Source organism: Podarcis muralis, chromosome 14, assembly GCF_964188315.1.
Source record: "Podarcis muralis chromosome 14, rPodMur119.hap1.1, whole genome shotgun sequence".
Taxonomy (NCBI): domain Eukaryota; kingdom Metazoa; phylum Chordata; class Lepidosauria; order Squamata; family Lacertidae; genus Podarcis; species Podarcis muralis.
This window is the reverse complement of record NC_135668.1, coordinates 31,259,659-31,388,900: the sequence shown is the minus strand read 5'-3', so window position 1 is coordinate 31,388,900 and position 129,242 is coordinate 31,259,659. Positions and strand designations below refer to the sequence as shown.

Below are 129,242 nucleotides of genomic sequence, written 5' to 3'. Positions count from 1 at the left end.
CTGACACTTTGGAGAGTGGGTGCTGCATTGCTCCTGCTCTCCTCAGTGGGCCAAAGAAAGTCCTAATATTCCTCCACGGTGTTAGAGCAAGCAGACAAAAAGGTACAACCCTAACTTGGCTGTTGCACACTAATACTTGGCTGTGATTCCCTCCGTTTTCCTAGCCCTACACATGGTTGCAAAGTGGTCACTGGGAGTTTCCACAAGAGGTATTAAACAAAAGAGGAGCTTGCTGGATCAGGCCAATGGCCCATCCAGTCCAGCACCCTATTCTCACAGTGGCTAGCCACTTGCCTCTGTGGGAAGCCCACAAGCAAGACCTGAGTGCAGCACCTCTCTCCCCAATTGCATTTTCTAGCACCTGCCATTACTGCCTCTAATAGTGGAGGTAGCACAGACCCCTTGTGGCTTGTAGCCATTGATAGCCTTCTTCTCTGTGAATATGTCTAGATCACCTTTAAAGCCACTGAGGTTGGTGGCCATTACTAGTTCTTACAGGAGCAAATTGACATAGGTAGACACTGTTCTGTGAAAGGCTGTTCAAATATGGACTCCAGCACTCCTGCCGCAGGTGATCTAGACGTAATTCACAGAGGAGAATACGGCTATCAATGGTAACAAGGGGTGTGTGCTACCTCCATTATTAGAGGCAGTAATGATCACAGAACAGAGGTGAAACACTTCCCTTTTTTCGATACGTACGCTGTGATCCTGTTACTGCAGCCTCAGCTATCATTAACATTTCTGAAAGACTTTTCACATGTACCGCTTGCCAAGTCAGGACTCCCTCATCCAACTTATAGTGTGACTTTGGTGCCGAAACACAAGGCTACCTTTCATCTCTGGAATTTCATCTCCGTTTCAGCACAGCTTTCCAACCTGCCAAGTTCATTTTCATCCTTGATTTTGTCTTTGGTGGTTCCCCTCACAACTTTGTGTCATTTGCAGATTTAATGAGCTCCCGTATGCCTTTGCCACCACAAATTTATAAATACATTTACCAGCTCGGGACCTAGACCCCAGAGCCTTGTGGCGTTCCAGATGAGACAGCTCTCCAGGTGGATGTAAGCCATTAATGGGTACTCTGGTGCTGTTGTTCAACCAGCTGCAGATCCACCTAACAGTAGCATCATCCTGCCCATATTTTAACCATAGGTCAAAAATATTATCATGAGAGAATTTATCATATGCTCTTTTGCAACCAAGTAATACTGTCTACCACATTTCCATGAACTACTAAGTTAGTAGCTAAGATAAAATTGATTTGGCATGTTTTGTCCTTCAGAGACCCTCACTGGTTTAGTAATAAAACTTCATTTCCCATGTTTTGAAGGGGCAGGTATACGTGTTTTTCTCCCATATCAGTTTTGTCCTAACAGTCAGGTTATGTTTGGACCTGGGTATATGAAATTCAGAGTTCCACTCACCCTTAACATTTCAACACCACCATGAGCAATTCAACCAAGGCTGTTGGAGAAGCCCAATAATGCTTGAGAACATACTGGGGTATTTGTTAAAGTTGGTTGCTTATAGATATTCACTTAAATGGGGCTTCTTAAAAGTGGCATCCCATTATGCTGAGGACTACAGCCCTCTTCAACAACTCCTCTCTGGTTCAGTGTTTTGGATTTGGTTCCTCCCTATCTGAGATGCTCAGCATGTTAACAGTTTTTCATTTAGCTGAGCCTTTTAATTTCCCCATTAAGGGATCTCAGCTCTGCATGCTGCCTCGATTAAGGAGAGGGAAATTGCCATTTATAGACTACCATTTATGTTGACTTTAAAACTTGGGTATTTTGCGCAGTACTGGAGAACTGCATCTCTCTCAAACTGACGGTCCTTAGAATCATGGAACAATGCCTCCTCTGACCACTTCAAGGGCCACCACATTCTCTATATGGCAAGAAGAGATCCATTGGAAGCAAGAATTGGACTTCCCTACAGGCAGAGTGTTGGGTGGGCTGGAGAGGAGCTGGCTTATTCAGACAGGCTCCCCCATGTACAGGAAGGCAAGGAAGAGGCTGCTTAGTAGGTGTGAGTTTACAGGTTCATCTCTTCCCCTTGCCCCAACTTTCTAATTACACAGGGTACTTGGCTATTCCTCTGTAGTTAATGATAGGAAATGGGCCTCCTTTGGGGAACCCAAACTGCTTAGGCAGTGAAGATGTATAGTACTTGATAGCTGTGGTTGCAAGCATCTCTGCTGTGACAGAGCTACACGTAGACAGTTGTTAACTTTACAGCTCATAAGCTCATCTGTATTATTGCAATGGGCCTATAAACACACAAAACTTCTCAAATACTCAGAATACACTGAATTTCCAGATTTCTATGCAAACATAATTACTGCTCCAGATGTTTTAGACTACAGCTCAGTCCTGCCCTGGGCCATCTCACAACACCACAATATCCATTGTAACCAAGGGACTAAACATCAGAAAAACCGCAGCACAGAAGTCAGGACACCAGACACTGAAAGTGTGCCTGGGTGAACAGAGCGGTCAGCCTTCCCCAGCCAGGCACCCTCCAGATAGGAGAGGGTTGGTTGTATGTTGCCTCCTGTGAATACCACCTGAGGAAGCTCCCTTACACTGAGTCAGACCATTGGTTCATCCAGCTTATTACTGTCTACACAGACTGGCAGCAGCTCTCTTAATGTTTCAGAGAGGGGACTTTCCCACCCACACCTGGAGATGCCAAGGAATTGACCTGGGACCTTCTGCACACAAAGCAGGTGTTCATCATTGAGCAGAGATCCTAGTCCTAGTGGTTTTGAACAAAGGCCTGATTTAAACAGGAACACAGCATTGGCCCATCTAGCTCATTACTGTCCACACTGACAAGTGGTGGCTGTCCAGGTTTTCAGGCAGGGACATTCCCTGCCCTATCTGCAGATGCCACCAGCAGGGATCCAACCTGGGGCTGTCTGTGTGTAAAGTGGATGCTCTGGCCTCCGGTTTTCCTGCAGCCAAACTCAACTTTCCTCGGATTTCCTTGTGCTCCACCACTCAAGGGCATTCACTGTGTAGCAACCAAGCTGGCAGTTTTCCAGTGCCACCCGCCTGCCCACCCTTCTTCTGGCCTGCTCATTTCCAGAGAGACAGAGCAGCTCATCTTGGCTGGTTGCAGTGCCAGGTTCCTCTCTGTTCTTGTGGATGCCGCGTGCCACTTCCCAGGCTCCGGGGAGCTGGTGGCACCTCGCCCAGATGGCATCTCTCTCTGTCTCAAGGAGGTAGCGGAGCGCCGAGGAAGCTGCCTGCCACTGGCATCCTCCGCAAGGGACAAAGCTCGGGCAAGTTGCCTCCCAGGAAAAGAGGGAGGGAAGGCACTTCATGTGCCAAGGTGCCATCTGGAGCGTCTCCTTGGCCTACATGAATGCCTCCGTGCCTGGCACCAGCCGTGGATCCCTTTGTGCTGCAGAGAGCCAGTGGGGGGTGCAGCCCGAGACTTCTCCGGCATCATTCGTCGGCCTGTCTCTCCTTGTGCCGGCAGAGCAGGTAGGAAGCAAGCCCACCCCTTTTCTCCCCCTTAATTGGGGGCACAGGCCGCCCTCAGCCATTGTGCACCAACTCTGGCTCACTTAATGGTATTGATTGCATTTGTATCCCACCTTTTTCTCCAAAGAGCTCAAGGTGGCATAGATAGTTCTCCCCCCCCAAAAAAAAAAATAATAATTCATTTAATCCCCACAACAACCCTGTGAGGTAGGTTAGGCTAAGAGGGAAGGAGTGGTCCAAGGATGCCGAGTGATCTTCATGGCTGAATGGGGATATGAACCCTGGTCTCCCAGGTCCTAGACTAGGGGTCCCCAAATTAAGACCCGTGGGCCGGATAAGGCCCAAGGGACTCATTTATCCGGCCTGTGGTGACCCCCACCACCCACTGCCACCGCCCTATCTTACCGGCGTTGTGCTGTGTGGCTGCCCACTTCCGGGTTGGAGGAGCACCAGAAATAGCTTATGCGCATGCGCAAGCATTATTTCCAATGCACATCCGGGTCAGAGGAGGCCTGTGCACATGTGCACAAGCTATTTCCGGTGCTCCTTCGACCCGGAAGTGTGCCAGAAATAGCGTGTGCGCACGCGTATGGGCACACGCTCCCCCGCCCTCCGGCCTGCCGCGCATTCGGCGCTGGAGACACCGGCCTGAGGTGTGGTAATTTTGCTGACCCCTGTCCTAGACCAACACTCCTCCCCACTACACCACACTGGCTCTCAAAAAGCTCAAGGCCTATGAAAATCTGAGTGTTTGCATTCATTCATCCATTACATTTCATAGAATCATAGGATTGTAGCGTTGAGAGGGATGCAAAGGGCCATCTAGTCTAACCCCCTGCAATGCAGAAATCACTCCTTTTTGCTCCAGTGAGCACAAGGGTCTCCCCCCCACACACCCTTCAGTGATGCCGAGAGGCAGTGACTGGCTCAAGGTTGTCCAGTGAGCTTCATGACCAAGTGGGGATTTGAACCCTGGTCTCTCCCAGGCCCTAGTCCAACACTAACCCAGGCATCCTCAAACTTGGCCCGTCAGCTGTTTTGGGACTACAATTCCTATCATCCCTGAGCACTGGTCCTGTTAGCTAAGGATGATGGGAGTTGTAGTTCCAAAACATCTGGAGGGCTGAGTTTGGGGATGCCTGCTCTAACCGATACACCACATTGGTGGTCAACTCTAGGCTGTCACAAGGATTTGTTACCCTTACCTGTTGGGTGGCCGCCCTAGGTGGCAAGGAAATTACCCAACACTGTGGTCCCTGACCCCAAGAGGATTCGGTGCCTAGACTGGGAATGCAGGTCTTGCACCAAAAATCACCTCCTGGCTAACCCTCCCTCTGCTGCTTTTGGGCCTCTGGTTTCTGCCTGCAATGCAGCTCTTATTGATTCTTCCCTTAGGCTATTCTGGCTGTTCTGCAGCCAATCTGCTCAGCTGCTCTTGGACCCAGTTCAGTCTTGCCAGTCTGAGATTGCTCATCTCCTGTCTTGACTTGATTTGGCCCTAGGCTACGGTATCGATCTGGGAAAGATTCCAGGACTCAATGCCGCAAGTATATCCCAATTCAGGCTTCTGGCTCCCATTCCCACCAGCCCACTGTTTCAGAGCCATGTGTGTTCTGTGATTCTGCACAGTAGTCTGGGATGGAGAGTAACATGCTTGGATCCTGATAAATTCAGCATTTAATTCCCCCCCCCCCAGCAAGTTGCTAGTGCATGGCTGCCAAGTAGGTCCAGATGAAAATGCAGAAGCTGATGAAATCTATCCAATTTGGTTTCTCTCATTTTTCCAGTCTCAAATTCAGTTCTGCATATCAGTGTGTGGGGGTTTTTTTTTTTTTTTTTTTAAAGTCATTTTGAAAATTCATCAGTTTTTAGTGTGAATTTCTCCTAATATGCATGCCAGTCAATGAAACTGCCTGATATAATGGCTTTTGCGTGTTAGTTTCACTAATACAGTTGTAACTTGATTGCCGAACGTCCTGGAACGCGGACATTTTGGCTCCCAGATGCTGCAAACCTGGAAGTGATTGTTCCGGTTTGCGTACGTTCTTTTGGAACCCTAACGTCTGACGGGGCTTCCTGCAGCCAATCAGAAGCCGCGATTTGGTTTTGGAAGTCAAACAGACTTCTGAAACGGATTCTGTTCGACTTCCAAGGTATGACTGTATATGCATATTTATGCACACATAACCCCAGTATTATGGGACGCGGGTGGCGCTGTGGGTTAAAGCCTCAGCGCCTAGGACTTGCCGATCAAAAGGTCGGCGGTTCGAATCCCCGCGGCGGGGTGCGCTCCCGTCGTTCGGTCCCAGCGCCTGCCGACCTAGCAGTTCAAAAGCACCTTCGGGTGCAAGTAGATAAATAGGGACCGCTTACCAGCGGGAAGGTAAACGGCGTTCCGTGTGCTGCGCTGGCTCGCCAGATGCAGCTTGTCACGCTGGCCACGTGACCCGGAAGTGTCTGCGGACAGCGTTGGCTCCCGGCCTATAGAGTGAGATGAGCGCACAACCCTAGAGTCTGGCAAGACTGGCCCGTACGGGCAGGGGTACCTTTACCTTTTAACCCCAGTATTATGAGTACCTTACTGGGCTGGAGAACTGCATTGCAAAATTCAGAGAAGTACAAATTTCAAAAGGTGGTTGTGTTTTGGATGACATGCTGTTTTGGGAAGTGTAAATTGGGTAGGTTTGCCTTTAAGTGCAAATTGAAGTTAATAGCCCCCCTATCCCTACTTGCCCATCCCAAGGAGCAATACTCTTGCTTCACTTATCAAGATCTTTCTTTCTTTCTTTCTTTCTTTCTTTCTTTCTTTCTTTCTTTCTTTCTTTCTTTCTTTCTTTATTTCAATGTTTGGGATGTTGCACTACTACTAGCTCCCTATTTCTTAAAGTTGCACAGTTCCATCTTCTGGGGGGAGTGGGAATAGATCAGGATTTAGCCTCAATCAGTGTTGGGGGCTCAGGCAGGGGGAGGAACCAGGTTTCTCCCAACCATCTCTTTGTTCTCGTCTTTAATAAATGCTCTCAAGCACTGTGGATCTCCATAGCCATCTCTAATATGCACGGCTTTAAGATTTAAAGTTTTTTTTAAAAAAAAAATGGGGACTGAGGTGGTAGCGCTGTTCAGCCTTGTTGGAGATGGCTGCGAGTTGCCTCTCGTAATTAGTCATTAGGACGAGCTGCCCGCGCACCTTGAGATGCAGGACAGGGAAGCCTGGCGGTGGTTATGAGTTATGCTTCCCCCGGTATCCTTTGTGACAGATTCCAGCTTGAGAGAGCCACAGCCCTGCAGACGGACGGCAGAGGCGTCAGATTTGCGATTAACAAAGGAGGCTATTCAAATGGAGTTGGCACTGGTCCAGGTTGCGGTTTATGAGAAATCGAAGGCGCGGGTATTAAATATTCATAGGCAGGTTCATTGGCATTTAGCTGGCTTTCTTCTTCTTTTTCCTCGCAACCCCCCCCCCCCCCCGCACGCTTGCCTGCCCACCCCCTCAGGAACAATTGCTTAATTGCAAAGGTTAAATGAAAGCTTCTGCAATGAATTCATTCACTGAGACGTTAAAATCCAGGCACATTTGGGGGGGGGGTTGGGGGGGATGTTGCCATGTGACTAGTGACCTTGATCACATGACAGCCCAGACTGGTGCTAAAGGCAGCATGTGACCCTAAGAAGCTATGTGAGCTTTTTTAAAAAAATTAAATACAAAAAAAATATCGGGAATTCTGTCCTTCCTCCCTTCACCTGCTGTTGTAATAGTTCATTTCCTCCCCAGTTCAGAGTCCCTGGAAAGACCACCTGGGCATAGTAAATCCTGCCTGCCCAGCTCCCTCCCTGCACCATGAGACTCCTGCCCCCTCTCCCTCTCCCTGCGTGTTACACCGCCCTGTTTGGTAAGTTAACAGATACTTTGAGCAATTAATTTGCGCAGCATTTCCCAGAGTAACTCATTAGCATGCACACGGCACAGCCGGCGTGGAGGCTGCCTGACAATGCCTGGTGCGCCAGCGCCACTGCAGAGGGTGCCTTGTTCCGTGTGCTTTGCCTGCCGGCTGCCGTTGTATCTCCAGCTCAGGGGTGGCGGCGGGGGAAGGGGGCTTCCTGGGAATGCCTTTTTCTGTTCACCTGCTGGTTTGAGAAATGCTCTCGGCAGCCCCAGTGCCTGAATTGGTGCAAGCAGTGGGGCTATCGCCCAGTGCTTGGCACCTTGTTGAGCTTGGAGAGTCTTGAGCCTCTCGAGAGAATTTTGGAGGGTGGCCAGCCAGGAACCCTGGTTTGCACCCAAAGGGTGGTTGTTCATCCAAGTAGCAGCTTCTGAAGCTGGTGGCGAATTGTCCCGGTTGCAGGCGGGGGGATAATTTCCCTCTCCCTCTCCCCAAAGTGGGATGTCACTTTCAAGACGCTTCAGCGTCAAAGCTTGGCAGTACCCAAAAAGCAAGCTGGCACCCCAGCGCTCAGTCTTTTGTGATGTTCAGGGACAGCTCCACTTGCTCTTCTGCAGTTTTTAGCCGTTCGGAACTGATCTTGCCCTCAGATCGCAGGCTGGGCTTGCAAAGACAAGCAGTCCGAAATTTAAGAGGAGGCAGGACATCCCGCTCTTTCTCTCTCCAGGTCAGCAGGCTGGCCCTTCATTAGGATGCAATGCCATTGTCGTTACCGTGGAGATGGTGGGAGGGGACTTGGGCAGGGGTGTCCGGCTGACTTAGCATGTGGTGTGGTTGGTAGCCATGCTCAGAGGAGGAGGATTTGAGGCAGTGAATGATTGCCCCCATCCCAACATCCAGCTTTTGTTTCATTGTCAACAGAGAAAACTGGAAAAAGAAAAAGAAATTTCATCGGTTATGTTCAAGAACATTGCCTTCCTCCTTGGGAACAAAGATGGTGCATACATTTGCATCTCATTTTAGCAATAGTGGTGAACCTCAGGCTTCCACCTCACAAGAGGGATGGCTTCTACAGCTGTGTAATAAGAAAGGGGGCAGGCCAGTGTTTATAAAGGGGGTTATTCATTTTATTCTGCATGCAAAAGAGTTCCTCTTTCTGGATGAAAATGTTCCTCCCAGGTGATGCTTAAGTTAGTGGGAGGAGATGGAAAAGAAAGCGCATTGTAATGGGAAAGCAAAATCCATTCAAAATACATTTGGGTGAGCACCAACCACACAATTAGGTTTGGATCCCAATTTAGCACTTTGGAAAGCAACTTGCCTCAGTCCAAGGCACTTCGGAATCTGCTCAATTCAGTTCAGAACTGCCAGGGTCTCCTTTGCTTCCCTCTCTTTCGGTACTTCAATTTTAAAAATAAAATAAAATAGATAAATCCCCTTTTGGCAGAAGTGGCTGAAATTTGCAGGCTTATTAGCTGTTGCATAGGGGGTCAAACCTACCACTCTGCAAGTAAATTTGTCCTGGGGCTTTTTGTCCTGGGCACCTTTAAAGTTTTTCTTTTAAAAATGATCTATAATTTTCATTACTTTTGTAGGCAAGGTTGCCCCAACTGAGGGCATCAATCCTGGCAAATTTCAAAATAACTGCAGTGCCCATTCCCACAATGGCAGCAATTTAAGTTTTAGTGCGAGTAAAAAAATTGAACCACTCTGTCTCCTTGCTTTGTGGGCAATTGGACTGAAAATTCCAAACACAAGAGGGGTGGCCCAGGGTAAGACAATTGCCAAATAGCAAATAAATAGGTCCAAGGTTTTTTTTTGCTAGGAAGCTTTAAAGTTGATTTTAGGATGAGAAGATCTAGGATGGGAATTTGCTTCCTGGGTAAAACAATTCCCTCTCATTAAACGCTGGATTCGTGAGGAACATCGTAAGCTGCATTATACCAAGTCAGACTTACCCCTGGTCCATCTGACTCATTGTGCTGCCTACACTGACTGACAGCTTCTCTCTAGGGTTCTAGGCCTGGACAAGGGGTTTCCTGGCCCTGCTTGAAGATGCTGAGGACTTTCTGCATGCCAAGCAAGTGCGCTGCCACTAACCTACAGCCCTTCTCAACAGAGTCCTCCATCCACCCTCTCTCCACGCTGGCTCTCTATTCCTCCATCACCCTACCCTGAGCTCATGGCATTATGAGAGATGCCAGAGCTGAGCTCCTGAAAAAAGCCCTGGATTTACCACCACAAGATACAGGGATGGCCACCAATTTGGATGACCTTAAAGAGGGATTGAAGGGACGCGGGTGGCGCTGTGGTCTAAACCAGTGTTCCCCAACCTTGGGCCTCCAGCTGTTTTTGGACTACAACTCCCATCATCCCTCGCTAGCAAGACCAGTGGTCAAGGGTGATGGGAATTGTAGTCCAAAAACAGCTGGAGGCCCAAGGTTGGGGAACACTGGTCTAAACCACAGAGCCTAGGGCTTGCCGATCAGAAGGTCAGCGGTTCGAATCCCCGCAACGGAGTGAGCTCCCGTTGCTCAGTCCCTGCTCCTGCCAACCAAGCAATTTGAAAGCACATCAAAGTGCAAGTAGATAAATAGGTACCACTCCGGCGGGAAGGTAAACGGCGTTTCCGTGCGCTGCTCTAGTTCACCAGAAGCGGCTTAGTCATGCTGGCCACATGACATGGAAGCTGTACGCCAGCTCCCTCAGCCAGTAAAGTGAGATGAACGCCGCAACCCCAGAGTCATCCGCGACTGGACCTAATGGTCAGGGTCCCTTTACCTTTAAAGAGGGATTAGACAAATTCATGGAGATCAAGGCTATCAACCTCCCAATAGTGGAGGCAGGATGTCTCTGAGTAATATCAGTGATGGGGTTGAGGTGGTCCACTCCTCACTGGTAAACTCCCTTTCCTTCTCTAATGGACTTTGCTTTAATGGGGGTGTTTATGATATATTTTAATTATGGGCGGCTGCAGTTTTACAATTGGTTACTTTCCTCTTCTTTTGAGGCTGGCCTTTATTTGCTTGTGAAACACCTTGGTATTTTTTCTTGAAAGGTAGCATATACATTTTATTATTGTTGTTGTTGTTATTATTATTATTATTATTATGAAGAAGAAGAAGAAGAAGAAGAAGAAAAGTGTGGTGCAGTGGTTAGAGTCAGCTGCAACTTTGAGTCAGAAGACCAGAGTTCAAATCCCCACTTAGCCCGTCTTTGGGGCAACTCAGTGCCTCTCAGCCTAACCCTATTACAGTGGTACCTCAGGTTAAGTACTTAATTCGTTCCGGAGGTCTGTTCTTAACCTGAAACTGTTCTTAATCTGAAGCACCAATTTAGCTAATGGGGCCTCCCGCTGCCGCTGCACCGCCGGAGCACAATTTCTGTCCTCATCCTGAAGCAAAGTTCTTAACCCGAGGTACTATTTCTGGGTTAGCGGAGTCTGTAACCTGAAGCGTATGTAACCTGAAGCATATGTAACCCGAGGTACCACTGTATTATGGAGAGGCAGGACCGCTTCCTTCAGAACAGCTCTAGGGGAAAATATACAAAAGCAGAGATTACTGCATTTATTTCCCCTAACCCCAAATCACTAGATCTTTCACAGAACCTCTTGAATTGTCTTTACAGAAACATAACTTAGGCAAGCATAGCACTGGGGAAAGCTTTTGGTGAACAATTCTAGCCTTTTAAAACCAATAAAAACAAAATTTCCAAAATAGGAAGAATGTTGTTGGGGCAAAAGGACAATGCAATACAGAGACAGGTTTGCAAATAAAAATAATAAAGTCGGTCTAATATAACTAGTTATATGTTACCTGCTTTAGTGGAGTCTTGGTCTTCAGAGCATGTGCAGACTTCCTTGTAGAAGAGAAGTTCTGAGAGACAGCATCTTTGGACTCCCAGTTCAATGTTTCTGGGAAGACCAAAGCTGAAGCTTTACTGATGTGAGATCAGTAAGAGCTGGGTCTCCATCCTAAGATGAATTGTTGTTTAGCCAATCATGAAATTGCCTCCATCTCTGATGTCAGTGGTTCCTGTGGCCAGCCACAAAACTACTAAAAGTCCATTTCAACCTCCCTAAAGATTCTGAACTTACAATACAAAGGCCCAGCCAGTTCAGACCTGTTGAGTCATTGTACAGTACAGAGAGGCTTAGCCAAAAGATGTATACTCAGAAACAATGCAGCCTGATAGCTTTCTGTTGAAGGCTAACTGCAGGAGGTGAGAACCCCAGGAGCTCTAGGGGGCACTGTTGAGCTGCATCAGAATATTGGGGTTTGTCACAACTTAGAACAGTGGCAGAAAACTCTTGCCTTGACATCCTAAGATGGGCACCCAAGGCCCTGCTCTGAATGCCCCCTCTGAGAGATGGCCAGAGAAAGGCAATCTCTGTTTCTCTGTGGCAGCCCCTTGCTTAGAGAGTGCTCTCTTCTGGGAAGCCCACCCAGCACCAACATTGCCTTCCTTTGGGTGCCAGACAAAGACGTTATCTATTTTTCAAGGCTTGCAGATAATGGCGAGATAGGAAGCTGCCTTATACAGTGATACCTCGGGTTACATATGCTTCAGGTTACATATGCTTCAGGTTACAGACTCCGCTAACCCAGAAATATTACCTCGGGTTAAGAACTTTGCTTCAGGATGAGAACAGAAATCGTGCTCCGGCGGCGCGGCAGCAGCAGGAGGCCCCATTAGCTAAAGTGGTGCTTCAGGTTAAGAACAGTTTCAGGTTAAGAACGGACCTCCGGAACGAATTAAGTACTTAACCCGAGGTACCACTGTACCAAGTCAGATCTTTGGTTGAACTAGCTCAGTATTGCCTGCTCTGACTGGCAGTGGCTATCCAAGGGTTTTAGACAGGGTTCACTCTCAGGCCTACCTGGAGATGCTGGAGACCTTCTGGAGATGCTCTTTCACTGAGCTATGGCCTTTCACCATACGAGTCAGACCCTTGGGCCACCTAGTTCTGTGTTGTCTACACTGACTGTCAGCAGCTCCCCAGGGTTTGAGGCTGGGTTTCCTCCCAGTCACACATGGATATTGAAGCTGGGACTTTCTGCATGCTCTGCCACTAAGCTTTGACCCTTCTCTGGATGACTGAATAGTAAAAGGTAAATGTAATGGTCTGGCTTTTTTGTGGTTATTTTTGGGTGATCGTGCCTGAACTGAGGAAGATAGTGGTTTTTTGAGTGACTACTATGATGAACACTTTATATAATGCATAATTCATTATTTACATGTTGTCCATCTGACTGGGTTGCCCCAGCCACTCTGAACGGCTTCCAGCAAATTAGCACAGTAAAACATCAACCATTAATAACTTCCTTATACAGGGCTGCCTTCAGCTGTCTTCTAAAAGTCAGATAGTTGCTTATTTCCTTGACGTCTGATGGGAGGGCATTCCACAGGGCGGGTGCTGTGTGTAGAAGCACTTCCTTTTATCTGCGCTGAACCTTCACACATGACATAAACTGGGTCTCACTCTATCTAGTCCATTTTTCGGATGCTCTTTCTGGTCCTTCAGTCTCCAGCTCCTCCAAGTCTAGTCTAGTGCCCAGCAAAATTCCCAGTTCCAAAATTCATGGGAGTCACATTCCTTGCATTCCCTACAACTTCCATCATCCCTGAGTGTTGGCCATGCTGGCTGTGAGGGCTGATGGGAGCTGGAGTCCAGCAACATCTGGAGAGCCACAGGTTAGCCACCCCTGGCGTAGCGGCATGTAGGATCTGTACTTGGTGAGATGTCACACGCTTCCCACCCTGCTTTTCAACACAGCACACCAGCAATCTCATCAAGGCAATTGGCCTTACAGCTTGGATGCAATGAATAGTCCATTTAATAGAGCTGGTTTTTGCCCATGAGTCTGAGCAGGCGTCTCTGGATGGGAATGAATGGAACCTAATTAGGGAGGGGGGGGATGAGGGAATCCAGGAGAGGTGCTGATCCCAAGGAAAGCCAGTGATAATGGGGAAATGAATGAGCTGCCACCGTCAGTGGAGAGACGCTGTAATTATCTTGGCCTGACACGCTGCAAGCTGTCTGTGATAATGAGGCAGTGCCTCAAATCAAATTAACTGGCATTATTAAGCACATGGCGCAATGCACCGCCGTCGCCACAGCAGCGGCCCTTTCCAAGAGCAGCATTCCGGCAGGACGGGGAAATTCCGGGTTCCAAAAGGCAGGTGTTGGAGTGGCTAGCGAGATTGTCAGACTGCTAGGTCTGGGGTTTAGATCCCTGCTCCTCCACAAGGTTTACAGAGGGACTCTGGGCCTCACTCTTTCTCTGTCTCAACCTGATCTACCTCACAGGGCTGTTGTAAGGATAAAGGGGGGAACTATGCATGTTACTCTGAGCAGTTCATGGCAGGAAGGATGGATTTAATTATATTTTTTTTAAAGATATTTATTAAAGTTTCAAGCAATAAAACAAACTTCACAATACAAAGTAAGAAAAAAGAAAAAACACCACTCAAAAATCAGAAAAAGAAAACACAGTGAAAAGCCCATCAAAAAAAACAAAAGAAAAAATACATGAAAAGACATAAAAAAGAAAAAACCAATTTCTTAGATATTATTCTCATAATCCTCTTTCCAGACTCCCTCGCATCTCCCTTTTCTGTGTTCCCTTTTACAGAGTCTTATTCAGCAATACCTCACCTTCTTTCAAATCTTATTTCATATTATACATTTCAGCTATTATGCCTCCAGTTTTTCCCCATTTTTTCATTTTGTTTAAGTTTGACATAATATTATTCTGACTTCACCTTTGTTCTGTAAACCATTTTTACATACACCTTTCAACTATATCACTAATACCATATTATCTTTATATCCGGCATCATTCTAGCATTCATACAGTTTGCAATGCTTTTGCAAGTAGTCTTTAAATTTCTTCCAGTCCTCTTCCACCAGCTCTTCTCCCAGGTCTCGGATTCTGCTAGTCATTTCTGCCAATTCCATGTAGTCTATCAGCTGCATCTGCCATTCTTCCAGGGTGGGCAAATCTTGTGTCTTCCAATGCTTTGCGATAAGTATTCTTGCTGCTGTTGCTGCATACATAAAGAAAGTTCTATCCTTCTTTGGCACCATTTGGCCAACAATGCCCAAAAGGAAGGCCTCTGGTTTCTTAGGGAAGGTATATTTAAATACCTTTTTCAATTCATTATAGATCATTTCCCAGAAAGCCTTAACCCTAGGGCATGTCCACCAAAGGTGAAAGAATGTTGCCTCAGTTTCTTTACATTTCCAACACTTATTATCTGGCAAGTGGTATATTTTTGCAAGCTTGACTGGGGTCATGTACCACCTATATATCATTTTCATAATGTTTTCTTTCAGGGCATTACATGCCGTGAACTTTACTCCAGTGGTCCATAACCGTTCCCAGTCAGCAAACATAATATTGTAACCAATGTCTTGAGCCCACTTTATCATAGCTGATTTGACCGTTTCATCCTGAGTGGAGGATGGATTTAAAATGCACCGATGTTTTGTCCTGCAGCAAAGCGGCCACCAACCTGATCTGTCATGAGCTGAGTTGCCAACTGAACAGAAAAATATTTTGCTCGGCGGGCTGTGTTTGTTTGCTTTTTGAGTTGCAAGCCCCACGAGGAACAGTTGAGGGAGTTGGGTATGTTTAGCCTGGAGAAGACTGAGAGGTGACAGGATAGCCATCTTCAAATAGTTCAAATAGAAGGGTTGTCACATGGAAGATGGAACAAGTTTGTTTTCTGCTGCTGCAGAGGGAAAGAGCTGAGTCAATGGATTCAAGTGATCAAAAAAATGAGATTCTGACTAAACGTTAGGAAGAATGGTCTGATGATAAGAGCTGTTTGACAGTGGAAAGGACTCCCTTGGAAGGTGGTGGACTCTCCATTGGAGGTTTTTAAGCAGAGGTTGTATGGCCATCTGCCGTGTGCTATAAATGTGGTTTAAACGCATGGTGCGCTTTCATGCACAATCAGTAGCATAGGAAGGCGGGGGTGGGGCGCACTGGGTGGCACAGTGGCTGGAGGGCCTGGCTTGGATAGGGCTATCTTCCAAAACAAAAGCTCAAGAACTTTGGACGATCTCCAAACTTCAACTTGTTTTCATTCATCATCACTGACCATCATTCATCCCCATTCATAAATGTTTGAAAAGTCCAGGGATGCAGTCAGATGACCAGGGAAACAGGCAAGGCCGGAATCCCGCTCAAGTTTGCTTTTGCTTAACTGTCTTTCTCGCCACCCCTATTCTGGAGATACAATTTTGCACAAAGGACCTTAATCTGGAGAACAGGTCGACATGCCCACATTCTCACACACTGCAATTTGTCAAGCTAACAAGACCTGCAGAGGTACCACACATGATTCATTAGACTGCTATATCTGGAGAAGAGGTGGAGCTCGGAGGTTGGTGGAGCATCTGCCCTGCATGCAGAAGCCCCCAAATTCAATTGTTGACATCTCCCAGTAAGACTGGGAAAGAGTTCCTGTCTGGAAACCTGGACAGCTGCTGCCAGGCAGTGCAGACAACACTGAGCTAGATGGACTGTTGGCCTGACTTGGTGTATGGCAGTTTCCTATGTTCCATAGGTTTTTATGATTAATTATGGGATGTACATGTGTGGACTCGCAGACACCTAGGGAACCATCTGAGAACCTTCTGGTAATAATAATAATAATAATAAAATTTATTTATATCCCGCCCTCCCCAGCCGAAGCCGGGCTCAGGGCAGCTAACAACAATAAAACAGTACAACAGTACAACACAACACTCTAAAATCATTCATTATATATTCATTATAAAGTTAATTAAAATCAAACCAATGGCAACCATTGGGCCAGAGCTCCGTGAAGATTGCCGAAGGAGGGAGTCAGACTGTGCCCTGGCCAAAGGCCTGGTGGAACAGCTCTGTCTTGCAGGCCCTGCGGAAAGATGCCCTGCGGGTAAGCTGTTTGTATGGATCTCCAAGTAAGATCCACGATCTGTAGCTGAGATTCTGGGTGTCCCCTGACTGCCACTGTTGTTTCAGTAGGGATTCAAGCACCTACCATAATTTTATGTTTGCACAGTTAAAGTGGATTATTAAAGCACTCTGTTGCCCTAGCACAACAAATCCACTTGAAAAATAAAATAAAAACTATGGTTTCGGAAAAAAGTGATGGAGAAACGCATAGAAAATGAACAAACGGTTGACGGGAAGACATATAAACACTTCACAAGCACCAGTCAGGATGCAGGAGGACTGCTGCTCATTCCCACCCAGCCATTCTGCAAACAAATAAGGATAGATGGGGAATAAACATGTCCTCTAGAGGAGCCCCAAGTAAGAACCAGGACAGATCTGTAGCTGCCGTGCCTCTTTCTTTCCAGAAGACAATAATGAGGAGCACTGTGTGAATTTTGGGCACCCTATCTTGAAAATTATATTCAATGAATTAGAGTCTGTGCTGGGAAGGGGGAGGTGCATGAAGGAAGCCCTATTTATTTGGGGCACCCCCCAATTTGCTTCTGAGCTAATTGAGGGGATGACAGACCAGCTCTGGAATATGGGAAGTGCACTGGATGTGCACAGAGTGTTTCCCACCATCGCTGAATAATCACTGCCGGCTGTTACATGTTTTGGGATGGGAAGGGAAATGGCAGAGATTCCCCCCTCAATTCCAGCCTGCAGTGTCCAGTCCCTGCCTGCAGGAGGCAGCAAAACACCTCCTTTTTGCTTGCACATGAGCTCCAGTCTTCTGTGTTGTGTTTGCATGTATGGCTGTAATGCAAAATGGTTTGTGTTTTTTTTTTCAAAAAAATCATTTTCTTTTACATGTTGCAGCTTCAGGTGCTGCACTCATCTGTGCTTAGAGAGCGGCTGTCCAGGTTTACAGTGGGGCATATGGGTACACCTTCACCAGTTGCATAAAAGATCCTGGAGTTTGCCACCACAACAGCTTCACCTCTGACGGCAGCAGGAGGTGGCCATTCAACATGGAATCATAGAAGGTACATCTAGTCTATGGTTACCAGATTTTTTTTCAATGAATCCGGCAACACACTTGTTTTTTTTTTGTTTTTGAAGCTGAGTAGCAACAGGAAGTCAGTAGTATGGATGGTGAGGCAAAAGACCCTCGGCCCAAGCACACATGCATATTGTATAAACGTGCAAAGCCCTTCTTTCGCACCCTGTGAAACATAAATGCTCAGAGGGGTTTTTTTAACTGGGCAACGGTGCACCGCGCGCCTGTGACTCCTGAGCCTTCCCCGATCTCTTTTCCCCTTCCCCTTTTGTTTTGACAGATCAGGGGAGGCGTGGGAGTCATGGGCAGGCAGCCATTGCCCAGGAGGGGCCAGCCTGGTAGTGCAGTTGGCTCTGGCTGGCTTCAGGAGCTGCTCGCTGCTTGCTGCCGTGGTGCAGGAAAAATGGTGGGCGCCACGGCAGAGAGCAGCAAGCAGCTCCTGAAGCCAGCCAGAGCCAACTGCACTACCAGGCTGGCTATGGGCTGCTGAGGCTGCCGCTGCCATGTTTCCTGGGGCCAGATTTGCAAATCTGGGGACATTCCGGGGACGGGAATTTGTCCGGGGATAGATTTGCAAATCCGGGGACTGTCCCCAGGAACTGCGGACGTCTGGTAGCCCTAATCTAGTCCAACCCCCTGTGATACAAGAATCACAGCACTATGGAATTATTTGACAGGATTTGTGGAGAGTATAGATAGAGGTGGGACGCGGGTGGCACTGTGGCTTAAGCCACAGAGCCTAGGACTTGCCGATCAGAAGGTTGGTGGTTCGAATCCCCGTGACGGGGTGAGCTCCCGTTGCTCGGTCCCTGCTCCTGCGAACCTAGCAGTTCGAAAGCACGTCAAAGTGTAAGTAGATAAATAGGCACCACTCCGGCGGGAAGGTAAACGGCGTTTCCGTGCGCTGCTCTGGTTCGCCAGAAGCGGCTTAGTCATGCTGGCCACATGACCAGGAAGCTATACGCCGGCTCCCTCGGCCAATAAAGCGAGATGAGCGCCGCAACCCCAGAGTCGGCCACGACTGGACCTAATAGTCAGGGGTCCCTTTACCTTTACCTTTATAGATAGAGGTGTCTAAATTTTGGGGGCCCAAGAGCCACATTCCCCTTTGGCCTGTTGTCTGGGAGTCTCATTGCAGCAGTGGTTGCGGCGGCCATATTTTGTGTCATTTGCAAACGGTTCAGTCCCCAACGTCTCCAGCTAAGAGGTTGCGGAAGAATTATTGAGTTGGAAGGGACCACGAAGGGCCATCTAGTCTAAACCCCTGCAATGCAGGAATCATTTGCCCAACAGCGGCTCAAACCCATGACCCTGAGATAAAGAGCCTCATGCTCTACCAACTGAGCTATCCCAGCAGTGAGAAGACCGATGGAAACTAATAAACATGACTGACTCAGGCCCATTCATTTCAATGTGTCTACTCTGAGCAACTGCTGGCTACAATCCTCTGTCTTATTTTCAAGCAGTTCTCGGACGCTCCATGGTTTGCCATTCCTTCCACGCGCCGCCCCCCCCCCCCCCCCGACAACCAGTTGGGTTCGTCTGAGATCGGGTAACACCTAGGAATTACTTTCTGCAAATCCTATTACAGAATAAGGGCATGTGGGTGTTTAAAAATCCAAAACGCAAAACGTGAAAGCTTTGGGAAGTGGCTGAGGCATGTCTCTTGCTGTGCAGGACCCAACACCAAGTACTCAATAAGAATTTACTTAAAAAGAAAAAGAATTAACTGTACAGCTAAGTTGCAGTACAACTAGCATATGTGTCTACTAGGAAGTAAGTCTCTTTGTATTTAATGCATCTAAGTGAGTACAGGTTGGCAGCCTAAGGTAAAGGTAAAGGGACCCCTGACCATTAGGTCCAGTCGTGACTGACTCTGGGGCTGTGGCGCTCATCTCGCTTTATTGACCGAGGGAGCCGGCGTACAGCTTCCATGTCATGTGGCCAGCATGACTAAGCCGCTTCTGGCGTACCAGAGCAGCTCACGGAAACGCCGTTTACCTTCCCGCCGGAGCGGTACCTATTTATCTACTTGCACTTTGACGTGCTTTCGAGCTGCTAGGTGGGCAGGAGCAAGTCCTAGGCTCTGTGGTTTAACCCACAGCGCCACCTGCGTCCCTTGTACTTGCAGTACAACTAGCATATGTGTCTACTCAGAAGCAAGTCTCTTTGTATTTAAGGCATCTAACAGGTTGGCAGCCTAGGCTTTGCTTTAAGCAGGATGACTCTGAATACCAGTTGCTGGGAAACACAAGAGGGGAGAGGGCTCTTGTACCCAGGTCCTGCTTGCTGGCTTCCCACAGGTACCTGGTTGGCCCCTGTGAGAATAGGATGCTGGACTAGATAGGCCTGCTGTGGCCTGACCCAGCTACAGGACCCTTGCTGTAAAACCTCCAGGTCCAGAGGCAGTCTATCTAGATTCCTAGGTTCAAAGGGACATTTGGCCACAGTGAGAAACAGATGCTGGACTAGATGCACCCCCCCCCTTTTGTCCTGAACCAGCTGACTCTCCTTATGTCCATATGTTAGAGTTGTCATTGGGGGGGAAATAGGGTCCTTATGCCCTTAACAGCTGTATCTTCACAGGACCAACAGAATATGGCTGGCTTCCCTATGGTAAGCATGAGTTTGCCCAGAGGTTGGGTGGAGAGCACCATGGCAGCCATTTTGTGACTGGCACCCACAGTACTCCTCAAAATTTGAAATGCGCCTTCTGTTCAAAATTTGTCTTAAGCAAAGGGGGAACTGTCTCTTGTTTTGAGAAGTGGTGGTGTGGAAAGTTGAAAAGAGATTGAGACACACAGAGAGAGGAGTAACTATATTCTGTGTCAGTGAATCGGACCCCTGAGGGGAATGTAGAGGGGGAAACAAGAGGAATATGCAAAGAGGCAGCCCTTGAATGAGGCACATAACGATTATTTTGTTCCAAGAAAAGGGATCTTGTTTCTGATAAAAGCCTATGGAAGAGCTACAGATAGATTTCAGAGACTTTCCTTCCTTCCATGCTGCGTTTCCCCTCTGCTTCGTTTTCTTACTTCCCTTTCCCACGAAGAAAGAAACGGACGAATGCCAGCTACTTTAATGTTCATTAAAATAAGATAAATTAGTCGTGCATGAATAACAAGGCCAGTTTGTAAGCTCCTGCCTAGCATCAAAGTGAATGATTAAACATTAGAAATAACTTTCTGATGGTAAGACTCTGGAATGGATGTCCACAGAAGGTGGGTGGACTCTCCTTCGTTGGAGGTTTTTAAAGAGAGGTTGGGTGGCCATGTGCCAGGGGTTCTTGATTCCTTCATTGTACGGGGCTGCACAAAATGAACATTGGGGTCCCTTGCAACTCCACAATTCTTTGAAAGTAAGAACTAGGTTGCTAGACCAGGTCGAGGTCCATCCAGCCCCCTGTATCCTGTTCCCAACAGCAGAAGCTTTTGGGGGAAGCCCATGTGGAGGGCGCAACACTGATCACCATTCCCCTCTTGTTTGTGCTCAGCAAATGCTTCTGGGTGGTAGGCTGCCCCTGTACATGGAGGTTCTACCATCTGCCATGAGGGTCAACAGGACACCCTCCCCTGGGCGGCCACTCCGGGTGCCCATCCTCCTCCTCAAGCAGCCGCCAGTGCTACACTTGGGCTCCGTGCCAACATTCCTCCGCTTGCAGATGGCGGTGCTGAGCCCAACTGGAGCGCACAGGTTCTCCTCCTCCTCCTTCTCCCCCCCCCCACCGCCGGCTGGGCCGCCTTGGTCTCCATGGCAACCTGCATTCCCTTCTGCGGTGCTTCTTGCCTGTGCTTCCCAGCTCCCCCCCCCCCCATTTGTATTCTGCTCCTTTGTCTCCTATTACAGGTTGGCAAGTTGCCAGGCCAGGCATCCATTTCAAAAGCAGCCTTTGTTTTTATGGGCAAAATGGCTATTCAGGAGTGGACAGGAGCAGCAGAGAGGAGGAGGCTGGACATTGCGGGGGGGGGGGGAGAGAGCAGCAGGACCACATGCACACACACCTCACCTGCAGCCTGGGAATATCACCTAGACAAGGCAGCCGCCTGGTTTAAGGGAAGCCTAGTTGATTAATCCTATGAATTTTAATTGATCAATCCAGCCTTCCCTAAGCTGGTGCCCATTCATGTTTCGGATTGTGAGCCTCATCAAGAGTTACCGTCCAAAGCCTCTGGGGGCACCAGCTTGGGAAAGGCTGAATGAATCCATCCGTTACGTCTGGATAAAATCTGAATAAATGGAATCAAATCTCTGTTTTTGGAGAAACAGCTCTCCAAAGGTAGTGCGTGTCACTAATTTGGAGAAATGTGTTTTTGTGTGTGGCTGTGTCCTCACAAACACTGCAGGAAATGGGAGGGCCTGGCTATGCATGGAGAGAGTAGGAAATTGAGAGTAGAGCATTGCCCTCATCTCCAGCTTGTAGGCTTCCCACAAGCTTTTGGCCAGCCACTTTAAGAACAGGATGCTGAACTACTTGGGCCATTGGCCTGATCCAGCAGCCTCCTCTTAGGTCTTTATGGTGGGAGCAGGGCTACATAACCCTATCCCTTTTGCCCACTCAATACTGGCTCTCCCAGCTGCTCCCCCCCCCCCCGACCTTTTCCCCAATTGGGGAGAAAAGCAATTTTGATTTGACTAATAGCAGACCACAGAGCCTAGGACTTGCCGATCAAAAGGCCGGAGGTTTGAATCCCCACGGTGGGGTGAGCTCCCATTGCTTGGTCCCTGCTCCTGCCAACCTAGCAGTTCAAAAGCACGTCAAAGTGCAAGTAGATAAATAGGTGGGAAGGTAAACGGCGTTTCCATGCGCTGCTCTGGTTCGCCAGAAGCAGCTTAGTCATGCTGGCCACATGACCTGGAAGCTGTACGCCGGCTCCCTCGGCCAATAAAGCAAGATGAGTGCCGCAACCCATTGGCCACGACTGGACCTAATGGTCAGGGGTCCCTTTACCTTTTTAACAGTAGACAGGGAAAGGGTTAAACAGCAGTGGGGGGGGCCCTCCAGCCCTCTCCTCCTGCTTTCAGCCCCCCACATCACCTGGAGTTTGGCCCATAAAAGGGAAGGATCCCATTCTCATTTCATCAGCCCTACTTGGGCTCTTCTCCTGTGCAATGGTGATCAGGTTGGAGATGAACCAGAAACCCACAGGTTCTTCCCAGGCTTGGCTTCATCTTTTTGCTTTGCTTCAGCAGCTGTTTTGACGGCAGCTCAAAAAATAAATAGGTGCACAGCCTGATCCAGACTGACTCAACCAGAAGTAGTGGGATTGACTCCTGAGTTCACAGAACTCAACTAAGATTAGTTTAATCAAAGGACTGGCATGATATTCTGCTTCTTCTCTTTTCTGAGAGAGAGAGAGACTCCAGGACCAAGGGCCAGGCTTCAATTCATTGCCCGTGCTTTCTTCTGCTTTCTCTTCTTTTTTTTTTTTAATAAATTTTTATTGGTTTTCCATAAAACAAAACAAAAACATAAACATAAACAAACAAAAACACGACTTCCCCATACCACCCCTTTTCTGCATTCTTGTTTCAAGATTTTTCAGCAACCCTCTAGTCATAACTTAAATATATTTCATATATTTAACTTCAGTTAGTTATTAATGCAACTGTAGTTCTTTATCTCTTATAACTCTGAGCCCCTAATTTTCCAAATTACAGCAGTTTTTAAGATAAACTTTAAATTTATTCCAATCTTCATCCACCGCCTCTTTCCCCCGGTCTCGAATTCTGCCAGTCATCTCTGCCAGTCCCATATAGTCGATCACCTTCGTCTGCCATTCTTCCAACGTGGGTAAATCTTGCGTCTTCCAATACTTTGCTAGAAGGATTCTTGCTGCTGTAGTGGCGTACATAAAAAATGTCCTATCCTTCTTTGGCACCATTTGGCCCACCATACCCAAGAGAAAGGCCTCTGGTTTTTTAACAAACGTTCTCTTCAGAACTTTTTTTATTTCATTATAGATCATTTCCCAGAAAGCCTTAATCTTCGGGCAGGTCCACCAAAGGTGATAGAAGGTTCCCTCCGTTTCACAGCACTTCCAACACTTGTTGTTGGGCAAGTGATAGATCTTTGCTAACTTAGCAGGAGTCATGTACCACCTGTAGATCATTTTCATAATGTTTTCTTTTAAGGCATTACATGCCGTAAATTTAACACCAGTGGTCCATAACTGCTCCCAGTCAGCAAGTTCAATGTCATGCCCAATATCCTGTGCCCATTTAATCATATTAGATTTCACCATTTCATCTTGAGTATTCCATTTCAACAGCAAGTTGTACATTCTTGACAAATTTTTAGTATTGGGTTCTAACAGTTCTGAGCTCTTCTTGGCCCCAACCAAATAAGGGCAGGATTTGGTGTACACGATGAATCACCCGCTGGACTCCAATTTGAACATTCTCTGAATGGATCAGGGGCAACACGAACCTCGTGTTAAAATTATGCCCACTGTGTTGTGCATCAAGAACTCGTTGCCATACAACTAATTTAGACACAAATCAAATATGTTTCCAAAAACTATCGGTTTGCTCATGGTTTTCCATTCTCCTCTCCTTAAGATGCTAGACAAAGGCCACAGGAAATTCACCCCATTCCCTTGATTTTCCCCTATTGAGGTTTTCTCGAAGCCTTGACTACAAATTGCAGACCTAGGAAGATAAAGGAAGGGGGGGCAATGCTTTGATTGTTATGCTTCAAGTGTTCTGTGAATCCTGCGAGTCTTTTGTATTTAAATGCTGCTTTTGTGCCTCGACTCAAAATAAATCAAGCTGGTGATGGCAGGAATTATATGATCTCTCTGACTATGGAGCATAAGAGCAGAGTTGTAACTGGAGATAGATAGGCTGAGGAATACACATTTGACTGGTGGCCTCATACTGTGGTTATTCCTTATTAGATTCTTTTATCCAGTCTGTTATTGAACTTATGCTCCACTGAAATCAATGAGCAAATATAGTAATGAATTAATTTAAGTCATATTGATTTCAAAGGGATCTAAGGTCAGATCCAGATCATGACCTGTTAACAGCTTGCAAAGGAACTCAAGGACAACTCAGTTGTTGGGATGCCTCCAGCCTGTCACTAACTTGGAGGAGGGTTCAAAGTGCATACCGGAATTTTAGGTTTGTGCAATTAAAGGAGATTAAAGTGCTCTGTTGCCCTAGCAAAACAAATTTTAAAATGAACTTTTTGCAGTTTGGAAAGTGACAAGAAAAGTGTGGGATGAATTAATGATTAACAGGAAGCAAATCAGGACAAATGCTCATTGTCATCTAACTGTCCCATAAATGCTCAATAAAGACTGGTCATCATGTAACTTCTGCATAAGCTTTCTATAAGCAAATCAAGATGAATGCTCAGTAAACAGGAAATCTGGAGGAGCCCCTGGTGTCAGGTAAGGGAAACCCACTGCCAGCAGAAATCCCTCCTAGGCTATGAAGCTCACTGACAGACCTTGAGCAAAATAGTTTCTCTATTTCTCCCCCTGTCTCTCATAGCCCAACCTCATAACTTTCACAGGACAGCTGCAGGACTAAAACACATTCTGAGACTGGCTGGAGCTGACATGAGTTGTAGTCTAAAACATCTGGAGGACATCAGGATCATGAAGGCTGATATAAATAACGACACTGAACAGTTGTAATTGCTCAGATCATAAATTGTATTTCTGAATAGCACGAAAAACATCCACAAAGAAATTTGCTTTCCTAGAACTCCTTAAGTTGTTAGAAGCAAAGCATCAGAGGGACATGAGGGAATTGCTGATAATATGCCATATCTCTGGCAGGCTTATGGGTAAGAGTAGCTCATTAATGGGGCAGGCAGCAGAGAGTCAACTTAACATCTAGAGGTGCCATCTCATATTCTCTTGGTGAAGGAGGGGGGGGGGAGGGGAGTTGCTACCCTTGACCTAATCTTGACCAACAGGGAAGAACTGATCGAAGGAGTGGAAGTGGCAGGAATCTCGAGGGAAAGTGACTGTGTCATCTTGGGATTTGTGATAAAAAGACATAGTCAAGTGTACACCATGGAAGGCCAAGTTCACACAGCTCAAGCAACAGTTGGGTAGGATGCCATGGATAGACATTAAAGAGGGAGGTTATAAAAAGTGAAATACTGAAGGCACAGCCACAAGCTGCGGAGGGTGGGGTGGGGTGGCGTTAAAGGGACATCTGTGGGAGATGGCAGGAAGGCCACATTACCAGGGAAGGGCCATTGCTCACAGGTAGAGCACATGCTTTGCATGCAGGTCTCTGGCTCTGTCTCCCAAGGCATCGCCAGTTAGGGCTGGGAGAAAGATTCCTGCCTAAAACCCTGGAGAGTCTCTGCCGGTCCGTCTAGGCCACGGGTGGCCAACACCCAAGACACTGCGATCTACTCACAGAGTTAAAAACTGCCAGTGATCTTTTGGGGAGTTCAGGTCAAGGTTGTTGAGCGCTTTTTTTAGGAAGGAGGGAAGCCCCGCTTTTTGGAGGTGAAGGGCTAAAATGTTGCGCTTTTTTTTAGGGGAGCCAAAGTTGTTGAGCTTCTTTGGGGGGAGCCAGTGATCTACCACAGACGTCCGGTGATTTACTGGTAGATCACGATCTACCCGCTGGACGTGCCTGGTGTGGGCAATATTGAGCGAGATGGACCCAAGCCTACCTCGCAGGGTCGCTGTGTGGATAAAATGGAGTGCGGGGAGGGGGAGCGTGTGCGCCACCTAGCGCTCCTTAGAGGAAAAGAGGCGGGCTATAATAAATGCAGCAACTGAGCTGATGAATAAGCCGCATCCCTACATCCACGGAGGGGACTCTTTTGCCCCTTCTTCCACCACATTTTTTCCTAACGCTTCGTTCCACGGCGGATCCGTCGCGCCAATTCGACCTCCCTCCCCTCTCCCTCTCCCGCTCGTTGCTAGGGCGCCATGTTGGCGGCGACGGGAGCCCCCCCGGAAGTGCTTCCCACCGGCGGGGGGAGGCGGGGCGTCCGCTTCCGGGGCGTGGCGGCGACGGGGCTGCTGGGGAGTCTCCTCCGTGAGGGAGGCTGGAAATGGCGGCGGCTGGGAGGGGGGAGAAGAAGAAGAGGCGGAGGCGGAGGCGGCCGACCCGGGTGGAGAAGCAGCAGCAGCAGCAGGAGGCAGCCGAGGCCACCCTGCCGGGGACCCCCAGGCCGGGGCGCCGGGAATAAGAGGCGGAGCAGGCGACACCCCCGCCGCCCCCCCCCAAAGCACATGCGGTGAGGAGGGGGCGCCGTGGTCCGGGTTAGGGGGGGTGTCGTTTGCAGGATAAGGTGCAGCCGGGACAAAATTTTCCTCTCATATATATCTCCCCAGCACCTTAAAAAAAAAAAAAAGCCCCTCACTAAACATGGCGCGCGAGGGCCGGGCCTGCCCCCCCATTTTGCTGCTGCGCCAGCGCTCCGCCTTGCACGGAGCTGCCCGAGAGAGAGAGAAACGCGCGCCCCGCCGCCGCCCCGTGCCCGCGCTTTGCGTGCGCCCTTGCCCCGGGGAGGCTGCAAAGCGGTGCATGGCGCCCGGGGGAAGGAGAGGGAAGAGAGAGTGGGGAAAAGAGAATGAGAGAGTCTCCTCCTCTTCTGTTTACTTCAGCTGCAAATGCAAGAAAGCGTGAAAGGGGGCCCCTGCGAGGAAGCGGAAATTTCGCTCGCCCCCCCCTCCCCGCAGCGGAGGATGGCGCGAGAGGAGAAGGAGTGCAGCGCAGGCAGCCGTCCACCCATCCTGCGCTCATTGCAGACAGGAGGCGGTGGGGGCCCTTATGCCAAATGAGAAATACTTGCAATGAGGCTGGGGTGCAGCCTGCTCGCCCCAGATTTGCCCAGATGGAAGGAAAGGATGTCTTCCCCACCCAAAAAATAGCATCTAAGTAGAACTAAAGGGGTGCATGGGCAGAGGAGGTGCTTTCAGTCGAGCTCCCTAGGGTGCATTCTTAGATGGAGAGGAGGGGTGCCCCTGTTGTAATAAATAGCATAAAAGTCTGTGCCACCCTGTTGGCCTGACAGTGGCTGTACCCTTAGGATGCCCTCTGTAGATCCCTGCAGGGTGAGCAGCGTTGAAGGGCCTCAATAGAGTACAAGTTGCTGAGCTTTTACCTCTTTAGCTGCCAGCACCATTCACTTAAGTTCTGAAACACCCCCCCTCCTTTTTATTTTAATTGAATGGACACTGGTGAGGTATGAAAATACCACCCCATCCATTTGTTGGGCACACATTTGTATACAGTAGCAGCTGCGTCTTTAGCAAAACAGCTGATACAAGTACATATGTCACCATGTTCTGTTGCAGGTAGAATCTGGCCGAACCATTAACCCACCTCCTATAATTCCTTTGCTCTGAGCCCAGAGCATGTTTCCAACTCAGCCATAGATTCGAATCTGTTTTGGACATATTGAGAGCACTTAATGTTGTGGTTCCATGTTTGGTGCCTAGGCCTCAGTCCCACCTAGGGCAGAGTGTTGCAAGTATGGTGTACCTTACATGCAGTGAATGTTCTTGTGGAGCACATCAGGCAATAGCAATTTCTGTTCTGAAGCTATATTATTAATATACTTTCTGTTTGCTAATCTTACAAGCTGGTGCTGAGCTGTATAGTTCTAGCTTCTTTGGGACAGGGCTTCTCAGTGCATTCCAGCTTTGTCTCTGGTGCTATCTGAGTCTATCCTGTTAGCTGCTTTTGCTGGCCTCAGTTATCTTTCACCTGCACCTTCACATTAGTTCATCTGATTAAATGGGTCGTTGCCTACAACAGCAGTTTTAAATGTGTCGATTTTGAAGGTGCCACAAAGCTCCTTCCTTGGGTTTTCTTGCAAGCGGTTGACATGGCTGTCTTCCTGTTGGTGCCAGAAATACATGTTGTGCTCAGAACGGGACTGATGAGGGTTTTCAGCTGCTGAACTCTTGCTTCTCCTGCACCAACGTGTGTGTTCGTGTTCACTGCTTTTCTCAATCAGCTAGTGCATATGTGTATTTTTATTCATTGCATATTCATTTCTCATTTAACTGTGCACAATAAAACAATCCTTTAAATCATTGGTCAGACAAGTATGCCTGCATTTGTACTTCTGATTTGTTACTGCCTGGGCTTGTTTTCTTGATTGGGGATATGTGTGTTCTTTTTCAGAGTGTTGGAAGCTAAAGCTACCAAAGAAGTCGAAAGAAAACTAAGCAGGTAAGTCAGAAATAAAAGGGCAGAGAACGAACTGAAGGGCATGTAGGAATTGGGCGCTTAGACAATTGACAGTTTGCGTGATTTGTTTTAAAGAAATGTGGTGAAGCTTCCTTATAAAAAGTAATTGAGCAGAGGGGTCCTTTGTGAAGCGGCGTCCTCCACTCCTTTAAATATCTTGCTGAACATATTTTCTTTTGCTACATTTAAACTGTTGCCAGAAGCAAGCAAGAGCAAAAATGAATGCAGGGTTTGTTTGCTGTGTGTGTTTTTCATCCTTGCCTAGCCAGATGGATTTTTATTGGCTGGAAATCATCGCTGGCCTTGAACTCAACACAAGCCGCATCTTGTGAAATAAACATTTGTTCCTTTCTATGTGCTGTATTAAGGAGTGTGAGAAGTAGCTGCTTGCTAATAGCCAGGGAAATTTGAAACTTCCCATTACTACAGTAGTAATAGAAACTTTGGAATTAGCTTAAGAGTTTGGAGTGGGAATGGGGGGGGGGGTAAATATCTGACCAAATTATTTTTCAGTACTTTTGTGCTCCTCCTTTATCTTTGCAAAGAGGTAGCCCACTATTCCCATAGTGCAGCTAGGCAATTGAGAATGAGCAGCGCACTGCAAACCCAGGTCACTCAGATCAAAACCCTGCAAAGTACCTGCTCAAGTGCTTTCTGTTTTCTTGCATTACGCGTATATGTCAGATAGTATTCTTTCTGCACTTGTAAGGAACTGATCTTTTAGTGTGGCAGCACCTACACTTTGGAACTCCCTGCCTATTGATATCAAGCAGGTGCCTTCACTGTACCCGTTTTGGCGTCTGCTTAAAGCATTTCTGCATATGTAAGCCTATCCAGTTATGTAGATGTTGATGTATTTTAGTTTCTTTTGCTTTTAATTATTTTGATATGTCTTTGTTTTTAACTTTTTATTTAGGATTTAAATATTTATTGTAGACTGCTTAGTAGTTTTGTAAACTGCTTAAGTGGTATATACATTTCGTTAAATAGAAACTAAAAGCACTTTTGATTAGGGATTCTTATCCAAATATGTTAAAAGTTGACCTGTGTTTTATTTAGTAATTTTAGCTTAACTACTGATTTTAATTACATTCTGATTTTTTTGAAAACAAATACACCTATTAACTTTTTTTAAAAAACTGTATCGCATATTTCTCTTTTTTATACACTGTTTACAGTTAAGCCATCTACAGATGGCTAAATAATGATGTCTAGCCCCACCCAGACCCCCGTCCCCTTGCCACACTCTGTGTTTGATAACTTTCCCCCCTTAACTGGCCACAATTTGGTCTTAGCCAATAGACAGGAAGTTAATTATTTTAAACGTCTGTATACCTCATTTCAGCTCTAACAGCCTCCCGAGCATACACCCAAATGTTGAAAAATGAAAACTGTATCTTGTCAAGATTTATACAGTTAAAAACAAGACTTTCTGAAAAACCCTGACTGAGTTTACAGAGCAGAAATCAAGGCTACTACATCTTGCCTTGGTTTGGTTTTTTAATGTGTAGTAATTGTGATAGTTCTGCACATCAGTAGAAGGTCAAGGAGAGTAGTTTATTGTTAATCTACTGAACATTGCCATTTAATTCTTAGAAACATAGGAAGCAGTCTTAGACCAAGTCAGGCCACTGGGCCCATCTAGTCTGGTAGGGCTTTCACCAGGCCAGCCCAACTTTTCATACCAAGTGGGCCACAAATGTACTTCAACATGGAACCCGTGGACCGCACACCACCTTGTTGTGGGGCAGGGGTTGGTGAGGCCAAAAGTTGACCCCAGCTCTTGGTGCTGCCTTCCCAAAACCAGCTAAGTGAGACACCAGGTTTCCCAAGTTCACGAAAATAAAATAAATACTTCAACAATAAAGCCCATATACAATAACAGTATGAAAATGAACAAGAGCTATGATGAACGCATTCAACCTTGCGTTGTCACAAGTGAGGAGTAAATAAGAAGAAATATATGTACTCCCTTTCAAGGGAGGTGTTTGTACTTCTGCTTTTGAAGAAAGCATGCTCCCAGTTGAAACACTCAGCTGCAAATGCTACCAAAAAGGGCCCTGTCCTTCCCACTCCCCAATTCCTTCTCGTCTCTATTCGCCTTGGAAGGAAGGGCCCCCTTTTCTGTCCTACAAAAGAAAACAGTTGAGAACTCTGATTTATGCAAAGGACTTTGCTCACACAATTCTTTTCTTTTTTAAAAATAATTTTTATTGAATGATTTTGCTCACACAATTCTTGGTGTGAATAGAGAAGCAAGTGTAAATGCCCTGAACTCTACAAGGATGCCTTTGTCATTGTGAACACAACTGTAGTTTTCTTGGTCAAATCTGTTGCTGCAGGCATGTTTAAAGTGAAACTGGCAGTGGAAGGATAGTGTGTTTCATTACATGAGGATTTTTATAGGGTGGCATGGGACTCCTATCAAGCAAATGAATGGTCAGGGGCCTTACACCTCACTGCCAGAGGGTGGCTTAATTGCAGTATCATTTTTACCCCTCTAATCTGTGCGCGTGTGCAGCTAGGGTAAATTTGAAATAATGGTACTGCTTATACTGAAATCACCCAACCTGGCATCTCTGGTGCTAAATAAATAAATGCAACAGAGGAAATGCTGACTAGCATTAGAACTTAATGCCATCAAAGCACAACCTGCTGCTGCTACACCCCTATTGGGGTTTAGAAGTGAAACTCAATAAAGGGCACGAACTTTCTTTAAAGCAATCAGCACCTTGCTGCATAAAAACAACATAATAAATGTTGCATTTGTGGTGAGGATGTTTAGAGTGTGTGACATAAGCTATCTGGCCAGAGCTTAGGAGCTCATGCAAGGCGGCTCTGTAACAAATTTTCAGAGTGTTCAGTAATGGTCTGAGTCTTCTTCCTGAGCCAATTGCTGCTGCCTACAGCACTGCTCATGCTGTGGAGTGGTTCATCATAGACAGGCAGGAATCTTAATGAAACTCTGAGCAGAGTTTCAAAGCATGTGGTCAGATCTAGGGCTGGGCGATAGCTTGTTTTCAATATTGCAATATATCAGTTAAACATCTCGATGTATCACAATATCTGAAATAAGGAAGGAACTGTGCAGAGGCAAACAGGACAATGTCCTGGCAGCTGCTACTACTTAGGGGCCTAAAACGGATAAATGACAATATTATCAATCATCTCACACTCAGTTTCATCAGCAGGCAAGCCAAAATGCATCCCAGCAGGACTTTTGGGTTTGGGTTTGGCTACCAAATGGTCCTGTTCAGACAATCCAAAGTACAGCGATGAGTCATAGTGAATAGAAATAATCTGGGACTGCCAGCAGGCCTGCTAGGAGGCAGCAGAAGCAGTGGCATAAACAGCTTGCCATGATTGCGGTATGTGTCAGCAGTAGCAGTGACAACCTGCAAGGCCTGGCGGTGGCGGCAAAATCATTGGTGGCCTGCAAGTCCTCTTGGCAGTGCCAGGAGCTGTCGGCAGTAGCAGTAGCAGCCTGCAAGGCCTTGCAACGGTGACACAATGTTTTGCTGGTGAGTTATCACAATGTTGAAAACCAGATATTTCCTAGCCCTTACACACATTGAGATTTGCAATATATTGCCAGCTCAAATATTATGAAACAATTATTAGGATGTGAATTTCAAAGCGGTTTTGGGTGATATATCCCCCAGCTCTAGTCAGTTCTTGCCATTTGTTATGCCCTCTGAAGGCACATTGGCTTCAGAGAAAACTAATGATTTTCCTTCTTTATGAACTCCCTTGGCAAAATATGCTGTTAAGTTGGTGGCTCAACAATTGTGCTTGTGTACTCTGTTTGGGGCAAAAATACTGACTTGTTTGTTGAACCTTCAGGAAATTGTCCCCCCTCCCGTTAATTTAATAGATGTTTCTGCACCATCTAACTTGACATGGAAACCCCATTGGATATGCTTGTCTGACATAAACCCTCCACACTGTTTTCTTTCTTAAGATCATTTATACCCTACTTTTGACCCTTTTGAAATTGTAAATCACAGCAAATCACAGCAGGGATGTGGGCACACACAAATCCCAAACAGCTGTGAAACATAAAAAAAGAAGAAGAGCTGTTTTGACATTGACTTGAGCGTGCAAAATGAAGCAGACTTGTGGAACCTACTGCCCTCTGTGATCTGACGGTCTAGGAGCTGCTACTGAGAAGGCCTGATTTTACGTCTCAATCTTCCGCACGGTACAAGATGGCAGTACATATAATAGAGTCACTTCTAATGACTGAAATGCCTGGGGTAGGTTTACAGGACAGTGGAAACTTGGCCTGCAGCAGTTAGTGCAGAGATCTGTTGGGATTGCAATCCACAGCTGATTTATTTTGGGTTGCATCCAAAGTAGCTCTGAGTAACACATTCCGTCAGTGCAAGTGTTTCAGTTTGTGCATTGGGATGTCACTCGCCCCTGCAGAATCTTTCCTGGGGTTCCCCAAGACTCTTTAGTAGATTTGGAGAGGGTGCATGTGGGGAGAGAGGGAAAGTCCATCTGGGCAAGTGTACACCCTTGCACTGACTGGACTATTAGTTGTATACTGCCCCTTATTATTACATTTAGGTTCCAGCTCTCTTCCAGGGAGCTCAGGGTGGAGCTTATCATTCTCCCCCTCGCCACAACATCCCTGTGATGTAGATTAGGCTGAGCACTTGTGACTGACCCAAGGCCTCCCAGTGACCTTCATGGGTGTGCCTTGCTCTGCCAGGTCTTAGTCTGCTTATAGGACTGCTGCCCAAACAGTTGGTGTGCCATCCTTCTCATGAAATAATTTAAAATACCGTATTTTTCGCTCTATAAGATGCACCAGACCACAAGATGCACCTAGTTTTTGGAGGAGGAAAACAAGAAAAAAAAAAATTCTGAATCTCAGAAGCCAGAACAACAAGAGGGATCGCTAGGCAGTGAAAGCAGCAATCCCTCTTGCTGTTCTGGCTTCTGGGATAGCTGCACAGCCAGCATTCGCTCCATAAGACGCACACACATTTCCCCTTACTTTTTAGGAGGGGAAAAAGTGAGTCTTATAGAGCAAAAAATACGGTATATATTGTTTATTTACAGTATTTATAGCCCCACTCTTCGTGATAAAAACAGAAAAACAACATGCAGATATTTAAAAAATCATATAAACAGGACCAATAAACAACCAGACAATTCTGTTATAAGGTCAACAAGCAAAATAGCAACAACATGAATTAATATTTCCAATTTATTGACGTAGAGGCCTCAAGGTCAGCCGGGTTGCCAGGTGGCGATGTGTAGGTGGATTTGGTGGCCGCCCTATCTCCCTAGCAGCCAGCACAGGCAGTGTTCCGGAACCTTCAAGGTCTTGGCCTAAGTGGATGCTATAAATGACTTCCAAGTATTTGGAGGTTCACCATCGGAAGTTGTGATGAGTCAGAAGGGGCTGTGCAAACAGCTCCATTTAACCCCTTCCAGTGCTTGCATGCTGCTTGAGTCAAGAGCAACACTGCCAACCTCCTCCTGCCATTATTATTATTATTATTATTCAGATTATGGCTTACCCCACCTTCCAACTTGATTGCCATTGCTGCTTGACCATAACTTTTGCAGAGTTTCTAGCTTCCCTTCTTCTGGGTACCTTGATTTCCAGTGCAAGTCATACAGACCATAAGTCTCATATTCCGCTTCGCTTGCCCCCAAAGTAAGAGTGCTGTGAATGAGTTGGCTGTGTATGCATAGTTTGCTCAGCTCCATTGCTGATTTGCGGGAGTCCTTGAGCCAGAGGTGATTAATGTTTGCTTAAAGGTTTTGTCGTCTTGACCTCAAAGCTTTGAACTAATCATTAGTTGCATTTCTAAGATGAGTATTCCATAAATGCACCAAGCAAAAGGCACATAATTTGCGTGAGGCCAGCTGCCTTAAGGCCTGGAATCTAGCACAGGCGGATGTCTGTTTCAGCTCTTTGATTTGCCCTTTTGTTCTTAAACCGAATGTAACTGATTCTTGGGAAGGTTGGCTTCTGCTTGACACTTTGATGTTTGTGAATGAAATTGCCTGTTGAGCCTTTGTAAACAGACTGCCTGGGTGCTTAAACATATCGAAGGTAAAATGCGAGCTGAGAGGTGTCCAGGGGGAAAGTTTGTACAGCATTTTTGCATCTTATGTGTAATAAACTTGCAATATTTTGACCATATGCAGTCGAAGGCAAGCTGATTGAAATTGTACAGATTAAATCCGAGCAAGGCAGAGAGATGGGGATATGCCTGTAGTATATCTCACTTTCAGCAAAGCATTTGGCAGACACTTTGTGATAGCCTTCTTGATAAGACAGTAAAATCATGGGCTGGGCTTTTTGTTCCCTACCAAAAGCTACCCTCCTGTCTTTGATTTTCTTCTGTGATTCATTCTCTAGAGGTGCAAAGGACATGCTATTTTAAATACTTAACAAAAATTAAATACGGCTTGATTGTAAATAGAACCTCCAAGACAGGCATGTGCTTGTCCATCTCCATCCGTTTTTCAGGCAAGATCCCTAAGGGGAGACGGGAAAGCATCCTCACACAGCTGCTCTGAACAGTGGATCTCAATAGAAAAGGCCAACACTGCCTCTTGCTTAAACTCCACGGGCACAAAAGGTTCTCCTAAAGTAAGCATGTGCAAAGTCCATTTTGGGGGCCTAATTTGGCAGTATATGTCCCAGGGTAAAACCCTCAAAAAAAGGTCAGCTTCAATCCTTTAAAAAAAAGCTCAACAACTGTGGTCGGCCCTCACGCGTGTTCACATGTTTACTTCATCAAATCTTGCTCTCTATGAAAAAAGTGTGGGCACCCCTGCTCTAAAAGGTGTATGACCAATATTTAAATGATCAACACAAGACAGTTAAAGGCAGGTATATTAAATATAAATAAAATATAATTAAAATCAACTGTTCAGCTAAAAACATTTAAACACATGTGTGGATACATGCCTGAACAAAAATATTTTTAGCAGTGTGGAAAAGAGTACACGAAAGGCACTTTTTCTGATGGCACAGTGTTTCCTGAGTATTGATACTGGTTAAGTATCAAGTGAGAGGCAGTGTGGTGTAGTTTGAAAGCACGTCAAAGTAGATAAATAGGCGGCAAGGTAAATGGCATTTCTGTGAGCTGCTCTGGTTTAGTCCTGCTGGCCACATGACCTGGAAGCTGTACACCGGCTCCCTCGGCCAATAAAGCAAGTTGAGCGCCGCAACCCCAGAGTAGTCCGCGACTGGACCTAACGGTCAGGGGTCCCTTTACCTTAAGTATCAGGTGAGAGGCAGTGTGGTGTAGTGGTTAGAGTGCTGAACCAGGACCTAGGAGGCCAGGGTTTCAGTCACCATTCAGCTATGACACTCAGGAATTAAAGTTTTAGGATTGCTGTTCTGTTTTTGATCTTCTGCTCAGTGGACTGTGTGGTATAAAACCTATAAAGTATTGAATCTTTTGTGGCAGTTACAGTTGGTAGCATATTGTGCAGTTTTCAAAATTCCTAGACCTAGATCTCTTTCAGGTCTATCCTGAGTGTATGCATGCTCCTAGTTTATCTGAAGTTGGTAGAAGAAAAGATTGCTTGCTTAGTTTGTCTTGCATAGTACTGTGATAGACAGCACCTAATTACTTCCATATGAAGATTTATCAGGCTGCAGCACAAAAGGTGTGAATAGTGTGTGCGCATTCAGTTGTCTGGGCTTCTTTGAACTCTGGGTGTGAGCTGATCTCTGGGTGTGGTCTTGTGCAGATAACCTCATTATCTGTGGATTAAATCGCCTCCCTATCTGCTTATGCATGCTGCTTTATAACACCAATAGCCCCCTGGGTCCCCACAATTTGGAGTGTCAAGTCTCAAGAGGACTTGAATTGTAATGCAAGCATGATTTGCATACACACACACACACACACATATATATATATATATATCACATTGTGATTGCTTGGATCTATTGACTACTTGGGTAAATGCTACACATCTGTAAAAGGTTTTCAGTGGAGCATATTATGAGGGGGACAAACATGCTTGCTTTCGGCCTAATTTACTGTCCCTGTAATTGCCTTAAATTGAGACTTTGGGGTTGGTTGGTTGCAACAAGATGCGATAATTGAGGACATGTGGCACTTAAGTGGGTCAAAACGAGGCCAATAAAACTAGGAGTAGAATTCCATTACAGCTGGAAGGGCTTCATAAAGCAACAATTGTCAAGCTGTTTGCTTAGACCCATTGAGTCAGGCTAGCGCCATCTTGCGGAGTCTGCTGTGCCTTTTTGTTGATGCAGGGAGCAGACTGACTTGGCAGCAACTTGAATCCCCTCACAGTCCCCACCTTGCCCTACCGGGGACCAAGCTATACCTAGCATGCAATCATGTGACACCTTGCCCAATTCTAGCTAATTAGTGAAAAGCAGCCTCTGGAGGCTTGCAGTCTTCAGTGGAGCACAGAGTGGGGTGAAAAGGCTGCTTAACCCGTCTGGCTGCTTTCTACTTTAAATAACTCCTTCCCCAGCTATGTTCATGGAAGTAAGGGACTTAGCTCACTTAAGGGGAGAAAAGCAGCTGAAAGGATTAAGCAGCCAGCCCCCCCTGCCAATGCCCTGTGATTGCAGCTGCCTTTTGTCAATTAATGCAGGTGGAGTGTCCTGAGGGTGGGTCTGTTTCCTGCTCAGTGATTCACCTTTGTCTTCTTCAGCACAGTCCCATGTGGAAGGAATTGGTTTGGAAGAGAGCCTCCCATGGCAATTCAGAAAGTGATTTCCTGGCCTTGCCTGTTGTTGTTTGGCTTAATGACCCTCTCTACTTCAGCGCAATTTTCATATTTCCCCCTTACTTTTAAGCCAGTTATTGTTATAGTGTCATCTACGTATCTTACTGTTTTAAGATCTGTCCCATTCCTTTTTCTTGATCTGTTATGGCTTTTTCAGTTGCGTGCCTCTCTGAGTGGTACAAAATTTAGTACTGAATTAGTTATTTAATTAATTTGAACGGCAGGAGCTGTAAATACATAGACAAAGTTGTTTTGTGGTTTTGGCAATGTGATGCCTTTAGCTGGGCGAGCTGGTGTCTGCCTTCTCTTCCACACCCAACCTTGTATGCTTCTTGTGAGGGCAGAACTCAAAATATTTCACCGTCCTGCAGGCCTCTCTTACCTTTGCTATTTTCCCCCCAAACCCTGCGGCCTCTTTTTTTTGGTTGGGAGAAGTGGAGGGTTTGCTGTTTGTGCAGCTTAGTTGCCAGCACTTCCTTGGGCTCCCCTTCCTTGGTTTGGGAGCCTGTGAGGCACTCCAGACCTTCCTTGCCTCTGAAAACCCCTTCCTTTTCTGTAGGCAGCAGTTCCTTCTTTCCCTTGTTTCTAGTTTTGCCTTGGAGTAAGTGTAACAAATCAAATATTGGAGCATAGCAATTACCAGATTAAAAAATATATATTGCATGACTTGCACCTTGTGAAAAGCATTTCTAGTCCGAATTCAAACTGAATTAAAAAGTGCACGCCATAATTCTTTGCATGCTTGCAGAATTAAAAGGTATATCTAGGAAGAGACTGCTAGGATTATTAAAGTTGGAGTGACAGACATCTTAATGTTTTTCAGTATAGTAGGCAGAACTAGACTTTTAATTCCTAGCTAATTAGTGTGGGTTGTATCCAAGTAAGTTTTACCCACAGTAGAATAAATTGGGGTCCATGCCCCGCAGGGAAGACATTGGCTGTGTGTCTTTGGAGGTCTAATTTCAGCCCTGTCCTTCTCAGGGAATTGGTGCAAGAGGAGGAAGAACAGTTGATGGAAGAAAGGAAAAAGAGGAAAGACGACAAGAAGAAGAAAGAAGCTGCTCAGAAAAAGGTGAGTCAGAAACTAAGGCACTTAGTGGGTTGTGATGGCCACCAACTTTGGCAGCTTTGAAATGGGCTTAGACAGATGCATGGAGGAGGAGGAGACTCTTGATGGCTACTAGTCATGATGGAACAGAGGAGCATCTTATTGGCCACTGTGAGAAACAGGGTGCTTGATTGGATGGGAGCCCTTTGATCTGATCCAGCTTCAGGGCTCTTTTATGGGCCTAAAATGTATGTGTTTGTGAACCTCGCATCGCATGATTATCAGATGTTTTAGCCTTTAATGCTGGGAGTTCTTTGCAAACAGGGGGAGAAGCCTTCAACTTTAAAGGGGTCTGACTACAGTTTTATGGGGGGGGGGGAGACAACCTTGCTTCATATTTATGTTGAGAAAGATGCATATGCTGATAATGCCCTATAAGCTGCCAGTTTGTGCCCAGTGTTGGGAAAGCAAGTCTCTGATAATCATTAATTGGGTTGTTGTTGTTGTTTTTCAGGCCGCTGAACAAAAAAACAAAGGTGAGTTATGGTTATTGGTTTGGCGTAACTTTGATATGACTCCTCTTTGTCTGGTGAAGAGCCTTGAATGTGCCTTTGGTGGGCTGGAGATTCTTCCATGAGAAAGCCTACGACCTGGCTTTTTAGTGATGAGGCCTTTTCTATTTGAGACACCACCTTTTTTACTTTCCAGAGGGGCGCATAAAAGAATCCTCACACCTTTGAGCCTCTCCCAGCCCTTGTCATGTTGAACACTGAATCCCTATTCTGAAGGACAGGCTGGAAGAGATGAGCAAAGAGCTTTGAAATAGGAGAGGAGGAAAGTGCATGAATGAGAAATTCCTCCCACCACCCACCCTATGCCTTAACTCAGGCATCCCCAAACTCGGCCCTCCAGCTATTTTGGGACTACAATTCCCATCATCCTGACCACTGGTCCTGTTAGCTAGGGAAGATAGGAGTTGTAGTCCCAAAACATCTGGAGGGCTGAGTTTGGGGATGCCTGCCTTAACTCCTGTAATTCAAAGCCCTTTCCTAGTTGTTCGAGGATGGAGAGCAAAGTCCCCCTCCCCAGACCCAGTGGTCCTCCTTAGATACCAGATATTGCTGCACATTTTGAATGCCTCCATTCTGTCTAAAAGCAGGAAATTTGGAACAACATCCAAGATGTCTACCTGCTTGCACAACGGAAACCTGCTTGTGCAATGTAGCTTGTGGTTTCTTTGATTTCTCCCTCCTGCGCCCCCCTCAAATGCACTCACAAAATTGCTCTGGAGGGTCCCCAAAACTCCGGAGCAGATTTTTTGGGTGTGGTTGGAGCTTCAGGGGAGGAATGAAAGGAGAAGCCCCACTGCAAAGGCAAACACCCTCTCATGCTATGTTGGCTCTCACCTTTGGTTTTGGTTTTTTGGGGTTTTTAAAAAACTATCCTGTACGTAAATTTCTCTCGTTAGGAGATATTTCCAAGATAGTACTGCAGATTGCACAAATACATTTGCTCTGCAAATCTTTTGTTGAGCAGATTGATTTTTTTATGTCCCTTGATGTCTGGAGTCATCTAATGTTTTGTTTCAGATTGCATTAAGTGCAAAGCAGAGGAAAAGAGGGATTTGGGGGCAGTTATAAGACTTCAAAAAGGCTTCCTTTCTTTCAATTTAATTTTACTTTTCTCATGAGTGAAACTGGCTAAGAGTCCTTTTGGCATTATAAGGGTGCTCTGAGTAGTATCTTCCAAAATGCTAGGCATCTTAGATCGACTAGGAAACAAAAGCTTCAGTGCACTCTAAACTTAGTATACTTAAGAATGGTGCATTTTGAATAATAGGCTAATTTGCTTCACTTAAGGGTGTCAGACCAGCTTGTAGTACACACGTGCCCAGGGTGGATAAAAATTAATTAACTTTTTAAGAATGAAAGGTGCCTCTTTAATTTAGAAAAGCAATAATAGCCTGGTTTAAAAGAAAAATCTGATCCCATATAAGTCACAGTCTTTTTGGTGGAATTACTTTAATAAGTGTACATAGGATTCAGCTTTAGCCTGCAAGTAAGTGATCTTGCTTAGTCTACTTAGATGTGCACAGATGGGTAAACAAAAGACTATTGTTTTCAAGTGGTTATAATTTTGCAATGCAATGCTAATATGGGCAGTATTGCAACAAATTCTGGATTTTGCTTCTTGGCTTGTAATTAAGGTCCTGCTTAATTACAGACTGCAGTGCTTTAAATATTATAGTGCCTAGTCAGTATGGATTTTGTTCAGGAAGTATGTATACATTTCGAAATTGGAAACCTGATTGAAGACTGCAATCCACAGGCAGGCACAGGAATGCTTTTGAGTACCGATTGTTGGGAACCACAGGAGGGGAGAGTGCTCTAGCTCTCAAATCCTGCTTGCAGGTTTCCGACAGGCATCTGGTTGGCCACTGTGAGAACAGGATGCTGGACTAGATGGGCCCATTTGACCTGATCTAGTGGGCTCTTTATGTTCTTGGGGGATCTTGTACAGTCCCATAGCTAGATCTGTGGCACTCGCCCTACTTTCAGCAGACCCTCAATCGGCCTTTTGTCATCTTTAGGATTGCTCTGGTAATCACTTAAATTAGTCTTTCTTAAGGTTCAAATAAATCTACCCTACTGGAGCCTGGTGGCATGTTTCGTTTGTTCCAATTGTGATGGATGAATCAGAATTGTAGAGTTGGAAGGGACCCCAAGGATCTTCTAGTTCAGGGGTCGGCAACCTAAGGCCCATGGGCCACAAGCGGCCCACGGGGGGGTCATTTAACCAGACCCTGATGTTTAATTGGGATCTCCTTTCTTGTCATTTGAAGCCTTTGGTTCGAGTTGTGTGACAGCCCTTGAGATATTTGAAGATGGCTATCGTATCTCCTCTCAGTAAACATACCCAGCTCCTTCGACCCTTCCCCATAAGGCTTGATTTCCAGACCCTTGATAATCTTGGTTGCCCTCCTGTGTGCACATTCCAGCTTTTCAACATCTTCCTTAAATTAAAACTTTCTTTCCTATAAAGTAGTATAAAGTGCCCCTTTTCTTATTAAAACTAAAGTTGGTTTCCTTTCACATCAGAACTCCCAGAAAATCTTGCACACTCTTAACTGTGCTTTAGTGAGCCATTGCTGTTTTATCTGTAAAAGGGCAGGTATTTCCTGTCAGAAGTCCCCACCTTGACTCATTTCCTGTTCCTTCTCATGGCTCTAGGGGAGTCAACTGTAGCTATCCATCCTCCCCAGGGGCCTCCATTGGAACTTTTGCATTTTGCATGTCTCATCTTGGTGATATGAAATCCACATGTGCCCTTTAGCACCCCCAGACTGGCAGCTCAGTGAGGCACTCAAAAGGAAAGTATGTTGCTATGTTTGTAAGTGACAGTGAAAGCAGAGAGGTCTAAATGCAGCCTGCTTTGTGCCAGAAAAAGGAGTGAAACCAACACTTGCAGGGTGGTTCTTCAGCTAGTGAAACTGTTTCCTGTCTGCACTGAAGATGTTAAAGCAACTGTAATTTTGTTTTCATGCCTAAGTGAAGACTTGAGAGAAGAGTTCTACTCACTAACTAGCCCTGTAAAACTATACCCTTCCAGCAGTTAAGTGATGTTTATGCAGCACATTAGATGTGCTTCTTCTAATCTCTACTGTAGAGTTTTAAAAAAAATTAAAAACAGGTTTTAAAAAATTAAGACAAGGCTTATGCATCTTGAAAACATGTTCTTTGCTCATCTTCCCCGCTGTTAAGTTTTGAGGCAAATCAAGGGCTGCACAACTGCTTTAAAGTTTCTGTTTAGCGCTAAGAAATTTTCCAGGAAGAATTGGAAGTGAGAAATTGAATGGTTTTCTTATGAAAGTTAACTGAAGCCATCTTTGAGCATTCAAGTGTGTGAGCCTGGGTTGCATTGGAGACAAACAAGGCAATTAAAATCACTCATCTCTAGTAACTCATGGACATACATTGGTAATTGAACATGAGGCTCACCCCTCAAGCCTGCCTTTCCTCCATCCTTCTTGTTTGCTTTTTCTTTCTCCTTTCTGATTACCAACATTGAGTTCCTCCTGGTGCCTGTTTCTCCATGAGATTTGTCCCGGCCAAACTTGTCTTTTTCCCCAGAGATGCTCAAGCCAGCTGTTTATTCTGTTCCTGACCCCTCTGCCACTGGGGTGCTTCATCATTCCCATCATCCCAGCGGTTCCATTGCCACTGGGGAAGGGGAGGGTTTTCCAGCAAGAGCAGGAGCCACCTAGTCTGTCATGTATATAAAGCATACAGTCAAACCTCGAAACTCGAACATAATCCGTTCCGGAAGAGCATTCGACTTCAGAATTGTTCGGGTTCTGAGGCACGGCTTCCGATTGGTTGCAAGAGCTTCTTGCACTCAAGCGGAAGCCACGCCAGACGTTTGAGCTCTGAGTAACGTTTCGGGTTTTCGGCATTCAGGAGCCAAAACGTTCGAAAACAGAGCCGTTTGAGAATCGAGGTTTGACTGCATAGCTACCGCCTTTTTAAACCCCTTGTGTAAGTTCTATGTTTTAGAAGTCTTTTTGAGAACAAACAATTAGTGTGTTTTGTTGAATGAATATTTGTTGTTGTTTTTTAATGGTCTCCTAAAACAATTTACTAACATCTGCTCTTCCTCCCTCTTCTCTCCCCCTCCCCCGTCAAACATCTTGCTTTGGGCAAGTGCAGTGCCGGAACCTGCCAAGCCCAGTGTCAATCAGCTATTACCTGCCACCTCCACTGCCGGCACAACCACAGCAACCAGCAGTGTTGGTGGCAATAATAATGCCAAGAGGGCTTTGGTCAGCAGTCAGCAGCAGCAGTCGTCGTCCTTGCCTCGCTACCCACCTCGCGAAGTCCCTCCGCGGTTCCGGCACCAAGAGCAGAAGCAACTCTTGAAGCGAGGGCAGCCACTGCCGGGGATCGCTGCAACCCTGGGGGCGGCATCTAAACTGCTGAACGGCCAGTCCGAAGGGAGCCCAGTAACAAGCGAGCAACCTGCAGTCGGTGGCGAAGGGCAGAGCAGCAGCAAAAAGCAAGCAGGTGAGGAGGCGGCAAAGACCTCCCAATGAAAGGGACAAGTGCCTGTAAATTCTCTGGCTCATTTGGCAGGGGGGCTGCACACTTAGGAGGAAGGCCCAACCTAGCTCTTTTCCATGCTCCTTAAGACCCATTTCGCCTCCATTTCTAAATGTCACAACTCTGCAGAAACCGGATGTTCTTTTCCTGTGCTTCATGCCAAGACTGCAGCTGCAGAACCTGCCAAGGCACAACACATGGTCTCTCTGCCCTCAGCTGTGTCACCTGCCTTTCCACACTTGGGGGGAGTGGAGCTGGCAGGAGGAATAATACACTTGCTGGCGTCAGTTCTTCCTTCACACTTGTGACCAGAGGAGCGCTAGAGAGTTTCTCCACTTAAGAATATAGGACTGTTCTCAATGTAGTAGGAAGGTTGGTGCACCCATTGTGTGACTTAACATTTTGAAGAGGAGCATAATGGGGGCACATGCTTTCTATATGCCAGCAGTTTACTCTGAGTGATAAGAGGCTCGGTCCTAAGAAGTCTGCACGGACAGCAAGCTGTTGTAGGCACTTGTCAGATGATCAGAGTGACCAGAGAGGTGAATGAATCTGGAGCCCTGAGCAGGGATGAGTTGACCATTGCGAGACCACAGCAGACCAGAGAAGTCTGTAATAGTCTAAGCAAGAGAGCTCCAGAGCTTGGCCAGAGTTCTTAACAAGAGGGAGGGGCCAAGATGAGCTCCATAGCCAAGGCACTCTCCCACCATTCCACTAGCTGCACTTCAGCTACCAGTGGGATGTAGTGAGACACCCCTCCTGCAGATCTTAATGAGTGGGAAAAGGGGAGAGGCAAGTCATTTTAGGTATGAGGGCTCATTTCACATGTGGAATATATGGACATACCTGTGCCTGCCCTTTTGCTAAGAATATTGCAAGTACCTAAGCCATGTACTTTTGCAACATCTTGTGGTCCTTGTTTTCCAGAATTCTGGATAGTCTTCTTGCCTCTGTTTCTTTGCTCACTGTACTGAGTGTTCTTTTTTGCTGTACCATTTCCAATGATGATGACGATGTCTTCTTCTCCTCCTCCTCCTCTTCCTCCTCCTCCTCCTCCTCCTCCTAGATCTGAACCACAGCACACTAGGATCCCATTATGAGAACTCTCAGTGGGGAACAGTCTCTTCCAGTGGTGACTCCAGCACAAACTGGGATAAAGTTATTGTAGACGGCTCAGACAAGGAGGCATGGCCCTCAATCACCGGCAGTGACGTGGAGCTGGCTTCAGAATGTACGGACACTGACTCTGCTTCTGCCTCGAGTTCTGGGTCAGAGAGGAACCTCATCGCCATGGCTTCAAGGGGCCCGGGCAGTGAAGTGAATGGCCTGCGGAACGGCGGCGGCGGCCACTGTCCTCAGGCCAAGTTTGGCAACAGTAGCAACAGCAATAACGTGGGCAACGGGAGCGTTGGCAGGTCGTGGGGCGTGTCCCTCGGCTCCCTCGTGAGCTCCTGCTCGCCGATGCCCGCCGATGCTCCTAACGGCATGTCGGAAAGTAGCAACAATAGAATGAACACTTGGAGCGCGCTCAACTCATCCAATGGAGGATTAAATCCCAGCACTTTGAATTCCAACGGCCACCGCAGTGCCTGGCCTGTCTTGGAGAACAATGGGCATGCCCTGAAAGGGCCCGGAGGAAGCGGTAGCTGCAGCACAGGTTTAGGTCAGATAGCGAACAATCAGAGTATGAACTCGTCCAGCCTTGGCGGCTCCTGGGCCAGCCTCCAGGAAAACTGTGATCCCCAAGCGAATGGTACAAGGAAGGCTTCGCGGAGTGGGCAGCCTCAGAGCCTTAACCCCGAAGTGAATGGACCAAATAATAATAACACTACTAACTTTATGACCTCTAGTTTACCAAACCCTGCTGGTTCGATGCAGGTGACTGAACCGGCAAGTAGTAATACAGGGCCTGGGGCCTGGTGCGTGAGTGCCAAGAGCAGTCGGCCTCAGCCCCAGGCCTCCTCTCCAGTAATAAGCAGCACTTCCGTTTCTCACCTGAGCAATGGTGAAGCAAAAAATGGTGGAACTCCCAGTACTCTGTGGGGCACCTACAGCCCCGCTTACTCCGGAGACACCTGCTCAAACAGCCAAGCCAATAGCGACACTGTGAATGCAAACCTAATGCAGCCTGGGCTCAGCGGGACCAGCAGCACTAACTTTGAAATCAATGGGGAGAAAGGAGCAGGGGCGTGGGAGGCGGCAGGCGGGGGGGCCAGCACCCAGAATGTGGTGTGGGGGGGTGGGATTGGAATGGGCTCTGGAGGAGGAGGAGGAGGCAGCGGCCGGAGGGGTCCTGCCCAAAGCACCACCTTAGCCGACGGAGAGTGGAACAAACTTCCAAGCAACCCTCACGCCTCCAAGGGCGGCAGCGGGAACAGTAAGAAGTTTACAAACATGCGGAAATCTTCTGAGGAGGAGAGTGCCGCAGTCGACATCCAGAGTTTTGCAGCAATTCAGAATGTTGAGCAGAATGGCGGGTGGACGAAAAGCAGTATTGGGGATAGCGACGGCAGTACCGAGAGCCCCGAGGAAAGATCCGCCACGGAAGGGGCGAACCGCGAAAGGAGGAAAGCTGACCAGCACGCGTTGCTCCAGAGCATAGTGAACAGGACAGATCTGGACCCCCGGGTCCTTTCCAATTCCGGTTGGGGACAGACTCCGATCAAACAAAACACTGCCTGGGACACAGAGGTTTCTTCAAGAGGGGAGAAAAAGACTGACAATGGGACGGAGGCCTGGGGGGGCTGCGTGGCCCAAGCCTGCGGCTCAGGGGGCCTCACAGAGAGGTCCAGCCTGCATGGCAACAACGCTCCAGCCAGCCAGGGTTGGGGCGATCCAAAGTCTGCTACAAGGTGGGGGGACTCCAAAGTCTCCGGCACCCAGGGGGGGTGGGAAGAGGGCTCTGCTTCCACTGCACAGGCCAAGGGCAATCAATCATGGGGGAGCGTCAAAGAGGACAGGTGCTCATCATCGCAGTGGAGCGACCCAGACAAGCTCAAGCAGGGGTGGGGAGATGGGCAGAAGGCAAGCCCCGGGTGGGCGGCCCCAGCTGTCGACGGCTGGGGGGAGAACCTGAGAAGCAATCATTGGGGCGAGGTGAAGAAATCCAGTTCCGGCAGCAGTGACAGCGACAAGTCGACCTCTGGCTGGAAAGAGCCGGGCAAGTCTGGCGCTGCGCACTGGGGGGGAGGCGGTGGCAACAACAACGCCAAGCCAACGAGCTGCACGGGATGGGAAGAGTCTGCCAAGCCAAGCCAAAGCCAGGGATGGGGAGAATCTCCTAAGCCAAGCCGCTCCCAGAGCTGGGGGGGAGAGGCACCCTCCAAGCGCCCTCCTTCCCCAGACTGGAGCAAGCAACAAGAGGTGGGCTGCTGGGGGGCACCGTCTGCGGCAAGCAAGCCGCCGGCCGCAGGATGGCTGGGAGGACCAATGCCGTCTGCAGCCAAGGAAGAGGAGCCCACCGGGTGGGAGGAGCCATCCCCCGAGTCCATTCGCCGCAAAATGGAGATTGACGATGGAACTTCTGCTTGGGGCGACCCGAGCAAGTACAACTACAAGAATGTGAATATGTGGAACAAGAACACTCTGAACAGTGGCAGCGGCTGTTCAGACCAGCAGGCACAGGGACTGCAGCAAGGGCTTCCTTCAAGCGCCGTGAGCAGCATGGAGACTGGTGGCGGCAGTGGCAGCGGCTCTGGTAAGGCTCCATTTTCCGTGATCTGCCCAACTGAGGCAACCCTCAGGCACTACTGGGGGGGGGGGAGGCTACGGGAATGTCTATTGAAAAGCATTGTTGCTTGTTTCGCTCCAAAAAGCTAGTGGGAAGTCAAGAATACAGTGGTGCCTCGCAAGACGAAATTAATTCGTTCCGCCAGTTTTTTCTTCTTGCGAGTTTTTCGTCTTGCGAAGCACGGTTTCCCATAGGAATGCATTGAAAATCAATTAATGCGTTCCTAGGGAAACCGCTTGCCAGGCTGGCGGTGCGGAGAAGGGCTTTTCTCCCCACCGCAAGCCTTCAGGACAGGTACGGGAACAGAGGGGAAGGCGCGCAGCGCTTTCCCTCTGTTCCCGGGGCTTGCATGGGAGGAGGGTTTTTACTCCCCACTGCCAACATTCAGAACAGCATTCTGAATGTTGGCGGTGGGAAGGAAAACCCTCCTCCCACCCCAAGTCTTCAGGAAAGCCATCCGAAGCCGGGCGGCGGGAGAAGGTGTCCCCGCCCCGCCGCCCGGCTTCGGAGCTTCGTTCCGATGCCGGGCGGCGGGAGGAGGTCCGAGGACAGTGGGGAAGACGCGCTGCGCTTCCCCGCTGTCCCGGAGATTTCCCTATGGGCTTTCATCTTGCGAAGCAAGCCCATAGGGAAATTCGTTTTGCGAAGCGCCTCCAAAACGGAAAACCCTTTCGTCTAGCGGGTTTTCCGTCTTGCGAGGCGTTCGTCTTGCGGGGTACCACTGTATACCAAGGCTTCCAGGTGTGGTTTGTCTGGAGAGAAACAAACCATCTTCCCATGTTCAGGTATCACAAGTCAGGCTCCGGCTCATTTCCTAGTGGAGCAACAGGAGCAGGGCAGAAGCAGAGCAAGCACTGTATTCGCTGCATTGCACAAGCATGCTGGTCATTTGTGTTTAACCATTGTTTGTTTTTAAGCTATGGTGTAAAGTTGGGTGCAAACCATGGTTTATAAAATTGTGTAGAGAAGTAGCCAGAAAATCATTCAGTGGTACATCTTAGCCTTGTCAAATCAATGAAAACTCACGGTTGTTGAAAGGTCCTGGGAGATTTGCAGAAGGCTGACTGATTTTGGTGTTTTGCCTTTCAAACAATACAAAGATACCACCACCACCCTTCAGCTGCCTTCTAGTCAATTCCTACTTATATTTTGTTTTAATTGCAAGGAGCAAAATAAGAATTTATATCCTTTCCTGTGAGTATTTTGGGGGGATGAACAAGTGCCACACATAGCATTTTTCTTGCTTATTGATCAACAGGCATTAATCATTAACACAGCAAATGGGGCAACCCAGTCAGATGGGCAGGGTATAAATATTATTATTATTATTATTATTATTATTATTATTATTATTATTATTAGATCATCTTCTTTGAAGATCAGTTTGCGTTGGTGGTAGGATAATGTGAGCTTTCCATTTGGTTATAGAACAGCTTTCCTCACAATGGAACTGAAATTATTACTAAAAACGTCAGTAAATTTTCTTTAAACAATCCAAAAGTTAGCCTAGCCATGTGTTGCCTGGCTTTGGGACCAGCTAATAACGTGAACCTCTTTTGAAAGGTTGGGGAGAGCCTCTTCCTGCTCCTGTTACTGTAGACAATGGCACATCAGCTTGGGGCAAGCCTGTTGATGCTGGTACGAGCTGGGGAGAATCGGTCGGTGATGCTATGAGTGCCAGTAGCTGGGGGAACACATCTGCTGGGCAGCAGCCTTCTCATAAACCTGGTACGTGCTTTTCTAGGTGGGCTGGAAGTGGGGAACTGCACTAAGGAAGTTGCTAGCTGTCGAGGTCTGGGGGGGGGGGTGCGGGGAACCAAGGGTGTGTTTGTTTGGAGAGCTGAATTAAGAAGGGAGGCCCTACGACTTGGGTCTGGGAGATCTGCGTTCAGATCCCTCCTTCGTCATTGGCTGCTGTTAGTTTGACTCTTGTTCTTTGTAAAATAACAGCTCCCCAGGTGATAGTGCTGCATAGCGGCTATAGTGAGGGCGGGGCGGGGGGGCATGTTGTATCTGATGAGTAAAGAGTGATGATTTTTTTTATCAGGACCTAAGTCTATGCAAGTTCCAGATGGCTGGTGTGGGGGCGACATGCCTTTGCCAGGAAGCCATCAGTCGAACTGGGAGGAAGAGGACGACGTTGAGATTGGGATGTGGAACAGCAACTCTGCCCAAGATGCCAACGCCTCTCTACACTGGCCACCATACCCTAAAAAGATGCCTTCTAAGGTAACCGAGTTTAGCTGCAGAGCAAGACAGAGAGAAGCTCCCTCTACCTCTTAAACTACCTGAAGCCTGTGCCCCATTAAAGTCCTATGTAGGTGTTGATCAGTAGCCATATATCTAATAATGAAGATTCCATGCTGTTTGTGTTTGGTTGTAGGGAACAATGAAAAATGGAAACAAGCAAGACGAAACGTGGATCAATCCATTTGTGAAACAGTTTGTGAATCTCGGCTTCCATGTAAGTCCTGAAGTGGGGTGTGCGTGGCAGGGCAGAGACTCATCCCATGGCAATTCATTCTTTTTCCAGCCCCGCTTAATATTACCTGCTTTTTTCACGTTTTGTTAAGATGCATTCTGTAATCTTCTGCCTGCTTGCCTGCCTTCCCTCCCTCATGAAAAACAGAAGGGGTAGCCTGGAGTATACCAGTAAGCAGAGGCTGACTGTAATTAAGCTCCTCTTGGTTATTCCTTTAGAGAGAGTCACCAGAAGAAATGATGCAGAGCAATAAGATGGATGTATCTGGAGGTAAGTGCAGGTGTGGGGTTGTGGTGGGATGAATGAAAGGTGACTCAAGATAGAAGGGGGGTGCAGTGATAAAGCGCTGGCTTGGCATGCAGAAGGCTCCAGGTTCAATCCCCAATGGCAGCATCTTCTGGTAGGGCTGGGAAGGACTAGCCTCTACCAGTCCATTTAGATGGGCCAGTGATCTGTCTCAGTATAAAGACAACTTCCTAGGTTCCTATTTATTTGTGGTCTTTTAAAAATGGTGTTCATTTCTAGTCCAAATGGCTCAGGCCTTGTTAAAAAATCAGCAATCCCAGTTATAACTTGCGCCTAAAGTTGAGCATATTGTTGTCAAAAAAAGACTCGGTTTCACCTGCGTTGTCTTCGCAGGAATTTCCTGTGCAAGGTTTGGACTGCTATTTTCATCCTGGCTGGGGCTGATGGGAGTTGCAGTCCGAAACAGCTGAAGGGTGTCAGGTTGGGGAAGGTTGCTTTAGGACAGGGGCGCCCAAACTTTTTTCAAAGAGGGCCAGATTTGATGAAGTGAACATGCATGATCGACCAGCAGGTCAGACTTTGGACATGCCTGCTTTAGGAGAACTTCTTGTGCCCGTGGAGTTTAAGCAAGAGGCAGTGTTAGTCTTTTCTGTCGAGATCCACTGTTCAGAGCAGCTGTGTGAAGATGCTTTCCCATCTCCCCTTAGGGATCTTGCCTGACAAACGGATGGAGATGGACAAGCACAGCCTGAATGCTGGAGAGTACAGCCGGGTGATAGGAAAAGGCCCAGGCGCCCGTCCTCAGATTTCCAAAGAGTCTTCCGTGGATCGAAATCCTTACTTTGATAAGGTGAGAGAGCCTGTCTCCTCCCAAGGGACAGTAAAAAAACAATTGCTTCTGTACGCAATAAAATGATTGCTCCTGTATTTAAAAAAATTGCTGTGTTACTGAAGAGTTGCATTGTGCTCCTCCATGTCTACTCCGAAGTAAGTCCTTCTTAATTCAGTGGGGCTTTCTCCCAGATAAATAGGATTCGGATTGCAGCTGTAGTGTGCTTCTGCTTAACCCTTAATTTTAATTCTAGGCTGCCCATCTCCAGATGAGTGAGTGGGAGACTGACTCTGGTGCCTCTAGAACCCAGAGCAGGGGAAGATTCTGAGGGACGCTGATGTGTTTTCACTGAAAATAGTTTGCAGGGGTGGGGGACTAAGTTCAGTGCATCAAATGAAAGCCCAGCACCCTCCACCAGGAGCATCTAATGCTGTTGCTTTTGCTATGAGTCATAGGCCCTTAAGAGAGGCGTCTGCACTCCTCTTTTCTCAATCAGGGTGGGCATCTCAGGAAAGCGTTTTCACTGCTCTTGTGCTTAATGTTTAGTTTAGTGAATTGCTTTGAGTTCACCTTCCTCCAACAATGTGACTGATAAATATTATTATTAGATATTCCACAAACTCATCCTTTTGGCTCAGGATTGCTGCTAGCACAACAGGACTCCCCCCCTGCTCTGTGTCTGCCAAATGGGCTTGGGAGGGATGGGGAAAGCCCTACAATAGATTTGGGGGGGGGGTGTTGCATTGCACTAGCAGCCATCCTTTCACTAATGGGATCCTGACTTCATGCAACGCTGAATACAACCCACTATTATTTTATCAATAATTTTAAAGTTTTTTATTTTTGGTAAGCTGCTTAGAGGTTTTCTTACAAATCAAACAGTATATAAAATAAAAGAGTATCTGCCATCTGCTTAGAGAACCATCTGGCTCTGGACTGCAGTGGCACTAACCTCCTCTCTCCTGTTTTCTGACTTTTTCTCCCCACCCCGTTGATGCTGGACTTGTCTGCCTCTTCCTGTCCGTCTATCCGTCCTGCTGCTTGGCTTGCTGTCCAACCCTTGCTCCTTCAACTTGTCTGCCCAACCAGGATGGCCTTGTTGTAGCAGACGATTCCCAGAACATGCAGTTTATGTCCAATCAGAACGTGAAGTTTCCCCCTTCAAACAGTGCACTACCTAACCAGGCCCTTGGCTCCCTAACAGGGCTGGGTATGCAAAACTTGAATTCTGTTAGACAGGTAAGGCTGTGAGCATCCTCTTTACATGATGTTTCAACAAAGCCATTGGGTACTTCCTCAGATTTTAGCATGCTGTCTCATCCCCCTTGATTTACAGACATTTAGAGAAGATGAATGGCAGCTTAAACCTTTTGGTCCTCTTCCACTTAGTGCACACATGGTTTTAAAAAACCTGCAACCCTCTAGATAGTGTTTCCCAAACTTAGAATAATCATGTGCCCCTTTTTGCAAGTTTAGTCTTACCGGCAAACCCCTTCTGGGGCAAAGTTAATTTGTGGGTATTTTTCATAATAATATTTCATCTCGACTAGAGCAAATTCTTTTGTGTACCATTAGAAACCCTTTCGCTTACCACACTTTGGGAAACACTGCTCTAGATACGTATTTCTCGTAGCCTCTCCAGATGAAATATCTTTCAGGCAGGAGAATCTTCTGTCATCCTCTAGATCAGGTTTCCCAGATTCGTCCTTGGTGCCATACAAGGTGTGGGGGGGCTGCTGTTGTGCTTGCTGGCTTCCCTCCCCCAGGGTTCAGTCATCTGCACGGCATTGTAAAAACAGCCACGGTCGGAGAGCACCTTCCTTCCTTTTCATTTGCCTCATTACACCGTCTCCTCTTTATATGTGCCTGTTACTCTCCCCTGCTTCTCATTCGTAGTTTCTTTTTAACTTCTCAACCCTCCAACCGCTGTCCGCGTATTTGCAATAGCATATGGAGAACTGAAGGCAGCACAGAATCATAGATTCATAGGTACCCCAAGGGTCATCTAGTCCAACTCCCTACAGTGCAGGAACCAGACCCTTAGGTGGACAGGGCTTGTGTTTACAGCCCCATCTGAGGGCAGTGTGTGCCTATTTTTGCAAGCACAGGCTTAGCCTTTGTGTTCTGCTTGTTGTTGGCATGTTCACTTTAGTCAAGAAAGGGTGGTAGGGGCGAGAAGAGAAGCAGTTGTGCCACTGCAGTATGTCTTGGGGGCTCCCTTCTTCCCTCAGGGCATCCCCCTCATTAACCAAGGATCCTGTTTCTGGTGAAGGACTTAGTGGGTTTCCAGTGTCTCCTTCGGTGGCAGATAGATATATCATACTGACTGGAGCTCCATTGTGGTGCTGTAGCTTGAACTATAGGTTTAAGACAGTGTTTCCTAAACTCGGGTCTCCAGCTGTTTTCAAACTACAATTCCCATCATCTCTGACCACTGGTCTTGCCAGCTAGGAATGATTGGATTTGTAGTCCAAAAAAATAACAACTGGAGACCCAAGTTTGGGAAACACTGGTCTTAATACATGGAAAAGCCTGATTCATATTTCCCCTGAGCTTTGAAAGATCACTAGCTGGCTTAGGCAAATCCCAATCCCTTCACTTGAACCTACATCCCACTTCCATCATGAGGACAGTGCGTATGTGCCCACACACCTAGGCAGTGCTTTTTTTCTGGGGACGCAGCAGTACACATACCCTTAAACATTTTGTGAATCTAAGATTGGCCTCATTGAGGGGCAGTACTTCAATATGAGTAGGAACATGAGAGTACCCCTAACCTTTTTTTTAGAAAAAAAAGCACTGCACTAGGCATACTTCCCTCAGCTCCTTGCAGGAGTGCTAGGATGCAGGCATTCTTTTTTGCTTCCAGGGTCTACTAAGAGTCAAGGATATAAGAATGTCAAAAGAGCTCTGCAGCAGGTGGAGCCTCACAGTGGCCAACCAGATGCCCCAGTGGGAGGAAGCCCACAAAGTAGCTCTCTCTGTAGAATTCAGAGGGAGATGGAAACTCAGTCTTACTGTCTGGTTTCAGGGTGATGCTTGTTTGCTTCAACGTACATCTCAGCTCCAAGCTCACCTTCTTAGAAATGCCACCTTCCTACCAAAACAGCACTAGGCTGAAGGTTGTCCCTTTCCCTACATGTGCTGAATGCAGCGCTTAAGGGCAATGCAAGAAGCAGCTTCAGTAGCCGCCAGACCATAATTTCTGTCACTCCTGACCTAAGCTGCCACTTTATGATTATGTACCCCTGCTCCTGTCTTTGGAGAGGGTGGGAACAGCTGCTCAGCCCTCTTTTTACGTTCTCTCTGCAGAATGGCAACCCCAGTATGTTTGGAAATCTAGCAGCACAGCCCCGGAGTATGCAGCCGTCTCCAGCACAGCCTCTTAACTCATCTCAGCCTAATCCACGTGCTCAAGTGCCTCCTCCATTGCTCTCCCCTCAGGTGAGGCTTGTGAAAGAGAAGTTGGGTGGATGGGTGTGCTAGTTTTGTAAAGATATTCCTCTCTTCAAAAATGATGGCTGCCAGGCTTGGTCCCAATAGCACCTGCCCTGGTAAAAGCAAACACAAGTCACATTCTCCACCTCCCACCTCCCCTCTTCTCCCTTCCACATCCCATTATGAGACCTCCCCCCCCCCCCCAAGTTTTTAAAGAGCTAAGTAAAGGGCCTCCAAGTCAAGCAAGGCTGCCAGGATCTGCTGGGGCAGCTCTTCATGCTTGTGGTGAGAAGGTGTTGGTTGCGTGTCTCCCTCCCTCTATCCTAACTAACTTCCAACCTTCATGTCATTGTCATGCTTTTCTCCACTTTGTAGGTTCCAGTATCCTTGCTGAAGTATGCACCAAACAACGGGGGCCTGAATCCACTCTTCGGCCCGCAACAGGTAGCCATGTTGAACCAACTCTCCCAGCTCAACCAGCTTTCACAGATCTCCCAATTACAAGTAAGTGAGACACTTCCTCCCCCAACTTTGCTTAGAAAGTGCTCATCTTCCCTGACTCTGCCCTGACTTCTTCCTGACTTTTTGCAGCGATTGCTGGCCCAGCAGAGGAAAGTGCCGAGCCAGAGAAACATGTCCTCTGCTGGGGGTGGCGGCCGCCAGGAGCAACAGCAGCAACAGCAGGTAGGGTTTGCGGAACCTTTTTGTTTTCTCTTCCATTTTTAATATTGGTTCTGCCTTCTCTTGACCTGAATTGATCGGGAAAGATCAGGTTGAATTGGGTCTTTCTCCGCTGACCCATACGTTATCCCCTTCTTCACAAATCTCTTGTTGCCAGTTCAGGGCTGTTTGCCTGAGAACTGGAATATTTCACGGGAACGGTGGATAGCCCTTTGCAAAAGCCAGGGTGCACTTAGCAACGCACCTTGGCAAAATAGGTGAATCATCTGTTGTGGAAGAACTAGCTCACTTCTTAATCTCAGGGTTGTGGGTTCGAGCTGCATGTTGGGCAAAAGATTCCTGCACTGCAGGAGGACCCCAGAGTCGCTGGGGAAACCCAGCCAGACGGGCAGGGTATAAATAATGAATTATTATTATTACAGTCACTTCCAACTCTATGATTCTCCTATTTTCCTTCCTGCTACCTTCATGCATGGCCAAAGGAGCGTCTCTTTTCTCTCTCTCTCTCTCTCTCTCTCTCTCTCTCTCTCCCCCCCCCCCCCCCCCGGATAAAGCTATTCTAAAGGTTGTTCTAATCAGACCACTTTATTTCAAAGAACAAGTGCAAATTCACCACCTATGCAGACCAGATCAAGGACTCGCTTTGTTTAAATATTGTACGTTAACGGTGACCATTTTGCAGGTTGAAAATTATTTTCACAAAACCCTTGCCAGCAATACATAGACAACATTATTTAAGATTTCATGTGGATTCAAGTCATGTTGGTTGTGTGTGTTTTCTGAATTATCTCTGCTGCTCTGTTTGACTATTATAAGAACGATTATTACGGCTTTTTTCGCTGGATGCTAAGCCAATTCCACCTTTGTGCACAGGTTGTAAGGGCAGAAAGTCTGTAGAACATATGACCCATTAGACTGAATTAGAAGTTTAGGGTGCTGCTTTAGACAGAGTCAGGCCATCCAGCTCAGTACTGTGTACAACACTGACTGGCAGTAATGGCTCTCCAGGATTTCAAACAGGGGGATCTACCTGGGCATTGAACCTGGGACCTTCTGCACACACTGAGCAGCTCAGGTGCTGATAACACCAAGGTTGCAGGTTCGATCCTTGCATATTCACACATTGCAGGGGGTTGGACTAGATGGTCCTGAGGGTCCCTTCAAGCTCTACAGTTCCATGATTCTATAGCTGCCTGCTATATATGCCGTGGCTTGTGTTTCACAGCTACAGTGGAGCCACTTCCTAGTTGTGCAGGCCTCAGACAGGACATCTGTCTCAAATCAATTTTCTCCCCCTCTCTCTGCTTGAAGAGTCGCGCTCTCAATATGCAGCAACAGATGATGCAACAGTCTTGTCAGCTGGATCCAAACCTACTCATGAAGCAGCAGCAGCAGCAGCAACAGCAGCTGCTCCCATCCCAACAGCAGCTCCATCATTCTGCCATGAAGTCTTTCGTGGAGAACGTTGTGCCCCACACCAACCCAGAGCTGCAGAAAGGGCCATCACAAATCAATGCATTCAGCAACTTTCCCATAGGTGAGTGTCCTCTCCACCTCGTCTTATGGCTAATCTTCATCAGGTGACCAAGGCTGTGAGCTGGGTCAGTGCTTGGTCTTAGCCTCTCTCAAAAGAGAGCCAGTGGCTGCCTGACTAAGCCTCTTGTCTCTGATTCTGCAGCCAGCAATAACAATCCTGCTAGTCAGTTACCTAGCTTTCTTTTGGTGCCTGACTTCACCAGATTAAAGACATAATCCTCAATGGAAATCCTCAATGGAGGTACCCCTTTAGGATCCTCAAAGGAAACAAGATTCCCAGTTGCAAGTGAATGTATAATTTAACAGGTTTTCCATTCAATTCCATTCAATCAGCTGCTTTGATCGGCAGAATTCAATATTTTAGTGTGGCAGCACCCACACTGTGGAACTCCCTGCCTCTTGACGTCAGGCCAGCGCCTGCTAGAAACATTTTTATTTAGACAAGCCTACCCCAAGGTTTAGAACATTGATGTGAGCTTTAATCCGTATTTAGCCTATGGTTATTTTAACTTGTTTGAAAGTCTAAAATTTATTGTTAATTCCTTCTTATTGAGAAATGTTATGAATTGAATAAATAAAATCGTTTCCTCCCAAGATTCAGTTTGAATTCCACTCTTCAGTTTGAGGCTTAATTACTAGAGCCTTCTGAAAAGTGTCCCATCTTGCTGTGTAAGAGCTGCTGCTTCTGTTTTGCTGAGGGACAGTCTCCCAGCTCAAAAAATCACAATGCCTCTTTTGGGACCTGAGTACAGCAGCAGCACTCTCCTCGCTTGTGGTTCTGAGCAGCTGGTATTCATAGTGAATCCTGCCTCTTGACACTGCCATAAAACTTAGGGAACAAGCTGTACTACCAAAATGATTAGGGTTTTAAATGATAATTTTAGGTTATATTTTAGTGATCAAGATTTAATATATTTTTTTAACTGCCGCTATATCTGAATTGTCTCTGACATACCCAGTTGCAATTCAGTGTATTACTGTTGTGTTTTATGATTTTCCTAAGTGAGCCGGAACTGGTCTGTGACGATAATAATAAATTCTGCCTCTTGACAGTGAAGGTAGCAGAGGCCTGTTTTATTCAGACTGCTATGCTTAGCTGAACTGGAGTCCAGGGAGTGTAACCCAATTTCTTCGATGCAGGATTGAACTCAAACTTGAATGTAAATATGGACATGGGCAGTATTAAGGAGCCACAGTCCCGGCTGAGAAAATGGATGACTGTGGACAGTATTTCTGCTAACACATCGTTGGATCAAAATGCCAGCAAAAACGGTGAGTGGAATGCAAGGGAGGGGGAGCAAAGAGGGCCCCAAACACTGTCTTCCAGCTGCAAAGAGGACCTCCTGAAGATGGAGGTTTTTTTGCTGCAGAGAGAAGGGGTGTAATTTGTGGATGTTCATTGTGAAAGGTGGCAATAAAGCTTTCGTACCATACACCTTTTATTCTGACTAAAGCAGGCATCCTCAACCTTGGCCCTCCAGATGTTTTTTGGCCTACAACTCCCATGATTCCTAGCTAGCAGGACCAGTGGTCAGGGATGATGGGAATTGTAGTCTCAAAACATCTGGAGGGCCAAGTTTGAGGAAGCCTGGACTAAAGGATGTAAATCGGTACAATACCTGAAAGGTTGCATATTTTGGATGCTTCTTAAGAGTTGATGTAGCGCTCAAAACTTTTTTTCCCCTTCAAAAATCCTTTGAGGTTTATGCAAAATGTGACAAGAGTGGCAAGAGGAGAGAGGAATGGGCTGTGAGTAGGCAGGGGAAATGGACCTGGGGCCACACGGGGGCAAAATGTCATGTAGGATGTCAAAGCTGCCTCCCTAGAATCTGTCTCCTGAGGGCCTTCTGGCAGTTCCCTCACTGTGAGAAGTGAGGTTACAAGGAACCAGGCAGAGGGCCTTCTCAGTAGTGGCATCTGCCCTGTGGAATGTCCTCCCATCAGATGTCAAGGAAATAAACAACTATCTGACTTTTAGAAGACATCTGAAGGCAGTCCTGTTTAGGGAAGTTTTTAATGTTTGATTTTTTACTGTGTTTTTAATATCCTGTTGGAAGCCGCCCCAAGTGGCTGGGGAAACCCAGCCAGATGGGTGGGGTATATATTTTTAATTTTAATTTTTAATATTTATTTATTTGTTTATTATTAGGGTTTTCCCAGCCACTCTGAGCAGCTCCTGGCATGGTTATTTTTTCAGAGAGGCCCTTGCATGGTTTGAAGCATAATCCCACATTCACACTGGGGTGTATTGTTTTGGTTGCCAAAGAAAGCCGATGGTCTTGGGAATTTGCAGCAGTTGCCTGCCAGTTTCTGCCCATGCAGGCACATCTCATTTGCCTTGGCTGCCAGCCATAGCTAATTTAGAGGAGAATGAAGACCTTACCCTGGACCAGGATGACACCTGGGTGCAAGTGGGGATGTGACCTGCTACACTTTGGCAGGGACTGGAGGACTACTTCTGACTTAACTCAGAATGATGTTCTGATCTGTGGGTGTAAAGGAAGGGGTTAATCTTGTGGTTGCTGTTGGCAGCTCAGTGGCCAAACTGATCAGCAGTCTCCTCTCTTCCAGGTGCTATTTCAAGTGGCTTTAGGTTGGAGGAAACTCCCTTTGTTCCCTACGACTTCATGAACAGCAGTAACTCACCAGCCAGCCCTCCTGGATCGATTGGGGACGGCTGGCCACGTGCCAAATCGCCTAACGGTTCTAGCAGTGTCAATTGGCCACCAGGTGGGTGACTTGCACCAGTCTGTTCCCCCAAGATTTGGGGCCTGGGGCACAGGAAGCCAAGTTCTTCCCTTCTTGGGCGGGGGAAGATGGTGGAAGCAACTGGTTGAAGGGGGACTTGAGAAATCTTTAGGGAAGGATGGAGGAGTTCACCTACGTGCCTTCTCTGGCCGTGACAATAAATTGTGGACCCAAGAGGCAGCTGGAAGTATTAGTTTTGTGCTAGGAAGTTCCACAAGTTAAGTTTGGGGGGGGGAGGACATGCATGTGACCTTGCAGCTGGGAAGGGGGACTACAAAGGAGCTCCTAAGAGGACGCATTTCTCTCCAAACTTTGAAAGAACTCAGGGGAAAGCCCAGTCTTTTTCTGAGAATTATCGAAGAAGGATCAGTCCCGTTGTGAGTTGAAGTGGGTCCCCCATCCCTGCCCTTCCCCTGCAGTCTGAAATAACAGCCTCAGCCCCACCAGCACCATGTATGGTGATCATCTGCTCAGCATTCACTTGGAGGCTGAATTGGGCCCAATAGTTCTCCCATGGAATAAGCTCAGCCTCCTGATACTTTTTTCAAAATGCTAGAATTTCGTCCTGGTGAGCCGTGGAAAGGTTATCCAAACATCGACCCTGAAACTGACCCGTACATCACTCCCGGCAGCGTCACAAACAATCTGTCGATTAACACTGTGCGGGAGGCCGACCACCTCAGGGACAGGAACAGCGGTATGTATCTGGGAGCAGAGGCTGGTCACTTGAGAATTCTGGTCCAAAGGTTGTGTCAGTTTCTATTTTTCTGAGCTTTTTGTTAACATGCCTGCTTTAAGTGGCTTGGTCTTTGGCAAGTCTCTAGAGGAAGGCAATCCTGCAGCTCTTGAGACTCTTGCTGAGTCCTTCTCCATACCCTGCACAAGGAGCTGGCTAGGTCTCGCCTGACCTGACCTGAGCAAGAAGGGTCCCCCCAGCCCATCTCAAAGATTCTTGATGCTCTCCACCTAGGAGACATTCTGGAAAGCCCAGGTGTGAGGCAATCGGGTCCACTTGGATTTTGCACGTCCTCCATTCTGCTGCAGTTGGGCGAAGCAAGCCTTGCATGCTGCTTCTGCAGAACTGCAGCCATGGTGGAACTCACTAGCCAGTGTGCATCTTGGCAAGAGTGGGAGAAGAGGGCCGGAACACCATCGCCTTAGGGGTCTCCCTCCCCCCCCTGCCTTGAGTAACTTGCAGCCAGCCATGGCTTGATCCCTGAGTTGAGGTCTGTTGGTCTGAGCAGTGCTGGGGGGAAGAAAGGGTTCCTGTGGGCAGGAGAGAACTGAGCTGTGCCTGGGTGACCAGAGCTGCACCCACCTCGCTGGGCTCTGCGTTCCAGTTTGCAGCAGGGTTCAGCCCTGGAACCTGCATTTCAATGCTGCGGCGCATGTGAAGAAACAAAGGTGCCTGTCTCTCCCTTGCTGCTGGTGTCCTCCAGGGGAGTGATGAGCTGTTGACTTTTTCCTGTTAGGGTCATCCTCATCTCTGAACACCACGCTGCCTTCAACTAGTGCCTGGTCATCCATTCGTGCCTCCAACTACAATGTTTCCCTCAGCAGTACAGCACAAAGCACTTCTTCTTCAGGTGAGGTCGGGTGCGTCACACACAGGCCATGTCTGCCTCCTCTTGGATGCCACCATGAACTCCTGCTTCTCCACCCAGCCCTTATCTGCCCAGAGTCCTGTGCTGCCCGGATCAACCCACAGGGAAGATTGGGGAGGGGCACCAGGAACAGCTCTCCTTTTCCATTCCTATTTTTTTTCACATGCCTCTGGTTTCCTTTCCTCCCAGCCAGAAACAGTGACTCCAAATCGACGTGGTCTCCTGCTTCCATTAACAACACCTCTCTGGCTCACGAGCTGTGGAAGGTTCCTTTGCCACCCAAGAGCATCACCGCTCCCTCGCGCCCACCGCCAGGACTGACCGGGCAGAAGCTGCCTCTGTCCTCGTGGGAGAACTCTGCGCGGCTCGGGGGCAGCTGGAGCAATTCCGATGCCAGATATACCCCTGGTGAGTGTCTGGATTGCCTTTGGCCAGGCTGGCTTTTTGCCTGAAGGAGTGAGAAAGAGAGGAGGGTGGGGTCTGCAGAAGGAGAAAGAACACCTTTCCTTGCTTTCAGTTCTAGAGGCTGTGGGAGAGCTGCCTTGTCACAGCTGGTAGCATTGCCTGCCAGAAGGGCAACCCAAGATGGTGGCGAGGGAGGCCCTGGAAATTAGGATCATGGGCCATCAATCAGGAGCTGAAACAGGGCCTGAAGTTCAGACCCTCCCCACACTCTGTCCTCTCAAATCTCCCTGCTTCTTGCAGCATCTCCAGTGCCAGCCTTCTGAACTGACTGGTGGCTGGGAACATGGCAGCCTGAGGGCATGACCAACAAGCCCTGTACCACAGTTATCCTCCTGTTGCAAAGTCACTGTTGCTTTAGAGTGGCTGGTTTGAGTCACACACACGAACTAGAAGCCTTCGGCCTCATTCGCTATGGGGTGAAATCTGGCCCTTTACTGGGTGGGGCAGAGGACCTTTTAAAAAAACCTGGCTTTCCCATGTGGGGCCTGCAGGTACCTTTTTCCACGAAGGCAGTGCCATTTTTCTCTTGCTTCCGGCAGGTTCAAGCTGGGGTGAGAGCAGCTCAGGGAGAATAACCAACTGTCTTGTCCTGAAGAACCTCACACCTCAGGTGAGTGAGGGCACAGCTTGGCCTTGTGCCAGGAGCCTCCAGGGAGGTTTGGGCCCTGTTCCCCTTGCCCTGAGGGCTCAGGCAGGTAGGGACAGTGAGTGATTGTGTGTGCCTCTCTCCTCCCCCCCCCCTGCCCTATCCAGATTGATGGCTCCACCCTGCGGACACTGTGCATGCAGCACGGGCCGCTGATCACATTCCACCTGAACCTGCCCCACGGCAATGCATTGGTCCGCTACAGTTCAAAAGAAGAGGTGGTGAAGGCACAAAAATCTCTCCACATGTAAGTACGGCCGGGAGCCTGGGAGGAAGAGGGGAGGTGCTTTTCTGTCCTGCTTCATTGGGGTGGGGGGGCGGTGTGCAGAAGGCAAGGATTGGGGCCTCAGGGGAAGCCGAGAGCAGCAGCGTCTAGCTGGCACACTTCTGTGTAAGCGGGTGGTCCCTTACAATGCCCCTCACTGGGCAGGGAGCAGACGTTTCCCATAAGAAACATTGGTCCTTAGGGTCGACTCTGTTTCAGATACACTGCTGGAGATGCATTTGCTATGAGAGATGGAGGGCAGGGTGGGATTTAAAAGCACAAAACTCTTAAAATTGCTTTGAGCACAGGGTAGTCTGAGGGCTGCAGATAGAACTGATCTCCTAGAAACACCAGAAGCTGCCTTGGGCTATGTGACACCACTGGTCCATCAAACTCTGCATTGTCCCCACACTGACTGGCAGCAGTGGCTCTTTTCAGGCAGGGGAGTGTTTTTTTCCCCTGGCTCGCCCTAGAAATGACCTGGGGGGCTGAACCTGGGACCTTCTGCCCTGCCCTTGAGCTACGCTGCTTCCCCTGAAAAATAAGATTCTAGTCCTCATGTTTCTGAATGAAGGGCTGGTCTTAACTGGAAGCTGCCTTATACCGAGTCAGACCCTTGGTTCCCTCTTAACTCTGTATGGTCTACTCTGACTAGCAGCGGTTCTCTGGGGTTTCAGGCAAGGGGGTCTTTTCCCAGCCTTAACTGCAGATGACATGGGGGGCAGTGTTTGAACCAGGGGCCTTCTGCATGCAGAGCAGGTATTCTACCACTCTCCTGCCTCAGAAGGGCCTGACTGGCGCAAGCCAGAGCCTGAATAGTGGGGAGAGGGATGCATGCTGCAATCTCTGTGCGCGAGGAAGGCAGGTGGGCTGGAGTAGTGGAGGATGAGTCGAGGAAGAGAAGATGCTGCCTGCTTTCAAGGGCTTGTGCCCGCCTCAACCCATTTCTGGGCCTCTTTCCGGACAGGTGTGTCCTCGGGAACACTACGATCCTTGCTGATTTTGCCAGTGAAGAGGAGATCAGCCGCTTCTTTGCACAAGGCCAGTCTCTCTCCCCCTCCCCTGCCTGGCAGTCTCTGGGCACAAGTCAGACCCGCCTGGGGCGCCTCGATGGCTCCCACGCATTTTCCAACCGCAACGACCTAAACAGCCACTGGAATGGTGCTGGGCTTTCAGGAACGGGCAGCGGAGACCTCCACGGCACATCCCTCTGGGGGAGCCCTAACTATTCCACAAGCCTCTGGGGTTCCCTGGGCAACAACGACACCAGGGGAGGGCTGAGCAGCCCATCCCCCCTCAATGCTTTCCTCTCCGTTGACCACCTGGGGGCCGGAGGGGAGTCCATGTAGCCACCTCTTCTTCTTTCAGTGAACAAAACTGTGACCTCAAAGCAGCACTAAATTTGGACTCCCCCGCCCCATCCCTCCCCGCCAACCCGCCCTCCCCACTTGCAGCCTCCAGGGGTCACCTGTGGAAACGGTTACTTCGTGCGCACATTTCCTCCCCTCTTTCCCCGCCCTCTTTGTTTTAGCCCAAAACATCCCAGTTTGAATACTTGAATCGTGCAGGCCAATAATTATAATGTGAAAAAAGTTATAGATTTTACACTTCCAGGATATAGTGCTATACATAGTTTAAAGAAAAAACAAAACTACGTAGAATCAGCTTGCTTTTCATGTGTTCCATCGCTTTTTTATTTTATTTTTTTATTTTTATTTTTTGCTTTGTGGATTCATCATCATTGTCATCATCATTCTTACTATTTTTGCAACTTGCTGATGATGGAGTTTGAGCTTTCTTAGGCTTTGCACAGACTCCTTCTCCCTGCCCCACAATCGTCAAGGTGGGGGCGGCAGCAGCAGCAGCAGCTCACGGGTGGCGCTTCCTGGAGGACAGACAGAAGGATGCTCCTTGCTTTGGACCAGGCTGTGCCCCACTATGCCTTGACGCCTGCCTGCCCACCTAGCCGCCACGTGGCGGCCCTCCAGCGCCCAACAATCGAATGATGAGACTGGTACCTAGGATGCCGAGCGGAAAAGCCTTGCACCTGTTTGTTCATGTGGAATTAAACTAAAGAATGGAGCTCTGCAGTTTCTGAAACTGCACGCACAGCTATGACTGGCAACCCGGCCTGCTTGTCTGGGCAGGGGGTCCTGCACTTTCAATAGGCGTTTGGTATTTTTGTTTTTGTTTTATTTTGGGGGGGCTCCTGTGTTGGGGTGCTGCCTTGTTTACAGAAATCTTTTATTTTCCTTTTTTTTTCCTTTTTCTTTTGAGAAACAATGTTTACTCGACCATCACTTAAATATTTTTTAAAAACAAAAAAAATTGTGGATGTTAAAAGATGCTTTCTATCTCTGGGAATAACGAGCAGTGTTTGGCCATGTTCCATTTGTGTTTTTTCTATTCCCACCTCCTAAATCTAAGAGCATGGCTCTCAGGAAAAACCAAGGTCCCTACGTAAAACTCCTTGTAGTTTCTTATAGGAAAATAACTTTTAGCACTGATTACTACTTGCTCTGTAAACCTTCTTCTGCCAAAAATTGCTTCAAATCGCTGGAGTTCGACATTCTGTGCTTTCCAATGCTGTCTTTTTAATAGTGTGGGGTGGGAGAGGGGTGCTTGGCTCTTAATCTCTAGTTTCCCCCCAATTTTTGTAAAGCCGGCCCCCTTGTTCCTTTCCTCCTCCCCCTTCCCCCCCCCTTTGGTGTGGCCCTTCTTCCTGCTCTCGTGACTGTGTTCAGTGTTTAACCTTAAAGCTGAAGTAACTATGCAGACTGTAACCAAGAACTTGGGCTTACAGAATTTTGTTGTATAAATTTTAAATGTTTTAAAAGTTCCTGCAAATACTTTTCTTGTGAAAGTGTTAAAATCATCTTCTCTTTTGCCACAAATGGTGTTATTACCTGAAGCTTGTTTAGTTGGAGGATGAAAGACTAAACAAGGATAAAAAAAAGAAACGAAACCAATTTTTTTAACTGTGCTGAAAGACGCTCTCATTTCATTGCCTTGATTCTAACTGTTGTGTCTGAAGATGCAAAAGTCGCCAGTGGCTTTTTAACTGTTTACAAATAGAGTGTGATTGTAAAATGTACAGTTTGGGTTGTGTTCTAATTATGAAGTTTCTCCAGATATTAATAAATCATGACATTTTTTGGCTGCTTACCATGGAACGGTCTCATTCGTGATTTGTATTGTTTGTCTGTGTCTCTCCAGTCTCCCCCCCCCCCCCGGACCCTCTGCTATTGGTGCTCAGGCAGATTCGCTAGATTATGCTAGGTTAACAAGGGTTTAGTATTTGTGTGTTTCCTTTTAGGGCCAGCTCTCACCTTGACAGGACACTTAGAAATTGAGGAGCGTGTGGGGAAAAAATGCTGGGCTTTGGTTTTTGTTTTTTTAAAACTCTGGCGTTTAATACTTCCATTACAGCGACTTGCACAAAACAAAACAGTAACTGCTCTTCCTCCTCACCCTTTAATCCAGTTACTTGTCCAGCTTTTTCTGTCAAGGAGATTCCTGTCTCCAAATAGGAACTAACTCCTGCGTCCAAATAGGAACTAACTGCTCAGACTTGTCCCAGTGTTGGATTCCAGTGCTGTGCTGTTCCTCCCAAGAGTAACCACTCGTAAGAATAAAAATAAAAAATCCAACACCAAACCAGTAAGGCTAGTTTGCTTGATGGTTGAGCCTCCTCAAGCCTTTGCACTGAAAACTGACATCGGCCACCTGCCTTGATGGGCTTGCACTGCTCGCAGGGTTCAAAGCCACCTCAATCTCTGAGCTGGTCAGGTAGAAATTAAAAGGTTGGTTTCGAGCACGTTGACACGTCCTGTGTCTGACTGGAAGGGTTCAGGCTGTCCAGCTTCTCTCCAGGTTGACCAGCTCCATTCCCTCGCAGTAAGAGTGAGGCCTCTGGGCTTTGTGCTGTGGAAAGGAGAGACAGTGGGGCTCCAGGGATTGTTTTATACTGGGAATGCCACAGGGGGCTAATTTGGCTGAAAGGGCCCAACCCCTCTCTCCCCTTCCTGCTGATTTCTGTTATTATTTATTGAATTTATATACCACCTTACACCTGGGGGGGGGGGGGTCTCAGCGTGTTTCACAGAATAAAATCAAGATATAAAACCACAAAATACATAATAAAAATAAAAACAACAACACAATATCCCCCCTCCAAAAAAAGCACATTTTAAAAGGGCATAGGATGTAAATCAGATCAAAGGCCTGGTTAAAAAGGACCGTTTTCGCCTGGCGCCTAAAGGTGTATAATGAAGGCGCCAGGCAAGCATTCCACAGATGGGGAGCCACTGCAGAGAAGGCCCGTTCTCGTTTTCTAGGGCCAATGAGAAGATGCCACAATGTAGGACACTTACTTTATGGGTGAGCAGCCAGACAACTTACTGGTTGTCGCCAAACTGATGGAGTGACCTTGAGCAAAAGTCTCTTCTCGTAGTCTCCACCATAATCAAGTTACATGAGCAAATTTATATCTTATACCCTCTGGCCCCCTTGGAGATTCATCATAACATGCAAATAAGGTTTTTTTGTTTTGTTTTGCAATATGGAAAAGAATAGTTGTGTTTCATCAGAGTTCTGTGCCAAACTACCCCGTGCGCTTCCGTGCCAAAGCGCCACCTCCCCAAACTAGAGACCCACAGCCCAGGGAAGTGTGCCTGGGCCTCACTCACCACTTGCTCCCTGGAGGGGTTGTGCAGAGCAGGGCAAGGGCTCCACTGAATAGGTTCCATGGGCCAGCTGGAGACGGAGACTTCACTGGCCTTCCCGGAGTCTATCATAGGGTCGTTCATGCTGTTGGAGCTCACGTCCCAATGGTTGTAATGGGCGCTAAAAAGATTGGAAGGAAGATGTCCAAGATGCAAAATGGGAGGAAGCCGTATCTACACATGCTAGACTATACTGGGGCATTGGATGCAAGGAAACATTAAAACGTGGAACACCCAACTCTCTTCCTTGGAAGCCCATGACTTTCCCCGAGGAATGAAAGTAAGGCCAGCATTTTGCCACATCCTGCTTAAAAGTGACTTAAAGCGCACCAGAATCAACTACGGTGGGGGTTCAGGGAGAAAGAGTTGTAGATTTTGTCAAATGCCAATTCGTCCTTCCACCGGCTTTCTGACCGCTCCAGGGTTCATCAGAGCTTTTGGAAAAGGGGAAGTAGCACAATTAGTTGTGCTGCAACTATTGGATGCAGCCCAGTGTCTCTGTTGATAGGAACTAGTGCCATGGTGCATTCTTGGGAAGGATATTCGAGGTGGCCTGCTTCTGAATAATGAATACCAGTTGCTGGAAACCACAAGGTGGAGGGGGCTCTTGTGCTGGGGTCCTGCTTAATGGATTTCCCATTGGGGCATCTGGTTGGCCACTGTGAGAACAGGATGCTGGAAGGGATGGGCCCCTGGTGGCACCCCTTTGGCCTCATCCAGCAGCTGGGCTTATCTTTAAACACTTCTCCACTTCTTAGCAGTAATAAAATATTGGGCTTCAGGCATCTGACCCAACTCTGATCGATGAGATAGTTGGGCATGTGACTTTGACCCTGAATGGTTAAAACCTCTTCTCCTAGATTCCCCTCTTGAGCCCTGTCTCCCCACCAAGCATCTACCCCCATCCAGCAGAAGGAAGATCCATGGTTAGATCAATGCTTGTATTCCAAGATTTGAGGTTGGAGGAGGAGGGGCTGGGGAGAGCAAGCCAAGCCAAAGGGAGAAAGCTGAATGTCAGATGCTGCCTTGGGAAAAGCAGCCAAGAAATTGGAGCGCAAGGCTGCAGTCTAGCAGTGTGGGGGCTTATCTCTGCCTTTCTGCCGCTGGTTATCAAACTTTTCCTGAGTTCCTCTTTCCACGGCGCTATTAGAGGCCTTATGTTTGGGGAGGTTTTTTTCCCTTTAGCACCAAACAAACCAGCATAAGTGGAAAGTTTATGCCAGCTGCTTGGCCTCAGGCCAGCCAGGTTAGCTGTGACAATTGAAGGTCAGTCCTCTGGGCTCAGCCTGTCCTTTCCTTGGGGAGTTCCCACCTCCCTGCCCAGCCTGCTCTCCACCCTCCTGGGCTATTGCCTGTTGCTGGAGATCAAGCATGATTTGCTTGCTGGGGGGTGGGAAGTTGCTAAGCAATGGAAGACCTTTGCATATGCTAGTCTATATGTACACAGGGCAAATGAAGGTGGTTTGTGACATCCAGCGGCCCTCTAAGCAGAGCATCTCATCTTTTAAAAAACAGGAGGATGAATTTGCAATTGCCAAACACAGAGGAAGTTATCTTGACCTGGTCAGACCGCTGGCCCGCCTACAGTCTCCTTCACTGACTTGAGAGCGGCTCTCTGGGGTTTCAAGCTGATATATTTAAAAAATGGGTGTTGGCTTTTATAGCCCAACTCTCCATCAAGGGATTTAGATTCCCCAGAGTCCATTGTCAGTCAGAGAAGAATGGGTGGAGGTAGGAAAAAGTCAAAGCAAAGCACATCTTTATTTTCCTGTTGCAACTGAGTCCCCCACCTTTGCACGAAGGTGAGGAGCATCCAGAACAAAGGTGTGTACGGTCTCTCCCAGCCCTACCTGCAGATGTCGCTGGGGATTGACCCTGGGACGTTCTGCATGCCAAGCAGGTGTCCCATCACTGAGAAACTTGATGCTTGAGGACAGGGCACCTCCCTTTCAGAAACTAAACACTGTATGCCCCTGTGCCATTATAGCTGCAGTCCTTGACCCCCCTTTTCACCAGAACCCTTCGTGCTCCACCCCTTGCATCACCCACCATGGCTGCAGTGATGGTTACCTCGGCCGGCCTGCGGCCCCGATGCAGGGGGCATCCTGTGGCTGCTTGCAGTAGCCGTCGGGGCCCATGCAGTCGTCCTGGCAGCTGCAGCAGGCTGTGTCCAGGATCTGCAAGTGCAGCAGTTCTTCCGAGTTGCTGAAGGCCGGGTTGTCCAAGGAGACTGCTGAGGCCAGCCAAGGCTCCGACCAGTAGTGGGCCGAGACATCGTCAAGGCGGCAGAAGCGGCGGTAGCTGGAGGGGTCAAGAGTTTATGATCCCTTATGTTGCTATGAGTCATAGAATCGTAGAGTTGGGATCACCGAGGGTCATCAAGTCCAACCCCCCATGTAATGGAAACTAATCTAAAATCCTAATACTGTAAATACAGTTATTTTAAAAAGCAAAAACAAAACATGCTGAAGTAACATGTTGTTGGGAAGTCCTTAGTAATTAAAAAGTATATGCTGGTGAATGGTAGGAAACCTCATAGCAGTTTAGAAAAAGAAATTATTAGTAAAAGAAATTAAAACATTCAAAAAAATTAAAATGGCCAATATACACACTATCATTCTAAAAGCCTGAGCAGGGTTGTCTAAACAAAAATGTTTCTAGCAGCAGGCACAGAAAAGAGTACAGTGGTACCTCAGGTTACATATGCTTCAGGTTACAGACTCCGCTAACCCAGAAATATTACCTCAGGTTAAGAACTTTGCTTCAGGATAAGAACAGAAATTGTGCTCTAGCGGCGCGGCGGCAGCGGGAGGCCCCATTAGCTAAAGTGGTACCTCAGGTTAAGAACAGTTTCAGGTTAAGAACAGACCTCTGGAACGAATTAAGTACTTAACCCAAGGTACCACTGTACAATGAAGGTCCCTGCCTGATGTCAAGATTCTGGGAGTTCCAGACTGTAGGTGCTGCCACACTAAAATATCTATTTCTTACAAATGTGGAACAGGTATTATGTGACACCTGTAACAGTGCCATTTCTGCAGGTCAAAGTGGGTGAGAGGATGTTTATGGGGGTTAGGCAAGATGCCCACAGTGAGAACTTCTGCCCAATCTTTTCATTCTAGGAGTGAGATTGCACTCTGCATATGCTCAGAGTCTAGAAAGGGGGCTGCACTCTGCATATGCTCAGAGCCTAGAAAGGGGATTACACTCTGCATATGCTGAGAGCCTGTAGCCAGAGATTCAAGCCCGGAGTGCTAAAGAGCTCGGGCTGAAATGAATTTCCTGCTTGGCAGGGGGTTGGACTCGATGGCCCTTGTGGTCTCTTCCAACTCTATGATTCTATGAATCCCCCCCCCCCCGTCTCTCTCTCAACACAAAGCTCAGTTACACACTCTCTACCCCCTCACACCCCACCCCCGGATTTCCCTTGGAGTTCAGCCAGAAGCTGCTGGGTGTTTGCTTTTCCCTTGAAAGCAGGCCTGGCGGGAGGAAATAGATCCCTCAGCTCAGCCTAGCAGCCCCCATCCCATTTCCTACCCACCCACAGCCCCACACCAGATGGGAAAAGACAAGAGCCCTGAGATCTATGGGTGAAGGGTGGAATACAAATCTAATAAATAATAATAAGGGAAGAGCAATGAGTGAACAACCCTGTGAGCCCAACAAGGCCCAGAGAAAGGGAAGCAGACTCAGCACTGCAAACCGCCCCTGTGGGTGCCCTTTCTAAGAGAAGAGGCTAATGAGGAATGTCATGAACAGGGGGGAAGACATCATAGAATTGCAGAGCTGGAAGGGATCTCTAAGGGTCATCTAGCCCAACCCCCTGCAATGCAGGAATCACAGCTAAAGAAGCCTGGACAGGTGGCCACCCAACCTCTGCTTAAAAACCTTTGATGAAGGAAAGTCCTTCCAAGGTCAGGGCCGGATTAAGGTCTTTAGATGCCCTAACCACTTAACAAGATTTGGGTGCCCCTATATATATCTGATTCAAAATACAAAATTCAATTCAAAATATAAACAATAACAAACCATAAAATAAAATTTTATTTATTGAAATGAAACACAAAAGGATGGGAAATTATGTTTATCTTTGTATACTTTATAGTTGAAAAGTTTTCTCAAACTTTTTCTAATTGCAAAGTCGTGGATCAGATCCTCTAAACTAATCTTACCTTAACGCGTCCACTTCTGTACTTAGTAGAGATAAGACATCAAGCCTGCCTTGTTGCATAGTTGTTCTTTTGGGATTTTTAATAAGTGGACCCTCTGGATAGGAACTTAATTCATTCTGGCGGTCCGTATGTACCCCAAAAAATCCGCAACATGAGGCACTGCTTCTGCGCACGCACGTGGCGCAATAGAGCACTTCTGCACATGCAGTGAAACCCAGAAGTATACATGTCCAGGTTTGCTGCGTTCACAACCCAAAAAGTTACGTTACCCAAAGGTAAAATAACCCAAGGAACCACTGTACTTCAACTGAGAAAATGAATGCTCAGCTGAGCAATTTGTGACCGTTTGTTGTTAAAAATCCAGCTATGGAAAATGTCTAACCCTAACCCCCTTCCCTTGTTGCCCTAAGCTTGTGCTTATTTTGCTCCACGTTTAAACCAGCCCTGTCCAAGGTAGCCAGTGCATGGATTAAACTGGCAGGGGAGGTAGGAAAGCAATGGGAGCAGTGCCCCAGTTTCTCTCCCTTCCTTCCACCTCCATGGAGTCCAGGAAGGGAGGAGAAGGGGCAGGGTCTCACCTGCTCTTGGTCTGATCCGCTCTGGCCTCCAGCAGCAGCATGCGAACCCGGCGGATCACCAGACCGGCAATGGCAGCTCCGACCACCACCAGACTCAGCAAGAGGCCGCAGGCAACCCCCAGCAAGCCCTGCTGGGTCACCTTGTAATCACAGCGCACCCCCAGGAACCAGAAGTTGCTGCCCACGGGACACCTGGGGAATGCAAGGGGAAAACCATCAGACAGAGGCCTTGAAGGCAGAGACGTGTGTGCAGGGGCAGAGGGACCGGGCGCAAGGCCAGTGCGCCGTGGCACTCACTGGCAGACAGGTGTGTGGTTGACAGCGTGTGTGCAGATGCCCTCGTTCTTGCAGTAGTCGCGGTGGCACGCGGAGGTGCAGACGGCACTCCCGTCTTCCCCGGTGGAGACGCACTCGTAGCCGGCTTGGCAGGCAAAGAGAACGGAGCAGAGGTCCAGGTGCCGCTCTGTAGGAACAGGCAACAGCTCAGTGGCAGAGCCCCTGCTTGGCATGCAGAAGGCCCCAGGTTCTGTCACCAGGTCGGGCTGGGAGAGACTCCACCCGAGAACCCTGGAAAGCCGCTGCCAGTCAACATAGACCTAGGTGGGCCCACTGGCGAAAGGCAGCTTCTGATGTGTCTATGGAAAGCAGCCACTTTATTTAAAATCTTGAGGACTAGAAACTTGTGGGGAGGGGGCCATTGCTCAGTGGGAGAGCCGCTGCTTTGCAGGTGCGCAGGTTCTGCCCCCAGTGGCATCTCCTGGGCAACTGATGTCGGCTGGGTTGGGAAATGGGCAAATTGCCTGTCGACAAAAGCTTACCCAGCGTCGTGCTCTGCAGCACCCGGGCATTGCCAACCCAGAGCCCTGGTCGCAAGCGCTCCGAGAGAGATGAGCGATTCAGAGCAGCCCATAAGCCGGGAGCCGCTACCAGGAAGAGGGCATCAAATGCCACCACCACACTCCCGGGCCTGCAGAGAGAATAAGAGAATGGTAGAATTGCAGAGGTGGAAGGGTATCCCAAGGACCATCTAGTGCAATGCAATACACAGAAGGTGGCAGCAGGGGCAGCCCCATCGGAGTCATGAAATACACACACACACACACACACACACACACACACACACACTGCCATTCCTAACACAGGAAGTTTCAGCGCCCAGTCATCACCCATAAGCAAAATTATTTTGCATGGACAGGTTTTGGAAATGTGACTCATGAGTGCACCAAATACTTTAGGAAATTGCTTGAGTTCCTCGAGTTTTTAAAGGCCTTCCTGCAACCAGCCTCTCCTGGTGATCCAACTCTGCCATCAGATGGAGCTGGCCTGTAGGTTGCCTTCTTCCCTGCTCACCTCCTGCACCCTCAGAGATTCCTCAGAGTCATCAAGGCCTTCCTGATGTCAGCTGCCTTCCAAGGAGCCACCCGGGACCATTTTGAACTTTTGCATTTTCACCTGCCACACAGTGGTGTCAGTCATCTTGCCCTCCCTGAGCCCTGGGATACGGCAGACAAGAAAACCCAAAGAGAGAGGCGGATGGATGGATAGATACCGGATTGCCTTCACTTCCAGTCGCTGAAATCCCGGCAGAGAATCGAAGAGAGGTGTGACCTTAGAGAGAGAAAAGGGGAAGGGGAAGGAAGGGTAGTCAATTAGTCATTGATTTATGGAGCTTCCATCTCCAACCCTTCACCAAAACAGATCCCAGAGGGGCTTGCTAACATGAAATAAATCACGCATAAAATACAATTAAATTATAACACCTGCAACAAAACAGACACAATTTATTTTTTAAAACCCTCAGGTATTAAAACAATGAAGCATCATCAGTTCAAAATAATAAACTCTGGGAGGGGCTGGAGAACCTCAGGCCTGGAGATGAAATGTGGCCCTCCAGTCCTCTTCACCTGGCCCTTGGAACTATCATCAGGCCCCACCCACTTTCCCCAGGCCACACCCCTCATTGGCCCATGCTTCACACCCTCCTTGAGTGCTGTGTCCAAGCAGAATGATTTCCTTGTACTCTAATCATGTCTCTTGCTTGTCTGGATGAAGATGAGAGGGAAGGGTGCATAGAAACTAGCCGAGTGTTCAAAGGCCAGATTCCCATTTGCAGCCCCGCCAACTTTTGCCTCTAGTCCCGCCTCGCCCCCATGGCCATGTGGCCCTGGGAAGGTTGACCAGCAGGGAATGTGCCCTTTAGGCTTCAGGACCTTGGACAACCCAGTTAAAATCCCACCCAAGTCCTGGGTAAACAGACACGGCTAACTCACCGTTTCGTTGACGCTGAGCACCAGGCCCTGGTACTCGAGTGAGTCGGGGTTCCAGAAGCTTCTGGAAAACTCCATGGCCAGGACCAGCTCACAAGGGATATGCAGGAGAGTGGCTGCAGGAAGGGAGGAGAAGGAAAACAGGGCCCACCTCAGCCCAAGATTGGCGGTGAGGGAAGGAGGGAGAGAGGAAGAGATTCTTTAGTAGTGATTCCTGCTTTGTACCTTCCAACTGTATGAGTCTACGATTCGATTACCACCTTCAGGGCCCCAAGTGATGGCAGCTGCCACAGCATGGCAGGATGGTGAGGGTGGATCCACCTGCCCCACACGTGTAGGGAGCACAGAGGCCGCAGGCTTATAGCATTAAAAGGGAGAGCCAGGAGTGGGGGTCTTTGCAACAGAAAACTTGCTTCAAAGAGGCCAATGGCCACAGCTGTAGCTGGACCAGGAGAATGGGTGTAGAAACTGAGCATTTCTTATAGGTTTTGTTTTCATTTTATGCCCATGCCCTCTGCTTGTGGGTTTCCCACAATGGGCACTGGGTCAGCCATTGTCAAAACATGGTGCTAGGTGGGGTCCCATTTGGCCTGACCAGGAAGTCATCTTATGTTTTTACGTTCAGACCCAGACCAGCTTAGTTCCAGCAAGGTGGTGGGGCCTCCTGTGTGTTAAATTCTACCTGGGGGTGACTGGTCCATTAGGGCAAATGGGTACAGCTGCCGTACGCCCAGATTTCCCCCGGGAAAATCCTCTGCCAGCCCCCACCTTCTGCCTTTTAACTTAACAACCAATCCAGGGGGCAGCCCTGGCTGTCCTCTTCCTCCTCCCCACCTCTGTAAAACTCATCAGGGGAGAGGAAAGGGTGTAAACTAGAATCAGTTAACTCCAGCTATTTGTGACCTCTCTGCCTTCAGCCTTACCAGGCCCAACAGGCACTACAGAATCATAGAAAGGTGTAGGAAGGGACCCCAGGGGCCACCTAGTCCAGGCCCCTGCAATACAGGAATCAGAGAGAGAGAAATCCCCGTCAGATGGCCAACCAAACTCTGCTTATAAACCTCCAATGAATGAGAGTCCACCACCTTCGCAGACAGTCCTTTCCAGCCCCCACTAAACCTCAGTTTACAGGGAACTCACCTGCCACAGAATTCCCTCCTAGCTCGCTAACCTTGCCCCCCAGGTCAGCTCTGCTTCCCTCCCTCGGTTTGCAGAGAGAGGTGCCCCACTGACCTTTCAGGCGGGGCAGCTGATTCTCTGCCACAAAGACCTGGTGGGCTCTAGGGCGGCCTTCCCTGGGCACGGCCGGCTTCAGTTGTGTTGTGGACTTCTCTGGTGTGGCTGGCGAGAGCCGAGTGCTGGCAATGAGAGGTTCCTCCTTTGCAGTGCTCTTTGGTCCTGGAGCTGGCAAAGGCGGCTGTGTGTGCCCACTGCTCCCTGTCGGAGCGGCTGTTGTTCGGACAAGGCCCCCCGGACTAAGCGGAGAACGGGCAATCTCCCTGATGGAGCCACCTTCGGCTGTGGCGCTGGGCCTCTTCCCCCATTCCCAGCTCCTTGTCCTGCCTGGAGAGGTCCACTGCCGGTGGGTCATGGGCATGGCCCCAGTGGCTCCTATCTTGCTTGTGGGCACAGCCGTTCCAGAGACCAAACTGGAGGAATTGGCTGCTTGGGAGTGAAGCTCTGGATTCAGCGAAGGAGCTGTGCTCACATCATCTCCCTCTGGAGCGAGCAAGGCAGCTTCAGAGCCCGCTGGGGTCTTGGCTGGGCTGGGAGTCCAGCCAGTGGGGGCACCCTTTCCTGGGAGGCTGCTGCTGCTGATGAAGGGCTCTGCTGCCTCTGTGGCTTGCCAAAGGGTCCCCTCTCTTGTTGCCTGCTGGGTGGGGAGTGTTGTGGCTTTATGAGGGCCCTCCCTGGCGTCACTAGGCACCCCTGTTCTTTCTCTGTAATTGACAGAGACCTCCATTGGAGTGGGGACCATGGTGGGCAAGGTGTCCTCTTCTGCAGCCCCCTTGGGTGTAAGCTGCCTTGGCTGTGAGGATGGCTGTACAGGATCACCCACTTTCATGGGCCAGGCACTGCCAGGCTCCGAGGGGCTCTGAGATCCAGGCTCTTCTGTGGCTGCGGAAGCCCCGCTGGAGGCAGTCTCCGCAGCCGTGAGCGGGTCTGTGGCGTTCTGAAACGTGGGCACGTCTGCGCTGGTATGCCCACCTGCTCTGGGAGCTCTTGGTTCTTCCATGACACCACCTGGGTCCACAGACGAGGTGAGCAATGTGGACCCAACAGGGAGGTTGCTGGCAGAAACAGGATGGGTGGCAGAGTCTGCCAACCTCAGGGGCAAAGCTGTCCCCAAGTGGAAAGATGAGGATGAGTGGGGAGCCACCTCTGTACGATGTGGGGATTCTGCAGAAGTAGGCTGAGCATCCACTACAGGCTGTGCTGCCCTCATGGCTTCTGTGGAATTGTGCACCAGGGCTGTTCCACTGGGGACAAAATTGCCTGCGCTTATGGCTTCCTGGGTTGTCTCCATTGTGTGACCCAATCCTGCCCTGGATCTCGGCGGTGTTGGGGGTGGAGCCAAGGTGGAGCCAGGATCAGAGGGTCCCATGGAACTCCAAGATTCATGAGATCTGGTTTCTGGCTCCACGCCTGGTGTGCTGCCCCCTGGCCCCTCAGCACCCACCACAGACGGGGCTGTGCTCCAACCCTGTGGCAATATTTGTGTTGTGATGGTTGCCACATCCTCTTCCTGGGCTGCCCCAGTATCAGCCGCAACCAGCTGTGGAGTGGAAGCCAGAAGAAGGGTCTCCTGAGTCTCTGCAGTGGGTGACTGGGTCTCCTGGGGCCTCAGCCTGCCAGCTCTGGTGGGCATCTTCAGGTCATCTGTAGGGCCCACGCTGCGTGTCTCATTCCCACCCGTCGTAGCACTTGGGGGTCCCTGGCTCTCCGGCCAAGGGTGCTGAGGCTCAGCCTGGCTCTGTGTAGCAGCTTGCACTTTGGAGGCCAGAAGCAGAGCGGGGCTGGTGGGTTGCCAGACCTCAGGGGCTTCCTCTCCAGCTCCAGGGCTGGAGGATTCTTCCGGAAGAGAAGAGGGCCAAGAATTTTGACCTGCAACATCCTTTGGGGAAATGGGCCCAGGAAGCAATACTGAGAAGGTCACAGGCTTGGTTGTGATGAGGGGTGGACTTGGTTGGGGCAGCCCGCCAGCCCCCAATGTGCTCTCTTGAGTGGGGAACTGAGTGCCTCTCCCAGTGGCAACTGCTGCTCTGCTTTCTTCCACCTCCGTTGGCCTCCTCGATGTTTCTTCTTGGCTGGCATCAAGGACAGCAGATCCAGTCTGCAAGTCTGGGTGCCACGCAGTGGGGACAGCAGCATCAGTGGATAAGAGACGATGCCAGGTGATGCCAGAGGGCTCAGCGCTGCCATGGAGGAGGGTCTTCAGCGTCTTACTGGTGCTTAGCGAGTCCTGCAGCCCAGAGAAATCTGACCCTGTGGGGTGGAGGGAAAGCAAAGCCAGTGAGCTCCCTGGAGGGAAGTCGAGGGGTAGCACCATCTTCACTGCCACCCCTACAGGCAGAAAAGCGGAGGCGTCTTCGGGATCTGAGCTGCAAATGTCAGCAAGTGCCCTTTGTTCAACCAGATGCAAGGAGGTTAAAGCACCGGGAGGTACCAGGCAGTGGTGTTGCGCTGATGCTACACGCTGGCAGCCCCGGGAGGGTGGATAAGCCAAAGCCCCCAAACCTCCTGTTCCAAAAATGCATTTAAACACAGAGCTCTCTCGGTGCAACTGTAAAGCTCCCTTGTTATTTTTGCAATTGGATGCTGGATGTACAGTGGTACCTCGGGTTACAGACGCTTCAGGTTACAGACTCCGCTAACCCAGAAATAGTACCTTGGGTTAAGAACTTTGCTTCAGGATAAGAACAGAAATTGTGCTCCGGTGGCGCGGCAGCAGCAGGAGGCCCCATTAGCTAAAGTGGTGCTTCAGGTTAAGAACAGTTTCAGGTTAAGAACGGACCTCCGGAATGAATTAAGTTCTTAACCCGAGGTACCACTGTAGTTGTTTATGCAACCTTGCTCTATTTATAGCACTGAAGTGTTTTGTTTTGTTTTGTTTTGTTTTGTTTTGCTTTGCTTTGCTTTTGTCTGGTGTTCTCTATACTGTTGTGGTGTTTTGTTGCTATTAGGAAATTATTTTTGCACTTTGATTTTGAAATGCTCTCCTCTTTTCTTTGTTGTAAGCTGCTTTGAGCATGGAAAAGCAGCATACAAAGAGAATGAATGAATGATTTGCTTTTGATCTGGTTTTGCTGATTTGGGGGTGGAGCAGCTGCCCTGCTTCTCACCGGATTTCTGCACCACAAATGGACACCACACACACATCCGGACCGTAGTTACACAGCTCTCAATCCCAAAACGAAGTTGGGAACCGAAACCTTATGCAAGAACATGGGGTGGGGCAGAAATCTCCCCCCAGCCTCCCAGGGGCCACAGCATAGCTATTGGGTAAGAATGGCTCTGGAGCTGCCGTCTCAGTGGCAGAATATTCAACAGAAGCCCAGCTAATAATCCAGAACAGGCACTCAAGACAACCCACCCAGATATTCTGCATCACTCTCTCTGTGTTGCCAAGGCAACGAGCTTTCTCTGGCACAGACCGCTATCTGACACGGCTGGTTCGGAGGAGGAGGCTGGCATCGTGTCTGCTGTGGAAGAAATCCACGTTTTGTACGAGGAACTCCTGGATCCTCTGCATTCATACACTGACATACGAGACACAGGACTTGACGGCTGGGGGCAAAGCAGAAGGCAGAGACCCCAGGGAATGAGGAAGGGTGTGCATCAGCGACTGTAGGATAAGTGCCACTACTCTTTCCTGCATCCACACACACACAGCTGTGATGTCATCCATCATAGCGAACATCTGGATTCAGGCAGAGCATCATGCACCCCATAGTTATCAGTCTCTGATAGGCTTACAATGACTACTTCTCGTCTGATTGCCAGTGGGGAAGGAAAATCCTCCCTCCTCCCCCCCCCCCCAAGCAGCCAGGTTGTCCTTAGAGCACTGCATGTCACTCATACAGATGGACTGAGAGAGATAAGCCCAGGCCAGTAAGAGCCTGCGGTATATTAAGTTGGCAGCCAGACCACCGGGCCAGTCTAGGCTGCCCATGACCTCACTGATTAAGAGTTGAGTAAAACCTTGAAGCCTTTGCCCTCCTACTCTCCACCTAAGGTTGAACAATCAAAGAGGGGCATTGTATCAGCCCTGCGTCTCTTGTCCTGGAGACGGGGGGCAGAATACGGCCCTCCATGACTATCTGGCCCTCACCTGCCTTGCCATCTCCTCAAGTGCCCTTGAGGTGTAATGATGTCACTTTGCTTGCCTGGGTGGAAGACAAGAGCTGTGCAGAAATATCTGACTTTTGTGTGGAATGGCGGTGGAAACTGCTGTTTTGCCTCTGGCCACACTCACTTTGACCCACGACTCTGTCCACACCTGGCATGTGGCCCCCAGAAGGTTGCTCGTAAGGCAATGTGGCCCTCAGGCTCAAAAATGTTCCCCACACTTTGTCTTACAGAGAGGAAGGTACATGCCTAGCCACACTCTTCCAAAGGAACAGAGTCATAATTTGCTGCCCTCCTCCCATCCCAACCTAGAGATGAGCATCTAGACCACATAAGTGTGCTATGAATTTGTCTGGCATTGCTTTCTTCTAAACACAACCATGTGTCAAGGGCGAGAGCTTCATTCCTCCATCGACGAAAACCCTAAGCAAGGTAAAAGAGAGTTTGGGTCACTAGCAAGAGGTTTTCATTGGGGTTGGTAGGCAAGCATGAGATGGGACATATTTAATCTAGGGATTGTGAAGGAAGGTTAGCCCTGGATGGGAGCCCCAACGGCTCTGCTGGGATCCCACAGAGGCAGCTGCTTCCTACTGTGGTTCTGTTGCTTTTTTCCTCTTGCGTAATATTTCCATTCTACTCAGTCTAGGAATGCAGCTCTAAGAAAGATACCCAGCTCTGGCACAAAGCCAGCACCAACCCCAAAAGACCTGCCTGCAGCTAACTGCACACCCACACAGATACATCCTCGCAGGTGAGACGATGTCTTTCTGGAGTGGAGATAGGAGTCGATCAAGGGGACAGGCGGCGGCAAAGGTGCAGATACCTGTAGACAGAGCAGCACCCTGCAGATCAGACCCCTCCTGGAACATAGCAAGGGAGGAGAACGAAGAGCCATGTGCTCCTTCCTGCCCCACGAAGGAGCCACAACCAGCCTCCAAAACATGGCAGACATTAGGAAGAACATGGGGCTTCGCAGCCGGGCATTATCCTTTGGGCGTGCTGCCAGGGTAAGGCTTGGGGGGGGGAGGTCCGGGCCCCTCCCCACTTAGCAGAAGGAGCAGCTGGTTTCCCGAAATGCAGCAAGAGCAGCGTGGGACATATTGAAGCCAGTGGAAAAATGCACATGGCCATCTAAAGGGGATGGTGCTTGCGGGTGCTTTAAAGCTATGAACTCCATTGTCCACAGATGGAGGCTGCTATGCTTCTGAATACCAGTTGCTGGAAACCAGAGCAGGGAAGAGCACTCTTGGGCTTGGGTCCTGCCTATGCATTTCCTACTGGGGCATCTGGTAGGCCACTATGAGAACAGGATGCTGGACTAGACGGGCCACTGACCCGATCCAGAAGGCTCTTTTTATTTTCTGATGTTCTTTTTAAAATTTGGCACCCCCTTCTACTTTCTGCCTTCCGTTGTTTGTCATTGCTGCAGCACCCCCTCTCGGCTCCGCACACAGTGTGGTAGCATTCCCCTAAATTTGTCTCTGCTGCTGCTGTTGTCCTACCTTACTAGGCTGTTGTTGAGATCAAAATATGAAAAGCCCCGTAAACATTCGAATGCACTAAACAATTACAGTATTGCACACGGCCATCATAATTATGTAAGCAGTTTAGCTATTTAAAAAAAAAAATTAAGTGTGGCATGTAAATCTTCCTAAATGATGAGCAGTAATTTCTTAATGACTGGGGGTGTGCAAAAATGTTCCCTGTTGGAATGTCAGGTGTATCTTCCATGAAGCAGGGGGCTGGGGAGCTACCCTGTGGCTCCCAGATGATGCTGAGCTCTCATCACCCCAAACCAGCACAGCCAAAAGTCAAGGATGATGATGGGAGATGGAGTCCAGACACATCTGGGGGGTGGGCACAGACAAGCCACTTCAGTGATCAAAATTGGGATGGGGGCACCCTGCAGCACCAGTGCCTCCCAAATTCACCCTCCCCACACCAGCCCCAGGTTCAGACCTGCCAAATCTCCACCACCCACACGGGATACCCGATGCTGGCAGTTCCTGGCAGGCAACAAGTGGTGGAGTGTGGAGGGTCCTCGGGTGAGCAAGACGCCTTGTTGGGTTGCCCCATGCCTGGGGCCACTTGGCTCCCCCAGCGGGCGACCTTCGGCTCCAGCGTCCCCAGCGGTGCCCAGCACCTCAGTCGGCGAAGAAGGGCAGTTGCCCGATTTTGGAGGGCACTGACAACATCATCCGAGAGAAGCGGGTCTCCGAGCGTGTGCAGAGAGCGCCCTAAGCCTTTCCCACCCCCGGCAGACAGTACCCGACGGGGCGGGGTCTTCCCCGATGCCAAGGACAGCGAGACCGATGGCCAGCCGGGCGACCTTCTGGAGCCCTCTCGAGGGAAGGGACAAAAAGGGAAGGGGTCCTTACCGGAGGAGGGGGTGATGGCGAGGCCAGGCTGAGGGGTCCTACCGGCGCCTTGCTGGTCCCCGCGGGGCCGCCGACGCTGCCGCCCGCCTTCCCGGCCGCCCCCCTCGAAGTCCACCTGCAGCGGGTCTGGCAGGGCCGCCGCTGCCGCCGCCTCCTGCCCCTCGACGGGGAGCGGCTGCCTGGGGAGGAGATCCGAGCAGGGGGGGCCCTCGGGGGCGGCCGAGGCGTCCAGGCGTTGCTCGCAGCCTCCGGAGCGCCCTGCGCGGAGAGAGACAGAGGAGGGCAGGAGAGGAGACCGCGGTGCCCCGCGGTGCCCGACGGAGCGCCCGGCCCACCCCGCGCCCCCCTCGTCCGCGCCTTACCTGCGGCGGCCAGCAGGGCCAGGAGCGCCACGAGAGAGCAGCGGAGGCGGCGGAGGCAGCAGCAGCAGCGGCGGCGGTGGAGGTCCATGCTGCGCGCCCGGCTCCCTCCGAAGCGCGCCGCCGTCGCTGCCAGGAAGCGGAGCCCTCCGCCCTGCTCGCCACCTCCCGTGCGCGACACGAGCCAGCGAGCGCGCGGCGGGCACAAAAGGAGGAGGCGGAGAAGCAGCCGCCGCCGCCCCAGACCCGGAAAGCGGAGCCCCCCGGCTTGGAGACGGGAAGTCCCCGCCTGCCCCCAACTCCGGGACGCCCGCGGTGGCACGACGGGAGGAGGCGAGGGAGGCAGCAGCCTCAGAGCTTGCCGGCGCACGTGGGGAGGAAAAGTTGCTCTCTGAGCGTCTGCAGAGTGCCCTGACTCCCCACGCCTCCCCCTCGAGGGAGGGGCGTGTGGGGCCGAGAGCAGCCGAGGGGGTCTCCTGGTTGCCCTCTCCGGGGCAGGCGCTCGGGGATTTCGACTGACGCCCTGCTCGGGACTTCAATCCCAGGGACTCCCTGGCCCTCTCGGAGCCTCCGACGAGCAGGCCAGCTGCAAAGAGACAGTTCAGGCTTCTCTCTCTGGCCCTAGGGAACACACACCCCCTCCCCATGTTCCTTTCTCCTTGGCTGAAATGTGTCCTTGAACTCTCCAATGCCTCTGTTTGCGGAGAAGGTACAGGTGGGGAAACTAGCTTACCGTACAGAGGGAAAATTAGCTCTGGCATCAGTGTGCCCATCACTGTTATGTGGCTGTCCAGAGCAGCATGTGAAAAAGTGTCCCCACCCCAATCCCTCTCCCTTGCTTGGAAACCCAGAAGTCGCCTCCACTTGGCTGTGCAGGAGCAAGAAGTCTTGGTAGCTGAGTAGTTGGCCACCACTACGTCCCATCATGCTAGCTCAAGGAAGGGTGCAGTGTGGTCCTGCCTGTTGCTGGCCCACAACTCCCACTATCCCTGGCCATTGGCCATCATGGCTGGGGCAGATAGGTGCTAAGGCTTCCTGGTAGGCCACAAAACCCCCACGCCCCTGCTCCAAACACAACAGCAGAGCAAGTCCCAACAGGGCAAAGCTTTTGGGGCAGGACCTGGCCACGGAATACATGGGGTTCCAGAGGGCCTTTGCAGAGCATCTAAGCCAAAGGCTCACAGGACCCTCCCTGAACCATAGTTTCACCCCTCACCAGCTCAGCTTAGCACATTCCTTGAGTTTTTCTGCCTGGCTGGAATGTGTCCTTGAACTCTGGACACAAAGTCTGGATGGAGGATAGAGAGGGGGGGGTGTAGAAATCAGCCTGCTGTACAAAAGGGAGAATTCACATTCATGGCTCCACCTACCTTTGTCTCTGGCAAGTGGCCCCTCGAATGCAGCCCTCAGCCTGAAAAAGGTTCCCCTTGTCTGACCTGAGCTCAAGAGCTCCTCCCACCTCTTGGCTCAGCAGCCAAGAGGTGCCTTTAACATAGTTTGGTCAGTAGAGCATGAGACTCTTCATCACAGGGTCATGGGTTTGAGCCCCACAATTGGGCAAAAGACTCCTGCATTGCAGGGGGTTGGACTAGAGGACCCTCATAGTCCCTTCCAACTCTTCAATTCTGTGAGTTCCCCAGATGCAAGTAGGGAGAAGGACCACACCTCTTAACCAGAAGAGAACAGGAAATGTAGCTGTAACCCTAACCCTGAGACACATAATACACACATGTTTGGAACCAGTGAAAATCAGAATAAAGGAGTCAGTATCAGTCTTTTTATTTTGGAGGCCAACATATATTACACAGCTTTAAATACAGCAGCCAACAGGACTATTCCTCTGAGCGTAATGATGATTCAATACAGCACAGAGCTTCCATGACACGGTCCCCTCTTCCTGCTGACATCATCCTAGCCCTCAGGACAGAACAGAGTTGCCTGTGGATGGGAGAGGGAGACATGTATGGCTTAGAAACTCAAAAAATCACCAAGAAGTAACACACACAGTGAAATACTTCCTTATAAACTAGGGGGTTCCACTTCCTTTTGACATGGTTTTGACTGATCATAAAGGAAAGGGAGGTTGTTATAGAGCTAAAACTCAATCTCTCATTCTACCCCCACCCCAGGTCACCTTTTCAACTTCCAATGCCAGTTATTGCTGCCTCTCCACTCTGGAACAGCCTTCACTTACTCTTCTTGCAATTTGCCTTGCATTTTACTTTAGAATAAAGTGCTCCCTTTTCCAGAAAAGTTCTAGGGGCATTCAGCTACCTAGGCATAACAGGACCTTTGCTGTGCTCCTCTGTATTTGGCAAAATGTGCTAGGCCAGCTTGCAGTAGCCTCAATTCCAGGAGGACAACATCACAGGGGGATGGTGTTCCCTTAGCACCAGAGTAACATCCCACAGCTGCGTGTTGCTTATTCCATGAACACAGAAAGGTGGATTACAGACACAGATAGAGGGTTGTGTCCTCAAGCCAAGTGTAGTAACGCCAGCGAGGAGAGGCAGCAGGCTCCCATGGCCTTCCCAAGCAAAACATGAATCAAAGAATCCACCATCCCAAATAAGTTTTAATGGGGGCTGCTCCATGCTACCCAAGATTCTCTATCTAGCAGAGGCTGATGCCTTTGAATGAAGAGCATGAAGTCCTCCCCAAGACATCCATCTTCTGCTTCCCTTGCATCAGATGCCCTCTGAATGAGGAGAGCATCACTCCATGCAGGTTTTCTACCACAAGACCATTGCACACTCCTTCCAGCAGGAGTCTCTACTTACTCAGCTCGACACAAACAATTATTCGTACACGTCCTGCTTATCGGCAATGTAATCTACAATCTCTTGCGGACACATCAGCTTCTCTGCTTCCACGTCAGGGATTTCAAATCCTGAAAAAGATGTGGCCTGTTTAGTCCAGAGGTGAAGGAATCTCAGTCAACAAGACAAGGGATCACGATGTAGTTTTCCAATGGAGGGGCAAAGGGGGTGCCATGTAGTGCAGGAAAGTTAACAGAATGATCTGTGTCCCCTGGGAGTCAGGGTGTAAACATACAAGAACAGCTCGTAAGCACATTGCTTATGAGATTCTCCCGGAAACTCCTTAAAGCGCTACTAAAGAGTAAGGGGAGGGAAAGGGAATTTAACAGAAGCAATTTATGCAACTAGCAATGAGCGTCACTATAGTTCGGGTACCCTAATCTGTAAGAATGTAGTATAAACACCGACAACTGAAAAACACTGGCCTGTGAGTGCTCCAATTGAAGAACAGCCTCTAACAAAGGCGTTATGGACTTTGAAGAAGCACAAACTCAGGATGAAAGGCAGAAATGTGCTAAGAGGAAGGCACATTTGGCAAATCCTCACAGTGATAAACTCCCACCCAAAAACCTATAGCCCCACTGTGAAAGGATGTGTGGATCCAGAATTGGCCTCCACAGTCACCTACAGACTCACTGTTAAGACCATATTAATGGAAGACAATCTTACATGGCTACAAGTGATCACCAAAGAAGTAGCAGTTTGTGTACCGTACTAGGCCCCTTATATAAGTGAAAGGAGTTCAGCAAGCTGGGATATGCTAAAATGCATGAGCTCCATCTTTTTCCAGTAGTCTTGTCAGAAATGCAACTGGAGATGGACCACAACCCAGTGACAGAAACCTCCCTCCCCCTTTTTCCCCCCTAGATGAAGGTAGTCCCTGGTTCAGCTACTGGCATCTGTACTTAAAAGGATCAGGGAAGCAGCTGATGGGGATGTCTCTCTCTGCTGGAGGCTCTGGAGCACTGCTGCCAGAGTAGATGATACTGGACTTGAAAGACAAATAATCTGACCTGGTATAAATTCCTACAAGTCCAAATCACATATCAGTATGCACAGCAGTGCAAGATGGATGAGCTGAAGACAAGGAAGTGGTGTAATGACCGATGTGCCATGAAGCACAGAGAACTGTGGGAAACACCAATATAGAGAGAAACTAAGTGAGTGTAAATTTATACTAAAAGGTCAAATAAGAGAGAAAAGGGAAATGTGTGCATATCTAAGGAGAATGAAAGGATTGTCACGTTAAAAGCATAGTTGGGCAGTTCGTATAATGGTGTGAGTAGCCAACATGGTGTTCTCCAGATGTTGTTAAACTACAACTCACAGCAGCCCCAGCCCAGTCAGGGATGGTGAAAGTAACAGCACAGCAACATCTGGAGAGCAGCATGTTGGCTCTCCTTGCTAGAATGAACGCCCAGACTGCTTTGCCAAAGGAATGCCACAGAGCTGATGTTCCCTGACATTGTGACAGAGACATCAAAGGGCACACCAGGTGGGCTGTTGCCAATGTTATGGAAGACGAAAGCATCTGCATTCCAGGCCTGACTAACTCAGATGCTCAGAGCAACTGCCCAGGAGTGTTACTTTGTTATGTATTAAATTCTGTTTTTTCTCAATTAAGACTGAGCTCCACAGCAGGCACACTCTGACCTTGTGACATTCTAACAGGCACATCTTGAGATGTATTTGCACACATCAAACACATTACCAAATTCATCTTCCATTGCCATGATGATCTCCACTTGGTCCAAGCTGTCCAAGCCCAGGTCTTTCATGAAGTGGGAAGTTACTGAGAGCTGGAAGAAAAAATAGAAAACCCCACATTATGGTATAATGGACAATGTCCATAACCATTCAAATAATGTCAAAAGTAAGAAAATAGGGGCCAAAGACTCCAGGGAGATTTGGGTTTTACTACATAGAGGTCTTCTCTCCACTCCGCCCAGAACATTGTTCCTACTTTGTTCCCATTACTGGACAATCTTAAAGTGAAATTGTCCCCCCCTTATTGTTCATTTCCTATTTCCTCTTGGTGTCTGGATGCTCATTTGTTTCATTAAGCCAGAGAGACAACTTTCTTCCTATCATCTGCTATGGTCATAACAGATGACCTGTTTGGGCTGGCACAAAGTTTTAGGAAGATAGGGAACACACCTTTGTGGTTCAATCAAAGGTGCAGTTTGCTCCAGTGCAAAATGTATGTTAATCATACACATGAAGAATCTGGGACTCAAGAAAAAGAGGGTGAAAACAGAAGCTGCAACCCAGTTACTCACTTTTTCTGGATCTATCTTATCATACAGTTTCAGGACGTAAAGAACTCGATCTTTGATGTTATCCAGGGTCAAAGGAGGCATCTCAGAGTAATGACGACATAATTGAAGCAACGATCCAGAGACCTATAGGAGAAGCCAGAAATATGTTTTTCATGATTTGGGAATATCCTCAGCACGCTCACCTGAAATACTAACTCTTTACAGGTGACACCTAAAAAGAACTGGTCATTAAAGCTCCCCAGATATTCATAGATAGAGACACTGCAGTGTGCATGTTTGATTTTGAAACACAGCTCCTGAAAATCTGAGCCTGATAGATCATTCTCAAGCCCTAAAATTTGTGGCAAACTAAATGTGCCTTCAAAAAAACAACTTTGGCTGAAAAACAGAATCTCAGAATATAATTCCTAGGGATCAGATGCCACAGGGAACTCCAAAAGCAGGGAGGGCAGTGCAAGGGGTTTTCCACTGGGCATTTGCTGCCTTGGTGTGCACATAAAATCTCCCATTTCATGGCAAAGCACCTTGTGCTTGTGAAGGAAGCCCAGCCTACAATCCAGGGCCAGTGTGGTTCAGTGCCCAGATTGCTGGACTAGGCCCAGGGAGACCTTAAAGTTCAAAATCCTCAATGCAGCCACAGAGCTTACTGGGCAACATTGGGCTGGTCTTGGTCTCTCTCTCTCTCTTGAACCTTCCTCAAAGGGCTGTTGCGAGGATAAAACAAGATGGAAGAACCATCCTTGCCACCTTGAGATCCTTGGAGGGGAGGCATGGCACATACATAGATTCACTTATTTATTTCATAAAATTTACATAAAGCTTGATTGTAAAAAACAACAACGAAAACAGCTTTAAACCTCAAAGTGGTAGCAAATGCAAGAATAAACGAAACTGGGACTACCCCACCAAGGAAGCAGCAGCAGCAGCAGCATCATCTCCCCATGGCAGCAGTAAAAGGCCAAGAAAGGCCACGAGGGGGAGGCACCACCCTCATGCAGCGGGGAGTCGGTGCTGCTTCAGGTTTTGACCCCGTTCTTTGTCGCTATTCTTGATCCAGCTTTAGCTGTGTTAATTAATATCATTATTTTCGGCCATTTGTTGGTTGAAAGGCGGGGCAGGAAAACGAAAAAACCCCGAATCTTGCGCGATCCTCTGAGCTGGGTTCCAGACCACCCCCCGCGTCGGGATCCCGGGCGGCCCGCAAAGCCGAACCCTGCGCTGCACCGGACGGGCTCCCGCCTGCGCTCTTCACCTGCGGCGTCAGCCTGGCGGGTCCTGGCGGCAGGAGGGGGGCCAAGAAAGCGAGGCGGGAGGCGGGCGGTAGCGGGAGGCTGAGACGTCCGAGCGGTGAGGAGGAGGCGGAGAAGAAGCCGCGGCTCCCGCTGCAACACCGGCGGCGGAGGCAGGTGGAGGAGAGCAGGAGGACACGGGCCGCCATGATGACCCCGCGAGTGCGCCTGCGCCGACGCCCACAATGCCCCGCGCCAGCCCGCTCGCCCGCCGGGTTTCAAGGGTATTGAGGAGGGGAGGCTCCCGGCATGCAGCGCGCCGTGTTTGCATATGCAAAGCAAGCCCCGCCTTCCCCTCAGGCTCATGTGGTGGCTCCTCCTCTTGCCCCGTCCAGTGACTCAAATGACAAGTAACGGACCTCAGTTAATTTCAATGGGTCTACTCCGAGTAAAACTGGAGTAGCGTCGATAGCCCTCCAGGCTGCCTCATTGCCCTGTTTCCTCCTGCAGCCCTAAGTTTCACTGCCAGACAGCACCTCCTTTGCATGCAGATGGTCCCAGAAAGGGCTGCGGATATTCTTCTGATGAATTACTGCCAGCCCGGGCAGACAATATGGAGCTAGATGAGCCAAGAGGTCTGCCTGCAGAGGGTGTAGCTGTGTAGTGCATGTGTGAATGTGCACACACACACACACCAGCCTCCCACCCCCACTGATCATTGTAGAGGTGTGGGAAACCTTTGGCACTCCAGAGGTTGCTGAACTACAACTCTCAACATCCCTGGTCATTGGCCATGCTTACCAGGGCTGGTAAGGGACGCAGGTGGCCCACTTGGGCTTGCCGATAAGAAGGTTGGTGGTTCCAATCCACATGACAGGGTGAGATCCCGTTGCTCTGTCCCAGCTCCTGCCAACCTAGAAATTCGAAAGCATGCTGGTGCAGGTAGATCGATACCGCTGCAGCGGGAAGGTAAATGGTGTTTCCGTGCACTCCGGCTTGTGGTTTAGTCAGAAAGCTGTCTATGGACAAACGCCGGCTCCCTTGGCCTGAAAGCGAGATGACTGCTACACTCCATAGTCGCCTTTGACTGGACTTAACTTTCCAAGGGTCCTTTACCTTTACCTTTTTTACTAGGGCTGATGGGAGTAACATCAGGAGGGCCAAAGCTTCCCCACTCTCACTGTAGAGGGAGTCATTTTTTCATCATTACATTTAGCATTATGCTAAACCTCCAGGATTTTTTTCATTCTTTTTATGGGTAACAGTCTGGAAGCCTCATTCTTGTCAATAGAATTTTCAGTCTACGACAGCAGGAGGGTAGGAACAGGAGGGACCAGTCAGGTGCAGTACAACACCCCAGATCCTCTCTACTTACTTTGTGCCGAGGAGGGCAGGGATCCCCCATAGAATCAGAATTGTAGAGTTGGAAGGAACCCAAAGGTCATCTAGTCCAACCCCTACATTGCAGGAAACTCAGCTAAAGCATCCATGACAGATGGCCATCCAACCTCTGCTTAAAAAACTCCCAGGAAGGAGAGTGTACAACCTTCCAAAGGAGACCGTTCCAAACTGTCAAACAAACAGCTCTTACTGTCAGAAAGTTTTTTCCTGAAGGTTAGTTGGAATCTCCTTTCTTGGAGTTTGCAGCCATTGGTTCAAGTCCTACCTTCCAGAGCAGGAGAAAACTTGCTCCATCTTCCAAGAGACAGTCCTTTAGAAATTTGAAGACGTGTGCCTGAAATCTCAAATACAGTGGTACCTTGGTAGTCAAATGGCTTGGCTTCCGAACAAATCGGCTCCCGAATGCCGCAAATCTGGAAGTGAGCGTTCCGGTTTGCGAACGTTTTTCGGAAGCTGAACGTCCGACGTGGCTTTTGTGGCTTCCAATTGAGTGCAGGAAGCTCCTGCAGCCAATCGGAAGCCATGCCTTGGTTTTCGAACCGTTTCAGGAGTCGAACGGACTCCCAGAATGGATTAAATTTGAGAACCAAGGTACCACTGTACTCCATCCCACTTTCATGCCAGCTATCTGTAGACCATTCTCTGCAGCCCAGGAGGATAATTATGGAGAGGGAGACATCATAATGAACAGTAAAGGATTAGCTGTTCCAACACTTGCTTTCTTCTTCCCTCCCCATTACCTTTTCCTTTTCTGTTGTGTCTATTATTTCTTCCTTTTCTATTGGGTCTATTATCACTGTGAGGCTGGGTGAATGGACTGTCTTATCTTTCAATGATACACATACAGCACTTGGAAAATTTTAGGCAATTTATAACCCGTCACCTAGAAAACTTTATACATTTTTTGAAAAAGAAATTTTAATATTACATTTAAGACACTCCAGAAAATGTTTTTAACAGTTCAAAGCCTGCCCAAGAGGGTGAACAGTAAGAACAATAGATTTTGCACAATGCTGTGCCCAGGGAAGCCCATTGGGGTATGCAGAGAAAACATTCAAAGTGCCCATTATCAATTCCTGAGACCAGCCTTCTGGGATAAAACTACCATTGGCCCCAGCAGGCACAACTATACTGGCAATGCCAGAATAAACAGAATATAACTTTCTCCTAAGGCCACTTCATTACACTTTTGAAAGCATTCAACTTTTCGGAGAAATGGATCCACTAGTCCTTACATGTTGTTCAAGTGCAGGAAATCTTGTCCAAATTAACTCATCTAACCAAGCGAGTCCCTCAAAGCTGTTGTGTAACTGTAAATGTAAACACTGCCGTCCTTTTGCCCAGCCAGCAGACAAGTGTCAGTGACAGACCACCTGGCGAGAGACCAGCTCCCTTCAGAGTTGGGGGGCAGCAGAGCCGTGCACTGCCCCCAAAATAAATCCCAGACAGCAATGGTTCCAGATGTTAGCACAGCTGCTGCAGAAGCGCCCTTCACTTCACCCTCCAAGTACCTAGAGCCAAAAGCAATATCCAGATTAATGCTGCCCCATAACATAACTATTATTATTTTTTAAAAGTAGAACTAAAATGCAAGAGCATAAAGTCAAAATAAAAACAAGAAACACAGAGGACTCACACGATTAAAAACAGATTTAACACTTTTCTACAACTTTATACAACAATAATCACTGTTAAAATCACAACAGTGCAGTAAAATCTGGATCCTTAAAAAGCCTGCTTAAATAAAAGTGGAAGTTACAGCATGTTTTAATGATCCTCATCATCAACCAGGAAAAAAAGCTGTTTGTGGAAGAGGTCCAGGATGTTCAAAGGGCAGAGAAGGTGGCAAGCAGAAAGTGGTCTGCACTTGAACGATAACCCATCATGACACACGTCAGCAAAGGCTTCATTAGGAACTCCTGACATGAAGAGCTGCAGAGGAAGCAGCTCCCTTCACCAGAGTCCAGGAAGCTCCAGTACTTAAAATCAGATTTACACAGGAGGCTGGCAGGAAGGAGGCAGTGCCCTCCCAGTGACCTAGAGCTACAGAAGCATCAGCAGGAATGTAGCTCCACTGGGCTGGAAAGAAAGTGGGGGAGGGGAAGCATGTGCCTTGAATACAGGACATCCCCAGTCCTTGCTGCGCTCAGTTAACCTTATCAGAGGTAGCAGGACTGGGAGAAACCTCTGCCAGAGAGCCTGGGAACTGCTGCCAGCCAGAGTAGGAAGAAATGAGCTAAATGGGCAGTCAGACCCCCATACCCTAGTTTGGCTGCAATCTGCTCTAACTGCTGGTTTTATGGGTAGAAACAACAACAACAAGCAACAACTTGCCTTCCTGTGATTCCCAGGGGAAGGGATAAGGACATCAGCCTGGCACTTCTCGCTGTCTTGGGGTTGAGCACAACCACCTGGAAGGCAGGGTTCACACATGAGTTGCTCTCCTTGGCATGCGGGTGGCTCAGAACTACGAACAGGAGGCCCTGATCCACAAGGAAGGAAAAGCAAGTAGAAATGTTAATTCAGCAAGCAACAGAAGTAGCAGCGACTGGTGGTGGAATTGTGGGGAGGGACAGGAGATCCAGGGCTCAGGAAAGTGGTACCCCCTTAACAAGATTGTGACTCTGTTTCTAACCCACCTCAAATACTCAAGGCATGCTGCAGTCTGAAAGCTGCACGCAGCTTGCTGCAAACCTGACTGAAAGCAGAGCTTCTGTTAAAATCTCAGATCGGGAAACGTTTTGGTCTAGCTCTTAGATGCCAATCCAGAAACATTTTAACCCAGAGAACAGAAGGCTATATTGATGGAGACTTTGCTGATGCCTTGCACTGCAATGGGATGTAGGAGGGAAGGCAACCTCCTAGGAATGCAGAACTAAAGGGATTTAGGGCCTTCAAGGTCAAAGTTGGACCTTGGTGGTGTCTAGAGCTAGGGAGCTAGTGCAACACAAAGACAAGAACATCAGGGGAGGGCAAGGGTGCAACTTGAATCCCAGATCCCCTTTTCCCCAAGATGCCTTGCTCCTTGACCTAGCCCAAACTGCAGCACTGTGTATTTCACAGAGCAGAACCTGCTTTAAGAGACATACCGAGTCAGAATAGGCTTTGTGGCAGACAGATCCTGGGTAGGAAGAACCAAGAGGCACCTTCCTCAGCAGCTGCCCAGTTGTCAAGTTCCTGCAAAAGGAGAAAGCAAATTGTCACCTGCTCCTGTACAGAGTGCAGCAAAAGGGGAGGTGGTGTGTAGAACCAAACAGTGAAAATGTTCTGGAAGGCCTGTAAACACCATCTTGATAGTCAGGATAACCCCAAGACTAAATGTTAGTCGCTGCAAAAATGAGGTCACGTATGTTTATCTGCTTTGAAGCCTTGGTTCCGATTCAGTTAGGAGAGGAGAGACTTCTCCCACCGGCTGCCTGTCAGCTACGCCCTTATCCAAGGAGATGGATGTGAGCTGGGAAGGGGCCTCTAAGCCAGGCGTGTTAACTGGGCTACTGATGCCAGCTTGCGTAGCTTGCTTTGTGTACAAAGAAGGGCCTGTAGCTCAGTGGTAGTGCACCTGTTTTGCATTTTAAAAGTCTTAGGTACAATTTCTAGCCCCTCTAAGTAGGGCTGGGAGAAGCTCCCCAGTCTGAAACCCAAGAGAGTTTCAGTCACTTCCGGGTTTCAATCGTTTGGGAGCCAAACATCGAGAACTAGGCTGTTCAGAAACCAAGGTACAACTGTATTAGTATTAGTAGTAGTAGTAGTAATATACCACTCTATACTCACAGGTCTCAGGACTGTTCACAGGAAATCCACTATCAATCATGACTTTCTGGGCTTGCTAAGATTAGCATGTTAAAAATACTGTTTCCACCCCACCCCAAAATTTAAACAATATAAGACAAATGCATGCTGTTGAATTACCAAGTCTTAATTTAAAAAAATCATTTAAAAATATTTAAAGTGTCCTTTACTAGTCTCCTCTCCCCACAAACAAATATTTCCTCCCATGTGAGTGGGGGTGGAATATATGTTTATAAAATTGCAGTGTAGCTTTCTTCTGGTTTCCTTATGAAATATAAGTCAAACATCAGAGTCTCATTAATTTAGGACACTGGGAAGTTTTTAGATTTAGAGAAAAACTTTGTTCTGGCAGTGGGGCAAGTAAACTCCATACAGATGCTTACCAGACCACCAAGCAATCTGTGGTAGTCAAGGCAATTAAAGCCTCCTCCATCCCATCCACTTCAGCAAAAGCCAAAACAGTCTCTTCAGGAGGCATCAAAGCCTGCCTCTCTTTACTCCTAGAAACAAAAGAAACCCCCAGGGATGTTGAAACCAAGCTGAAAGAAGTAGAAGATGTCTCAAACACAGCAAAACACCTTTTGTCTCTGCTGCTGCTCTAGGAGATCAGTGGAACCCCCACCCCAACACCAACTTTCCTTTCCCACTGCTGCCACCTCTCACCTTCCTGTCTCAGAGAAAGAGAGGACTTCCACTTCTTGGTCTTGGAGTGACCCACAACTACTGACCAGCCTCCTATTCTTTAGTCCAAGAACAGCATTTATGTTTCCAGTTTTGACGAGGGGTTGCTTAACACAGCCATCTTCAGAAGAATAAAACAAGAACCTAGAAGAAAAGGTGACATGGTAGCTTTTGGCCCCGATTCCAAGCATGTTTGTAATCCCTCCCTTATGTCAATGGCACTTACTTCAGGCAGGTATGCTGAGAACCTTAGTGTATTGGTAACATCTCTGTGCTACCGTGCAAGAAAAACAGGGTTATTTGACAAGGCAGCCCTCATAATTCCTTGTCTCTGTCTTACAGTATGTATTGTGAACTTCTGAGATTTGGGTGTATTCATGTTCACTATGAAAAGGGTCTGCTATGTTCAGCTCTTTTACAGAGCACTGCAAGGAAATTCTGTATTTCTGCTTCTCCCAAAGGCCACAAAGTCATTGATGGGAGGTTTCCTGTGTCTTTTTCTATGCATAACTGTGATAACTCAGTAACCTGTAGCACCGCTTGCTAAGAAGGTGAAAGGTAACTGTACTGGTCTGTAAGAAGCATTGCAAAATCCGTATTAGAGCAATACCTTTATTAAACCAGCTGAAATGTCAGAAAATACTCTGCAAGCTTTCGAGTTCTCTGAAATGAAGAACATAAAAAAGGCCCTGCTGAATCAGACCAAATACCAAAGGCCCATCTTGTCCAGCATCATAGAGGCCAACCAGATGCTTCTGGGAAGTCCACAAGGGGAACCTGAATGCAACTGTAGCCCTCTCCTCACTTGTGATTCCGAACAACTTGTATTCAGAGGATGCTTCCTCTGAAAGTGGAGGTAGAACATAGCCATCATGACTAGTAGCCATTCATGGCCTTATCCTACTCTTCTAAAGCTATTCTAGTTGGTAGACATAACTTCTAGGAGATCTCCATCAGGCTAGATGGCAAGCAATGCAAAGTGGGATAGTGGAAGAGACAGAGATGAGGTGCATTTGAGAGTCTGCACACTATTTCGTGACATTTCAGCCGCCCTAACAGAAGTACAGTTGGATGAGTTATTAATACCCAAAGAGCAGAGCATCATGTTATAAGAGGGTCAATCTCACTTCTCTGCAGCAGCACTCTGAAATAACCACAAAGACTTAACTGTCAAGGTTCCTTCCTCAAGGCCACAACAGTAGAGCTGGCCTCTACTCAGAGGCCAAAAAGCGTTTTTAAAGTAACACTTAAGGTGCACAATGATTATGTTGCAGAGGAACACACATTTTGGATCTCTGAAAACAGGCACAACTCACCTGATCTCTGAAATCTCCAGTCCTCCCAATGCAACACACACAAGGCTCTGGACACCTGGAAGAGGAACAATCTGAATGACCGGAACCTGGGGAACCAGAGTAACAAGAATCAACTCTCTTCCTCCTCATCCGTGCTCCCCCTCCCAGGACAAGAAGAGCCTGGCTGCTGGAAGAGACCAAAGGGGGCCCATCTAGTCCTGCATGTTGCTCTCCCAAGGACCAACCAGATGCTCCAATGGGAAGAAGCCCAGAGCCAGTTTTTGTTTCCAGAAGTTACTCAAGGGCAACTGCAGCAAGTTGTTGGTGCTATGATAGCCACCATGGGGCAGACCACACATATTCTATTTCAGAAGGAGTAAAGACCCCTTCTTTCTAACCTTTGTAAAGTGCCAGGTGTGCACACAGCCCCAGTGGCCGGACTCCAGATGCCTCCAGAGGGAAACGGAAGCCTCACAAGCTGTCACAACACACAGTGCTGTGAAGTCAGCGGCCTCCCACCACACGGTGCCCACGTCCACCGAGCATGATCCAGAGCAGCTCTGTACAAAACAAGAGAGAAAGAATCAATAGGGGGCAGGTGGGTGGGAGGGAAATGTTGCCAGCAAAGGCAAATCATGTGCCACAAAGAGCTTCCAGCAGCAGCAGCAGCAGCGGGTTGGTGCTCCCCTACACAGGGAAAAGCAGCTTACGGGATGTGTGCAGGCACCAGACCAGCGGCTAGCTCAATAAAGGGGCCGAGGCTCAAGCTTGCCAGGAAAGCACCTGCACAATCCAGGCCTTCCTCCCATTATGGACCAGATGTGGTCTCTCGGTGCTTCATTTCTAAAGGCCTTTCTCCTGTTCATGCCAGATGCCCTGACGACGTCAAGTACTTGCACATACTTGAACCCGGCTAATCCTGCCCTTCCACTTCCTCCCCACCTCTTGAGACTGAGAGGGAGAGCACACATGGGACCCAACCACAATACTTCTGTCCTCCACAAACACACATGCAAAAAAAAAAAAAAGCAGGATTCTTGGCACTATCCTGGAGGCCTGTCCTAGGAAAGGAGAGAGCGATGGCAGGATGCAAGAGAAAGGAGAGCACCCAAGAGGGTGGGGGCCACTGTGCCACTCCTCTCAACTCCACAGGCAAGTGGCTATCTGCAGCTCTACAATATTTTGTTACATATTCATAACCATTTCTGAGCCGCTTAATTTTTTTAATCCCTAAGCAGTGTAAGCTACGTACAATATAAATAAATATCCATTATAATGAAAAACCCAAACCAATAAAACAGAATAAAAGTATATAAAAGGCAAAATAAACAAAAGCGTGAATCAGTCCTAGCAAGCCTGAATAACATTGTCCATGTAGGGCCCAACCTCCAGGGGAAAAAGGACACATCTGTGTCCAGAAGTAGGTAGAATCGGAACAAGGCATTTAAAAAAGGGGGGGCAGACATGCATTTACATCAATAAAGCACTTTTTCAAAAAGTGACATGGTTTTCTTCTTTGACCTTTAGTTTTGAGGTCATCCGCAAGCTCCCTTTTCTCTGGCTGTCCTCCGCTAGGTCTTCTACGGTCACTTCATTCTGCAATAAAACATCAAGGTAATAAAATGAAGAACCATATGGCTTCCGGGCAGCAGAGTTCCCACCTGTCTCTTAAGCACCAGGCACCTGGGATGCTAATAGTAGGTTGATAAGCAATGCAATAATTGTTAGCCATATAGGTACTTGATGTTTGGCTAGATTTGTTCGGTTTTATTTAATTGGAGTGTACTGAGTTGCCAAAACTGTAAGTGTAATGTTTTAATGTATCATATATTTTGATGTTAGCCGCCCTGAGCCCGGTTCTGGCCAGGGAGGGCGGGATATAAATAAAATGTATTATTATTATTAGTATTATTATTATTATTAGTATTATTATTATTACTATTACATCTGCAGAAATGTGATTTTGGGCAGACAAGGGTACCTAAGCTTGGCTCAAGCACAGTTGTCCCAAATCAAGATTCCAGGAAGTTAAGGTGAAACATGAACTCTCAATATTCCAACCCCTTGAATGAGGTGGGGAACCTTTGGTGCTCCACATTCTGTTGATCTGCAACTCCCATCATGCCTAAAGGGGCTGTTGGGAGATGCAGTTCAGCAGCATGTAGAGCGACAGAAGTCTCCCACTCAAGGTAGGCTATACCAAGGATTTATGCATGAAATATCCTGCCTAAGGGAGGAAACTTGAACTAGGTTGCCTTCTTTTGGACGCAAGGGTATTCCGCACCTAGTAGGCTAAAAACCAACAGTGACTTGCCCCTTGCTGGGAATGGTCTTGGAATGCTCATGAACATTCTACCTGCTCAGAGATAAGGTTTCAGCCACAGTACCCTGGCAATTGATGCAGCTTCTGTGAAAGAAAAGTCGATCTGGCTGGGAAAGGTGGGGGGACTCTCACACAGGGCTGAATGACTGGAGAGAGGTGTTGGCAGAAACAGGCTGAGTAGGCAGGAATGTTGAGGGATGGGTAGCTAAGGGGACCCAAGTGAACTCCAGGTGAAGGTGACCAAAGAAAGACGGCACAGTAGGCAACAAGAACCTGAGGAATGGGCAGAGACTGAGGGATGAAGGGAGGGAGAAACGGGCAAGACATGGAAGCAAAGAAAGGGAAAGACGCAGAGAGGCTGTGGGAAACTTAGGCAGGGCCAAAGAACAGGGAGTGTCATGGAGCCAAGAGAAAGGAAAGAAAGAGGTACACAAGGGAGCGAGTTTTGATTATAACTGCAGTTCCTGGAAGGTCAAGCCTGCAGCTCTGACAGAAACGCCTCTGCTTTCTCCTTGGGAATCCCAGAGACCTCTACAATTATGACCAAAAGCAGAGAGCGGTTGGTACCACCCAGCAAGAGTGTGCAATCACTGATTGATAATTACAGCAGAATGTGGGTGGAGTGAGTAATAATGTTAAGCTGCATTTTTAGCTGCTCTTTTGTTTCATTGAAACTCTTAATTATATAACTTGTGCTGTAAATATGATGCTCTGCTCTTGTTGATTGTTGTTTGTGCACTGTTTGGAAAGCAGCACAGAAATGGTATGAATAAACCAACCAACCATAGGCTCCTCTGCTCTTTCTTCCTGTTTGGGGGATTCCTTGTAACACTCAACAGACTCGCCAGCTGATAGCAGCCTTTCTTCAAAGCTGGCCACGTCCTCATCAGGCTTCCAGCTCTTTTCCCTTTGGCCTTGTGACAATGAGGGCATCCTTTCGCCACCTCCCTCTTCTTCCTCTTGCCTGCTCCTGGGCAAGGCAGAAATACCTGCAGAGTCCCCTGGCTCAGGGCTGGCATGAGCTTGCAAAGCAGATGCGCCAGGTGTGCCTGGCAAGGCCTGGGAGGCTGGGGTTGCCCCCAAACGGGGGAAAACTGGGGTAGGCAGCTGGGACTCTGGGACACCCTCCAGGGCTAGAGAGAGGAACAACTCAGTTGATGGAAGAGCTTTCCGAGGCGAGCCCACTGGAAAGGGTGGCTCTTTCTCCAGGGAAATGGGATTCTCTCCTAGTGCTGAATCTTTCTCAAAGCCAGCCCCACTAGTGTCCTGGAGGCACTTGGCTGACTGGCCAGTGTCAAAAGTCTCCGGCAGATTTACAGCACAGGCTTTGAGCTTTTCCAGTTTAAGGAGCCCAAATTCATCTTCAGGTAGGTGGAATTCTTGGAGCTCTAAGCCACAGGGCAGCCATTCAAGACTGGACATCTTACTTCTCTTGCCATGAAAAGGAAGGGACAATTTGGGGGAACCTGTCCCAAAGAGGTAAAGTGAGGTAGGATCCCGAGATTCCACAGGCAGGCTGGCCCTCCTTCTACCTGCAAATACAAAAGAGAAACAGCTTAGCCTGGCATTCACTGCAGTTGTGAGGATCTTACTCTAGAAGGGCTCCTGGGATCCTTAAAGCCACCCTGCTTCAAATTAGCAGCAGGAGACCTGCTGGTTCGAAACATGCTCTCAGGTGTCCTTTGCTGAATCACCTAGATGCTCTAAGCTGTGAACTCCCCTGCAAAGGACCTGTGTGCTTCCAGGGACATTTTGAAAAGCCTTGTCCTCTGCCCCCATCCCCCAGCTCAATAAGGCCCCAAAACAATGGGGAAATATCAAAGACCACCAAGGGGCCTGTAAAATTAGCATATAGTGATCAAGCTGGAAATCCAAAAACCCTCCCCATCCCCAATTAGTATGGGGCACAATCAATCAATCAATCAATCAATCAATCAGGGAGCTCCTCTTGTGTGCCAGCTGCACAGCACCTCCAACTCACTTCAAAGGGGCCAGTCACAAAGAACTTCCTAAGGAGATCCTGCAGGTCAGCCCACCCACCCTCATGAAAATACGCCACCTAAGGGAGCTTTCTCAACTTGCCTCATGGGGAGGGGTCTCCACTGAAGAAGCTAAGCCAGTGTACACAGGAAATGAGCAAAATATTCCCGAGGGGATATTTACTGAGGCCTTTCATGAGAGCCACTGGAGAAACTGGTGGGCACTGTGGTGCCCACAAATACTGCATTGGCGACCCTTGCTCTAAAGGGACCAAGTAGGAGCCCCCTCCCCAAGCTGCCCCTGGGTGATAAAGCTGAACGAGCTCTGGGTCCAGGGGGCACATACCTCGGGGTGCTCCCCTCCGCTTGCATTTCACAGAGGCAACTAGGGGTGCATAGTGAGGCAAGGGGTCTCTATCCACTTGTGCCAGATTGACCCCAGCGTTGTTCCAATTCCCAGCCTGCTCAGGAGACCCACTGTCAGGACAACATGTCTTGTCATTTTCTTCCAGGCTTCCCATGAAGCTGGAGGGAACACTGGCCTTTGAGTTCACCACCTGTGAGACATGGACAGTCTCAGGGTGTGTGGAAGCAGAAACTGCAGACCCTGCCGGCCATTTTCTGCCACTCGGCTTGGATTCCACGCTGCCACCAGCTGTAGTGTAAAGCACTGTGGCTTTGTCTCTTCCATGGTGGTTTTCCTTCCTTCCCTGAGCTTCACTTGGCACAAGAGAACTATCAACCTTGGGAATTGTCAGCTCCACATTCTCTGCTGGGTCCTCTGCTGTGGCGGACAAGGCCTTGTGATTAGACCTCCCTCTCAGCTTTCTCTTTCTTCTGGGCTGCACTAGGCCTTCACTCTGTACTAGATCCCCGCTGGAAGATGTGTTCTTGTTAGAAAGAGACTGAAGAGGAGAAGTGCCAGGGCTGGCACCAGAATTGGGAAATGGGAAAGGAACAGCCTCCCTCTGCTCACCACTTTCTGTCTGCCCTTGGGAGGACGGCGAGGCTGGATCTGTGCTCTTCTCCTTGCACACAATTCTCTGTCCTTTCCTACTTTTGCCCAGCTGGGTTTGAATGACGGCCGCCAAGTTCACCTCCCTCTGTTGACTGGACATTCGCCGTGTTGTCCTTACGTAATACTCAACAGGAAACAGGAGCCCCTCAACTACTGTGCAAGAGCTCAGCACATCCTTAGCAGGTGTGGCTGGAGCCCTATCCAGGAGGGGAGATCCAGTTTCTTCAAGCTGATCCCCTAAACCATTTCCACTGGGCTTGCTGGTGGGAGCGTCACTGCCGCTGAGCTCCAATTTCTGAGGTTCCTGGCATCGGCTGCCTTCTTGCTGCATTCCATGTGTATGAGAGGCAGCCTCAATGGTCACAGCTAAGCCTGCAAATCGGCCTGCCTCCTCCATCTGTGGAGATTCAATCTGCATGTCTGCAGGTGACACAATATTCTTGACAGCTGGACCTCCAGAGCTATCAAACAGGCCTTCCTCACAAAGATGCTCAGGTGAAGACTCCTGGTTTTCACGCGACAGATCATGAAGAAAGGTGGCTTGCCCAGATGTTTCCTGTAAACAATCCAGATGCAGCAACACAGGAGAAACATCGCTGCCTCTTCCTTCTTCAGCTGTGTTCCCTGAGGAGGCCACTGGGATGCTATGGTCCGCCAATAAACTGTCACTTCTGTTGAAAACTGGCGACCTGGAGCCCTGGGAGCTCTCTGGCTGGGGTCCCACATTTCCCAGATGTGCATCCCATGTAGATTCTTCTCTTTCCTCCAAAGCCAAAGATGCTCTCTGTTGCACTTTGGTTCTACTTCTTGACAAACTATTCTGGTTTTTCTTAAGAACAGGACTAAAGAGAACCCTTTTGCGGTCCTGGTTGCTACACGAAGAACTCAAGTTTCCTAGCAAGCTGTCTTCTTGGTTGAAGGCCTCAGGCTTGAAGGTGACTGATGCAGCTTTTGCAGTGCTCTTCTTTGAACAGCCACCATCTGTGAAGGAAAAAATAACAGCACACTGCCATCAAGGAAGCACACAGAACAGCAAAACGAAGCGCATTTTAATCAAAAAAGTTGAAAACTACAAAGGCAGTTTAACATAAGACTCTGTTTCACTTCCTAAAGAGTGGAGAGCAGAGTTCAGGCTTGACAAATCAACTTTCCTTTTTTAAAAATTAAAACCCAGAGATTCATCAGAGTCAGGTATAAAAAACACTTAGAATTAAATAATTGAGTGCTAGAACTGAGTTCACAGTCCTTAGTCCACCCAGCACAATTTTTAAGATGGCTTTAGTCCCAGTTCCCCTCATTTTAGAAAATAAGCACTCACAAGTACCCCAGAGTAAGGGGCTAGTTCTGAACTGGAACACCAGGCCTCATCTGTACATAGCCAAACAGAAAATGTGCGGGATTCTAAGTGAACAGAATCCAAGATCTCAACAATGCAAAGTTTTGGAGCAGAAACAACAGAAGAAAAATTAATTTAAGTTTTATGGCAACTCCCTGTAATGGTCTCACTTAGTCCTCAGCCCAAGAGGCCTGCCCAAGAACAGCATTGGGTGCAATACAAAAAGTGCTCTGCCTTTTGGGAAAGGTAGAATGAGCCTATAATACAAGAGTGAGAGCCATGGAGCAATGACTTCATCAGGACAGATAAACACCCAAAGAACCATGGATCTGCCTTTCCAGGCTTACCTGCAAGGTCCCCCTCAGCTTCCTCTTGCATAAGCAACAGGTTTTTCTCTGCAACCGTTTTCTTGACATAGTTGTTCACCTTTTCAGCTCTTTCAGCACGCTACAAAAACAATAAAAAGGGTAATGGGAAGACCGGTGCTTAATCAGATGTGATTTCATTTTCTGCCAAAAATATTATTATTTATTAAAATTTTGTATCACTCTTAATTAGATGATCACAGGAGGGGTTTACAACACAGAAACACAAAATTACACACTATAGTAACAAACAAAACAATACCCCCCTCCCCAGTTTAAAGGCCATAGATTGTTTAATTAACCAAGGCCTGGAAGAAGAGGAATGTTTTTGCCTGGCACCTAAAGATATGTAAGGAAGGAGTCAGGTGAGCGTCCCCAGGGAGCACATTCCACAAGCGAGGGGCCACTGCAGAAAAGACCTGCTCTCGTGTTGCTGCCCTCAGGACCTTGCTTATAAGTCCTTGGCAGACACTATTGTTTACTTACCTGTAACCTGTGGAATGTTTTGCTGTATTCTCTTTTCAATAAGGCCAACTTTTCTTTCAGCTGGAAGACAAAGATGTTACAAGGTGGTCACCACAAGTTGTTTTAAAACAAGATTTAGGAAGGCAGCAGCTACATGAACTGCATTGCCAAACACTTGGTCTTGCTGGAGGAAGGAGGAACACAAGACTGCACACCAAAACAATGTACTCAAAATGAAGGGTTCTGTGTAACTTAAAACCGCATCCCCAACAGTATAAACTGGCCTCCCTCAATCTAGTGCCCTCCAGGTTTTTGGGAGTGCAACTCCCAACAGCCCCAGCCAACACAGCTGTATGATGTTGGGGCTGATAGGGGTTATAGGCCTAACATCTGGAGGGCACAAAGTTGGGAGAGGCTGGTTTAAACAGATCTCCAAAAGGAGTACATAGGAAATTGCCCTATCGAGCTCAGTAGTGTTTCTACACTGAACAGCTGTGGCTCTCCAGGGTCTCAGGTAAGGGCAGCTCAACCTGGAGATGCTGAAGGTGGAATATGGGACCAGCTGCATGCCAAGCAGTTGCTCTACTGCTAAGTTATGGATCTATATATGGCCCAGTGGCTCTCTAGGTTTTCAGACAGGGGTCTTTCTTACTCCCACCTGGAGATGCTGATGGGAACTGAACCTGGGAGTTTGTGTGTGCAAAGCAAGTGTTTATATTCCTTCCCTACAAAGTAAGATTCCATCTAGCTCAGTATTGTCAACAGTGGCAGTGGCTCTCGAGGGTTTCAAGCAAAGGTCTTTCTGACTCCCACCTGAAGATGCCGGTGGGGACTAAAAACAGACTTTTTTTTTTGTATGCAAACTGAAGTGAGAATGTTCTTCCAAGCCATGATCTTTCTCGACCTTGGGTCTCCCGATGTTCTTGAACTACAACGCCCATCATATCTGACCCCTCGCCATGCTGGCTAGGAATGATGGGAGTGATAGCCCAGCAACATCTTGGGACCCAAGGTTGAGGAAGAATCCAGTCCACATGGTTCTAAATAAACAGCTGGTTTAAGCAAGGACATAGGAAGCTGCCCTACACAAAGTCAGATTATTTGAGTCCATCTAGCCTGTACCGTCTACACTGACTGGCAGCAACTCTCCAAGGTTCCCAGCCATATCTGGAAATCCCACCCGTGGGGCCTTCTGCGTGCAAAGCACATGCTCTATACCGCATAGTGAGGGCCCTCTTCCCTTGTCCCGCCTCCTGAAATCTCTACCACAGGAAAAGAGGAGAGGGGCGGGCCTTACCTCCCCAGCTGCCAGGCCAAAGCCCCTCTCTTCAAGAGACCCTCCCGCCCTTTCTTCCTCCAGCTAAAGCCCCTCCCTCGCGGCCCCTCTCGCCCGGCGCCCACCTGGGCCTTCTCCTGAGCGTTGAGGGCCGGGAAGTGGCCCCGCGGAGGCTCCATATCTCCCGCTCTCTGCGCGCCACGCACCTCGCTCCAGCTGCGCCTGCGCAGTAGCTGAACCAGCGAAACGGCGTCCATGGAAACGCAAGATTCGCCTGGAGCGAGGGAATGTCTCTGCGCATGCGCCATGTCAAGAAACGGGAGCTAGCGCCATAGAGACGGAAGGTAGAGCGGCTCATTCCCCCTCCCGCGTCGCTATCACCCACCCACTTAATATTGCGCTTTATTCTCCGCAGCTGCGACGCCAGAGCGTGCTCAACAAAGGGATGTCTCTAGTCAGAGCCGAATGTTGAAATAAGACAGGGCACCATGGAGAATAAGGCAAGGGAGGGGGGAGTCGCCTTGTTTCCAAACAGAAACCGGAAGTAAACGTATCACGTCACTTTTGTCTTCAGTCATTGGCTGGCAGTGTTTGGAGGCCTCCGGGAAGGTCTGTGCTGATAGGCTGCAAAGTCTACGGCCCGCTGGAGGGCGGAAGTGGGACGTTTGTACGGTAGCCCCGCGGGGACAATAGAGTCGGGGAGCCGCTCTGGGTGTGACGCGGGGGCTTCGCGATGGAGCTGAGCGAAATGCTCTACAACAAGTCCGAGTACATCGAGACGGTGCGTGTCGAGTCAAGGCGCTAGTCCTCTTTACCCGGGAACCAGGCCCGTGGGAGTGGGAGAAGCACCGCCATGCCAGGGCGCTCACCTCAGAATAATGCATGAAACGTATGGAGGCAGAGCGGAGGCCACAATTCGTTCGTTTCCTCCTCCCTCCCCGCCTTTTCTCCTCGCGTGCCTTGTCTTTTTTTTTTTAATTTTAAGGCTGCGGGCGGGGCCGCCTTTTTTAAAGTGATATATAAGCCGCTCTGGAAGGCTGCCCCCATTTTTTTGCCTGAAAAGCAGGATGGAAAGTGTCTAAATAATATAATAGCAGCAGAGTGCGTGTTGTGATGGTGAGGTCTGGAAGGGCCTTTGGCTAGTGCCTGAACCCCCAATCCCACTTAGCTTCAGAGGGTGGGGGCATGTGGCGAAGAGTCCTATGCCATGATCACTGTACATGGACTAAGGTGGCCCTCTAGGTACCTGGCTCCTAAGCTGGCAAAGGCTTTGAAGGAGACGTCCCTGGCCTGGTGCCCTCTGGGTGTTTTGTACTCCAAAGCATCAGGAGGGCACCTGATTGCTGAAAAGGTAATAGAAATGGCTATTTGGAAACTAACCAACACCTAGTGCAGCAGTTTCAGTACTGGCAACGTGTGTTTCCATTGGCTCTTCCCAATTAATAACCAGTTACCATGATCAGGAGGAGGGCTGTTATAATTCATTGGTCAGTCCCTGCCTTACATGCAAAACCCCCAGGTTCAATTCTCAGCTTCCTTGGGTGGCTAAATAGAGAGCTTTTGCCAGTCAGTGCTGAGGGAGATGGGACAATTAATCTGACTGGGTATAAATCAGCTTCCTATGAACTTATATGCTATTGTTGTGTTCATGCAAAGCTGCTAAGAATTTTTTTGAATGCACAGTGAAATAATAAAATAATAGCACAACAGCACTTAATTATCATATCAAATGAAACACATCCATTCACCCTTGAAGTTTGAGAAATACTTAGAGGCATGCACCCCACATGTAACATTATGGTAGTTAATCTGGAGGCCATTGGGTTACAGATAACTATGGCCGTTTGGTGCTCCCACCCATATTGCAAAGACCACAGGGCTTTCCCCCAAGTACCTTCTCTAAGAGCTTTGTTTTTGCTAATCATTTCTGCCTTTCTCTATCTCTTTAGGCATCTGGGAACAAAGTGAGCAGGCAGTCTGTGCTGTGTGGAAGCCAGAACATCGTGCTCAATGGCAAGGTGAGGGGCCCTTGAACTCCAGAGGCTGCCTATGGGACAGGGTAGGAAGGGATTGTAAGTGCAGTGAACAGTTCATGGCCTACTGATAGATTCAAAGGGTGGAAAATAAGACCTCTTGTTCAGGTAGGCCAGTGATTCCCAAAGTGAGTGGTACTGCTCCCTGAGGGGGGGCAGTGGGATAACCTGGAGAGTACTAAGAGGCAAGGGGGCTCTTGAGGTGGGCCCCTTCAAGTGTGTTGATTGCTTATTTACATTGACCAGGCTACAGCAAACTGTGAAACACCTTTCTTCCTTCTACTTCCTTCCTTTTACTGCTCTCATCATTTTCAAAGCCATTTCCTAAATTTATGTTTTAAATTGTTTCTATGTTTTTTTTAATTGTGAACCATCTAGGGAGACTCTTTAATGTCTTTAATGCAGTATAAAAATACTAAAATAAATAAAAGATAATCTTGACACTGGCTGCACCTGGGAGTGGTTCTTACAGCAACCAAAGAAGACGAACCATTTAGTGTGTTGTTCACATTTACATGAATCCCATCTTATTTGCATGTTTCTCAGGGTCCATCAGAATGCCGCCCTGCTTTGAGAAACCTCCAAAACTGCAGTAATTCTCTTCTTTCCCATTCAGACAATTGTCATGAACGACTGCATCATCCGAGGGGACTTGGCCAATGTGAGAGTTGGGCGCCACTGCGTGGTCAAAAGCCGAAGTGTCATCCGTCCACCTTTCAAGAAATTCAGCAAGGGGTAGGAGTTGCTTGGGACAAGGTGGGAGGGCTTCCTTGAAACAGGGTAGTGCTGAGTTTTGAGTTCAAGGAGCTGGGTTCCTTAATAAACATACAATTATCTAGATTGATAATCCCACTGCTCAATTCCTTTTGATATCTCCCCCCAACCCCACTTGGAATATCCTTTGGCAGAAGTGACAACTATCCATAGGAGATGATTGAGAAATCATCACGTACACATCCCAATTTCAAAAGTGTGGGGGTTAGTGAAGGTGACCCATGCTGCCTGGCTCCATTGTTTTGTTCCATTTTTAGATAAATGAATTTGAGTAGAGAAGAGTGTATACCATTTTTTAGCCTACATATCTGTAGTTGGATAGCTCCAGCAAAGCCCCAGCAACCAGCTGCTCATCAGGGCTTGCATAGTGCTGTGTTTGCTCACCCACATGGTTTGATTTCAGTCATGATGCCATGCCATTGACAGACGAGCAGCCCCTCCCAGTTGTCAAACCTGACCCATGGTTGGTGGGGGAGATTACCAGTCCCACCAGCTGAATCTACTTCCTCACTCAATATAATTGTTCAAAGAGTGCATGGGACCTTTCCTGGTGATGATGAGCCTGGGGGAGTTAAGGATCCCACATACTTGGAAGTGGAGACTTTGCTGAGAGGGTGACTGCTGTCTCAGTGGAACTGGGAGGAGACCTCTGCATTGACCTCTAGCCAAAAGACAGCAGCCCTAGACATTGTGGGGCTGGTGTACTGCCTTACATCTGCTTCTTGACATGGCTGCAGCCAAAACCTAAGGACGGGCAGAGCGGAAGAGCTTTGCTTGGAGGTTGCCAACTGTGAGGAATTCGGAGGGGGGATCCAGGAAATCTTTGTGTTCTTCCTTGCCAATCCCACTTGGGCGTTGGTAGCTCCTGGGCATGCTGCATGTTGTTTGATCAAGCTTTGCAAGTCATCCTCACCAAATTTGTTATTGTTCTGGGGCTTCAGTGATTTTATTTTATTTTTGGTGGGGTAGGTGTTGCTGGCTATAAATATGCGCCCCCCCCCCCCAACACACATGTATATTTCTTCTTCAGGGTTGCATTTTTCCCTCTGCACATCGGTGACCACGTTTTCATTGAGGAGGACTGCGTCGTCAATGCGGCTCAGATCGGCTCCTATGTCCACATAGGCAAGAACTGCGTCATTGTAAGTGTGGCGCCCCTTGGGCATCCTGCAAAGTCTATGTAGCATAACAGTCCCACTTAATTTCAGGCAGTTGCATGGGGGTCAAAAGAACCTAAGAAGAGCCTGCTGGACCAGGTCAAAGGGGGCTCATCTAGTCCAGCATCTTGTTCTCATAGTGGCCAACCAGATGCCTGTGGGCAACCAGCCAGGGTATTTATTTGGCTCAGAATCAAGTTTTATTTATTTACTGCATTTATATGCCGCCTTTCCTCCAAGGAGCTCAAGGTGGACTACATCATTCTCCTCTACCTTGTTTTATCCTCACAACAACACCGGGGAGGTAGGTTAGGCAGTCACCGGCCCAAGGTCCCCCAGTGAATTTAGCTGAGTGGGGATTTGAACCCTTCCAGGTCCTAGGTCCTAGTCTGACAGCAACCTCTACACCACACGGGCTCTCTAGTTCACCCTGAGGCCCTAAGCAGATTACACCACAGTTCAAGATCCACACATGCACCCATTCAAATGGAACTTCCTGGCCATGTCCGTGTTTGGCTGGGGAGGCAGGCGGAAGCTGAGACCCATTCCTATGCCAGAGATTTCAACTTGTGGAGTGGAGCCTTCTGCTCCTGGTCAGCTGCTTGCTGTGGCTGCCAAACTCCAGTCCCAGCTGCTGTGTTCCCCTCTTGTCTGCAACAGCTAATGGCCGGAGGGTGGGGTCATGGCGATGGGAAGGGCTGTGGCTTGGCAGGCCTGTCAAGAGATTTCTGCTGCTCACCTAGCAGAGCTCCACCTGGGACAGCAGCAGGAGTTTGGTCTGTGCAGTTCTTTTTGTGTTGTGGGGAGTGGACTCAACTTCAGACCGAGGGAACTGAGAAGCAGGCCCCAACTTCTGTATGCAATGCAGATGTTCTACCACTGAGCATTGGGAAAGGGCCATAGCTCGTTGGTATAGCATCTGCATTGCATGCAGAAGGTCCCAGGTTCAACCCTCAGTAGCATCTCCAAGTAGAGCGATCTCTGCCTGAAACCATAGAAAACCATTGCTTCCAGTCGGTATTGACAATACTGAGCTAGATGGACCAAGGGCCTGATTCAGTATAGGGCAGCATCCTGTGTTCTTATGAAAAAGTTATTGCATGATATTTGTGTGGCAATAGTTATATTGGGACCCCGCTAATTGATTTATTGGTCCTCAATTAGCTATTTATGGCAGCCCGGTCCGGCGCGCTTCCCTCAGCTGCGCCACTCAGCTCCGTCGTCCGGTAGCTCTCAGTCACACCTTAGCAGAGATAAACACAGCGGTGATAAACTGTCACGTCCTTTGACAAACACACACAGAGTCCAGGTTTGTCCATTTTCAGTTCTTTATTCCGACATTCCCCAGGGATCTCCTGGGCTCACTGCAGCCATGACAGGCTACGTCTTTCCCCCTCAAAGACCCAGGAGGAAGAGACAGAAACTCCTCCCAGCTCCTCCCAGCTTCTAAAAGCTGACGTCAGAATGTTGAGGCATCATGGGAACTTCTTAACCAGTTAAGTTCCAAACTTCACACCCCCTCTTGCTGAAACCATTCTGACAAGACCTTCTGAGTTCAACACCTTGCCCTTTGCCTTGTGCCACTTCCCGGCATCTTTCCCAGGCACCTGTTGAACCCCTTCAACACTCCCAGAATCACACTGTGCGACACTTTTCCACGCACCTGTGACCTGATACCCTACTGACCCATTAGGGCCAGCAGTTGTGTCTTTTCCGTCAGACTTTTCCCCCTCTGACCTGACAACCCTTCCGTGAGCTTTCTCCATTACGTTTACCGGAGATGAAGCCTCACACCTGGACACTCCTTTAACAACCCTTGGAGATGCCCAAACCTGCCCTGAACCCTGACCCTGGACTTGGTCCCCATCACCGGGTTTTGAACCCTGATTCTGGACCTGATCCCCCGTCACCGGGTTCAGTAACAGCCTCCCTTCTCCCTTGAGAAGACTTTGCACCCGTCACCTGGTGACGTATTCCCTTTTCTTTGAAAAACTCCTCCAGAGCAGACCCAGTAAACTGTGACCCTCGGTCGCTCTTGAACCCTTGCACCCTGGTGGAAAACCTTAGTTCCACCTCCGCAACCCAATCCTGGATCAGTTGCGCCGCCTCCCCCTGTGATTTGAGAGAGAGACACCAGCCAACCTGGCTGTGGCCATCTGTCAGCGATGGCACATACCTGGCCCCACCCAGACTCTCACACCTCATGGGTCCTGACAGATCTGTGTGTGAACAAGCTCAAAGGGCTTCTTTGGCTACCCTCCCAAACCCGGGAAAACCAAGTACCTTTGCACCTTTGCATGCCCTGCACCCTTGGGACCTCCCACATTTCCGGAGTTTACACCCTTTTGTGCACCTGTGCAACTTTTGCACATGACTGGGAACCTTAGCACACTGCACCTGTGCTTTTCCAGCATTCCCACCACCCTCCAGAGGTGACTCCAGAACAAAGAAATTATCCTTGCTCTTCGCCATGTTGACCCGTTGTCGCCCCCCTCTGAAAATGGAACAGGTGTCATTTTCAAAGCAAATTTTTGAATCCCTGCTTCATTAGAGCAGATACAGATAAAAGACAACAATTCAGTCCCGGCACAACGTAGACCTCTGGCTCCTCCTGTAAAGGAGAGAAAAACACGTTAGCCACACCACAGACTGATTTTTTTCATTCCGTCTGCTAACATAACAAGTGTTCCTGTTGAAACAGCCCTGCAGTTCCGCATTTTGCCAGCAGGTTTGCCTATCAGGTGCTGCCTGATAGCAGAATCCCAAACACCCAGCGTGTCACCGTGTCCTGGCTGGAGTTGTTCTTCACAGTTGCCATAGAAGCAACAAACGTCCCGCTGCCTCTGTCCTTGGCAGCGTCCGAAACCGCAACATCCTGCGTTGCTCTGAAGACTGGACTTATCTCAGAGTTCCCAGACAACTCTGCAGCACGTATCTCCCTCTGCAGCAGATGGCTGGCCTTGAAGCCTGTAGCTGTGTCCTGTTTCCCAGGCTTCGACTTTCGACGCAAACATCTCTTGGCAGCCTTTGGAAAAAGAGGCTTTTCTGTGCTTTTACTGCTCACCGCCCCCCCCCACTGCTCCCAGGGCTCCCAGGACGCTTTCCTGCACCCCCAGTGGTAGGTAAAGGGCTCCCAGCAGCTTGCCTCTCTCCAAGCTCCTCACGCAGACACGTTGCATTACACGTGTAGCAATGACGAACTCCAGTGGAAAAACACTGCCCGGGGCTCCTCCCAGCTGGCCTCCTTCTCCTTCTTCCGGAAAAGCACTCCTTGCCAGCTCCGCCCACTCTGAACCTCCACTTCATTCCAGCACGTACAGTGGAAAACCTTTTAAACGTGCCTTTGGAAAAGTCCGCCCCCCCACCTGCTCAGCAGCACTCCTTGTGGCTAAAGCATCAGGGACAGGGGCTCCAGCCGTCTCTAGGCTTTTGTATTCTTTCTCCAGGCTCTGGCCTCCTGCTGAAGCTTCACAGCAACAGCAGCAGTGGCAATAGTCCCTTCGCCCCCCCTCTGGGGCCCACAGCCCTTCCCAGCTGTGCACCGGCTCTCACGAAGGTGGTCAGCGCCATCTTGCCTTCCTGTTCTGAAGCAGCCATCTCCCGGCCCTTGCTGTCCGCCTCCAGCCTCACAAACTCCCTGGAGCACTAGCCAAACGGCCTCTGGCTTCCTGGCACCCAGAACAGTAGACTTCAGATCAGCAGCCAGGTTGCCCAACTTCTTAAAGTGAGCATTGAATGTCCTCCAAGACCTGGCAGCCTGCCATCCTCTTCCGTTCTCCCAAGGGGCCCCAAGCTGTACTTACAGTCAGTTTCAGCTTCTCTGGCTCTCCCTTCTTCCGTGGAGAAACGATTCCTTGCTGCTCTCTTAGCTCCGCAGCTCTCCTTGCCTCTTTTCACCAGGCAAAACACCTCGACATCAGGCGAGACTCACTGAAAGCAGCCTCCGACCTCCGGCCAGCTTCCGTTTCTCAGATCGCCAACTTCAAACGCATTCCGGCACTTCCAGTGACAGTTTTACAAGCGGTAATTAAGTACCCATAACCTGTGGCAATAGTTATATTGGGACCCCGCTAATTGATTTATTGGTCCTCAATTAGCTATTTATGGCAGCCCGGTCCGGCGCGCTTCCCTCAGCTGCGCCACTCAGCTCCGTCGTCCGGTAGCTCTCAGTCACACCTTAGCAGAGATAAACACAGCGGTGATAAACTGTCACGTCCTTTGACAAACACACACAGAGTCCAGGTTTGTCCATTTTCAGTTCTTTATTCCGACATTCCCCAGGGATCTCCTGGGCTCACTGCAGCCATGACAGGCTACGTCTTTCCCCCTCAAAGACCCAGGAGGAAGAGACAGAAACTCCTCCCAGCTCCTCCCAGCTTCTAAAAGCTGACGTCAGAATGTTGAGGCATCATGGGAACTTCTTAACCAGTTAAGTTCCAAACTTCACAATTTGTGCATAGTTTCTGCACTGCACAGGATGAGCTGCATGCCAGTGATAGGGCTGATGGCCAAATCCAGTCACCCGCTGTCTTCATGCCTGGGCAACCCCAGGATATGGGTAAAAAACCCCAGTAGAGTCCACTCCTTGTAGAGATCAGAGAAAAACACTCACACAGGAAGCAGGATTCTTCAGTAAGTGTTTTACTGAGGTTTAAATGCATACAGGAACTTACTGAATTCCCAGTAAGGCAAAATCTGCTCCAAAGCACATCCAGTTACAGAAGCAAAATCACACAATATATATGGAAACAAAAGTAAAGAGCAGGATGAAGGTCAGAAGATAAACTGCCCAGCAGGCAAGGCTATGTATCTCCCATTGAGGCAGCGACCTTGACTAGATAAATGCAGCTGCAAGCTTGTTCTGTTGTGAACACGCTGGAAAGTTCAGGAAGATTCTAGTAGATTCTACATCCATAAAACTTCTATCACTGACAGTTAGAACCTCTCTATGCACCTAACTCTTTCTGAACAGACTTAATGAAGCCATCCCCAAATAACAGCCATGGGGTTGTATCCAACTAAATCTTGTTCAGGGTAGACCCACTGAAATCAATGAACCTAAGTTAGTAATGTCCATGACTGGTAATGGGTCTGCTCTGAATAAGGCTAACATGGGGTACAATCCAATGATTCATCAGTGTGTGAGAGAAACACAATTTGTCTGAGAGAAAAAGGCATCATATCTGTGTAATGTGGTTAGCGATAAAAGATACACCCATACGCTTATAGCACACAATTTCCATGGCTGAGTGTAAGAACATAAGAGTCTGCTGCTGGATCAGACCAGTGGCCCATCTAATCCAGCATCCTGTTCTCACAGAGGCTGAGCAATTGCCTATGGTAAACCAGCACGCAGAATGCAAGAGCAGCTCTCCCCTCCTGTGGTTTCCACCAGCTGGTATTCAGAAACATTGCTGTTTCCAGGTGTGGAGGTATAGCATAGCCCTAATGGCTAGTAGTCACTGAGAGCCCTCTCCTCCATGATATTGTCTAGCCCTCTTTTAAAGGGTCTTCTCGGCAGTGGCGCCCTCCTTGTGGAAAGCCCTCTCGTCAGATGTCAAGGAGATAAAGAATTGCACAACTTTTAGAAAACATATGAAGGCAGCCCTGTTCAGGGAAGTTTTTAATGTCTGACATTTTATTATTATTTATATTTTTCTGGGAACCACCCAGAGTAGCTGAGGAAGCCCAGCCAGATGGGTGGTGTATAAATTGTTGTTGTTGTTGTTGTTTGTTTGTTTGTATCCCGCCCTCCCCAGCCGAAGCCGGGCTCAGAGCGGCTAACAACAGTAAAATGATACAACATTATAAAATCATTTCATTATAAAATCAGTTCAAATCAGATTAATGGCAACCATTGGGCTAGAGTTCTGTGAAGAATTGCCAAAGGAGGGGGTCAGGCTGTGCCTTGGCCAAAGGCCTGGTGGAGCAGCTCTGTCTTGCAGGCCCTGCAGAAAGATGTCAAGTCCCGCAGGACCCTAGTCTCTTGTGACAGAGCGTTCCACCAGATCAGAGCCGCAGCCGGAAAAGCCCTGGCTCTATTTGAGGCCAACCTAACCTCTCTGGCCCTGGATCTCCGAGATGTTTTTGTTTGAAGACCATAAGGTCCTCTGTGGGACATACCAGGAGAGGTGGTCCCGTAGGTATGAGGGTCCTAGGCCGTATAGGGCTTTAAAGGTTAAAACCAGCACTTTAAACCTGATCCTGTACTCCACCATATTATAATAATAATAATAATAATAATAATAATAATAATAATAATAATAGTTATCCAAGTTGGTGGCCATCCTGTGGCAATATGGCTGTGAAGCTGTACCCACGGGACCTGTTGACAACTTGCCTGAGTGCCTGTCGAGAGATCCCAAGAGAGTGTATCAATCTAAGCCCCAATTGTAGCAACGTTCTCCTTTGTCTTTCACCATCCAGCCCTAGTATTAAAAAAAGTCCTGCGTGACTCAGTGTTTGCACTTTAAATGCCACTTGGCTCCCCTGCTCTTTTGTCAACGGGCATTGCATCGGATCCCTCCTGCCTGCGCCCTCTTTGTCAAAGTGGCCTGAGCTCAAGCGCCAGCTGCTCATGGGGGCTGCCCTGAATAAGCGCTTTGTTCCCAGAGTTGGCACCAGTTCAGAGCCCCTGGTTTGTCAGCCTTGCTGTTGCTGGGAAATGTGAAGAGGACAGCCAGGATAGCTTACCTGAACAAGATAGTGCTGTGGTTTGGCATGTGTGGAGATACCTGAGGAGGGGACATGTTTCCTGGACATAAGAAGAGCCTGCTGGATCAGGCCAAAGGAAGCCCATCTAGTCCAGCATCCTGTTACCACAGTGGCCAACCAGATGCCTGTTACGGGAAACACTTAAGTAGGACCTGAGCACAAGAGCCCTCTCCTCTCTTGTGTCTCCCAACTGTGGAGGCAGAGCATAGTCATCCTGGCTAGTAGCCATTGATAGGCCGCCCCTCCATGAATTTGTCCAGTCCTCTTTTGAAGACATCCAAATTGGTGGCCATCACCGCCTCCTGTGCGAGTGAGTTCCACAGTTTAACTATGCACTGTCTTGAGGAAGTTTAACTATGGCCCATTTGGAGAAGGACTTAGTTTTATCCGTCATGAATCTTCCAATCTCCCTAAAAAGCAGGGCGGACTGTCTGTGCCTCTTTAAAGAGAGGGCACGTCCTGATCTCCCAACGGAGTCTTCCTGGTGGGAATGATTCCCCTCTCTGGCAGCCAAACCAAACAACAAACTTCAGAACGAGGTAACTCGAGAGCTCTCTGAATCTCTCCCACGTCCCCACCTGAGCAAACATTGTTAGGTTTTTATTTGCTGAGAGAACAGAGCTTCTGGCTGTCCGGGGACTGCAGTGTGTGGGACGTGACTGTCCCAGAACCTGCCTTTGGCACCTGACCTGAGCAACTCGGCTCCTCTCATGCCCAGGAACTGCAGCCCAGAGGCGTCTGAAGCGAAAACACACATTTGCCAGAACAGTAAAAGATCCGGTGTTAATCACTACGTTTTGCTCACCTGCTCAAGCAGGTTCTATGGGAACTTCAGCTGGAGTGGGGGAGCTGTGTCCCTGCAGATGGAGTTGGACTACACTGTAGTTCCCATTAGCCTTGACCATCTGCTGCATTGGCTGGAACTGATGGATTTGGAGGCATGGTTTCCTCACCCTTGAACTAGAGTGTGGTACAGAAAAACATAAGACAGGCCTGCTGAATCAGGTCAAAGGGGGCCCATCTTTTCACAGAGGCTGATTCCCTACCCAAGATTTGTGCTGCAAACCACACACAGAATTGTAGAGTTGCAAGAAAGTCCTGTGGGCCACCTGGTCCAACCCCCTTCAACACAGGAATCACAGCTAAAGAATCCTTGACAGATAGCCATCCATACTCTGTTTTAAAACCTCCAATGAAGGAGCGTCTGCAGTACTCAGAAGGAAAGTCCTGTAGTGCTGCAGTTGGTGAGATTGCCAGTTAAGAACAAAACCACCCACTTGGATGCAGTTGAGCATTGGGCTGCCTGCTGGCCCTTTAAGCCTGGAAGTCCAGGGCATGAGTGGCAGGTGGAAGGGTGGGAACCTGGGGCCTGTTCTAATTCCAAACTGACTTGTGGCACATCCTTTTTAGGGTCGCCGGTGCGTCCTCAAAGACTGCTGCAAGATCCTTGACAACACAGTCTTGCCTCCAGAAACGGTGGTCCCACCTTTTACCGTCTTTGCAGGCTGCCCAGGTAAATGGGGAAAAGGGGTGGGGGGAGGCCTGCCCTATAAAGCTGTGTGTGCCTCACTCATAGTGGGACAGTGGCTGCACAGCAAAGGATGTTCCTTAATGCCAGGCTGTCTGCTCACACTCCACTTCACCCCCAGGGCTCTTCTCTGGAGAACTTCCCGAGTGCACACAGGAGCTGATGATTGACGTCACCAAGAGCTACTACCAGAAGTTCCTGCCCCTCACCCAGGTCTAGCCGTCTCCACCTGGCCCTCCTGTGGCCCTCTGCAGGAGGAAGAGTGGGAAGAAGCTTCGGCGTGACTGGCGTGGCTTGTGAGAGTCCTGCAAGCAGCTGGCTCCAAGCCCAACTGGCAGACTCTGCCAGAAGCTGCCTTGTGTAACACCATCTTCCCTTCTTGGGCATCCCCTTCATTCCTCTGCCTCACACCCTTGCCCACAATCTGGACTCTTCTGTCCCATATGGGAGGCCTTTTCCCGCTGTCCACCCTAGCCCTGCCACTGACCAGCCTGGACTGACCCCACTGTCTACTCCTTCGCTTGCGAGAGACTCGCATGTTATTTATTTATCCCTAGATCCAGGGTGCATTGGAATGTGAAATGAGCAGCGACAAACCTCCTGAGTGGGAGGATGGCTGGCCAGCCTACAAGGGGTAGGGAGGTCTGTGTGCTTCTGCTGTCATCTCCCCCCCACCCAACACATTCCTAATTAGAAGTCAACGTGACCAGAGACCCCTCAGCACCCTCTCCTCCAAGCAGGTGCATATGTAGCCTCCCTCCCTGCCTGCCTGCCACCCTCCAGTGAGGAAGGCTCTGCTCCCTGCCTGGACAAGATGAGAAAGTGGTCATCTATTTGGCCCTTGAGGGCTTCCCAACAAGCCTCCATCTCCACTTCATACGACTGTTGTGAAGGCCATTATAGACGGGGGGCATGCGCTGTGACCCAGATCAGACAGTCTGTCCAGACTGTCCCTTCCCTTTATCAGCTGCATATTTTTCAGGCAGTGAGAGATATGTGACTCGGAGAATGACTCCAAGCAGCTGCTTTGACCCGTTTCCTCCTGCAAGGGGTAGCTTTGTAGAGATTGTTTCAGAGCATAGGGCTTGAGTGCAGGCAGGAGGTGGGTGGCCTTGTGGATTTTGCACAGGGATGGGGGTCCCTGCACAGGGTTATGATTGGGGGTGGTATGTCTGGAAGGGCATAGGGCAGGGACAGGGCTCCCGTGGTTCTTCAGAAGCTGCTAGACTCCCAACTCCCACCTTGCCTGACCAAGCTGGCTGATGGGAGTCCAGTATCAGCTGACAGGCCACAGCTTTCCCATGGCTGGGTCATCTGCAAAGAGAAGGTTGTGAAGGAACCAGCTTCTATCTGGGGATGCAAATGACTCCCACCCCTGATGGATACGCTCTGATGATCCTTTGCTTCTTTCCAGATCAAACCCCCAGTCCATTTGTTTGGTGGCTATGCACATCACTGGTTCCCTGAATGTTGGATACAGGGTCAGCATACAGGCAGGCAGGCGGGTGGGTGGGTGTGCTGCTTCTTTTCATCTGTTCTGTGGCACGTACAGCTTTGCCACCCATTAACTAGCCATGGCCTCTCCAAACACAGAAGCCCGGAGGAGCTGCTGTTAACCATCACGTCACTGTTCGCCTTGTTTATACTTTGCTGTCCACAAATTAAAATCCTCTCAAGTAGGTCAAGTGCTTTGAAGTGGTAATTTTCCTCTAACAAATCTGGAAACAGAGCGGGGTAGATGGGAGTGTCCTGCTGGCATCACCACCCACTGCTTTGGCAAGGGGCGGGGGTGCTAGCTGCACTCTCCTTGGTGAAATCTCCAACTGCTGAATAAATGGGGCTGCTCAACCAGCCACCCAGACTAGCCCAGCCCAGCTACCTGTAAGTGATTCCACACACAGAATTCTAGAATTTGGGAGGGACCTCAGAGGTCATCTAATCCAAATCCCTCTAGCGAAGGAGAGTCCACCAGGGGACTCTGTTTCCTCTTCCTTTGTGTTTAAAATGGCCTTTCAAAGGGCTTTTGCAACAAGAGATGCCTGTGTCAGCCTGACCTCCAGAGCTGTTGGCATGGCACCAAAGGCCATGTGGAGGCAGCTTCCATCCTCCAGGGCTGTGCTTTTCAGAGGGTGGCCTTGGGGTACAAATCTCAGTGTAGGTAGGAGGGCTTTTGCCTCCTTGATGCCTGCTGCTGCTCTCCTTGATGCCTAGTAAGGAGGGAAAGAATGAGCGCCCCCCGGGTTCTTTGTGCCAGGTCCTCCCTCCCATGTCAGACAGCTGCACATGGCAGTGAACTGATTTGAGCCCGTGCTTCCTGAAAAGAGCCCAGTTTGGACCCAGTGCCTGAAACGGTACAGAGCCAAGGCCCAACAAACGTATCTTTTTTTTTTTAATATCTTTTTATTGAGTTCTTTTAACCAAACAGAAACAAAACAACAACAACAAAAAACGTACAAAGAAAGCAAAACAGCACATACAAAAAGAAAACAAACATTAATTCTTTTTTTTTTTAAGAATAATTTTTTATTAACCGACCAATCACATCAAATCAAACCAAATTACATAAATTCCAAATTACACGGCCGAATTTTAAATTTTTGTTGGGGGTACCCATATTTCAAGTTCCGAAGGGGATCCAATCAACTTCTTGCTTCTTACTGCTGTTTTAATGTCCACAAATCTAACCTTATGATGTTCACAGTCCTTTCTTATCCAGTCCTTTCTTATTGTTTTTCCACATCTCTTGTTGTTATTTTCATATATTTTTCCTTTCTCTTTGTGACCTCTGATAGTCTCCGCAAGCTGGTTAGAACAGTTTGTAATCCTGCGTGGATATTATTTTTTTTATCCAATAGCCATATCCAGACGTTTTCCATATAACATCACTTCCATACATCAAAACAGTCTTAGCATCATTAATCTTCACCAATCTGCCTCCTTTCTCAAAACCTCTGAGGAGATTCACTAGGAATGCAGTCTAAAAACAAGTCCGTTCTTCCTCCCGGCTATAAATCCTTTGGCAAGATGGCGACTCTGAATTAATTGCTGCGCCATTCCCAAAAGCTCTTATTGCTTCTCGATCTCCATAAAGCATACTTTTGGTTAAAGTTTATCTCCACACAGACCTTAATCATCCTGCTTGGGTCAGTTCAACCGACGATTCTAATGAGGAGGGGTTCTTGTAAATCACATAGAAGGAAAGTAAAAAAAGCCCCCCCCCCATTCAGTCCCGTTGTCAACATACCCAGCCTTTGGTGTATCTTCATCGTAAAATATTCCTGTTTCTCCAACCCGTCGTCTTCTTTCGCAGAGGTCACTTAAATTAGCAGACTTCACTCCCCTTCTTCACTTGAAATATGTGCATTTGCTTCTTTTGTAATTAATTATTCCAAATTGCTGCAGCTAGTGCGCGATCAGAGACAGCGTCCAGGAGAGCCAAGGTCCACACGGGGGCATTCTGCCTAGGGCCCTCACCCCCTTCTTTTGAATTAGGGGGTGATTTATGGGCACAGCAGGCAAGGGCAGTGTTCCCCATTTCCTTGGGGCAACAAGGGAGGCTGCCTACTCCCATAACAGCCTCTTAATTACCCCGTGTGCGTCGGAAAGATGGTATTGTCGGCCATCTTCCAATGCGCCCCCTAGTGGCCCCCCCGTACGCCCCCCCGTAACAAACATTAATTCATAACATAACCCTAATTGACTTCCCTCCAACAAACTTATCATGGGGCTCTACCAAATACCCTGCAATGCAGCAAACTCCTCTTATGTTCTGGTGGACACCCATCTTATTTAATGGCCTCTGCTGTTGGACCACTGCAAGGCCCGCCATTGGAAAAAGACAATCCTTAAGGTGGCCAGGAGCTGCTTGGGGCTTTAAACCTGCCCCCCCCCCCTAGTCCAGTTGGGTCCCACTAAACCAGCTTTGCAAATGCAGGGCTGGAGGGGCTCTTAGCCAGCTGGGTGGGACTGACCAGCTGGGTGACCCAAACTCGGGCAATGTCAAGGGCTCCTTTCCAGCTGCCCAGTTAACCAAAGAGCTCTCTTAAAAGCCTAAAGCTGCCAGCAGTGTGCCCAAAGGCTCTCCCAGTTGCTCAATGCAATCTTTCAACAGCTCACAAATATCTCTCTGTGTCCCCCCCCCCCTTAATCTCTCTGTGTTCTCAACTGAACATTTCCTGGACCGTGCAAGTGATAAAACGGCCGGATTGGAGGGCTGGCCCTGGCGTGTCCCACCAGAAGGGCTGAGAGCACCTTTGTCTCCACCAGAAGCAGACCTCTTGCTGCATGCTTGCTATATCGGGGCCGATAAGGGCCGCTATCCTTGAAGGTGGCTATCAGGGTGAAGAAACCAGAATAAACAGTTGTGAAATGTGCAAATGCGACTTTTGCTGAGCTGGGCACACTCTTTGCAGAAAGACTGGACCAGGCTGGAACTGAACTGCCCAAGGGTGGCTGGAGGAACATTGGAGAAGCTCAGCTCCTAATTAAAATGAAAAGTGTAAAACGTGAATCCTGATTTGCAGGCGGTTGGGCTAGATGACCCCTGAGGTCCCTTCCAGCTCTACAATTCTACGATCCAGCCTTTCACTGCAGCAATGGAAGAGCCGATGCCTATCAGTGAGCAGTCACTAAGGATGGGTCCTGGAACAAGGCCCTCAGCTGTGCCCAGTTGTAGCCACCTGACTTGTTCCGCATGCTCTCCCCCCCCCCCACTTACCTGTCCCCCAAGAACCCCATGCTGGTGCCCAAGGAAATTAGTTCCACAAGAGGCTGCAGTGGCAGGTGGAGCTTGCGGACAGCAGTGGCAACCCAAAAATGGATGGCAGCAAAGAAATCATAGAATTTCAGAGTTGGGAGGCAGCCCCAGGGTCATCTAGTCCAACCCCAGCTAAGGAATCCCTGATAGACAGCTATCCAACCTCTGCTTAAAAACCTCCAATGACATGGGGTGGGATGCTTCTGTGGTCTTAAGGCAGGTCCATGCTATATATTTAAAGCATATTCAGTGTAAAATCTTGGTACAGTGGTACCTCAGGTTAAGTACTTAATTCATTCCGGAGGTCCGTACTTAACCTGAAACTGTTCTTAACCTGAAGCACCACTTTAGCTAATGGGGCCTTCTGCTGCTGCCGCACCGGCGGAGCCCAAATTCTGTTCTCATCCTGAAGCAAAGTTCTTAACCTGAAGCACTATTTCTGGGTTAGCGGAGTCTGTAACCTGAAGCGTATGTAACCTGAGGTACCACTGTATCTGCAGTTTCTGCCTCACAGAGCTACCATTTCCAGCACCCTTAGCAAACTCTATCTGCTAGATTCTTTGGAAGAAGTAATGTACTTTAAATGTGTGTTGAATTGTAGAGTTGGAAGGGACCCGAGGGTCATCTAGTCCAACCCCCTGCAATGCAGGTAAATGCTTTAAAGGTATATTATCAAAAGGCTATATTCCCTTGAGGGTAAATCTGTTGTTCTCTCCCATCCCACCCACATGCAGTGGCGGGCAGAATCAGAGTCTGAAGGGAGTAGTGAACTCTTTCTCTTCCTTCCCAACCAGCAGGCTGCCAGGGGAGGGAGCACTGCTTGCCCATGCTGTGGGGTCTGAAATGATCGCTTGACAAGGGCTGCTGTCTTAGTGAGAAGTCAAGCTACCTTGCTGGAGATGGAGGCTTTAGATTCCCCCCTCCCACAGCCAGACTACAGTACACCCCCTCCCCCCAAAAAGTGAAGAAACCCGTCAAGACTGCAATCGAGGGCTGGCTATGGTGTGTCCTATCGGAAGTGCCGAGGTCACCTTTGCCGCCGTCAGAAGCAGAGGTCCTGCACGCTTCCCACATCAGGGCTGATAAGGGCCGTCATCCTAGAAAGTGGCTATCAGGGTGAAGAAACCAGAACAAACAGTTGTGGCAAAGGCAAAGGCAACTTCTGCTGAGCTGGGCACATTCCTTGCAGATAGACTGGGCAGGGCTGGAACTGAACCAGTCTCTGCCCAAGGGGGTGTGCAGGGATGCTGGCCACTCCTGGAGAATGTCAGCTCCACTTAAAATGGAATGCGTAAAACATTGTGATTTCTGCTTTGCAGGGGGTTGGATTGGATGATCCTTGGGGTCTCTTCCAGCTCTACAACCCTTTGGTTTTATGAATAAAAGCCCAACTCGTACGTGGGAATAATCTACTATGGGGCAGAAAATAAACTGGCAAGGCCGCCGCTTCTTGTCACTTACAGCTGCACTACAAAACCACTCAAACCTTAATCATTTGTGATCTGCAGCCTGTTCTGCATAAGGACGCCTTCCCTCTCACAGACCTTGCGTGGCAGGTATCTATTTACTGCTCCTGAACCTCAAAGAGCTTACTGCTCAGCAGCAACAGGCCTGAGAACAAAGATGTACACACAGAGAGAGCAGCCACTGTGGTCAGCCCACACCCATCATGGCCCTCAGGAGGCCGCTCAAGCAGGAATGTGGCCCTTAGGATGGAAAAGGCCTTCACTGGCTGGCAGCAGCAGTTCTTTAGGGTTTCCAGCTGCAGCCTTGCCCAGCCCCACTTGGCACTGCTGGGGACTGAACTGGGCATGCTCTGTGTTCATTGCAGGTGCCCAGCCCCTGAGCTACAACTCTTTTCTCCTTTGTCCCTGCTGAGAAGGCAGTTCTTCCTCTCTGGCAAGAGTCACAGGGCTGATTCTTAGGGGTGCTAGAGATAGCAACCTCTATCTTGACCACCTCACTAAGCTTTCCATACATAGCAGGGGTGGGGAACCTTTTTGGCCCAGTGAACCAGATCTTATCTTCCCCAACCCTGCGGGCCAACTTTGAAATGTGGGTGGGAACGTCTGCCTGTCAATCATCTGATATTACAGTGACATCAAGTTTAACCCACAGGGCAGACCAAGGTTGGCAGAGTGAACTTGCACTCATGTCCAGTTTGTGGGCTTCTCACGGGTATCTGGTTGGCCCCATGGCAACAGGATGCAGGACTAGATGGGCCACTGGCCTGATCCTGCAGGCTTGTCTTAGCTTCACCCAGCAGGACTGAATTCTCTGCTGATGAGTGGAGACTTCAACCTTGCTCTCTGCAGGGGTTTGAGCAGGATTTAACCACCCTCTCATCAGCTGCTTTGATTGCACGAACCAGGTTCCTGTGGGGAACTGGTGGTGGGTGCAGCCAACTGAACCCCACCACACTGCCCATTAAGGGGGTGTGAGTTGACGGACAGCTAGTTGTGGTTTTACTAAAGGGCCCTCATGGGTCAAATTAGACTGTGTCAGCCCAAGATGGCCTGTGAGCCAGAGGTCCTGTCCCCTCCCCCCCCCATTACATAGGAACACAGACTTATACTTCCAGACCCTTGGCTCATCCAGTATTGTCAACCCTGACTAGCAGCGGTCCTCCAAGATTTGAGGCAGGGAGCCTAGCACAACCCTCCCTGATTTAGTTAAGTGGTGCAGCTGCCTCTGCCAATGCCCAGCCCTTTTCTGATTCAGCAACCGTTACAGGGAAAGCACCCTTTCCTTAGTTCGGAAGACTGAACCCACTTTCTCAGTCCACACCCACCCACACTTACATCCCAGCCCCACCAAACACACAAACAGCACTTCTAAAAATACACACCTGCCTTCCTTTTCCAATGTGTCAATACCAGCAAGATAAAGGCTATAATAAAGTCCCTTTCAATTACTGTTGTTTGCAGATCTTGGGCATTGGTGTTGTTGCAAAGGCAACCTGGCCCGTCATGAGGCACCAGGTGGATTGCTGGGCAGCAGAGCACACCGGAAGCCAGCAGGAGGGATGGGCAGCAGGGAGTGGAGCACTGGCAACTCTCTGAAGTATCCTTAAAATAAGAGACCACCAATACTGCATCTTGCAGTGGGTTGTACATCCTTAACATGCCTGAGTTGCAAAGAGGCCCAGCTGATTTATTGATCATGCAACACAAGGGCTGCATCTGGAGGCTGCTGGTGAAATAAGTTCCTCTCTACATCTCCCAAGCACCATCAGTGCTATATTCTGCTTTTGGTCAACTCTCGCACAGCCACATATTGGGCAGTGCCTGTGACATCAATGATAGCATTGGAGGCAGTATGTCTGAATACCAGTGGCCGGGAATCACATGCAAGGAAAGAGCACTGGTGCGGCACTCGCCCTGCTTGCAGGCTTCCCATTGGGACATCTAGTTGGCCATTGTGAGAATGGGATGTTGGACCTTTGGTTTGATCCAACAGGGTTCCACCATTGAGCTATGGCTCCATAACTAAAAGCTTTGCAAGGACCTCCAGTGTCAGAGGAAGCATGGCCCTGAATACCAGTTGCTATTGCACTCATGTCCTCCTTGTGGCTTCTCATTGGCTGCTGTGAGAGTAGGATGCAGGACTAGATGGTCCCCCTTTGGCCTGATCAGCAGCCAGACTCTTCTGATGTTCTTAAGATAACTCAGCCGGCTCATCCCTGTGCAATTACAGGACTTTTAAATGGGGGGCTTTTAATTTGCTTTTCAATATTTTAAACAGTTGTGCCTTGGTTCTCAAACAGAATCCATTCTGGAAGTCTGTTTGACTTCCCAAAACATTCAAAATCCAAGGCACGACTTCCAATTGGCTGCAGGAGCTTCCTGCACTCAATCGTAAGCAGTCCGGGTTCCAAAGAACATTTGCAAACCAGAACACTCACTTCCAGGTTTGTGTTCCAGGTTTGTGGTGTTTGGGAGCCAAAACGTTCAAGTCACAAGGCGTTCGACAACCAAGGTATAACTATATACAGTTTTGAAAGCACTTTGAGCAGCCCAGTCCCACCTCCAAAGAGCTCTCACCATTTCCCTTGAAGGATGTTGCCTTCTATCACTACCACCCTTTCTCTCTCTCTTCCTTAACTTTTTATTGGGCTTTATAAATATCTCTCTCACCCAAACACTTGTATTTGCATACTTGGTTGTTTGAAGAATGGATCAGGCCTTTCTTGGGAAGTCTAATGGGCTTTCCAAGGATGTTGGCTTGGATATGTGACATGGACAAGTCAACACACCCAGCTCTCCTGTGAATCGAACAAACGGCAACAAACCCACCTAAACAAATTTGAAGCAAGCCTCCGTAGCTGGTCTGGCTAGCATTTCCCTCAGGGAGCTAGGTGGAACACTGATGGACACTGGCCCTGGGACCAACTCCAGCCAGTGAGATCTCTGTTTACACAAGAGTGCATGCCTTCCATAGACAGCCTTCCTTTAAAGCACTGAATGAGGCCTCATCAGCTTGAATGAGGCTCAGCAGAAATTTAGTCTGGTTTGTTAAAGGATTTATCCCCAGGTAAAAGGCACCCTTGGGGCAAGCCAAGCATAGAATCTTAGAGTTGGAAGGAACCCAAGGGACATCTAGTTCAACTCCCAGCAGTGCGGGAATCTCAGCTAAAGCAGCCATGAGAGATGGCCATCCAACCTCTGCTTAAAAACCTCCAAGGAAGGAGAGTCCACCACCTCTTGAGGGAGTCCGCTCCACTGTCGAACAGCTCTTCCTGTCAGGAAGTTCTTCCTGATGTTTAGTCAGAATCTCCTTTCTTGTAATTTGAAGCCATTGGTTTGTCCTATTCTCCAGAGCAGGAGAAAACAAGCATGTTCCCTCATCCATGTGACAGCCCTTAAGATATTTGAAGATGGCTATCATATCTCCTCTCAGTCTCCTCTTTTCCAGGCTAAACATACCCAGCTCCTTCAAGCGCTCCTCATAAGGCTTAGTTTCCAGACCCTTGATCATCTTGGTTGCCCTCCACTGCACATGTTCCAGCCTGTCAACATCTTTCTTAAATTGTGGAGCCCAGAATTGGATACAGTATTCCAGATGCGGTCAGAGCAAAGCAGAATAGAGTGGTACTATTACTTCCCTTGATCTGGACACTATACTTATGTTGATACAGCCTAGAATAGCCTTTTTTTTCTTGCTGCTGCATCACAGATCCTGGCTTGTCTTTCCCCTTCTTTCAGCCTAGGTGGGGAAATCTGCAAAGGGTTTTGGTTGCTTTGTTGTTGTTGTTTTACTACCATCATTTTCATTTTAAATACCGTAGATAGACCTCTAGTCAAACAAAAAGGGGGGTTGCCACAATATATACCAACAAATGAAGCATAATGCAATCACAAGAACAAACATTTCAAAACAGTACCCAGCTCAACATGACTGCTACTAAAAGCCAAAACACATCCACACATGGATCACAAAACACAAGAGGTAAAAGCTAAGTCTTTAAGGCCTGCTTAACAGTGTCAAAAGTTCCATAGTGGTGGAGCCACCGTCAAGAAGGATCTGCTCTGTATTCCTTCTAACCTGATCGTCTGTGGAGGAAGAAGCCTAAGCAGGAGCTCTGAAGTGGATCTTTTGGCAGGGGCAGGTTGATAGGGGTGCAGGCTGCTATTTAAGAATCATGGCCCCAAACTGTTTGAGGCTTTGAAGGTAACTGCCAGCACTTTAAATTGGGTCCGGAAATGAACCGGATGTCAGCAAGGAGGCTATTCCACCAAAGTGGGTGTTGCAGTGCTCTGCAAACTTCCAAAGTGCCTGACCCACCAGAAGGGCTTCATCTGATCATCTCAGTGTCCTAGTGAGTCTATATAGGAGAAGGCAGCCTTTCAGATAACCTGGGCCTAAGATGTTTAGGGGCTTTGTTTACCAACAGCAAAAGCTGACATTTGCCCTGATAGTATATCAGAAGCGGCGATACATGCTGGACTCGATGTACTGTGAACAAAGTCCCATTCTTTTGCAAATATTCTGGAGTCGCTGAAGCAACATTGAGGGGCGTTACCGCTCACAATCTCTTTTGGCATACCATGCTTTCAAAATATAATTTGTATTGTTTGGTTACTGATTTACTTGCGATGCCCTCAAGCAAATATACTTCCATGTGTTCTGAATAGTAATCCCCACAATTACTTTCCTTACAATTCAAGTCAATTCAAATAAAATCTCAGCACAAGTGCTTTGGGAACTTTGCGAGGCCACGGTGCCCCTTGAAGCTGGACTGGTTCCCTTTCTTGTTGTCTAACTATTTTTAAGGACTTTTATTATTCTAACAGGACTTTGTCTCCCTGAGCAGTTGTGTTGCTTCTGAAGAGATCGTTTTATCTGTTCTGCCTGCCTGCCTCCTATTGCATTTTGCTGTATCTGACTAAATATTATATTGATACTGCACTTTGTGTTTGTCTAATTCTGATCTCACTTGCTGGTAAGGCAAACAGAGTGATGTGTTAGAAATCGTATCTATAAACAAATGAATAAGTACTCTACAACATAACGTTGGCAAAAAAAAAAAATCAATCAAATAATCGTTTTTCCCCATGTGTTGGCTCAGAGCTATCAAACAATGGGCATTACTCATCAAGCTCTGAAACTATTGGAATAACCAGTCATGTATAAGTTTCGAATTAGTCACACAAGTGCTGAGATAGTAACATTTATTAATCTCATTAGTCATGGCCACCATTCTTCAAGATGGCATCCAAACAACCAAGATTAGAAAAAGGTGACCCAATTCATATCCTACACACCTCAGGAATGATTTTCAGTTATTTAACAAAGTTCCCTAAAATAATGCACATGTGTGTTAGATCTGTCTTAATTTCAGGGTCGTGGGTTTGAGCCCCACGTTGGGTGAAATATTCCTGCATAGCAGGGGGTTGGACTAGATGACCTGCATGTCCCTTCCAACTCTACAATTCTATGATTCTATGACTGACAGGCAGGCACCTCCCATGCCTTGAGTTCAAAGCCGGTGGTGCAGGAGATGGACGCCTGGGGGACTTGTAGAGGGGCTATTTTCCAACATGTCCCTTTGCTTGTTGGGTGTGCAGAACTCCTGGCAAATGGTCAGAAGAAGCTGGGACATTGCCCCAACCCAATGAGGTTAGGGATACCTGCTTGTTACAGCAGAAAGAAGAGCACATGACCTGCCCAGAGAGAGGGAAGACACAGGGTTCCTGTGATAAGCAAAGATGGTATTGCAGGAAGGAACTTGAGGGTGCTCCCTCCTTCTCGTCAATTTAATAAGGGAGTAAAGGCAGAGATCAGTCATGAAATGTTAGCATGGCCCGAGGAAGTTCTAGAACCCATATTAGGAGGTGCTTTGCTTAGTTCCTCCAAGCTATACCAGGACTTCCTTGGAGACTCTTTTCCAGGCTGAGTCACGGATGAGCGAAGGCTTTAATGCAGAGCGCCAAACTCGACAGGAAATCAACAGAGTTGTTTTTGTCTACCTCCTGCTCTCTGGGAGAGATAAGGCATTGCCAAAGGGCATAAACAGTTGGCAGGGAGAGCGCGTCCTACTCCTTACCGACTGTACCTGTTTTCTTACAGTGTGTACCAGCTGGTGGGCAGCACTGAATTAATTTCTTTATCTCTAAATAAGGAAGCCTCACCACCACCTGAAATCTGTCTGGCTGCCAGAATGCCCACTTCCCTACTGACCAGATAACTTATTTGTTGATAAATGCTTCATTGGACAATTCTGAAAGATGGTAACTCTCAGAATGGAATTTTTGTGGGCCTGTCTGAATATTCATGTATAGCTTTGCTTCTAATTGCATGTATCTCTGCCCTGTGACATTTGAGTGAAAGGAAAACTAGAAATATGGTAGGAAAATAAGAAAATACACAATAATGGTGGTTTCTCAATCTCTTAAGCTTTGGTGAATCCTTTTCGCATTGAATACCTTCTGAAGGACACCTGTGTGAGGACCACAGAGCATATGCAAGGTGAAGATCTGGCATGGTGAGCTGGCAGCCTGTAGATCAAACCTGACCTGGCGACACAGCGGCCCCTTTTCTCTGGACTGTGACTTCTCCACCTGGATCTGCATCTCCTC

General features: G+C 48.5%; 5 protein-coding genes and 1 long non-coding RNA gene across 10 annotated transcripts; 2 read left to right on the top strand and 4 right to left on the bottom strand.

Annotated features, from left to right (window-relative positions):
* Nucleotides 1–26,358: 26,358 nt before the first annotated feature.
* On the top strand, nt 26,359–65,293 carry TNRC6A (trinucleotide repeat containing adaptor 6A). 2 transcript variants are annotated; one of them, XM_028707024.2, is made up of 24 exons: nt 26,359–26,591; nt 28,490–28,537; nt 38,285–38,375; nt 38,866–38,887; nt 43,058–43,411; nt 44,514–47,144; nt 48,741–48,905; nt 49,225–49,406; nt 49,561–49,641; nt 49,878–49,929; nt 50,613–50,755; nt 51,827–51,976; nt 54,050–54,181; nt 54,551–54,679; nt 54,767–54,859; nt 56,168–56,393; nt 57,533–57,664; nt 58,964–59,122; nt 59,697–59,837; nt 60,613–60,726; nt 60,934–61,152; nt 61,749–61,819; nt 61,963–62,102; nt 63,088–65,293. In XM_028707024.2, the coding sequence occupies exons 1-24, from the start codon at nt 26,587–26,589 to the stop codon at nt 63,467–63,469; spliced, it is 5,862 nt and encodes a 1,953-aa protein (XP_028562857.2). In that variant the 5' UTR covers nt 26,359–26,586; the 3' UTR covers nt 63,470–65,293. The 2 variants fall into 2 exon arrangements, with proteins under 2 accessions (XP_028562857.2, XP_077775294.1); XM_077919168.1 differs by lacking the exon at nt 51,827–51,976.
* Nucleotides 65,033–82,535, bottom strand: LOC114584872 (uncharacterized). The gene is made up of 11 exons (XM_028707025.2): nt 81,951–82,535; nt 81,589–81,846; nt 75,095–77,347; nt 73,865–73,977; nt 73,144–73,202; nt 72,413–72,561; nt 71,892–72,057; nt 71,595–71,786; nt 68,915–69,145; nt 66,809–66,965; nt 65,033–66,044 (listed from the first exon to the last, which is right to left on the bottom strand). Exons 1-11 carry the CDS (start codon nt 82,036–82,038, stop codon nt 65,970–65,972), a joined length of 3,741 nt encoding a protein of 1,246 aa, XP_028562858.2. The 5' UTR covers nt 82,039–82,535; the 3' UTR covers nt 65,033–65,969.
* Nucleotides 82,536–83,710: 1,175 nt separating this feature from the next.
* Nucleotides 83,711–88,523, bottom strand: NDUFAB1 (NADH:ubiquinone oxidoreductase subunit AB1). The gene is made up of 5 exons (XM_028706550.2): nt 88,298–88,523; nt 87,046–87,168; nt 86,478–86,565; nt 84,728–84,837; nt 83,711–83,885 (listed from the first exon to the last, which is right to left on the bottom strand). Exons 1-4 carry the CDS (start codon nt 88,481–88,483, stop codon nt 84,746–84,748), a joined length of 489 nt encoding a protein of 162 aa, XP_028562383.1. The 5' UTR covers nt 88,484–88,523; the 3' UTR covers nt 83,711–83,885; nt 84,728–84,745.
* A 2,006-nt stretch (nt 88,524–90,529) lies between these two features.
* Nucleotides 90,530–104,562, bottom strand: PALB2 (partner and localizer of BRCA2). Of its 4 annotated transcripts, none has more exons than XM_028705597.2 (13): nt 104,328–104,562; nt 102,948–103,007; nt 102,444–102,543; nt 100,089–101,741; nt 98,547–99,295; nt 96,962–97,036; nt 95,839–96,000; nt 95,462–95,547; nt 94,128–94,289; nt 93,848–93,964; nt 92,765–92,852; nt 92,010–92,158; nt 90,530–91,186 (listed from the first exon to the last, which is right to left on the bottom strand). In XM_028705597.2, exons 1-13 carry the CDS (start codon nt 104,508–104,510, stop codon nt 90,952–90,954), a joined length of 3,819 nt encoding a protein of 1,272 aa, XP_028561430.2. In that variant the 5' UTR covers nt 104,511–104,562; the 3' UTR covers nt 90,530–90,951. The 4 variants fall into 4 exon arrangements, with proteins under 4 accessions (XP_028561430.2, XP_028561431.2, XP_077775292.1 ...); XM_028705598.2 differs by having other exon boundaries at nt 104,409–104,562; XM_077919166.1 differs by lacking the exon at nt 104,328–104,562 and adding an exon at nt 104,224–104,246.
* A 271-nt stretch (nt 104,563–104,833) lies between these two features.
* On the top strand, nt 104,834–118,087 carry DCTN5 (dynactin subunit 5). The gene is made up of 6 exons (XM_028705600.2): nt 104,834–104,983; nt 106,152–106,220; nt 106,852–106,970; nt 108,040–108,151; nt 116,291–116,393; nt 116,530–118,087. Exons 1-6 carry the CDS (start codon nt 104,936–104,938, stop codon nt 116,625–116,627), a joined length of 549 nt encoding a protein of 182 aa, XP_028561433.1. The 5' UTR covers nt 104,834–104,935; the 3' UTR covers nt 116,628–118,087.
* Nucleotides 109,477–112,609, bottom strand: LOC144325535 (uncharacterized). The gene is made up of 2 exons (XR_013390716.1): nt 111,351–112,609; nt 109,477–111,133 (listed from the first exon to the last, which is right to left on the bottom strand). It is a non-coding gene; the product is annotated as an uncharacterized LOC144325535 (long non-coding RNA).
* Nucleotides 118,088–129,242: the final 11,155 nt, after the last annotated feature.

What these genes read in the sequence shown, in the direction of transcription:
- NDUFAB1 (XM_028706550.2), bottom strand. Translation starts at nt 88,483, where the DNA reads ATGGCGGCCCGTGTCCTCCTGCTCTCCTCCACCTGCCTCCGCCGCCGG. An exon ending in CCGCCAGGCTGACGCCGCAG is followed by an intron (nt 87,169 to 88,297) that starts GTGAAGAGCGCA and finishes CTTCTCCTATAG; the next exon opens with GTCTCTGGATCGTTGCTTCA. An exon ending in ATAAGATAGATCCAGAAAAA is followed by an intron (nt 86,566 to 87,045) that starts GTGAGTAACTGG and finishes TTTTTCTTCCAG; the next exon opens with CTCTCAGTAACTTCCCACTT.
- PALB2 (XM_028705597.2), bottom strand. Translation starts at nt 104,510, where the DNA reads ATGGCGCATGCGCAGAGACATTCCCTCGCTCCAGGCGAATCTTGCGTT. An exon ending in ACACCTGGCACTTTACAAAG is followed by an intron (nt 95,548 to 95,838) that starts GTTAGAAAGAAG and finishes CTGGTTCCCCAG; the next exon opens with GTTCCGGTCATTCAGATTGT. An exon ending in CCCCTGGGAATCACAGGAAG is followed by an intron (nt 91,187 to 92,009) that starts GCAAGTTGTTGC and finishes TTTTGGCTCTAG; the next exon opens with GTACTTGGAGGGTGAAGTGA.
- LOC114584872 (XM_028707025.2), bottom strand. Translation starts at nt 82,038, where the DNA reads ATGGACCTCCACCGCCGCCGCTGCTGCTGCTGCCTCCGCCGCCTCCGC. An exon ending in TGCTCAGCGTCAACGAAACG is followed by an intron (nt 73,203 to 73,864) that starts GTGAGTTAGCCG and finishes TCTCTCTCTAAG; the next exon opens with GTCACACCTCTCTTCGATTC. An exon ending in ACCCCTCCAGGGAGCAAGTG is followed by an intron (nt 66,045 to 66,808) that starts GTGAGTGAGGCC and finishes TCCTTTCCACAG; the next exon opens with CACAAAGCCCAGAGGCCTCA.
- TNRC6A (XM_028707024.2), top strand. An exon ending in ACTTGAATTCTGTTAGACAG is followed by an intron (nt 51,977 to 54,049) that starts GTAAGGCTGTGA and finishes TTCTCTCTGCAG; the next exon opens with AATGGCAACCCCAGTATGTT. An exon ending in CGATGCCAGATATACCCCTG is followed by an intron (nt 61,153 to 61,748) that starts GTGAGTGTCTGG and finishes TGCTTCCGGCAG; the next exon opens with GTTCAAGCTGGGGTGAGAGC.
- DCTN5 (XM_028705600.2), top strand. Translation starts at nt 104,936, where the DNA reads ATGGAGCTGAGCGAAATGCTCTACAACAAGTCCGAGTACATCGAGACG. An exon ending in TTCAAGAAATTCAGCAAGGG is followed by an intron (nt 106,971 to 108,039) that starts GTAGGAGTTGCT and finishes TTTCTTCTTCAG; the next exon opens with GGTTGCATTTTTCCCTCTGC. An exon ending in TAGGCAAGAACTGCGTCATT is followed by an intron (nt 108,152 to 116,290) that starts GTAAGTGTGGCG and finishes CATCCTTTTTAG; the next exon opens with GGTCGCCGGTGCGTCCTCAA.